Source organism: Dipodomys merriami, unplaced genomic scaffold (genome assembly GCF_024711535.1).
Source record: "Dipodomys merriami isolate MVZ:Mamm:240054 unplaced genomic scaffold, mDipMer1.0.p SCAF_82, whole genome shotgun sequence".
NCBI classification, from domain to species: domain Eukaryota; kingdom Metazoa; phylum Chordata; class Mammalia; order Rodentia; family Heteromyidae; genus Dipodomys; species Dipodomys merriami.
In genome coordinates this window covers 4,258,668-4,402,251 of record NW_027206424.1, presented here as the reverse complement: position 1 = coordinate 4,402,251, position 143,584 = coordinate 4,258,668, and positions in this window count along the sequence as shown.

Below are 143,584 nucleotides of genomic sequence, written 5' to 3'. Positions count from 1 at the left end.
GCCAGATAAACACTAGGCAGACACAGCAGCGGTGCTCCCCACAGTGAGAGCGGCTCTGGGGAGGTTCTTCTCGCCAGGCCGCGGGGCCTCCGTCATTTCTGACTCTTGGTCCTTACTGGGTGTTTGGAGGAGGCTCCTGGGCCCGGCCTGTTGCCCAGAAAGCGCCCAGAGTTGCTTTCTGGCAGGCTAGCAAGGGTCCCTTGTGACCTCTGTAGGGACACGGGGCTCAGTGCGTGACGCGTGCCCCGCGCCCAGCCCCGCCTCCTTCCCAGGCAGAAGCAGCCTCCTCCCATGCTTCCATTTTTATTTCAAGGATCTCTATTCTTTTCCTTTCTCTTTTTTCCCTTTTGTGTCTCATGGTGGGGGAGGGGGGTCAAACATTTTCAGCTAATTTTGTTAGGTTCAGTAGTTCAGTTTTTAAATTATAATCTTATCATCTCTAAGAAGTTGCCCGAAGGGGTTACAGTTCGGCGTGTCAGTGTGTGAGTTCAGAGCACTTGACCATGCCACCCCTTCCTTCCATCTCTCTGCCTCTTCCCCCCGCCAGCCCCTCCACTCTCCTCGCCATCTCATGTGGATGTCGAGCTTTGCTTTCTGATGAGGTCTGAATCTGGCCTGGGTTTTCCGGATGCGGTTGCTGTGATAATCCTGTGGAAATGTGTGTATTGCCCTGTGTCTGTGTGTTTATTCTAGCCGTTCTTGGGGGTGGAGCTGTGGACTCTGGTCTGCCCGTGTGCTTCTCCTTCAAGCTATTTCCAGGTGAGGGCAGATGTGCGTGACTCCCAGCCGGACCTCGATCCCTGTTTCCGCAGCCTCTCGGAGGACGGCCCTGGACGAAGGCACCACGTCCTCAATTGAGGCTGCCCTGGGTAGCACTCGCCGGATGGCACTCTGCACGAGCCTCCTGTTCCTCTCTACTGCAGTGTTAAGTACACCATCTTCCCCAACGTGGAATCCTCTGCCTCAGCCGCCCACCCTCCCTTATTTTCTGGCTGCTGGTAAAACCAAGATAGACACAGAGGTCATGCAAAGAGGCTGGCACAGATAAGCCTTGCTACGTGGGAGGCAGAGTTCAGAAGGATTTTAGTTCAACACCAGTTGGACAAAAAGTTTGTGAGAGTCCATCTCAACCAATAGCTGGGTAAGATGGCATGCACTGGTCATCCCAGCTATATGAGAGGTAAAAATAGGAGGATCACGATCCGGGCTGGCTGAGGCCAAAAGCAAGGCCCTGTCTCAGAAGGAACTAGAGAAAAGGCCTGCTCACGCAGCGGAGCACCAGGCCTGCAGCAGGGCAGCGGCGACTTCGGGTGTCTTTAGTTGTTGTTGTTGCTGCTATGTGTCTTTTCTCAGTTGGCCAGAATTGACTGCCATCTAATTTAAAGCTGGCTGGCAGCTCTGTTCTCAGCAGGGTTCAGAGAAGCATGCCCAGGGGACCCAGCACAGTAGCTCTCTTGGGTTTAGAGACTGGCATAAAAGCGTGGCAACGCCTGGCGTATCCCCATCCCCTGAAGGGATGTGTCATAGCATAGATGGCCAGGTCACAAGAGAGCAAGGGTCTTCCCTTAGGAGGGGGGAGGGCATGGGGGGGTGGGGCACGGGTTGCAAGGTAACTGGTTACCCCTCTACACACACAACCACCCTGCCCCATGCCCCAGAGCTCTCCTACTATCTGGGAAGTCCTTCCTGGTATCTGGCCAGCCTATGAGGATTCTGAGCCTGAGGAGTCTCCACTCTGGGCAGTGTGACAGTCAGGAGGTGAAAACTCAGAGCCATGCCTTAGAGAGGGATTATGGGATATTGCTGGGTGAGGGACCCCAGAGGGGTCAGAGCTGTGGAGGGGGAGGGCGTGTGTTCTACAAAGGCTGAGGAGGAGGGCCGGGGGCTGGGGCAGCGCCGGGGCCAGGGCTGCGTCTGTGCCTCACACTCAGCTGTGGAGGGCCTAGGTGTGGCCAGAGCAGGGGGCAGGAGCCCTGGCCATACTGGACGCAGGGTGAGCCGGGACCATGGCCGGGACGGGCTGGCGGTGGCAGTCTCTGTGCTCAGGGGACCCAGCGCCCACCGGGAGGCCAGCATTCCTTCCCTCAGTTTCTCTCCTCTTCCTCAGCATGCTAAGGAGAACCTCGTCCATCTTTGAAAGAACAAACACAGAAAAAGGGGAAAATTCAGCGCAAGTGAAATCATGTCCCCTCTGCTTCTCTCCACCACTGCCAACAGCAGGAAAATCCGAGCTCCTCCGATACCGCGTAGCCAGCAGCCTCTGGAGTCAGGCACCTGACACCCTGCTGTGAATCTGTGTTGACCTACCCAGTGTCCCATGAATAGAGAGAACCTGTGGTCACACTGTGCGCCCTGGGCAGGAGCAGGACCCATGATAGATGGAGCGAGCCTGTGGTCACACTGTGTGCCCTGGGCAGGAGCTCCAGGTACTTCCAGTTCTTCTTGTGCTTCATGAAGTGTCAGCAAGTGCGTGGGCTCTAATAGTAATCCACCGGCTCGCAAGGTATCACATATCAGAGTGCAAGTACGGTAATGATAGAATGGTCCCTGACCTAATTTGATTGAAACACAAGGGAATGTACAGAAACCTTACCAACAATCTTTCGAGGGTACAATAATTGCACCCTGATTTTAGTACCTCATAATTTAGTCACAGAATGATTTTTCAAAGCACAAGTGGAAGAAATGATTAAGGCTATTGTCACCATGCTGCTGAGCGCTCAGCGTTCTCATAGCTGGAATACAGCCTTTAAAACATGCTCTCTTAAGAATCCAGAATCAGTATACTTACCCGGATCTTTAGCAAAAGTACCATTAGGGGTTAATGATAGGGTAGCTCAGCCATACGCTTTCAAGATAACAATGACAAAATCTGGGCTTTAAAAAGTGTCTTTAAACCTAACTCTTTGCAGACACTAGAAGAAAACCTAAGCGAGCACGGCCTGATGGGTAATCAGTGCTTATCTCAGCTCTGCAGGGCGAGGGTCTCGGATTTGTGTCTTCAGCTGAGGATACTCCAGAGCCTGCCGTCCTGGGGTGGTGGAGCTCAGCCAAGGCAGCAGGCACTGGCCAGGGCGGACGTGGGGCCGCTCTCCGTGAGCCCACACGGTGCACAGCCCTGGAAACCCCAGGCTACGCCGTGTGGAGTCATGTGATAGCATCCCTTCACTGAAAGATAAACAACGTGAAGGAGGAAAGATTTGTGTGGAATCGCATCGCGTGCACACTGGGCGCTGTGTTTCTCAGCTGCAGTGAGCGGTAGCTGGCTTCTCGGAGGGGGATGTGGTGGGGCATGGCTGTTTGCCTCAGGGGTGCTAGAAAGCTGAGAGAGACACAGAGAAGAAGAGAGGAGAGGAGAAAGGAAGGGAAAAGAGGAGAGAGGAGGGGAGGGGAGGAGAGAGGAGAGGAGAGAGGAGAGGAGGAGAGGAGAGGAAGGGAGGGGAAGGAAAAAAGAGGAGAGGAGAGGAGAGGGGAGGGGAGGGGAGTTGAGAAGAGGAGAGGAAGGGAGGAAAGGAGAGGAGAGGAGAAGAGAGCAGAGGAGAGGAGAAGGGAGGAGGGGAGAAGAGAGAGGAGGGGAGGGGGAGAGAGAAGAGGAGGGGAAGAGAGGAGAGGGGAGGGGAGGAAAGGAAGGGAGGGAAGGGAGAGGAGAGGAGGAGAGGAGAGGAAGGGGAGGGGAGGGGAAGGGAGGCGAGGGGAGGGGAGGAGAAGAGAGGAGGGAGGGATGGGTACAGAGCACACCTTTCGAGGGCACCTGCCCAATGGCCTACTCTCTGCAGCCAGACCTCCTAATATCCGGATGCTGCCAGCCACCTGGCGATACGGGATCTATCGATAGAGGAATGGACGGTGAGGCAGACCCCTCAGGGGCCAATGACCACACACACCGGCTCTGACCATCCCACACAGGGGAACAAGCCTCCAACACTGCGCTTTGAGAGCACTTCCATTCCACACCATGGCATGCAGGACTGAAAACTGAAACAATCAAGCTGATGCTTGAGGTTCTTCCCAGTGTGGAAACAGACTGCAACAAGACTGGGAGTTGTACAACATATAATTCATAGTGCCTAATGTCCAGCTGTCTTCATCATCATCACCATCATCATCATCATCACCATCATCATCATCATCATCACCATCATCATCATCATCACCGTCATCATCATCATCATAATCAGCAGCAGCAGCCGCCGCTGCACCATGATCATCGTCACTGCAGCTACAGGAGGAAACGTGAAACGTGACCCACACATCTATTGAATGAACAGATAATGAATGACTTTAAGTAGCCAGTGTACATTCAGTAGGAATTAAAGGAAAATACAAACTCTATGTATAAACAGGTTAGAACTCAGAAAACACAGGCAATGTGAACAAATAACCTGGCAGATACTTGAGAGCTTGGAACGTTTAAAATTGAATTTAAAAAACTCAACTCTCTTGGTGGGTTTAACAGAAGATTGGAGACAGAAATAAAAAAGAATCAGCAGACTTGCAGGTAGATCAATAGAAATGATCCAATCTCGGGGGGAAGGAAGAGAAGTTAAAAATGTGAAGCTGAGAGTTGCAGCCATGTTTAGGAACATCAAACAGACTGGCAGAGATGTTACCGAGTCACAGAATCAAAACTGAAGAATGGAGGAAAAATAATAGTCAAAAACTTTCCTCCAAAGTTTGTGAAAGATATTGATTCATAGATCCACAAAGTTCAACCAGTGCTAAGCAGGATAGAGACGTGTGTGTGTGTGTGTGTGTGTGTGCACGTGTGTGTGCACGTGTGTGTGTTTGCATGTGTGTGTGTGTGTGTGTGTGTGTGTGTGTGTGTCCTTCGCAGATGAAGTAAACAATCTGACCCCCTCCAGAGGAGCAGCATCTCACTTCAGGAGAAGCTCCACGCACGTGCGCTAGGCACTTGTTACCAGGGTTCACCACGGCCAGGAGACAAGGGGATGCCATCTTTAAGATGCTGAATGAAACAAAGTGTCAAAACCAGGATTCCATACTCCATTGAAATAGCCTCTTCAACACGAAGGTGAAAGAAATCTTCATTACATAAACAAAGAGCGCGAGAGCCTGTCAGAGCAGAGCGCTAACAAGGATGAAGGGAGACGGCGGCACTGACGGTGAGCGTCCTACGTGGTAATTATTTGGATAAACACGATGCTTTAGAACAAATACTAACACCTTGTTATTAAAATATTAGTGTCTACAAACGTAATAAGCACGGCACTGAGGGCAGCAAGGAGGGCAGGGATCTGAAGGCGGCTGTATGTGAGTTCCAGGCAAAGCCCACCCCAGAACACGAGGCCATCTGAAAGCAAGACGATGCGAGAGTGACAAAGACAGGGAGGGAACGGAGAAGCTGACAGCTGTGAATTCAGGGTGCCTGATGCCGTGGCTCCCCTAAGCTGGCAACGAGTAGACACATTGCAGCGCGCTGCTAGCTGAGACACACAAGCTGTGTCGGAGGGCGTGGCGAGGACGTGGATTCTGCACCACTCTCTTCCTTGCTGCTTCTCTGACTTGTTTGCAAGTGTGTTTGGCTAGAGGGCTTTGTGTGTCCCGTGCTGGGCCGCACGGGCCCCACACCGGCGCCCGGGCTCCGGCCCTCTCTGTGTGGGAGGCAGGTGCGTGCTCATCCCGGCTTTCTTCGGACGCTGAGGGCAGAGATGTCTCTGCCTCACACCGAGCTCCTCTGCCCAGCTATGTAGAATCCGCAGCAGGAGCCACACGGACCCCCGACTTTCTCCTCTTTGCACTTGACTTTGAAGATTCTGGGGTTATTTTCCTTCCCAGATGCTTCATTCTGTGCCCTGTAGCCCAAACTGTATTATTTGAGTTTTCCACATCGTAACATGGTCTACATTAATATGAGGTGGCACCAAGGAATACAGATTAGAATAAGGAAATTGTCTCATTTCTGGTGTCTTGTTCTCGTCTTAAAATTGAACAAATAGAATACTGAATGAATGCCGAATTCCTACGAGTGTAAATTATGGACTTGACCCTTCTGTTGAGTTCTTCATTCATTCATTGGCGGCTGCGCCGGGCTTCTGTGGCCTGGCAGAGTGCGGGACAAGTGAGGCAGGCCCTGTGAGGAGCATGTGCTCAGCGTCCAGCGCCCACACAGGCCACTGCTGGAAGCCAGGCTCGCTTTCTCGGCTCCCGCGTGCCCGCATGGTCAGACTCGGACGTGGGCCATCAGAGGGGGCTGCCCTCCTCCCCGCACCTGCCACCATGCCAGTGCCAGGATCTAACGGTGCACACTCTCCACACCTGTCTCCTCCCACACGCCTCTGCAGAGATCACGGGTGCCTCAGTGAACTGATGGTGCCCCTCCAAATGATGCACCCACATCTAAACCTGCGCACCTCCGAGTGTCGCCTAATTTTGAAATAGGGTTTATGCAGAGGCCATTAAGTTAGAGGCCTGAGGCCATGCTGGATTTGAGGACAGCCCCAAATCTGAAGGTTAGCACCCTTAACAGAGGAAGACGACGCAAGACGTAGAAACAGAAGAAAGACGGCACAAACAGACAGAGCCAAGATCAGATAAGGAATGAAGATGAGGAGAGGATGTTCTTCCAGACTCTACCAGAGGCATGCACTAGGCTCTCCTTTATAAAGGAGGAGACCCCACACAACCCGAAGGCCCAGACTTTGCTGGATTTGGGGCAGATGTTTCTCAAGCTGTGGTGAATCCCACTGTGTTACTCAAGTGTGTGGTTCTTCCTTGGAGCCCCTCACCAGCTCCACGGTCCTGCAGAGGAAGCCCCGCCCCTCGGTGTGTGGTGGGAGATGCCCTCTGGGCGAGCAAGGTGCATGCTGGGCCTAGGTTCTCTTGGGCACCGTGTGGGACTACAGCCGTGTGACGGACACCACCCTGGGTGCTGCCCAGTGGAGTTAGGAGGAGGAGCTGCCTGGCCCACGGCAGCTTGGGCCTGACCTCCGTCCTCCCAACCTGTACCTCCCAAGCCTCCATCCTCCCAATATGTATCTCCTGAGTAGCTTGGATTACAGAAGTGAGCTGCAGTATCTTCTTCTGGACTAATTAAAATGCTAAACGTGAGACCGCTTGGGCACATCATTCAAAAAGTGCGGCAACAATACTTGATAGGAAATGTACTCATGTACATGTGCTCATGTAACTGTAACCCCTCTGTACGGTATTTTTACAATAAAAAACCTTTAAAAAAAAACCCTGCACTTTCAAAGGCTTCCCATGCCCTCCTGTTCCCCTCCCTTCCATAGAGTCAAGTTCAGCGGATGGGTACAGTTTCCACCTAGCACCTGCAGATTGGTGAAGAGCAAACTCGCTGGGGAGCAACTCAACAGCCACAGCCATGCCCCACGTTTGCATGTAGCCCAAGTGTACTGTGCGCCCCAGACCTGCTGCCAGTTCGGCCTAGTGACAGCGACCTGGAAACATGCCACTGGGCGGGGGATGGGGGAGAGCACTTGGTACTGAGCATGCCCAGTGTGGAGCATCCACAGCCCCTCTGTTCTCCAGGTGTCTGAAGGCTGCAGAACAATTGTGTTCACCTTTACCATGGTTCCTGTCCTCTTAATCCCCCAAAACAGACAACACTAATATCCACGCAAATAAATAACACCTGTGATATCCCACCAAAATACACAAGGGGTGTACAAAGTCTATACTGAAACATCTGTGACTGGCACCCTCAAAACCCTGCCCTTCCTGGCTCTCACACATGGACAGGTCCTGTGTGGGCAGGTAGCCTTCCTGGGGCCCTTCTTGCATGTGGATGGTGGGTTGTGCTCTTCCTAGGCTCAAGTTTTGGCAGGAGAGGTACACCGAGTGCGAGACGCATAGAGAGGATGCTCTGATGGAGCTTTAGTCTCCGTCTTGATGGAGAATTCCTGGTGAAGCCCTAGGTAATCTGAGGATCTGGACTCTCCTCTGTTTACCACAATCTCTTTCTGGCACTGGCCCCTCCTGGCCAGGCTGACAGGTCGTCCTGGAGATGTTGATCTGAAGTACCACGTCCCCTTTGTCTCTGGCAGGTGAAATCGACTTCGTAGCAGCTGCTATCGACTGCCCAGGTATTTGTCTCTATCTAGATGACAGAAATCTTTACCCTTCTGGGTAAGCGTTGACTAGAGCCGTCTGCTTTGTGAGACACCCAAAGCAGGGCTGCATTAATCACACACTATTTCTACAGGCTGGAACTTCAGCACCACTCCATTTCCACTGCACTTGATGATGTCTGATGTACTGGGGTTTCTTTCCCTCCTTGTGGAATTTTTTTTTCTTGGTCAGTCATGGGGCTTGAACACTAGGTCTGGGCACTGTCGCTCAGCTCTTCAGCTCAAAGCTAGCGCTCTACCATTTGAGCCAAAGCGCCACTTCCAGTTTTCTGATTTTTTGTTAAATTGGAGATAAGAGTTTCACAAACTTTCCTGCCTGGGCTGGCTTTGAGCCATGATCTTCAGATCTCAGCCTGCTGAGTAGCTAGGATGACAGGCAGGAGCCAGCAGCAGCACCCAGCTTTGAGGAGTTTGTGACTAGTTTTGTTCCCTACAAATTTCTCTCTAGGAAGATTTCACTAGAAAGACATCATCCTAGGAGTTTCTCCTGAATTGGCCATGTTTTAAAGAGAATGAGTCTCTGCAGCCAAGTAAGCAGTGGTCTTGGCAATCACCCTAGACCACAGAATAATGAGCTGGCTTTGGGCCAGTGGCCAAGAAAGTTGGAGACACTTTGCAGGCCGTTGTAAACCAGTGGAGTTGCATAAAGTAGTCACCAGAAGACAGGTGGCTGGCGTGTGTAGAATCTATGGTCCGGTCTCTGATTGGCACCGGTAGAATGCTACGTCTTCTGAAGGCAGCAGCAGGCAAGAGCTGGGGACATGGGGGTTAATACAGCCCACAAACTTCTCTTCCACTACAGCCCCATCTGGAAAGTTCAAAACCCAGCCATTTCCCAGTTATCTCTCTGGCTGACGGTGCTTTGTTTGCATTGTAGATGGGGCTTTTGTGGCCACATCAGGTTGTTTACAAATGTTTTTAATTAAAGCGGAGAGACACTGGGACTCTGGTCTTTGGATAAACAGCTTGCCACTTAGAAGGATGGTCCCCAAATGTCTGGCAGGACCAGAGCTATTTCGCTAAATGTTGTGCTGATCAGAGCGTGGAGGAGGTAGAAAGAGAAACGCAACCAGAGGATGAGGCAGAGGGAAAAGAAGGGATGGGGGGGAGGGGAGGGGTGGGCCCAGCCTGCTCTGAGCTCGCTGTGCCCCTCCCTCACGGAGGCTGCCCTGAGCATCCCTCCCCACAGGGAGCTGAGCGCACACTGGCAAGGCCCAGCCTTGAAGCACAGGGCGCATGGCTCCCGGGCTGGCAGGAGTGCAGGTGAGGGGGGGCTGGGCCAGGCTGGCCAGGCCAGGCTGGGCCAAGCTGGCCAGGCCAGGCAGGGCCAGCCGTCTCTGTCTGGTACACAGCTCGCTCTGGTTTGTCTGGTCCAGATACCAGCCTATGACAGGCGACTTGTGGGCACAGCCTCATGCACGGGCTCGATGAAGACATTGAGCTCACTCAGCTGGGCCAAGGCTGTGGCAAGTGGGTCCGAGTCTGTCCTAGACTCCATCTTTCTCTTGGAAGCAGGCTTGCCCATGCGGAGACCTTTATCCGCCAACCCTGTGACCTGGCATTCGGTCAGGTCTCTGTGCTGCATGCACGAGCTAGTGAGTGATTAACGAGATGAGAGATCATTTCCATTTGGCTCCAGAGTCCGGAAATTGTCTTTGGGATAGACTGACTTTTGGCTCCTATTGAAGTTGGCTCTGCTCTCTGGTCTGGAGAGGAAGCCAGGCCCCCCACGAGCAGGGACAGAGGGCAGTAGCAGAAGCCACACAGGCTGAGCCCGCCCGGCCGCCTCTATGCGTGTGCTCCTGCCATTGCTGGGGCCCAGCAAGCCCGTCTCCCCTCCTAGCAGCTCCAGGGCAGCATCTGACACTGAGATACATCCTGGAAACCAGCTAGAAGGCAGAGATCCACCGTCTGCAGCAGGTATATCCTGGGATGTCTGGTGCCAGACCCAGGAGCCCCGCCATGCTTCGGTGGGACCTCTGCTCCCCAGTGGGCCCTCGCATGGCTTTGGCAAGGGCAGACGGCAGAGGACAAGCAGATGGAGAGCAGGGAGCCCTTCTCCTCACCTCTGCATTCTCCATCTCGGGTTTTGTGAGTCTGTGGGGGTATCAGGTGCTTGGTTTTGATTTCAAACACAACCCATGCACCAAGCAATTAGAAAAATGCGAGGCAAAGCCTTCTGCCTATGAGAAGCCCTTCCCCCAGGGGCCTAGGCCTTGCTGTTTATGCTACACATGTACACACCCGCACACGTGTGCATACACACATGCATACACACACCGTAGACGACTAGACACAGGACTTGTCCTAAGAAGGAAAGAGGAGCAATCCTGGGACAGGAGAGTAAGGGGTGCCGTGGGTGGGGTCAGGAGAGGAAGATGGAGGAGGAGCTGTGACCAGAGCGTGGGCGGAGCCTGGGTGCCTGTGACAGTGGCAGATGTGGGCTGGCGGGGCGGGCTGGGCCAGAGGGGATCTTCCACCCATAACAGGCAGGGGGCCCCAGGCTGGAGCCCGGAGCATGGGGCCCCCAGGGAAACCTGCGGCCGGGGGAGGAAGGGTGCTTATCTCCACTGCCAGGATCACCAGAGAACTCCGGGAGCCCGGGCTCTGCCCCTCGGGGCTGTGGAGGCCCACCGGAGTTTCCTTGCACAGGCTCTCCTGGGGCCTGGAAGCTTCTGCTCACAGCAGCCCCCAGGGGCTGCCAGCCTGCTGCGGGCGATCACGGATGGGGCCCCTGGGTCCCCAGCAGGGAAGGCTGCCGGGCCCCAACGGGAGTCAGCTGCGTGCCCCGTTAGAAGGGTGTGGAGTGAGGCTGCGTGGCCACACCGTGTTACCCTGATGTCCAGAGGGTTCTGGGCTGAGCACATCTGCTCGGCGGCTGTGTGCCGCGGCTCTGAGCTCCACCCAGGCCGCCTGGGCCTCTGGGCCGCAGAGCAGGAAGTCAGCCGCCCATCCCTGGCTGTGGTGAGATCAGCCCCCGGTGGGCACCTCAGGAGCAGACACACAGGATCCCACCGTTTCTATAGTAACGAGCGTGTTGGAGAGGAAGGATAAAAGGAGGCACAGGCCGGAAAGCCTGCAGGCCACCCCTGCCCGGCCGGCCACCCTGCGCTCAGCCCACCGGAGGCCCTGCTGGCCCCGCACTGCAGCCCCGGGGAGAAGTCCAAGGCCAGGGGACAGCCCCACCCCCGGCTGCTCTCTGAGTGCCAGGGCATCCGACTAGCGAGGCCTGGATTGCTCGTTTGGTTTTGACAAGGATCCTGCTGAAAATGAACTAGAGGGGTGGAAGGAGCTGGGAAGGGAGGACGGAGGTGGTGAGATCCAGTCCTGGAATCTCTGAGAGGAGTCTCAGGCTGCCACAGGGGAGCCCCGACCACCTGCCCCGGGAGGTGGGCTCGCTGGTGTCAGATGCGTGGATTTTGGGCCGACTCTGTGCACCTCCCCCAAACACAGCATTGTCCCCTCCCAAGTGTTCGCACAGACTCCCCACCAGCCCCTCTCAGCTGCCGGGGGTCCCGGCCTCCTCTAATTCATCTGCCCAAAAGTACAGACAGTGAAAGCGTCCCCAGTGTCGTCTGCCCACTACGGTGCACACTCATTTGGCTTTGGCAAAGAACAGACTCCATCACAGCCTAGGAGGAGAGCCTTGGTTATTAGAGAGAAGGACCCTCCTCTTCCCAACGCTTCTCCTCAGTGAGGGCTTGGAACAGCATGACACCTGTGCTTCCATGACCACCCCTGCCCCTGCTGCTCCCGGCTGTGGTGATGAGGCTCAAACCCTCACCCATAGATGACTGCCCAGAAATCAAGCCATTCGCCCTCACCAGGGAAGCTGGTGCTCTCCACGGTCACAGTCCAGTCATGAAGCAGCCAAAGCTGGTGACCTGGGCCTGGCCACTGTGACCCCAGAGGTGAGAGAGCGTCTCATGTGCCCCAGGGAAGCCCTGCATCTGAGTGTCCACCTCACCCGCCCCGCCCTGCTCCCACGAATGCTAGCCACAAAGGGCACAGGATGCTTTGCTGTTTTGTTTACTTTTTGTTCTTTCCCCCAGTGCTGGGGTTTGAACTCAGCTTGCTTACTTGGCTGGCCCTCTGGCCCTTAAGCCTGATCCAGCCTGGATTTCTGTTGTCATTTTGGAGAGGAATCTAGCGGGCTTTTCTGCTCAGGTTGTCTTCAAACTACAATCATCTAGACCTCAGCCGCCGGAGGGGCGAGGATTATGGGCACGAGCGAGGGGTCCTGGCTTGGAGTACATTTGATATCAACATAAAGTGCCACACACCCAGGAAAACTGGCTTGTGATTTAGAGGCCTCTCACACCATCACTCACGGCTCCCCGCCTCTGCCAGGGGCGGGGGGAGTCTCCACCCTGCCTCTGCTGGGGAGGGAGGGGGAGCCTCCACCCCCCCCCCGCCAGGGGAGGGAGAGGAGAGCCTCCACCCCCCCTACCAGGGGAGGGAGAGGAGAGCCTCCACCCCCCCCCCGCCAGGGGAGGGAGAGGAGAGCCTCCACCCCCCCTGCCAGGGGAGGGAGAGGAGAGCCTCCACTTTGCAAACACCCTGCCATAATATTTTTTATTGAGCGATCTTGAGTTTCCCCAAGTATCATGGGTCTGAAGACAGCTGAAAAGCAATGCCAGGAAGGACTGAAATAATAAATTGATTTTTTTATCCTTCTCGATTCCATCCACTATAGATCATATTTTCTCTAGGCATCCTGTAAATGACAAAATATGATCGCCCTCCTTTCCCCATGGGTTTGACGACAGCCCGCCTGTCACGGAGCGCAGGATGGATCCCTATTAGAGATCCACCTCCCAGCTCTTCGGCCCCTCTGCTGGCCTGCTGGGGCCCAGCGACGCAGGCTGACCCTCCCCAATGCATCACTGTCCAGCAGAGATGGGGTGGAGGGATGCCAGGGGCCAGCTGGCGGACGTTTCCACGTGCGGTGCAGACACGTGGTATGAAGTAGATGCGCTCCCCGGGGAGAGCAGATCCGGACTCCAAGACTGCAAGGGGGATGAGCACAGGGCAGAGCTCGCGCTGGCTTCCGGTGCTGTCAGGGCAATCGCGGCTCTCCGCACTGTGGACTGAGGGCGTGCGGCGCTGATGGAAGGCCTCTCCACAGCGCTCCCGTGCAAGTGTACACGCAGAGGAAGGAGGAGGCTCTGCGGGGGGCTGGGCCAGGGCCCGCGGGCTCTCCGGAGAATCAAGGCTCCCTGTGCTTTGTCACTGCTATTCACTCAGTCTTCTCGAAGAGTATTTTTTTTTAATCTATTTATCAAATGCTAGGCCCAGAGATGAGATGTGCTATGAAAGGCTTTGGGGATAATGGTATGGAGCGAGATGGGCACTGGGCTTCTGTCTGCGAGCGGGCTTCTGGGCTGGCCTTGGCCAACAGGTGTGGACAGAGATCCGACACGATGCGAGGCACTTCCTACCTGTGTACTCTCAGCACCTGATGGTCCCCACGTCAGGAGAAAGGAGACTTTCCGGGAGAAGGGGGCGGGAGCTGCCTGTGGGGACTCTCCGGAGCTCTGCACCTGTGAGGGCCGAGCTCCTGAGTCCCCGTCCTCCATGCCATGGCCTCCTGGAGGGAAGGTTAGGACGCGAAGAAGGCAGACCAAAGCGTGGCTTCAGTGCTCAAATACTGCGAGCAAGTTAGGTAGGCATCCTGAGCCGCTGCCACCTCCCAAGGACAGTAGAAGACTCTGCCCTCCTGGTGAGCTGACCGGTAGGAATCTTCTCAAGAGAGACGGAGGGGGTGGCAAAGACCCCAGGGAAGCTGCAGAGTCCCCTGGAGGTGCGCAGGCCAGGCGAGAGGCTGGGGGTTCTCTCTGAGGAAGCTCTGCTCCTGTAGACGAGGAGCTCAGTGGCAGGCGTGGGAGAGGAGTGGTCCGGGAGGGAAGCCCGGCGCCCTGCAGAGGCGGCGTGGGCAGCGGTGTGGGCAGAGGCGGTGTGGGCAGTGGCGTGGGCAGCTGTGAGGGCTGGCGCCCTGCAGAGGCGGCGTGGGCAGCGGCGTGGGCAGCTGCGAGGGCCGGCGCCCTGCAGAGGTGGCGTGGGCAGCAGTGTGGGCAGAGGCGGCGTGGGCAGCGGCGTGGGCAGCTGCGAGGGCAGAGGCAGCGTGGGCAGCGGTGTGGGCAGAGGCGGCGTGGGCAGCGGCGTGGGCAGCTGTGAGGGCTGGCGCCCTGCAGAGGCGGCGTGGGCAGTGGCGTGGGCAGCTGAGCGAGCTGGAGGGACCGGCACCACATGGAAGCAGAAGTTCTACGAAATAGGTTGCGTACACTCGGTGGATGTACACGGTGCATCTCATCCCACGCACAGCTTATCTGAGGCTTCGGCGACCACTGGGTTTAACAGTATCTAATTCATCAGGATGATACACTGAATGAGGTGGGTTACCTTTTCAGTATCTGTAGAGAAAGCACTTCATGTCATTTTATATTCATTTATAAAAACAAGAACTCCCCCAGCAAGCTAGAAGTAAGTGATGGGCATGGTACGCCCGGTGGCCTCTTGCAAAGAAGGAGCTATTTCCCAGCTGCGTGCACGGAATCCATCATCAGAGAGACACCTGCAGCTGAAGTTGTCCTCAGCAGGAGAGGAGGGGCCCCTCCCAGACTGGGACTTCTCCGGGCAAGCCCACCCCATGACTGACCGGGAGCAGCCACAGCCCCGGCCATGTTGGCTCATTGGACGAAACCACGGTGGTACGCAGACTCATCCGGCCTCCCATCAGCTGCCCAAGGCTTCACTGCCCTTCCTACACAACCTAACTCCCTTATAGATTGTGATTACTAATAAACGGCTTTTACCCAAACACTCTCTTAACATCTACTTCCAAAGAATCCATCACTGTGAATAAAAACCAAACCAAATCCCATGTTTGCAGATTGAAATTTCTTATTTAAGACGGGAATGAGATGAGCAGCGTTGTGTCACTCAGCATTAGATGAATGCTTGGAGAAGGGAAAGTGAAACAAGAAAAATTAAAGGGTTAGCCATGAGCAGAATGAAACAAAATTGTCAACCTAGCAGGAAGAAGAGCTTCTATGGGCCATTCTGCAAATGAATCGGAGAGTTCACGGAGGCGGCTGGGTACAAGGCAGGGCACAAGGACCCACAGCTCTCCCAGGCACAGCCCATCAGTTAGTAGCCTAATTCTGGAAAAGATCATGCCACTGAGCAACACACACACACACAAAAAAAATAAAATAGAAAGAAATTTGGGGGGGGGAAATAGGGCTCATTAAAAAAATGATAATGTAAATCTCAGTTTTACTCACATAAGGCCAACCCAGGAAAACTGAAGCTGGGTATTCACGAGCAAATCCCAACTGACCAACATTGACAAGAAAGTTAAGATAATAAAAGCAGAGTGAGGACAGGGTTCCGCAGCCCTCGAGGCTCACAATAAAGAAACAGTCATGAAAATCATGGTGTCCTGGTGCGATCGGCAAATAGATGACAGAGCTGTGTCTGAGAGCCAGGACAGAGGCCACAAAGGACAGGAACATTAATGGGAAAAGATGGACTGTGCAGTTCATGGTACAAAAGGCATTGGTAGATAAGCTCGAGGTAAATTAACGACTAAATGAGAAAACAAACTTTGATCATCTTCTGATCAAAGAATAGAATTCTATTGTTATTTCAGTTTGGGGAGATATTTTAAAATAAAGCCCAAAGATACTTTTAAAATCCCTTGAAAAATATGAACATCCTTTAGGCAAAAATCTTTAAAATTCTTTCATTAGAAGAAGTGATAACTATTGCAAAGTTATAGTAAATAGGATAACATAAAACCCAGATTAAGTAACTGATACAAATTAATAATAATTTGTAAAAGAAAAACAAATCCAACATAAAGATAGATAATTGCCTTTGGGAAAATTAATTTTAAAGAAAGACAAAATACCCCCAAATATAAAATGATTCTGAATATCATTAACAATAAGAGAAAGATCAAAGGAAAACTCAAAAGGAGTACAATGGTCTTGGACTAGCAGATTCTACTGTCTGGCTGTGTCACATATTAATAAAATCATATAGCCTTGTTGCTGACTGTGGCTTAATTTAATGTAACCAAATGTACAATATCTGGTAGTGTTAAAGATGCAAATACACTCCACCCTACATGTATATTTAGGATATATATTCCAAAGAAAGGAATATTCCAAATGTATATTCCAAAGAAATTCAGATAATCATACAGAAGGGTACTTGTGAATCATTATAGAGAAAAATGCTACTCAAGTTCAGTGAGTGTCAGCAGGGTGAAAAGCATGTTCACATGTTTATATGTTGGGATGCAGCCATGTGGATCATTTTAGGGTAGACTGTGTTGAGAAGCTGACTTCTGGAATGGCAGGGCCATGTGCAGACTAGCTCCTCTTCTTTTGATGGCTATCCAAATACAATAGACAATGACGATGAAGTGTAATATGCCTAGAACCTTTCCTAAGAGCATACAGTAAGTGGATAATTATCTCTTCAGACATAAATCTATCCAGGACAATCGCTCCTGTCTGTGAGAACAGCGAGGAACCGCGGTGCTGGAGCTGCGCAGTGTGTGCAGGCCAGGGGGCAGCATGCATGGAAAGAGACATCAGTGGCACAATAGTAAAAAGGATGAACAGACTCCACGGGTCAGGCACAGTGATTCACACTAGTAATCCCAGACGTCTGGGAGGTAACGGTAGGTCATTTGCAATTCTAGGCCAGCCTAGACAAGAAGTACAAGACTCGGACAAGTAGAACTAAAGCAAACAGTACTGTGTCTGTGGCCCAAGTGGTAGAGTGACTGCCTGGCAAGCAGAAGGCCGTGAGTTCAAACCACAATACCACCACTGAGAAATACTCAGAGAAGCACTCTGAAAATAACAGATCTTAGACCAAACAGACAACTGTATAAGTGGGGGAGAATAAAGAGGAAAGCTCAGCAGGCCTATAACAAGTTGTACAATTGAACCAGCAACTAAAATAAAACGTCTAAGCCAAGATGACCTCACTGGCGAGCTTGCTAAATAACTGCAGAACTGCTGTCATCCTTTACAAACTCCAGAGTGCAGATGAGAAGGGACAGCTTCCCAAGTCAAGGAGCCCTGATGCCAAAACCAGACAAGCATTCTCCAGGAAATGGAAAGTAATAATGGAAAGCAATAAAACTTACCAGTGATGGTGCAAAATCTTCAACAGAACTGCAGAAACAAAGTCCAGCAACACATAAAAGAGACGGGCGCCATGACTGAGCGGGTGTTAGCCACAGTGTGAAAGGGATAAGTTTAACAGCTGAGAATCAATCATCACAACAATGTCAACGTGTGTTTCCTTTTTACGTTTCCTCTTTTTTGTGAGGGAGTGGAAGGGCTGGTGACACAGGGTCTCACAATGTAGCCAGGCTGGCCTTGAACTCAAAATTCTCCTGCTTGGGGGCTGGGATTATAGGTATATCTCACCACCCCTTATAGCACCTCACATCAAAAGAACAAAAGAAAAAATCCACATGGTCTCACCATTGTATAAAAAGTGTTTGATGAAATGTAATGTCTACTTGTGACAGAAACACACAACCTGATAAATTAAAAGGGAATTTAAACACGAAAATAGCATTTATGAACAATCCACAGCTATTTCTCTCCTATGGACAGAAACAAGATAGGGGAATTCTGCTTCTGCTTATCATATGGAATTCTATTGCACTGGGATCACCAGCCAAGGCACCTGTGCAGGAAGGGAAATCAAGCCTATCAATATGGAAAATGGAAGAGTAAAACCAACCCACTGCATCCAGGATGACGGATACTGCAAATTCCAAGAAATTCACAAATAAAATCTAGTGGAGCTAACAAAAGTTAAGAACATCGCAGGATATACGAGTAATATATAAAACTCATTTCTATTCCTAGCTACAAACAAGAAACAATTAAAAATGAATCTAATAAAGCAAGTCCATTTGCAATAGCATCAAAAATAAAAGACTTACAAAGCAATAACCGCAGTAAAAAGGAATACAATACTTGCACTCTGAAAACAATAAAATATTTATGAAATAGATTAAGATTCTCAGCAAATGGAGAGACATCTTATGTTCATAGGCAAAAAAACAAAACCATTGAGTGGACAGTAATTCACAAATCCACTTATAGAGCCAACACCAAGATACTAGCTATATCTTTTTCTAGAATTTCCATGGCTTATTTTATGGAAGAGCTATTCTGTGATCCAGTCACCCAAATGTAAGTGCAAAAGTGGGCACATACCTGAATATCTTTCCAAGTAGGACAAATAAAGATCCAATAAGAAATTACAAGTTCCTTTATCTCATTAATCATGACAAACTCAATGTCAAATGACTGCATACGTACAAGAGCGGCTGCAGTCAAAAAGCAGAAATAACCAGAGCTGGTGAGGATGTGGGAGGTTAGACCCCTCATCTGCCGTCCACCAGCATTTAACAGGTTGTCCCAGCTGTGGGAGACATTTGTCATTGCCTCAAAATGTCAGCCACGAAGCTACGCTGTGACTCGTCATCTCAGAGTAAGAAAACTTACACCCATCCAAAACCTTGTAGATGAATGCTCACGGCTGCTCAGTTTACTCAAGCCCAATGACAAATAAACTGAACGGACTGCTAAAACAGCCATGCAATGGAAAGTCACTGCGTAGTGAGAAAGATAAGGAGAAGCCAGGAAATTCCTCCTTTTGAAAGGCCCTCCACAAGAAGACATTCTGACAGCCAACACTGGGACTGGATGTGCACTCCTCCTGCGGACCTTTGTAAGCTGGGTACGGTACAATATGGCTGATGGAGCGCCAGGAGTCACACAGGTGGAGGGTGTGAAGAGCAGCTGCTGGCAGCTGTGGCTTCCTGGGCTTTGTCGTTGTGCATTCACACCTGCAGATAAAGCACCAACCACCTTCACCTTCACTCTGTGTGTGCCCTACCACCTCCCACGGGTACACAGCCTCCAACAGGGCCTGACGTTCCTGTCACTCTTCGATGATGATGATGATGATGATGATGATGATTGGTGCAGATTACTTGTACAAAGAGGCATTACCATATTATAGTTAATCATATTATAATTATTCATCTTTTGTTTCTTATGAGATGATGAAATCATAAAATTAGATTGAGAATGTGTGGTTTCCATGGTTCAAGTGGTCAACTTTGTAGTACATAGTCGAACTACTTAGGAAATTGGACAACAATTGAGCTGCCACAGAACAAGTCTTAAAGTTTCAAATACTCAACAAGAAGCCAAGTGTGTGTATGTGTGTGTGTGTGTGTGTGTGTGTGTGTGTGTGTGTGTGTACAATTTGAAAGAACAAAGGCGTGTGTGGCAAGTACTCACGGTAGCTTCACTGAGCACCTTCTCATGAGTGGGAGAGGTGGGAAAACGAGGGCCAAGGAGATGGAGGGATTTATCCATTCCTTCTTCTCTCTTCACAGGATCAAACCTGTGTTTGTTAAGCTAGACGGCATGTGTGAATATAGATTGCATAAATGCATGCAGCTTTTATGCTTCTGGTGACTGCTTATTTAGGGTCCCGACTTCCCCGCTTCCCAGCATTCAGAACTCACATCTGTTTATGTGCTGGTCAGCCTGCCCCTTCCCAGAAGACAATCTCCAGAAGACAGTGGCTACATCTTTACTCCTCACTACACGGCATTACAAGTGCCTGGAAGAAAATGTCTGGCACCTACAAGTGCCCCAGAAACTTAGCTTAACGTCAGAGAATGAAGTGTGAAGGCCTAAATGAAAAGCAGGTGGCACTCGGTCATGACCTCTTCACAAGGTGTCTAGGCAGCGTGGAAGGCGGGAGGTTGCGGGCTGGCTTTCCCGGCAGGGCTTCTGTGTCGGGAACTTAACCAGCTCCATGGTCACACACAGTTCTTTGTGTCCTGAGTGGAGCTGCTGAGTGAACGCCTGCTAAGTCACCTTAGGGGCTGTGAATATTTAGGTTCAGCGTTTTATTCAGGACGAACCTGCGTGCTCTCTTGAATGTTTTGTTTGAGGAAGGTTAGTGTGTACTTTTGCACAAATAAAAACTGCGGCTATCACATCAAATCTGTTTGACTGATATTATTTTATCCAAAAATGCACACATGTGATATGATAACTTCTGGATAAGCAGCGTATCGAGATCCTGTTTGCACAGTTGCTCTGTCTCAGGTGCAAAGCACTCACAGTGGTGGAAAGGCAGAGTCTGGGCCTCCTCCTCAGGGCCTGGGTCTCGCTACAGAAAGGGCCGATGGCCTTGGACCCCACGCAGGCCACGTCTGCACCCTGCAGAGCTGTGTACTGGCGAGGCCTCTCCTGCCCCGGGCTGGCCCGGCTGTGCCCCCAGGCTTCCTGGGAGCAGAGCAGGCGTCCCAGGGCCCCCTTCCCCACAGCTCCCAGCGTCCTCCACGTCCGGTTCAGAACTGTGCTTTCACGGATGTGGGTCGGCATCTGTGCGCGTCCAAGCCAGCAGCACCTGGACTGGAGGCAGAGGCCAGAGGCTGCCTTGTGTCTCCAGTGGACCCTGAGGTCTCTCCACTCAAAGCTGTCCGCGCCCTGAGTACAGCTTGTCCCTCCCCTGGGCCCCCCAGAGCCACAGCCGCACAGGACGGGGCCCTCAGGCCGGGAGCTCCTTGCATGCTGGATTCCAGGCCCGTGTGAGGCGGGAGCAGGCCGGCCAGCGGCGAGCCCTCGGCCTCCGCACCCACCCCACATCCCCGTCTCTGGGCCTTGGTGCGCACAGCTGGACTTCACCCCCGCACCAGCAGCATCCTCCGAAGCTGTGACTGACTCTGGCGTCCCGGCTTCCGTGTGACTCTCATGGCCGCGGAGCCAGAGGCTTCCGTCGTGATGGGAGGACTGCGACTCTGGGAGACAAACTGCGTCTGAGGACATGCATGAGGGAGGCAGGGTCAGCGCTGAGCAGTGTCGGCGCCGCCTTCACACCCGGCGTCTGGCAGCTTGGCCCCTCGGGCCCCTCTGTGCCCCGGGGGAAGCCGGCTGGCTCCGCTTCACAGCACGAGGCCGAGTCTTGGAAGCATTCCCATACACCAGTCAACATTTGATTTTTTTTTTTTTTGGGTCCGGTTGTGGGGCCTGAACTCTGGGCCTGGGCGCTGTCCCTCAGCTCTTCAGCTCAAGGCTAGCGCTCTACCACTTGAGCCACAGCGCCACTTCCGGCTTTTTTCTTTTTGCTTATGTGGTGCTGAGGAATCGAACCCAGGGCCTCAGGCATGCAAAGCAAGCGCTCTACCACTGAGCCACCTTCCCAGCCCTCGGCATTTGATTTTTAAGGTCAGGTAATGGAGGTCCAGTTTGAAGATGGTAAGACGCCCGCTTGGGTAATGTGAGACTACTGCATTTGGACCAACCCACGCAGTGGCAGTGCCCACACCGTCAATGAGACACGAATGCTCTCCAGTCTCCAAACGCCAGAAGCTTATGCTGTCAGCCCTGTCCAGCCCCCATGACGCTGACCGGATGGCTGACCTCCGTGTGTCCCATGCAGACAGCCTCCACGGCACTCAGAGGCCATGGCTCTGCGTCTCGATCCTTTTCATTAGCACAGGCAGGGATGCAATCCTGATGTCACGTGTCACCGCGTAGTCCTTTACTGCAGGATAGCGTCTGTCGTGTGTCTGTGTGGTGACCTGCTCGGCCACTGACCGGGTGGGGTCATTTGGGTTGCCTCTGATGTCTGGTGACCGTGAACAAAGCTGCTACATGCATTTGTGAATAGGTCTCGTGTGAACATCCCCTTTGATTTCTCCTGGGTAAGTACATAGGAGCAGGACTGATGGATCACCATGAGTATGTATGCTAAATGTGTCCAACAAATACTGCTTATGCATGCGCGTTTAATGGCTTCGTTAAGATTTAGCTTCCTTAAACAAAGTCCACCTATTGTATGGGTGCAATTCAACATGTATGATGCGTTAAAATTCTTTAGAGTACCCGACCATCATCACAGTTCACAGCAGTAATTTCACCTCGGAAAATCCTTTTTGGCCATCTATAAATTATAAATGAGCCCATCTCCAGCCCCAGCATCAGGTACACATTGGTCTGCCCTCTGTCTATCAATCCCTTTCTGAACACTTTGGGTTGCCAGACATGCACAGCGTAGGCCCCATGCTCTTGGCGACTTTCGCCCAGAATGTTCTGAGATGTGTTCCTGTCGCAGCATGTGTCTGAGCTTCCTCTCACTGGCAGGTTGTGTGCCTGGTATGGACACAGCCCATTTTGATGGTCCGTCCTGGAAGAAGCTGCTATGGCATTCTTACATTTTCATCTGGACGTGTTTTCATCTTCCTGGGTGGATCTGCCGGGTGGTGGTTTCTTGTACATAAGCAGCCTGTTTGGAGCAGCCATACTCTGCCCCAGCCAGGTCAGGGGCATATCCGTCCACAGAGCACTTGTCTCTGCATAAGTGCGGTAGTGTCTCGGGAAACTCACTTCCTTCCAGCCTTCTGGAGAAGAGCTTCAGCCCCAGAGGTTCCCTGAAAGGAATCAAACCTTCCGTGGCATTCCAGACACTCCTACCCCAAACCCTGGCCAAGTCGTTCTTTCCCTCCCAGCAGAGGTATCCAGAGCCTTCCCAGGTCTTGTGAAGCAGGGCGCCAAGTGTCTGCCCAGGAGCTCAGCCAGCTCCACCGTCCTCTCCCTTTGCTTGCCTCTGTACCTGGGAGAGCCAGAGAAATCTGCTCCTGGTAGGTCTGCTGCCCAAATGCATTTCCACCTGTGGCACTGACTGATCCTGATGAGGATCCGGACCAGCACAGCTGTCCGTGCAAATGGCCACGCATGGTGACACCTTAAGCAACACCCACAGCTCAGATGTTTGTGGCTGGCACTGAGGCTCTGACTCTTGGCTTCCGAGGGAGCCCAGGAGCACCCCACACGGAAGTGCTGGTGTTAGGGTGACCAGGTACCCTCTGAAGACCGAGAGGAAGGCTTCGTGTCCTCAGAGACGGGCGCTAAGATAGTCTTCTGCAGACAGGCGCGTGGACAGGACTGGGCCATCCAGAGGTCAACAGTTCAGGAAGGTGTGCCCTGCCCGGACCAAACTCATGCTATTCACAGCACAGTTAAGTGCGCTGAAGATGTGAATCATGTTTTATGAGATAATTATTATGCCTCACTGAAAGGCATGGGATGAGGCATAAATAAGTGAAGAGAGATGTCAAGCTCATGCAGAATAAAACTAAATATTGCAAAAATCCAAGAATGCGCCTTAAATTGGCCTAATTCGTCAATACAATTCTAATCAAAATCTCAACGGGGCTTTTCATGGAACTGTACAAGGTGAATCTACTGTTTATATGGAACAGAAAAGGGCTAAAAATAGCTAACCCACTCCTGAGGAAAAATGGGGCCCAGAGAAGTGCTGCCCAACACACAGCAAGAAGAGCTATGCAGGGAGCAGGTCCGCCCTGCAGGAGGCGCTAGACTGGCACCCACACCAGAGGCTGTCAGGAGGCTCACAGGAGGCTCCACCACAGGCAGGGCCCAAGACAACCAGTTCCACATATTAGGAAACCAAATGTAACTGCCCTTTGCCCTTTGCCCTTTCTAGGGAAGTTAGGCATTCTGACAGTAGCTAAACCAAATCATAATGCTATTTTATTTGTGGGTACACACACACACAGACACATATATACATATATATATACACGTATATGTGTATGTATATCCATATCTATCCAAACAAATACATACATGTAAATAGTTATAAGTATTATATATAGTCTATAATAGAATATATAAACTATGTACAATGTGTTTATGTGATGTTAGTATACATTACATGAGATGTTATATATAATACTGTGCATATTACTATATATAAAGGCTCCGAGGATGGGAAGCGGGAGGTGCAGGGAGGCGGGAGGACCTTGCAGGAGAAGCCGCAGCGAGGGTCTCAGCCCAGGCTTCCGGTCCACAGCAGCCTCTCCTACAAGGGAAAGGCCTACCTGGGGATGGGGGGCCAAGCAGCCCCTGCAGAACAGCGGGACAGGAGGGAGGACGGCCGGCCTCACAGCCCAGCTCTGGTTCGGAGCAGCCTGGGGCCCGTGTGCAGGACAAACGGGGAAGCCGCAAGGAAGAGACCCCAGCCCCCATTCGGAGAGACTGAGGCAAGGAGCAGGACGATCCCAAAGTCAGCGGGAAATGCAGGTTAGGAAGGGCAGAGACCGGGCCAAGCTGAAGCACTGGCAGGCAGGGGCCGGGACTGGCGGACGCTGGGGAGAGGCTGGCCGGGGGACGGCGCCGGGCTGGAGGAGACAGCAGCCTCTCAAGGGCCGAGTCCACTGAGGAGGTGGAGAATGGGCAGAGAAAGGGGGAGTGAGCTCGAGTCACAGCTTCTGAAGGAGCAGCTCTGGGCAGCAGCGGGGAGCAAGGCCGCCTGGGAAGGGAGGGGGGTGGAGATGGCAGGAGGCGGGGTCATCCGGTCAGGGGGGGAAGAGCGGCAGGGCCCCGGGGGGCGGTCGGGGGGAGGGGGAGAGCGGCAGGGCCGGAGAGCAGCAGGGCCCCAGGGGCGGTCAGGGGAGAGTGGCAGGGCCCCGGGGCGGTCAGGGGAGAGTGGCAGGGCCCCGGGGCGGTCAGGGGAGAGCAGAGCGGCAGGGCAGCGGCAGGGCCCATGTGCCCTCAGGATGGAGAGTCAGGAAGGAGAGCGGCAGGGCCCCGGGGGCGGTTGGGGGGGGGAGAGTGGCAGGGAGGAGAGCGGCAGGGCAGCGGCAGGCTCCGTGTGGCGGCAGGGAGGAAAGCGGCAGGGCCCGGGGGCAGGTCTCACACATGCACTTCTGCCATTGAGTCTCTCGGGATTAGGAGGTCTGGGTGGGCAGAGGGCCACCCGGCAGTGGCCACCGCCCTCTGTCCCTCTGGCTGTCGCACGCCCCAGGGAAGTGTCTCCAGGAGCCTGAAGGAAGAAAGGCGATGCTGTATCACCTCGTGCTTTGGGGGTAGAAGTCGCGTCATCGCCCTGAGCCAGCCGGATCTCAGGCAGGTTCATATGAGAAAGGAAGCGGGAGGCTCTGGGAAGCCAGCCGTGTCCATTGAGTAGGTTGTCTCTGCGATGTGTGTGTCCTTCGAATGGGTTTGTCCAGCCTTCCCCAGGCTGGCCGGGCCCAGGAGAGAGAATTAAATCGGCAGGACTTTATGTCTTTTCTCCAGTGCCAAGCAGTATTCCTCATGGTGGAGATCGGTGGAAGCAGGTGGGTCTCCTTTTTCCAGCCAGCAGGAACACAGAGTCTATTTCTGAGGCCAGGAGGACAGAGGCCTTTCCAACAAAGGCATGCCTTCCTGCTCTTCCACAGTGCAGGAAGTTGTTCTGGAGAGGGCCACACACAGGAGACATTCCAGAAGTTTCCCCAAACTCCCCACTGCATCAGCTACCAACCCAAGGAAGCCCCATGGGCTACCTGCATTACACACTGATTTAATTCAGCTCCGTCTCTTCAAAGCTTGGTGCAAAGGTTCTGAGCCGCGCTGCCGTGGAAGGGCCCTGCGTCCCGTGACAGGCGGCTGACACGGGCAGCAACACACTGACCGGGAGGTGTGAGCCCCGGACACCTCACGGAGTCCCAGATCAATGCATTCCCCAGGCAAGGTTAGCTGGAAACATCTCCCTGCTTCCCTCTGAGCTATGGAGTTGCTGACAGAATCAGGGGGTAGAGTTGGGTTACATCTCCTGCAAATGATGTCGACTCCTTTGGGGCTGGGGTGTCTTCTCCATTTCTCCACTGCTCTGCCCTCCTCCCGTCCCCACAGGTGAGACAATTGGTCTCTGAGATGAGTCCGTGTCTGAACCAGTGTGCCCGTCTCGTCTGCCTTCAAACCAGGTTGCTGGGTGTTCAGTTACTTTGGTTTTTATGGATGTTCATCTGGCCTGGCAAAAGGCTCCGAAGCCGGCTGACGTCCGTCCCAGAGGAGACCTTCTTCCCAGGAGTCAGGCCCACTTGCCCTCTCCTCCAGCGTCTCCCCTAAATGCCATCACTGACTTGATGCCGATAGTAATCAGACACGTTATTAAATGACCATCGGGGACCCTGGAGTGTCAGGCCAGAGGCTCCTCTCCCTGTCCAGTCTCTCATCCAGCGTCTGTCCCTAGTGAAACTGGGCATACGCCACTTGCCTATTCTGCTGAAGTGCAACAATCTCTGTCACCACAATTCTAAGTTCTGGCTCCGTACTGCATTTGTGCAAATCCGAAGAACAGGGTGTGGTGGAGACTGTCAACCATGTCTTGGCGTCCCCTTTTCCTGCCACGTTGCAGGGTCAACCTGAAGGCTTCCAAAAGTAAGAAGGTGTACGGGTGGCTTTCCTTTTATTTCCCACTTTGTGCTGGTACTGGATTTGAACTCAGGTCCTGACCTTCTTGCTCAGCTTTTCAGCTCCAGGATAGTGCTCCACCACTTGAGGCATGCTTCCTCTTCTGCTTTGTTGTTGTTAGAAATAATAGCCTCTCAGATTTGTTTGCTTAGGTTGGCTTCAAACTTCGATCGTCAGGTCTCCTCAACCTGAGTAGCTGGGGTTACGGGGTGACACCAGCACTCAGGGAGGGACTTTCCTTTTTACTTTTGTTTTAAGATACTCTGCACACTCAAGGAAACCTGCCGACAGCCTCTGAAATGTAGATGTTCTAGTAAACAGCCTGTCACCTGAACTCAGGGCCTGGGCCCCATCCCTAAGCTCTTTTGCTCAAGGCTACCGCTCTACCACTTTGAGCCACAGCTCCCCTTCTGATGAGTCTCATGGATTTTCCTGTCCAGGCTGACTTTGAACCACTCTCCTCAGATCTCCGCCTCCTGAGCCACGGCGGCCCAGCTCCCACTTTTCTCATCCTAGATGGGAAGCAGCGGAAGGCGTGCAGGACTGGCTCAGCTTCGGCCTGGGGACCCCCACCCCTCCCTGGGACCGCTGCCAGGACTTGGGGACGCCACCCCACTGTGGACCGGTGACTTGGCTTGCTGCAGAACAGTTCTGCTTTAAAGTTGGCAGAACTTGGCCACTGTGCTGAGGAGGGTGAAGCAGGGCAGGACCAGACAGAGGGAGATGTCCGCGGGGTGGGTGAGCCCCGGCTCTGGCTTGGGGGGTGGGGGCCGTGCAGTCTGTCAGCAGGTTGCCAGCTCTACCTGGAATCGAGGTCTGACCGGGGACGGTCACTCACCATCTCTCCTACCAGCCTGTGCCCTCTGGCAGACACGGCAGGAGCTCGGCCGGCTGAGCACACCACCACCGGCCACACTGGTGCTGGCGGAATTCAGATGGAGTCTGGTTCACTGCAGGCCTTCCCTGCCGGCTGCCATATTTGGCTTCCATACACAACCCCTCCTGCTTGTCAGTGCTCCCTGGAGCACCCTCCCTGAGCCGGAGCACAGCAGCCCTCCCCTCCCCCCCGGCCTACTGAGCTGAGGAGCACGGAGGGTGAGTCGCAGGCATGTGTACACATCTACTGTATCATCCACGAGACCAGACAGCCGGCTCCTTCCCTGGGCAGTGAGGCCTTGGCTCCCCTCACGCTCCCGTCACCCGGCCGGCCCCTGTCTGGGTTGATCTTCACAGCAGCGTTCGCTGCCAACTCCAGGAACAACTCCAGGAGCCTGCGCTGCATCCCTTCTGCACAGAAATTACCGAGCACTCATTTACCGTCAGCCCAGACACACCCACAGCCGCCGTCCCCAGCACGCTCCCCGCCACAGAGAAGGAGCCCCTCCGGGCAGGGTGCCATCCATCACTCCCGCCTTCCAGCTTCCGTTCCTGCCGCAGCTGGCAAGCAAGCCGGCGTGGGCGGCGGGAGCTGCGGGCCCCTCGCTAATGACCTCGTTAGCAGCTTAATGGTGAGGTGGAGGGTTTGAATTCGAGGGAGGAGCCCTTGATGCTGGTTGCTGGATTTATGGGCCTGGAGTTACTCACCTTTTGTGAAATTGTCATTGTTCTCGTTACAGAAAGCAGCCTCTTCCAAGGAGCTGAGAGGGGCCCTGGATGCAAACCAGCTGACGGTCCTTTTCCCCGATGGTTTTCAGACAGTGGACTTCCTTCTTCAGTCAGTGGTGTTGGTGGGACCCCCGACCTCACACTCTCTGTGGGGCTAGAGTCCCTTCTCTGATGCTTCCCCCAGCCTGGGATCAGAGATGGAGTTGGAGCTCTGGGCTGCAAAGCACAAGGCCTGCACACTCTGGGAGAGGCCGGGCGCTGTCCAGCCCTCGGTGCTGAAAGTGGCCTGAACTGAGCGGCTGCCCTCGGCAGGCCATCCTGTGCCTCCCAGGCCGCCCCTGCCGCCGGCCCCGGCCAGCACGGGCCACTGGATTTCATCAGAGTGGAATTAAACGGAAGCCCAATTCTGACCCAGGCTTGGACTGATGGCTTTGCGATGTTAGACAAAAAAAAATCTCCTGTTCCTTGGATAATGTTTCGACCCTGACAACACAGCATCACAATTTTTATTGGGCAGGAACGATTTCTGGTTTATTTAATTTGTTTGTGTAATATTCCAATTTTATTAAACTAAACAATTGTGCTAATTGTCAAAAGATAAAAACACACGATAGCTAGAAGAAAAATAAACATCTATTTCCAAATTACTCAGGCCTTTCAAATAATTATTGCATGGGTACTCTCTAGCTGTGGTCTGCATCTCACAGGGAAGCATTTGAAATTAGAGACTGAACTAAGTTACCGCTGACGCAGCAGAAAAGATGACATTCCAAGAGCAGATGGAGAAAATGTTGGGAGTGAAATGGAACCCTAAGAACTGGTAGGGGTGCAAAATTATTTGACCCCCCCCAGGAAACCACGGTCTAAACCACTGTTCCCTAAAACTTAACATGAACTTTTCCCCTCACTTAAAAAAAGTAACGAAAAAACGCATCCAACTCGAAATCTGCATGCAAATGTTCGCAGCAGCCTCACTCATAATAGTCTTTTTTCATTATTTATAATCTTAAAAAATACTCTTAAAAATCACACATTTTTTTCCACTGCTTGCATTTCCAGGATTTGTGATTAGATTTATGATTCTTAGCTTTATAAAGAAGGCTCATCAACATCTTGGTAAATAAAATTCTTTCTCTGTAGACAATTTCCTTTCTTTAGTTCAACAATTTCTCTTCCTTAGGTTTATTTTATTTTATTTGGGCAGTAATGAGGTTTGATCCCAGGGCCTCACGTTTAATAGGCTCTACCATGTGAACCATACCCCCTTCCCTCTTTGCTTTACTTACTTTTTTTTTTTTTTTACTTACTTTTCCACTAGGATCTTGCTTTTTGCCTGGGCCAGCCTGGATTGGGGCTTCCTACATCCTCTTGGATGACAAGTGTCTGCCACTGCACCTAGGATTTTGGGGGGGGGGCGGGGGTCTGGTCATGGGGCCTGAACTCTGGGCCTGGGCGCTGTCCCTCAGCTCTTCAGCTCAAGGCTAGCACTCTACCACTTGAGCCACAACACTTCCAGTTTTTTTTTTCTTTTTGCTTATGTGGTGCTGAGGAATCGAACCCAGGGCCTCATGCATGCAAGGCAAGCACTCTACCACTGAGCCACCTTCCCAGCCCATGAACCTAGGTTTTTATTAGCCAAACTTTTTGCCCTGGCTAGTCTTGAACCACCATTCTTCTGATCCAAGTAGCTAGGCTTACAGGCGTGAGCCACTCTGCCTGGCTTTCCTTGGGTAGACTGATTTTTATGAAAACTTCATGATTCATAGTCTTAGTTCCTTCCAGGAAGAAGAAGATGTTTATCTTTGCTTCCCTCCGGTACCAGTGGGACCCGAGGCCCGGCCCGTGCCAGGTCCTCTCCCAGGGAGCACAGCGAGCACGCCACACCAGGCCTGATCCCGCTGCGGGTTCCCCAGCACCGCGCTTCTGTGCTGTCAGGGAGGTGCCTCTCTCCTGCCCCAGTGTCACCGTTCTGCTGCTTTACTTCTTGTTTAAATAGTCTCCTGCAGTTTACTCTGCGGCCGGCCTCCGACAAGGATCATCCTGCCGGCGCCCGCTGTAGAGCTGGGATTACAGGGATTACAGGCACTCCTCACCACCCAGGAGGTGGCATCCCACTAAGGTTTTTCCTTGAACCTTGATCCTCCTGATCTCCATCTTCTACATGGCTGGGTTATAAGAATGCACTGCTACACCTGGCTAAGTCCAGTCTTTTCTAAGACGGTAAAGCCAGTTCACCTTCCACGGATTGGTCAAGAAACCACCCTTGTGAGCATCTCTCTCTTCCCGGATGGAGGCAGGGGCCTCTCCGCTGGTCCAGGTTGTGCAGCAGACCCTGTGGCACGTATCTGAGCTACAGAGGAGAAGACGGAGTGCTCGCTCCTGGCCTCTTGTCAAGAACAAGAAGGCAAACACACATTTCTCCAAGGCTCTTCTTGGTGATGAGGCTAAGCAGCTTTAAATTCCATTTATTTTATTTTCATGGCTAGTAGCTAGTGGACCCATGTCGGAATGCAGCAGGAGCGTTTTCTATTAAAAAGTGGTGTCTCTTACCGCGTGTGGCACTCCTCCCTGAGATCACCGTCTTGTGCCTTCCTGGTGGCCCGCCAGGAGCTACCTGGAGGGTGTCTGTGTGAGCCACCCGGGTGACTGAGGTAGGCAGGAAAGCCACTGCGGTGGCTCACACAGGCTGGCAGCAGTCTGAGGTCCGCACACCGCCTCCCTGGCCGGAGACGGCAGGGCCTCTTGTATGACCCTGCAATACATCCTCAAGACTAATGAGCGAAGGATGCGGAGGTCGCGTGCATGCTCTTCCCGGCTGCGCCGGCATCCGTCCCGCTGGCTGGCGGAAACAGTTACCGCGTTTCCCACCTCCGGCTCAGTTCAGCACCACCGAGTTGTTAAGTATGCTGTAATTGTCTCTGGCACAAAGCATTCCAAGATGTAATTTTCTTATCACAGGCGCAGGCTTGGCCACCCAGCTGCTCATTAGCCCAGAAGCTTCCTTTGTGCGGAGTGTCACGGCTTGGTTACGTGTCATGTGTTGGCTGTGGACCGAGGGCGGATGTCCGTCCCGCGTGATGCAGGGCTGTGTCCGTCATTACAGACTCTGCACCTGCAGGGGACGGCGGCCCGGAGCACGCTCACCGCGCCTGGAGGAGCAGATGGACTCCTGAGGCGGGCCCAGCCTCACACTCTTCCTCATCCTCGCAGGTGGGGGATGGGAGAGGGGGAGGGTGGAGGTCTGTGCGGCACCTCTGGTTAGAACCGCGCGTCCTCAGGAGAGGCCCCCATGTAAGAGACTCCGGTGTCCAGGACGGTGGCCCTACTGCACCGTCCCAACCACATCTCCTGAGGGAGTGGTGGCGCCACCCACTGGCGGCCAGGCCTCAGATCCGTCAGAGCCCACGGGCACTTGGTTAGGGGCGAGATCTCTCGGCTAGCCAGGAAGAGCGGCGCTGTAGCTCTCCCTTCCTGCTGCTTGTGAACCCCTCCTTGATTTCTATGCAGGCCAAAGATGCACACCCACATCGGGAAGTGGCCACCATCTGATGCGGACTCGGGAGCTCTCCAGCACGGTGTTTACGGTGATGGTGCTGTCCGGCCGGCTGAGGACAGCATCATGCCTGCGCCCTGCCGTAGTTAGGAAGCCATGGCCATTCAATTTCTGAATGTACTAGTGGTAAAATAAGATCAACAAATGCGGTGCATCTTCTCCTGGGCATTCGGTCTCGCCGTGTGGGCAAATGGAATGTCACAGTGCTTTCAGACCCTGATAGGGTTTATAGCGCTGATAAAATTCTGACAGGAAATAAATTTCCACCCAGGTTTGGTTTTACTTAGAGATGATAGCTGATCGCACCTTAAAACGCCTGGAATGACGGCACAATAGACTCCCTGGGTTTCCTCCGTTGATAACCAGCCATATCCCTGTCCAAGAAGGTGTGCGCTGCCCCTGGACACCAGCCAGAGCCACCGGTGAGCTGCAGCCAGCGTGGCCTCCTCTGCTGAGGCTATGTGTGCGGGATGAGGCACCTTTCACAGGGGCGGCTGGGCCCCAGAGCCACCACCGGCGGGGCGCTGCAGGCGCCTGGGCAGCGTCTCGCTGGGCTCTGTGGGGGTCACTGGCCTGGGAACACTAGCAGTCCATTTGCTGACACAGCTAAGGTCACGGTCACGGCAGCTGCCCTTGGACGTACAAAGCCACCAGAGCATGGATCCCACAGGCCGACTCTTCCTCACTTCTCGACAGGATAATGGTTGCAGTCTGCATCTTACCTTTTACATTTTTCGTGGCATCCATTCCGTTGCATGAGGCAGTTTCAGAGTGAGATCTCCGTACTTGCGTATCATAATATACCATGACCAAACCCTCCCCCTCGACCACTCTCCCTCGTCCTCATCCTCCACCTCTTAGAATGATTTCAACAGGTTCCGTTGTTCTGTTTCAAACATGTGCAGAAAGCACCTCGATCATATCCATCGACTCATCCCCTCTGCTGGGCCTCTAGCTAGACCCCATCGCTACCAAAACCTGTTCCGTATCTCTGTCATTCATCCTGCAGTGTACATTAATGGTGCAAAGGGGTTTCTCTGTGTAATATTTACCCCTTTAATATATTCTTGTTCTGCTCTTCCAACTCGATTATTCAACGGGCTTCAATACACTCTTGTCCTGTTCTTCCAACTCAATTATTCAATGGGCTTCAGTGACTTTCCTTACATCATCTTTATAAGTACACTATAAATTTCTATATTCTTCACCCTCCACAGTTTTCTTTCTCTCCTTTCCATTCCCTTCACTTCCACAAACAGTCTTATAGTTACAATCATGCTCTATCTACATATACATATAACTTCTAGGTCTAGATTTTACATATGAGAGCAAACATTAAATCTTTGTCCTTCTAAACCTGGTTTATTTTGCTTAAAGTGAAAATATCTACTTCCATTCATTTTCTTGAAAAGCATATACTTTAATTCTTCTTTATGGCTGACTACTACTCCATTGTGCATATATTCCACAATGTCTTGATCCATTCATCAGTTGTAGAGCATCTGAGTTGTTTCCATAGGTTGGCTATTGTGATTATGGCTGCAATAACATTCATGTGAGGTGTCTCTATTCTACCCTGAATTACAATCCTTCAGGTATGCACCTGGGGAACACAGCGGATCATATAATAACTCTACTTTTAGCTTTTTGAGGACCCTCTGTACTGATGTACATAGTAGTCACATTACTTTACCCTCCTACCAATAGTATATGAAGGTTTCTTTCTCCCCCACATCCTTGCCCACAGCTGTATTGTTTGTTTTCTTGAGGAAATTGACTGCATTCTAAATGTCCCCTGAAGGTGCATGTATTAGGAGCCTGTACTCCAGGCTCAGTCCTAGCCTGTGGCAATGGGTGTCAGATACGTTAGGAGGTTGAGCCTGCAGGAAGGATGTGGGTCAGCAGGGGGAAGTCCTGAAGGAGGTATAGCCCCCCGCTTCTCCCCATGTTTTCTGTCTTCCACAAGGAAGCAGCCTGCTACACCATGCATTCCCTGCGTGGTGCTTGGACTCGCCAAGGCCCAATGTGACAGAGCCATGTGGCCATGGACTGCAACCTCGGCAGCAACAGTAAACCTTCATTCTTTCAAAGGTGATTCCCTACATTGATAGAAATCACGGGGTCTCAAAGTCAAATGTCAGAAGGGTAAAAAGTCCACTGTTCCTTTCTGATGTTTAAGCCACAAGCATTCCTGGTTCCAGGCTTGTAGATCTGGACTACTTGCATATACAGAATGATGTTTTGGGGGGTGGATTTTGTCAGCACAAAATTTCCCTCTGTTTCATATACACCCCAGACACGTGGCTCAGAGACAATCTTATCTGGATTTTGAATGTGACTGCCACCTGAGCTCAGGCATGGCTTCCTGGCAGAGATTGGAGCCCTTGAGTTTGTTCACATTAGGTTGATGAGGAATCTCACTCTGGTCCTTGTCCCTGATGTCTGGGTCTCCTTTCTGGTCCCTACAGGTAGCCCTCTACTCCAGAGTCTAGAGAAGGCTTCTAGAAATCCAAGGTATATATAAGAAAATATTAAATCATCACCTCCCTTTTGTACAAATAGCACCCTTTCACAGCCAGCCACATCTTTGTCTTTGTTCTCCACCAGTAGTTGAACAACTACAGAGCAACCATCCTAGGTGTAAACCTGTCCCAGGTATATGTATTTGGGAGATGATGGCTCATGAGATGAAGAAATCCTGCCCTGGGAAGCACACCTGAAGAAAAGAGAATTACATGCTGAGAATTCTGTGTTTTATGAATATTAATTGTGTCAGGGTTTAAAGGATATAAAAACAAGCTAGTGCCAGTGGTTCACACCCATCCTCCTAGCTACCCAACGCTGAAATTGGGAGGATAACTGTTCAGGGAGAACCAGGGCACCAGCCTCCTCCCCAGTGTTACAGGCCTTGCCGCTCGGAGTGTGTGGGCACAGCCACTCAGGAGTGCCACCATGGTGAGGAAGTCCAGACTACAGCCCTCGACTGGGAGTCTGCATTCCCCCATCATTGTCTCTTGCTCATCCTGCACATCCAGTCATTCATTGTTCTCTTTCCTCACTTGGATTCATCCATTGACATTGTCGATACTGGGTGGGCTCTGAGGAGATGGGGCCTGGTTGGAAGAAATGAGGCATTCGGGATGTGCTCTTGAAGACTGCACCTTGTCATCCAGCCCTTCCTCCTTTTTCTCCCTGCCCCATCCCCAGCTCCCCTAGGTCACGTGCACCCAGGGTGCTCTTCTCTCCCTGCCCCCTCTGCCCCTCAAAGTCACATGTCTGCTGCACCATGCACTTCTCCATGGCCATGATGGTTAGCTCTGCACAGCCCACAGCTGTGGAGTCAGCTGACCGGGGTCAGGCACTCTGAACCCACGTGGCAGAGTGAACCAGGTGTCCCCTGCTCGGTGGGAGTGTTTGGCCACTGGGACAGGAGGTCATAGGATGCACCCCTGACGCCTCCCTGGAGTGAGGAGCCAGGTGGCAGCACCTCCCTTTCTGTCACCTGCCACAGTGCAGGGTAGAGATGAGGAGACAGAAGCTAGGGTGCAAAGTCACATCACCACTCAGTGAGAGGCTCTGCCGAAGCCAGGGCCAGTGCCAGAGAAACTACTCTTCACACCACACCTTTTGGGAGAAGAGAGGAGAGGGGCAGTCAGAGGAGAGGAAAGGACTGAGGAGAGGAGAGGCCTGAGGAGAGGAGAGGCCTGAGGAGAGGAGAGGCCTGGGGAGAGGGGAGGACTGAGGAGAGGGGAGGCCTGGGGAGAGGAGAGGCCTGGGGAGAGGAGAAGCCTGAGGAGAGGAGAAGCCTGAGGAGAGGAGAGGCCTGAGGAGAGGGGAGGGCTGAGGAGAGGGGAGGGCTGAGGAGAGGGGAGCCCTGTGGAGAGGGGAGGACTGAGGAGAGGGGAGGCCTGGGGAGAGGAGAGGCCTGGGGAGAGGAGAAGCCTGAGGAGAGGAGAAGCCTGAGGAGAGGAGAGGCCTGAGGAGAGGGGAGGGCTGAGGAGAGGGGAGGGCTGAGGAGAGGGGAGCCCTGTGGAGAGGGGAGGACTGAGGAGAGGGGAGGGCTGAGGAGAGTGGAGGACTGAGGAGAGGAGAGCCCTGGGGAGAGGAGAGCCCTGTGGAGAGGGGAGGCCTGAGGGGAGGGGAGGGCTGAGGAGAGGGGAGGCCTGAGGGGAGGGGAGGACTGAGGAGAGGGGAGGACTGAGGAGAGGGGAGGACTGAGGAGAGGAGAGGACTGAGGAGAGGGGAGGGCTGAGGAGAGGGGAGGCCTGAGGGGAGGGGAGGGCTGAGGAGAGGGGAGGCCTGAGGGGAGGGGAGGGCTGAGGAGAAGGGAGGACTGAGGAGAGGGGAGGACTGAGGAGAGGAGAGGACTGAGGAGAGAGGAGGGCTGAGGAGAGGGGAGGGTTGAGGAGAGGAGAGGACTGAGGAGAGGAGAGGGCTGAGGAGAGGGGAGGGCTGAGGAGAGGAGAGGGCTGAGGAGAGGGGAGGCCTGGTAGAGGGGAGGCCTGAGGAGAGGCCCGCAGGAAGGAAGAAGGGTGAAAAGGGAAAAACTCAGCCCCTTGGAGGCTGCAGCTGCTCCTAGTTCCGAAGTAGCCCAGGACAGGGCAGTTGGAAACCGACTAATACACCTCCTTGGTCCTTAAACCAATCGGTAGAGATGTAGCTGCAAATGCAGGACATGTGATTCCTCTGAAGTGTGATTTTGGTGTTAGAGGTGTTTATTAAAGCCTTTGTGACTGGAAAGTGCTGCAGGAGAATGCCTCTGTTCAAAGGCACTGACACAGCTGGAGTGGATCCAGGGTCAGCCCATGTGCTAGACGTGTGCAGCAGTGCCGCCTCTGCACCCATCCGCAGCGGTGCCGGCTTCTGCTTCCTCCAGTGTCACCCTCCGCTTCCTCCAGTGCCAACCTCCACTTCCTCCAGTGCCACCCTCCGCTTCCTCCAGTGCCAACCTCTGCTTCCTCCAGTACCACCCTCTGCTTCCTCCCAGTGCCAACCTCTGCTTCCTCCCAGTGCCAACCTCTGCTTCCTCCCAGTGCCAACCTCTGCTTCCTCCAGTGCCACCCTCTGCCTCCTCCAGTGCCAACCTCTGCTTCCTCCAGTGCCACCCTCTGCTTCCCCAATACCAACCTCTGCTTCCTCCAGTGCCACCCTCTGCTTCCTCCAGTGCCAACCTCTGCTTCCCCAATACCAACCTCTGCTTCCTCCAGTGCCACCCTCTGCTTCCTCCAGTGCCACCCTCTGCTTCCCCCAGTGCCAACCTCTGCTTCCTCCAGTGCCACCCTCTGCTTCCCCCAGTGCCAACCTCTGCTTCCTCCAGTGCCAACCTCCGCTTCCTCCAGTGCCTCCCTCTGCTTCCCCCAGTGCCACCCTCTGCTTCCTTCAGTGCCACCCTCTGCTTCCTCCAGTGCCAACCTCTGCCTCCTCCAGTGCCAACCTCTGCTTCCTCCAGTGCCACCCTCTGCTTCCTCCCAGTGCCACCCTCTGCTTCCTCCAGTGCCACCCTCTGCTTCCTCCAGTGCCACCCTCCGCTTCCTCCAGTGCCACCCTCTGCTTCCTCCAGTGCCACCCTCTGCTTCCTCCAGTGCCTCCCTCTGCTTCCCCAATACCAACCTCCGCTTCCTCCAGTGCCACCCTCTGCTTCCTCCAGTGCCAACCTCTGCTTCCTCCCAGTGCCAACCTCTGCTTCCTCCAGTGCCCACCTCTGCTTCCCCAATACCAACCTCCGCTTCCTCCAGTGCCACCCTCTGCTTCCTCCAGTGCCCACCTCTGCTTCCTCCAGTGCCAACCTCTGCCTCCTCCAGTGCCAACCTCTGCTTCCCCAATACCAACCTCTGCTTCCTCCAGTGCCAACCTCCACTTCCTCCAGTGCCAACCTCTGCTTCCTCCAGTGCCAACCTCTGCTTCCTCCAGTGCCAACCTCTGCTTCCTCCCAGTACCAACCTCTGCTTCCCCAATACCAACCTCTGCTTCCTCCAGTGCCAACCTCCGCTTCCTCCAGTGCCAACCTCTGCTTCCTCCCAGTGCCGCCCTCTGCTTCCCCCAGTGCCAACCTCTGCTTCCTCCAGTGCCAACCTCTGCTTCCTCCCAGTACCACCCTCTGCTTCCTGCAGTGCCGCCCTCTGCTTCCTGCAGTGCCAACCTCTGCTTCCCCCAGTGCCACCCTCCGCTTCCTCCAGTGCCACCCTCTGCTTCCTCCCAGTGCTGCCCTCATGTGAGCCGCAGGGCAGGACCACGTCTGAGTCTGAGCAAGCCCAGCAGTGTTGGGAGTATGTGGGCAGTCCCAGGGCCCAGGGGAAGCAGGGCTGCCGAGCCCCGTGAAGCTGGCAGTCCTGACAGGTCTCTGGTGCCTCAGTGGGTTGGTGCAGAGCTGCCATGGCCGCTGGCCACCACGGCCATGCTGTGTAACTCACTTTGCCTCATGTTCTCCTCGCTGAGAAATGTGAAAGCTCACCAGAGCTGGCCAATGACACAGAAAATCACCAGAATGAGCCACAGAAATCTCCGGAAAATCGTCTCTCAGAAATGCATTGACAGTGAAAAATCACAGCATGTTAAAATATTTATGACTGTCTGTAGGTGAACCTTGAGGTCAGAAATGGATCAAGCAATCACAAAGAGCAAACCATCTAGAAAAAAGATGCTTCAAGGTAAAAACTCAGAAGAAGGCCATTGAAAACCAAAACAGAAATAGTGAATGGCAGACTAGATTAGATAACACGGTAGAAGGCTGTCTTGAAATACTCAGTCACAACTTTAAGAGGAAAAGCGAGGGACTGAAAATATGAGAAAATGACAGAAAGTGACTGAAGACAGATTTGGAAGATTAGGTGGGCATGGCAGAGGCCTTCAACAAGCACCATAGAAAGAAAAGCTGCTTGCACAGGTGTGCAAGCCGGGAATGTAGAGCCCAAGCCCCTGTGGCCAGTGCCACAAAAGAGAACAAGGCCCTATAATTAGACGCACAATTAGCTCAAGCATTAAGTCTCAACAAAAGCTGTACATGACTGAGGCGAAAACTGCCCTGGGCCTGAGCTAGGTGAGGTCCCCAGAGTCTACACAGCACAAGTGCCAGGTACACAACCCTAGTTTAATAACACTGCCCGGAATCTTCTGGAATCCAGGGCCTGTGAGCAGTGTAAGTCATGGTGGGCACTCACACTCAGCAGGGCTTCGATCGTCCCTGGTGGCTGGGCTCAGGTTCTTGTCAGTGAGCAACATCTGTTGTGAACCATTGTTGCTCACACACTGGTGAAGCGCCAGGAGCTGTGGCCTTGGTAAAGCCTGGAACAGACTTCTGGTGGGGACTGGGCGGGGAGGGGGGGAACTCCCTCTGTTCTAGGTCCTGACTTCCGGGTGAAGGGTGTCGACGGTGTGGCAGGATCTACACGGAAACATGCAGATTGGTATCTGTGCCAGCGTACTCATTTGGCTCATAGAGGGGCACCGGGGTGGCTTCTGGAAACACAACTCAAACAGACAAGGAAACCTCTGCAATCAGGAACTGAAGCCCACAGGGCAGGGCCCAGCCCCAGACAGCTGCAGCTGCACCTAGATGCACCAAAAGATGTCAGCAGCCAGGGGGGAGCTAGGTGCCACCGCGGTGAAGGAGCTACAGAGGGCTCACTCAGACCCTCCAGGTAACACGGTGGCCGGGGCACTCCGGAGACATTGAGTTGAGGCCTGAAGGGTAGAGGGCACAGCTATGCACAGAGGAGGGAGCAGCATTCCAGGCTGGAGGAGCAGCAAACACGAGCCCAACTACCACAGAGCCCTTCCCCACACGTGAGCCACGTGGCCACAGCCTAGAGAAGATGGGGCAGAGCCACAGGAGATGGGCTCTGAGAGTCAGCCAGGTGTTAGGAGTGTGCAGCGTTGCAGGCTGGGCTGTGAAGTCTGACCTTGCACCTGAAGGCAAAGCCTAGTGTACATTGCAAGAAGCTGCTGTGTTAGCGGGTGATCATGCTGCGCTCTGCGGTGTCCAGCGAGGGTGAGCTCCAAGGCCTTGTGCTTGTGTGATAAGCACGTGAGCTCACTCACATGTGGAATCTTTGAGATGTCATGTGAGGGAACACACAGTAGAGGGGTTGCCTGGGCCTGGGGTGTAGAGGGAGAGAGACACACTCCAAGGGTATGGAACTTGGCCTCGAGTTCTAGAGATTGCACACTGAAATGAGCAGGTAAGAGACCTGACCTCAAGCAGTCTCGCTTCTCCAAACTCAAGTCTATGAAAACAGGACATGTTTATGGTTGATCAATAGCTCTTTCTCCAGTCTTTCTTGGGCTGATGTTTGCTGAAGTCTCAAATGCCAAAGCTGGAACTATTCATGGAGGAAACAGAGCCTGAGCTCTCCTTTGGAGCCATGGAGGTGTGAGCCAGAGCACCAACAACCTCACTTGCTCGGCTTGACTGACTGCTGGCCAGGCTGAGCTGGACATCTGTCCCCTGGCTTCTGGCCACCTGTCACAACTTCACTCAGGAGCACCAAGTCCTCTAGGGAGCAGGGACCTGACAAAACCCTAGTAGATCACGCTCTCAGTACAGCGGACTAATTGCTTCTCTGATATTCTGTGGTTACCAGGCAACTCATTAGGCTGCAAAACCTCTTAGTGTGAGTTCACAAAATGCAAGAAAATACTGAAAGGTAATTTTTACAAGTCTTCCCACACAGATGACCACACTCGATACAGATATACTGCAATGTATCCTATGAAAGTCAGCCTCAAACGTGCTGGAGGGAAATTAGTTTCCCATCAAGCCCAGAAGGTGAACTTGCTCTGGATGCTGGGGTCTGGAAGATGCTTGTACGTGGCCTCCCTGAGGCCCTTCCTTCCACGAAATGTGCTTCTGTCTGTGTCCGGCCATGGTTGGCTGCTGTAGGCCAGGTACCAAAGTGCCACATCTCCAAGGCTGCAGACGGCCCCCAGTGGGGAGGAAATTCTTTTCAAATCTACAGAAAAGTTAAAAGCCACTACACTAATACACCGTCCACACAAACTTACCAACGCTCAACATTTTACTCGCTTAGATCCTTCGTTCCTCTTCCTGTTTTCTCCTCTTTCTCTTGTACATATGTATGCATATGTACATATAAAATTTCATTGCAAGTAATGTGTGCCTGTTGTTTTCTGAACAGTTTCAAAGCAACATTCAGCCACTGACCACTTTGTCTCTTCATTGTTTTCTCCTAAGAACCAGGACATTATTCTTTATCAATTGAGAACCACTTACACCACACTCAAGAAATGAAGTTTTGATCTAATAAAGAATGCTGTTTAATATACCATCTGTATTAAAGTTCTCTAATGTTCTTTATAGCTGTATTAGTTTTTAATGCAGAATCCTTTTAATTTCAGGTCTAAATTTAGCTGTCATGTATTGTCTCCAGGACGTCTGTTCCCTGCTGGCTCTGGCCGGGTTGGGCTGCCGAAGCCAATCTCGTGGCACTTACAAAGTTTCCCATGCTGTGCACCTCTCACGGTCTCACACCAGGAAGGACACACGAGGACACCATGGCCCTGCGCTCACAGCTCCTTTCATGCTGCTATGTCATCGTCATCAGTATCCTTTCCTTTCCATGATCAAACAGTTGCTGTTCCTGCCTGCTTAGGAGTAGCCACTCAACGAACTCCAGCTCTTCCATGACCCCTCAGCTATTAGCCCTGTGCCCTGACCACCCTCCCCTCACTCCAGTTACCTGAGGCCAAAGGACAACGTGTCCACTGTACCTCGAGGCCCTCACAGTCCAGAGGGCAGCTGGGCCTACTCCAGGGCCGTGGGGCCACACCAGAGAGCAGATGATATACCCTGCTCTAAGCTAAAGGACAAAATATGCATTGCAAAGCTGTTGGTTTGTTTGTTTGCTGGTCCTGGAGCTTGAACTCAGGGTCTGGGCACTGTCCCTTAACCTTTTTATGCTCTAGGCTAGTGCTCTACCACTTAAGCCACAGAGCTGCTTCTGGCTGTTCCTGAGTAGTTTCTTCATACATTTAAGCAGCAAGGAGACACTGCTTCAGATTGAGAATGCCCGAGGCCTGGGAGCTGGCAGGCTGCAGGCAGGAAAGCTCACACAGACCCAGAACATCAACGCAGCCTCTCACTCGGGTCTGCTCCCTCTATCATGGGCAGAATGGTGACCCATCTCCAGTTTGCTTGGTGTCTTTAGCCTAGAGGTCAGGCTAGGGACTGGCACTAAAAGTCAATGGTTCTCAAAATGAAATCCCAGGAGACCCAACCCTTGGCTCCGCAGGGGTCCACAGGTGCCCAGCGGGTAAAGCAGCTCCATGCCCATCCTCCAACAGGTCACCACCTGTGACTGGGCAAAGGCCTTGGAGATGCCACATACCTGCACACAGGAGAGGATCTGCTTGGGAAGGGGCAGGAGGGGTACAGAACCCAGATCACCCTCCAAGATCGGGAGGGGGGTGGAGGCGTGGGGGAGGGTGGAGAAAGGAGGAACCTGTGCAGCAGTGGCCTGGGGCTAAGCTAAGTAATCACAGGCTGTGACCTCTTTATATTCCCCAAGTGCTTAGAACCCATGTGCTGGTTTGGCTGGTGGAAGGAATTTGGTTTTTAGAGTTAATATCGATGTAAGTAAGCTACAGAGGCAGAGAGTCATTTCCATATTTCCATCATGCAGCAAATGAGATGCAGGTGGGAAGCGAGTTCCCCAGAGACCCTGCACTCTGCAGGGGAGCGCCGAGCGCTTCTGCTGTGAGCAGGTGGCGCAGCACGAGACCTTGCTGCTGAGCACGCTACTCATGATGCTGGACACTGGGTCGTGACCACCGGCCTCAGACGTCTCTGTTCCCTGGCCAGCGCCTCTGCCCGGCTGCTTTTCTTTATTTTTGTTTCATTTCCTTTTCTGAAAAACTATTTTTATTTGTCTTTAGGTAGTTGTACAAAGGAGTTGTCATCCAACAGGGCAGCTCACGGCTACAGTGCCTCTTGGTCAGTGTCAGCCCTTTGAACATTCTGCCACCCTGCCACCCACCCCTTCCCTCACTTTTCTTATTTTTTAGGTGATGTATTGAATGCTTTGCCGTTTAACAAAGCAGTTTATGTGTACAATGCATCTTGATCTGTGTCATCCTTCAACACCTTCAACCCCCTTCCACCCACGCCATCCCTTATATTTCTCAGTTCTGCATAGACAATGTCCTCTTGCCTGCATTCTATTCATTTCCCCCATTCATTCTAATACCCCTCTCCTCTTGACCACCTCCCCCCCACACCAGTACCCATTTCCTAGCATTCATTTTGTTAGGCTGACTTAGTCTTTCTAAAGAATTATACTTAGTATTTTCATTCTCCACAGATTCTCTTATACTTCAGTTAATTCAAGTATAACCACAGAGGTGCCACCCAGTGAGCTTACTTCTAGATTTAGAGGCACTATCTACTAAGGAGGGAAACCACGCAACCTGTGCTTCTCTGTGTTGGCTTACTTTACTTAACCACCCTTTCTGATAGATGAGTAGAATTCTGTTGTGCATATATACCACATTTTCTTGACCCACTCATCTATTGAGGGGCATCTGGGCTGATTCCATATCTTGGCTATGGTAAATAATGCTGCAGTGCACATGGCTGTGCTGGTAGCTTTAGTATATCTCTTATTGTGCTCTACTGGATGAATACCCAGAAGTGGGATTGCAGGGTCATAGGGGAGCTCTATGTGTAGTCTTTTGAGGAACCTCTATGCTGCTTTCCAGAGGGACTGAACAAGTTTACACTCCCACCAACAGGGTAATAGAGTTCCCTTTTGGCCACATCCTTCCCAGCATCTGTCACTGTTAGTTTTCTTGACAGTTGCCATTCTCCTTCTCCTCTCTCTCCCTTCCCTTCCCCTCCTTAATCCTCTCCCCTCCCCCATCACTGCCCTCTCCTTTCTCCCCTTTCTTCCTCTTCCCTCTCCCCCTCCTCCTTCCTCACTCCCCCTTCCTTCTTCCTCTCTCTTTCCTCCCTCTTCCTCTTCCCTTCTTCTTCCTCCCTCCTCCTTCTCCTTGGGTTAAGTAGGCATCTGACACTCATGCAGGCTGAGCTCATTATATCTTTCCTGGCTTCCAAATAAATACCAAACAGGCATGTGGGAATTTTCTTTTCTAGAGGGAAAAAATAATACTTAGGTCTTCTGTGTGGCCTTACATTCTCAAAACACTTCACACCCAGAGCTATGAAAGTAAATGCAAACTTATCAAAGCAACACTACAAAGAAGCCTGGAAATTATGTGCTCCAAGTGAAATTAAATCATAGTGACAGTAAAAGCATTATTTTCATGCTCTGCCTAGAAAATCCTAGCTGCAGAATAACTAGAAAACACAATATCCCTTATATATTAAAAGTCTGTACTTAAAACAATGATCAGTTCTGTGGCTTCTGGGAGAACTTGGCCAAGGTGTTCCATGGCTTTGGGTCCTCAAGGAGGTCCCACCCTCCCCTCCGCTGCCTGCCTCCGGAGGCCCCACCTTCCTGTCCCTGTCAGGTTCCATGGAGTCCTTTGTATTCCCGGGTCTCCCCTGTGGAGCTGTGAGGGGCCAGTGGGCTGGGAGAGCAGAGGTCCCCCTGCTCTCCCTGAGCCACCGAACAGCAGGTACAGGAGGGGCCTTCCGTACTTGCCAGGTGGCAGCCTGGTCCCTTTCTACTCCTATGAGGCTGAAGGACAAACTGAGTGTTCTTTGACAAAGCTAAGAGCTAAGAGTGCCCCATGCAAGAGCAGGCTTCTCCAGATGGCTTCTGCTCTGCTCTGTGACAGTCCCTCCTCTCTCCGGTTGTCTTCTCTAGTTGCGTCTGAGCTCTGAAGCGCCCCCTGTGGGTGCATGTGTTGAGGCCTGATTGGGCCCGAGCCTCCTGTGCTAGTGAGAGACAATGATGTCTGCGGCCCCGTCATCCACAGACACATGGATGGATGCGTTCATAGCTGAGCTGTTGGGAAGTGGGCTTTCCTGGAGGTGAGTCTGGCCAGGGAGTGCTGTCCTTGGTGCTGACCTCCCAAGGATGCAGGAGCAGTCTCGTGGGAAGCCCAGACCCAGGCCCAGGCTCAGGACAGCCTCTGGCTGCGCGGGGAGGCAAAGGCAGAGATCAAGAACACAAACCATTGCTTAATCTGAGAGAGACTTAGTAATCCCCTCTTCCAAAAGTAGGAGGAAGGGTGTCCACCTGTGAATGGGAGTGTGGGGAAGCACTTGAATGCATAGGACCCGGGGGAAACCAAGGCGGCGCTTTCCCACTGCAGTCGCTGACACTTTCCTCTCTGGCACAGGACAAAGAAACTGGAGACTTTGAAGATAAGAATGCCAGACCAAGACCCTCCGGCAGGTTGACAGATAAACGGGCTTTCCTCAATAAACTTGGGAAAGAGCGGAGAGAGAAACACAGAGAAAGAGAGAGACAGGGAGAGAGGTCTGTGCAGAATAGCAACTGAAGCACAGGGAAGAGTAGTGAGTGTGCTGATAAGAGGTCAAGCTTGTTTCCCAGGGTTTCATTCCACTGTGTTCTCACACGAATGTGTCTGTGGTGCACAGGGACGTGATGAGTGCACTGCATCCAGACGTCTTGGAAAGAACTGATCAGGTCAGGCATCAGATCATCAAATATTTGATAGCTTTCCCAGCTCCTTTAGTCCGAGAGTTTCATGGCTGCTCCAATCCTGTTGTTTCTGCAAACACCCAGCAGCTGATACAATCAGCACAGAATCACAACTGGCAAATTCTCACTATCTCAGCCGCCTAAGGCTCAGTGCCATTACAAGGTAGACTCTACTGACTATGCTCTGGTATTGTGCCTCTTCATGTAGTAGGCGTAAGTTTGTGTGTGCGCGTGTGCACGTGCGAGTGTGTGAGTGGGGAGTGCGGTGTGGCAAAGACAGAGGTTCATGTGTAGGCTATTCCACTCAGCACACTGGTAAGGATATTCTTCCTTGTCTTGAGATGCCTGGTGGGCATCTACAGGAGATGGCTTCCTTCAGCAGGGAGTGCCCTGGGCATCCGTCCTGGCCTGAGCCCCGCTGCCTATGCTGTTCCACGTGGAAGGAGAGGATGGGATGCTGCTCTTCCGGCCTCCTCAGACACGGCATGCAATACCAGCAGATGACTTTTCCAGAGGCCGCATTCCCTCTCGAAGACCCACTTGCTCTGAGGGGTCTCTTGGCAGAGTGCGGAGATCTTGCAAGAGTGTCTCCAAAGTCCGAATTCAGTGATTGACAAGGGCAGTGTTTTCCTCCAAGTTGAACCAGATCAGCTTTGCCTAGATCTCAGGTACCGTGCTACTGACATTATTTATGCAATTTCCAATATTTTGTGGCTGAGTTAGATGGTAAAAAAGCACATCTTACCATCCTATGCCTGGAAGAAATATGGGCAGATCTATAAACAAGGGGCATTTTCTCCTTTATGAGATAATATCCTCCCAGAGATGGTGGAGTCATTTGCAGAGCTTTTCATAGAATCTGGGCACTGCATACTTAGCTTTCATAAGAATTTTCAGAAGGAAATCCTTGCTTAAATATGGCTCTTCTTATGAAATATAAAATGTTGCAGCAAAGCATTTCCTTTGATGAAGTAGGTAGTGGAAAGAAAACGCAGAGAGCAGAGTGAAGACGGGCTCACTCCCCCAGCCTTCCGGGTAGTTCTGTCTGCCATCCTCTGCTTGCAAATGACATATGTACTTCATCACCATGAACATCTGCAGACACAGCCATCGCTTACCAAAGTGGCACTAATGTGGCATTGATGTGCTGTGTTCCCTCGTCTACAACAGGCTTCAAAGGAGCTCCACCACACCACAAGAGGAAGCCTAACACCTATCAGTCTCTTCCATGCACAGCTTTGTGCTTGTTCTGTTCGGAGGCCTGCAGCCATCTGAAGGGGGCTGTCTCCTGAGATTATGAGAGGACTCTAAAACGAAGAGCTGACAGTCGTAGACTGGACATGGCAGTGGTGGGGTCCCGGGGTCCCCAGCGGTGGTCAGAGCTGAGCGTCTTGTTCTTCCCCTCTGAGGTGCTGTAGCTAAAAGGCTGGGGAACAGGGCTTCCACAGCCTGTGGAGGTTTGCAGAAGGCAGTGCAAGTCTACATCCTGCCAGATGCTGTGTGTGCTTGGGGACATGAAAATGAATATAATAGTGAAGCCCAGGCTCGTCACTGATATAGACCAGGGGCAAGAGTCCACGCTGGACTCTGGCACTGCTGGGTGAGACTGGGTCCTCCTGGAGGGAAGGCCGGCCCTGCCAGCCAGGGGCCTCAGCCAGGTATTGGGGGGTTGCCACTCTGTGCAGTCCTGCACAGGTGCTGACATGAACACACGCCACATTAATCCCAGAGTCTACCCGCAGAAAACCACACACCTCGGGTAAAACAAACCCAAGAAGACAAACAGGCAGAAATACATTCCTGTTGACCTACTGGAAAACTGAATGTTGTTAAGACATTAGCTCTTCTAAATTGACCTGTAGAGAAAGCATAGTTTAACTTAAAATCTCAGCAATTTATTTTGAGGATACTGACACATTGGTTCCAAAGTTCATACAATAAGAGAAAAGAGCAACACTAGGCAACACAATTTTGAGGAAGGATGGAATTGGAGAATCAACACTGCTCAACGATACACAGCACGGGACCCAGGAATGAATAAGGGCTTAGCTCAACGGGACAGAAGAGAGCCCAGAAATAAACCTAGAGAACCATGTCAAGTAGTCTTTGGCAAAGGAGAGAGGCATTTCCGTGAAATAAAGGATGGTCTTTCAATATACGATGTTGGAATGAGTGAATATTGATATGTATAACAAAAAAGAGTCCAGACCTCATAGTGTTCACAGAAATAGCTCGAGCTATCTCAGAGCAGAAAATGCATTGCTACAAAGTACACTGAAGACTTGTCAGAAAATCTAAATGACCTTGAACCTTTTGACATGACTTTCTCTGAATGGAAAAATTAATGCTTGACTTCTATGAAAGTTTAAAATACTTTTCTCTGTGAAGGACATTATTAAGGGAATGCAAAAGACAAGGCCCTGAAAGAGAGAAACATTTTTGTGAAGCACATACCCAAAGCACTGATTCCCCCTAAAATACAAAGAACTATCAAGACTCAGCAAGAAGAAAACAATGGATTCAACTTTAAAATGGGACAGACTTGAGATACTTCACAAAAGCAAGTATGTGGGTGACAATATACCATGTTGGGTTTTTTTCAATAGCTCACAAATTATGACAGCCATGAAACACCACACACAGAAATTTGAATGACTGAAATCCCAAGGTGACAACAGCAAACGCTGGTGAAGATGCCGAATGAGGATGTCCACTCATTTGCTGCTAATAGGACTGTGAACAGTTACAGCCACTCCCGAAGGTGGGTAGCAGAACTTAGGATGCAAAACAGAGTCACCAAGTAATCGCATGCCATGTATCCACCCAACCGTTTTAAAAACTTGTGGTTAAATAATAACCTGAATGTTAATATTTATAGCAATTTAATTTATAATTACCCAGAATTAGAAGTAGTCAAGATGTCTTTTAATAGATAAATGAAAAAACTATGGTAATCTATATGCTAGAATATTATTCAGATATTAAAAAGTAGCAAACTACAGAAAGATGCAGGGAATTTTAAATGCCTATCCCCAGGTCAAAGGAGTCTGTGTGAAAAAACTACTGCTGTTGGATCCCAACTACAGAACATTTTGGAAATGGAAAATCTAGAGACAGGGAAAAAAATGCTCCCTTTGCAGGGTATTGCGGAGGAGAATGATTGAATGCGTGAAGCAATGCTGGCTCCAGGTTAAACCACGCACATGATCCCGGCATACGCCACTAGCAATAGGCAGCTCTGGGCATCGTGTAGAACTCGCTGGGCTTCACAGAAAAGGAATGGGAGAGGGTCTCAATGAATACGCATTTAGAGATGATTCAGGCGGAGGAGGAATGTAGACTGAAAAGCTCTTGGCGATGTGTCCCCGTGCTGTAAATGTCTGAGTCGACCTCTCTCTAAAGGGATTCAGGAGGGCAGGAGGGAGCACATCTGGACATGGTGATATCTTTAAGACCTGAAGCAAAAAGCAGCCACAGGAACACACTGTGCTCTCGGGTCCTCTCCCCGGTAAACTCTGGGCAATACAGAGAGTGCCTTTCTACAACAGAAAAGACAGTGAATAGATGTTGGGTGAGGGCTGTGTGGCTCATCATTGTGGGACTGGGGTTTTCAAGTGAGCAACGGAGGCAGCTAGAAGGATTTTTATGATAATAAATCTGCACCCGAGACACCAGGAATAACTCACATTTAGTTTAATTAGATGAAGGTGTTCACACCTAGGAATTCCTATATATACATTTACATAGGTATCTTTACATACACACCAACATTCTCTAGCTCTGTTGGCTCAGAAGTCTATATGGACAACACTGCGGAACACGCGTAGCACCCTCCTGACTCCAATGCCACAGCCAGTCACCGGGTCCTGGGCTTCCTGGAGAGCTGGCTGGCCGTGTGCTGCAGGACACCACAGCACCAGAAGCATCCCGAGGGCCAGGGAGAGCTCAAACAGTTTAAGCAACTGTTAGTAGACTACAAAGCGGTATTACTAACAAATATGCATGGGTTCATACTGATTTAAATAATGCTGAATAATTTCCCCTGGCTGCTGTCAGGGACACCATGAACAGTCAGAATGGCTGGGTTGAAACCAAGATGCCATAGGACCCTGTCCCTCTACCTGGGTGGCTAATGGTGACTTCCTTTCAGAGATCCTGGTGTAGAAAAAGAAAGAAAGGAGCTCAGCAGTGCAGGAGCCTGGGGAACACAGCATCGCCCAGGAGTCCAAGTCACCGTCCACAGACCTGAGCCCCATCCACAGGATGGACCCCTGATGTGTTGGGATGTGACCTCAGCCCCAAGCACATCTCTCCAGTCGCTTCCCACAGAGGCTCCTAGAGTGGCCTGACGGTGAACTTGAATCAGAGCTGTGGTCACCGCAAGGACAGGTGGGGAATCTGTCACACCCTGGGAGGAGGTGACAGTTCACAAGGCCTTCATTGCTTACGGGAGCGGAGGACGGAGACTCCACCCCACAGCCCCGGCCGATGTCCTGTAGCCGATGCATTGCTGGCACAACCTGGCAGGTGCTCCCTCCGTACCCACTCTGTGATGCGTCCTCTCATCTCTCGCAAGGAAATCTCCCAGCCGAGCCAATGGAGACCAGTGTGAGGCCATCTGGGCCTCTACGCACAGACATCCAAGGTGGGCCCAGGCCCCATCTCTGGGTTCAGGCTGGCTATGGAAACACGGGCGTCTCCACCTGTATAAAACACAGATGGGTATGAGGATCCATTTAAGAACAGAATGCTCAGGCATGGGCATAAATTAAGTGCTCAATACATCTTTGGTTTCTTTTCATTAAAAAAAGAACACAAAGCTTAGATATAGTTTGATACACGAAGCTGATTGTGAGAATTCAGTGTAAGCAGTGTGTGTTCCCTTCCACATTTACCACCAGCCAGCTACAACTGTCATGATTTTGAGGACAGTCATGCATCTGTTCAATGCCGGTCCCTAAAACACACAAGCTGCCCACGCCCTAGGGGTCAGGCTGATTGGCCCGATTTGAGCCCTGGTTTGACTTGCTGACTTCTTCATGCTATTCTGAGTGGTGACCACAGAACTCTGTAAAGGTGATGGTGATGTGTCTGGGTGTGTGGTATGGCAAAGCTGGAGAGAAGACGGGGGAGGATCATCTCCATCCGGGCACTATGTCCACTGTGACTTTGGTTTTTATTTCTCCCTGTGCGATCATCTGGATCCGGAAGCTTCCTTCCCACCCGGCAGCGTGAGGAGGGGCTCGCGTGCCCCTGCTCTGTGTGTGCAGCCCTCCCCCACCCCAGGCTCCTGCCAGACCTTCTGCTGTGCTCCCGTGTCTCTCGGACACTCTGGCGCTGCCTCTCCCACCCAGGAAATGCCCATTCTGCTGTGTGAGGCGTCCCTCGGGTGGCTGCTCTGTCCTGGCCAGTGCTTCCTCATCCCTGCACTGAACTGTGACATTTCTACCCACTCATCAGTCATTGATGGAGGGCCTGGAGGCTGGGCTGTGGGCAGGGGACAGGCAGGGGACAGGCTAGACACATGCAATCTTGCCTGGCTAGGAGGCTGGGCCAGGTGAGGAGCACAGACAAATAAACCATCCAGTCACATATGGGGCTGAAGTTAGAGCAGCATGACTGGAGAGGGTTCATTCCAGCTGGGAGATCAGAGACGAAAGTCTGCTTCCTCCTCATCAACCTGAGCCAAAGCAGCTGCAACAGAAAGAGAAAATGACGTTGAATAGAGCAAAAAATCAGCAAGGCAGAGATATGGCTTCCACGTGTGAGCCATGAAATAAATCTGACGTTTTGATGAAATGTCTGGACGGATGAGAGACACAGCATTTTTATGGTGCTGCAGGTACATTGTAATTGATCAAAAAAGCCCTTTCTCCATGGAAAGTGCTTGGGTCCATAGCTGATCTGACCATAAATCACACTGATCGTGTCTCCGGGTTCGCACACCAGACTTGTAGAAAGTTTTTGATGGATTTGCTTACTTTTTTCTCAGTCTGTAAAAGAAGTCGCCATGTTGGTTCCTGTGCAGAACGCACAACCTATGCCCGGGAGGTCTGGGCCAACTGCTGTGGTGTCTTAGTCAGCCAGGATGGAGGTCTGGGCTAACTGTCGTGGTATCTTAGTCGACCCAAATGGAGGTCTGGGCCGACTGCTGTGGTGTCTTAGTCCGCCAGGATGGAGGTCTGGGCCGACTGCCGTGGTGTATTAGTCGACCAGGATGTGTGATGGGGCTCTCGGGGATGCCTGGGGTGACAACGCAGGTGACAGGTCTGTGGCCCACACGTTGGCAGTGGCCCTCCTCCTTCTCCTGGCCTGCACTGTGCATGCTCCCAGCTCCTAGGCACTGCCACTGTGTCTTCCTCCAGGACCCCGGACCCCAGCTTGGCATCCTCACTGCCTGCAGCTAGAGGGCGGGACGTCCTCCTGGGCGGGACGTCCTCCTGGGCGGGACTTCCTCCTGGGCGGGACTTCCTCACTGCCAATACTTCCTCCTGGGTCTGCCCTCCTCCAGCACAGAGCTGAGTGTTGCAGTTGACTTCAATCTTTGTTAACTGCTACAGTTTAAATATTTATGTGCCCTCAAAGCTCATGTTGGACTTTAATCCTCAATACAATCAAACCGAGATCTAGGGCTTTAGCGTGGAGGGCAGGTCTTGAAGGCTCTGCGTTCCTGAGAGGGTGCCGGAGCACGGGACCGAGGGAGCTCCGAACCCCGGGAGCTCGGAACCCCGCCTGTCTCCTCCACCACGTGAGAACAGGACCCCGGCCTCTTTTGCTGTTCTGCCTCGTGAACAGCCAGAAGCAGCACTGTCCCTGAAGCAGAAACGAAGACTTCAATACCCATCACGGCAGTGGTAGCTCCATTTTGAACTTAGCCTCTGGAATTGTGAGCAATACCTTTCTATTATTTATGAATGATGTGGTCTGAAGCATTTCTGCTATACAAAGGGGGAAAAAAGGTTCCCTTACAAAAACGAAGTAAATGAATGCATCCCATAAACAAAATCCCACTTCTTGATATTGACCCAAGAGAGATAGACTTTTAGGTCTATAAGAGACTCGTACAAGAACAGGTATAACAGCTTTATTCCTACTCATTCTGAACTGGAAATGACACACATTATCTTCAACAGGCTAATGGATAATGAGCTGTCATCCCTCCTATTAACTGCCAATGAAAAGAAGCATGCCTTCCACACTCTCTACAAAGTATCTTTTGGCAGACTATTGATCAGCTCTGGGACGGATGATCTCGCACACATTCTGCTGAGTAAACGAATGTGGAGTCAGAGGGTTGCATATGGCATGATTCCACTTAAATGGCATTCTGCAGAAGAGGAAGTCCCAGGTTTGTCTTAAACCAGTGGCATCGGTGCCGGAGGAAGGTGAGTCCTGGCAGAAAGGAGAGGCTGTGCTGGAGCCGGGACTGGAAGTGTTCACGGTGAGGGGCAGTGACTGCGTCATTTGTAATGCACGGCTGTCCATGCCGAGCTTACTTCACGAACACACCCATGAACCTGATGAAAGCACAGAAGATGAGAAGTGCAATATAATGCCCCCTCTTCAGATACCATTCTTTTCATCCATCAGACTGGCAAAAATGTAAAGACGGTTCATCTAGAGGAGAAAACAACCAACAGTGGGGGTGGGGGTGAAGGGAAGCCAGCCACATGGCCCAGAGTCAGGCTTTCCGCAAAATAAGTGTCCTCAAAAGTGGTAGGAGCCCCGTGGAGCCAGCATTGCCTGGACTTCACAAGCAGACCCCAGGGCACCTTTGTTGGGAAATGAAAGCCGGAGAGATCCAAGCCTCCTCGGAACGGAAGTTGCTGCTGCGCAGGCTCTCTCCCACCATCGCCCTGGGCAAGGTCAGGCCGCAGAGCTCCGGCAGGCCGCAGAGCTCCGGCAGGCCGGGTCCTTGGCCCCTGCCTGCGAGCAGTGCCACCGGGGAGAGGGGATTCAGGGTGCCCCCAGCCAGCGGGCAGCTGTGGAAATATTATCTCAGCCAGTGTTCAGAAAACAGCGAGGCTCGGTATTATGTTCATGTTAACAGGTAAGAAAACTGTCACTGGGGAACTCAAGATACCTTCCACCCAGGCCCGCGGTAGCCTTTGTGTCTGTGGTGCACGGCTGACCCAGACGCCCTGTGGGGTGCCCCGGAGCCGGGCAGAAGGGGCTGGGTGGAGCGTGAGTTGGCATCGAGGCCCAGTCGCAGGTCTGGCTCTTGGCCCGCGTGCTGCGGGCCATGCCCAGGTTCCGGGAGGGCAGCTCCCCGCCCCAACCTTCTCAGCCCCGCCTCACGCACCTCGCTGTCTGCCTCTCTGGCAGAACCCAGGAGGATGCTGGCCCTCCTTGCTTAAGAGAATGAAAGACTCCGCGTAATGTCACTGGGGGGGGGGGGGGGCGAGAGGCAAGCTTGCTTTAGAACCTTCCTCAGGAGTCCAAATCCCTCCCCACTTAATTGCCTGAAAGGTTACAGGAGACAAAAGCCACCACAGTGGTAACCAACTGTGACTGGGGCGGGTATCTAGCACAGCATCGACGCGGGGCCCCGTGGCTGGGGATGTGCCCGGCGGCCGCCAGGCTCACTGGACAGCACGTGCCCGAGGCCACGGTGAAGAGCTGCCCCGTGTGCAGGGGTCTGCACACCCTTTCATAGACCACGTGGGGTGCTCAGGTGCCACCTTCCGGTAGTGGCATCTGCTTGGGTGTCATCTGCTTTCCGTTCCTGGGTGAGGTTAGAGGCTGGTGATCCTGGCAGGGTTTGAAGGACGAACCCAGCCAGTAGACCAGGGAGAGCCGGGGAAGCGGGGGAGACGGAGCTCTGAGCTGGGGGTCACCGGGGTGATGTCCTCGGCCTGGCTGCAATGTTAGGCACCACAGACCTGCGATTCACAGTGGAGGGCTGAGCACCGCACACACCCACAGCGCGTCCCGCCGCTGGACCGGCCGAGTCCCCGCCAGTGAACAGTCACGGCTGGAGAGGAGTTTCTGGACTCACATGGAAGGTTCCACCGCCGGCGGTCAGTGTCCTTGGCAGGCCTCCGCCAAGCCCTGGACAGGCTGCCCGCCTCTGGCCTCCTCCTGTCCTCGGCCCCCAGACGCAGACCTCTGCCAGGAGGATGGAGCTGCTCCTTCTGGGGATGTCTAGAAAGCAGCTAAGCTCTGTCTCCGCTCTGGAAGATTCCCCAGCCGGCAGGGAGCTACAGTCGTAAATAATACATCACTTCCTGAGTTCTCTGTGATCTGCCAGGGCTGGAAAGCTCTGGCAGCAGTGCACGTCCCCCCCCTCCCGGACCCTCCCCCCTCCCCCCCCCCCCGTCACATGCTGAGTCCCATGAGCGGCTTTTTGCACACGTCTGTGCTGAAAGCAAACATTTAAAGGAGCCTAAAGGAGCTAGAGAAAGGGGAAAAGCAGCATCCCTCTGAGCAGTTTCCTTCAGACAGGCTGGCCGTGGATCGCTGGCTTGTTGACAGCATGTCACTCCTCCAGCAGCCACGGCAGACAGTGACCTGAGGCTCATGCTGGCACAGGTTTCCCTTTGAGACAGGAAGCTGAGCTTCACCTGGGCACGGCGCACAGAGGTGGCCCCCAAGCCCTTCCAAATGGGTCTGATGGCCTTTGGAGAGATTCATGGGGAGGACAGACACAGGGAGACACAGGGAGGACACAGAGAGGACAGACAGACACAGGGAGGACAGACAGACACAGGGAGACACAGGGAGACACAGGGAGGACAGACACAGGGACACGGGAGAGACTGTAGGGACCTCGTAACCACCACCGAGGGGCGGGCCGGTTCTGGCGGTGTGAGGGAAGACCCAGCCACTGCTCATCCACCCGACGTGGCAGAATCCATTTAGACCCGGGGTCCCACACGCTGTGGGAGTCATCGCACCTGGAGAAAGTCTGTCTGGCGTATGCACAGGTACTTAGGGATCATATCACAATAAAGGGGATTTTCAAGAAAGATGAAATAAATGGTTCTCTCCGGCTCGTCTCTTCCCCAAATGAAGTCCACACAGCATGTGAAAGTTCCTTCCCCAGCCCTGCAGGCTCGCAGGAGAACAGCAGCGGTGGTGTCTCCCCGGGCGGGAGCTCCCACGCCAGGGTGCCGCAGGCTCTGGAACGTGGTCTAGAGCCATCTGGAATACTAGGGTGTCACGTGCCCGCAGAACCAGCGACACCCACTCTGGAGCCTAGAAGGGGGCTGAGGGACAGACCAATGCGGGGGCGGGTGCTTGGGAAGGGGATCTGGAGGAGGGGGCGTTAGGGGAGGAGGTTCTGGGGGAGGGGTGCTGGGGGAAGGGTGCCGGGGGAGGGGGAGGGGAGCACTGGGGGAGGGGGATCATGGGAAGGGGCGTTGGGGAGGGGCACTGGGGGAGGGGCTCTGGGGAAGGGGCGTTGGGGAGGGGCACTGGGGGAGGGGACACTGGGGGAGGGGCACTGACCCAGGCAGGGGTGTGTGTCCATTGTGCTACGTCCTGTTCCCACAGGCAGAATTAACCACCCCTGGGCACAGGCTCTGCGCTGAGCTCTCCCGTGGGTCCTGGTCACGGGTGACAGGTTCCCAGGAGGAGCCTGGCTTCTGAGCCTCAAGGAGCAGGTCAAGAGAGGACACACACCGAGTCCCTGCAGTTGCTGGCACAGGCAAAGAAACAGATTGATCAATTAGTTCATCGTGTAAAAGCACCGGTCTTGTCTAAGATTTTGGCCATTTAATTAAGGCTGTTGAATAAAATTTTCCTAATAAAATAATCCTTGAAATTGTTCTGGAAGATGATTGATGTAAGCCAGAGGCTGATGTCTGAGCAACGACCCCTCTTGGCTGTCCCCATAGGAAACACCTCCAGGCCCGGCTCCCAAGGCCCAGCCCCTGGCCAGCCAGCCTGGCCAGAGCCTGTGTCCTGACCCACAGCCCGGCTCCCAAGGCCCAGCCCCTGGCCAGCCAGCCTGGCCAGAGCCTGTGTCCTGACCCACAGCCCTTCTCTTGAGAAGCCCAGCCGCTACCCAGGCATCACCAGCATCCATCATGCTAAGCACGTCTTTGAGATGGAGCAAGGTGGTGGAGGGCATAACTCCATGGACAGAAGCCTTCCTTCTCTTGGCCCGAATGTTTGCGCTATGGGACAACATGTTTTCTGTTGACAGGACAGTCCCAAGACAGGCGTCCGGCCGCACGCCTGCACCTTGTCCATGACGCCACCATCATCCAAACTCCCGAGACCCAAACAGCAATGTGGATGTCATAGAAAGAGCAGCACCTCCCCCGCACCAGCCCCTCCTGTGAGCAGCAGTACTGGACCTCCAGTGTTCTCCGGCCGCCCTCTCTTCCTCACCCACCCAGTGGGAGGGTCCCTGCATCCCGTCCACCATGGCAGGAATGAGCCCCACGACCTGAACACCAGTCCCATCTGCTGCCAGGTCTCTGCATAGAGGAGACGTGATTCCTCAGTCTCCAGGCTGACCACCGGACATTGGTTCATTTCCAGACGTGACACCAGTTTATCCGAGTCGCAGTGCATGTCCAGTGCACGAGAAAGGCTGAGGAAAGGCTTCCAGCTGAGTCTGACGAGGAGCCCCGGCGTAAGAAAGGTGCTGGCTGCCTGGCTCCCCCGGCACCTGGCTGCGGCGGCCTCTGAGTGCCGTGCCGTCCGCCAGCCAGGCCCTCACGACCCAGGATGAGCTCTGCATCCCTCCGCTCACAGACCACCCTGATGACCGCAGACTTGGAACGGGCACTGTCCTGGGTCCGGACCCACAGGTGAACTTGTTCTCCATGTCTCTGTCAGGTCCGAGAGGAAGTTCTGTTTACGTAGGTCCTCTAGGTGGGGCGGGCTTCAGAGACGGGCCCCCCCTCTGCACTCCAGCTCTCCCTGCCAGTGCGGTCACTGCGTCCATCCGGGCAGCCCTGCCCCACAGCACAGCTGGCGCCCTCCGCTGCTCCCCGCCCTCCGGGGCCAGGGGAGGAGTCATTGCACGGGAATCACGGGAGGCGGGAAAAGGGGATGCGGCTGGCGCCACCTGTGCGCTTGGAACATTTTCAAGCTATTTTAGGCCAGGACCTGTGTGTCTTGTTTTTCCAGCACCTTCTCTACAGAGCGTGCAGTATCCCAAAGTAACCCCCTCCCCCCCCCCCGAGAGAGGCAGGACCATCTTAGAAACTGTACAGTGCTCCCTGCCTGGCTCCCCACGGGGACGGTGGCTCTGTGCTTCCGAAGGGGTTGCTAAATGCTGCCTGTAGTCCGCCTCAGCTGGGGGCTTGGAAAACCTCCAGATGCCCAGGTCCCCCCAGCCCGGGGTCTGACTTAATGAACCCCACCGCCCGGCGGGCAGGTTTGATGGGCAGGCAGGTTGAGAACCCTGCTCAAGTCTGACCCCGCAGGCTTTCTCTTCTTTTGCAGTGAGCCTCTGCCCCCGGGGCGCCCGGCTCACCCTTTGATGGAACTGAAGCGTCTTGAGTTCGGAACTCCTCAGGGAGACCTCATCCGTGAGGACTGCAGCTCTGAAAAGATGCTTTAGAACATCTAACAGTCAATCAAAGAGCCTCTTTGCTTCCAGTGTTTAACTTTTAAACACAGGAACTTTCCCGCATCACGAGTGGGGCCCCCACGAGTTACTGCATTTGTTTGGTGTTTTTAAATCATTTCTGCCGATCTTTTCTGAGCATACAGTTTCATGCTACTGAATTCTGAATGCTTCTCCAGTGTTTGCTAATCTTCTGTTTATTTATTTAAAATAAAGTTTCGTATTTTCACACAGGCATATCATATATTTTGTTCAGATTCAGCTATGTAGCCCACACTGCCCTCAAACACAAGATCCTCCTATTTTCAGCCGCTAGATTTGAGGTGACTGGTGTGTACCACCTCCTCCTAGGAACTGCTGCTTCAGGGAATGGAGTCCACGCCGCAGACATGCCCAGGACGAAGTGTGAGCAGAGGCAGGCCCCGGCGCCTGTGGGGGCTGGGGAAGGAGGGAGCAGCCGGGAGAGGCTCCAGCGGCTCAGCTGGCTTCCGGAGGCCCCGAATGGTGCAAGCGCACGGCCTGGCAGTGGAGGCGCAGGGAGGAGATGGATGCCATGGGGGGGACCCCTGCTGAGCTCAGCCTGTGCCTCTGGATGCCTGGCTGCATGAGTTCAAACCGCGGAGCAGGGAGCGGGTGGGACATGGACAAACCCGGAACCCCGGGCACCACAAAGGGACTCCACCCCTGCCAGCACGGCAGGCAAGCCGGTAGGACTGGGGCGGACGCGCCACCCCGAAGTCACCGAGGAAGATGGCATGGACGGACTTTGGTATTGCTCAGGGCTTGGGGCTGACCAACAGCACCTTCATCTCAGGAATCCCAGGTGGTGAGCTCCAGCGGAAGCTAACTACGGGTGCCGAGAGTGGACAAAAAGCTCTTTCCACATCACCAAGCGTCAGGTGAGACAGATGGAGTGTGGTCCTCACCTGTGAGCATGGAGCTTTGAAAACGGCAGCAGCTAGCCAAAAGGTGTCAGATATGGGGACGCGGTCTTCCTCAGGAACACTGGACCCCAAGAGTCTCCAAAATGGCTGAGGACAAATTTCTTATTAACGCTGCTCAGTGGAAATGTAGGGAGGAGGAATTCCAAGAAACAACATGAGAGTACTTCAAGGTCTTCATATCATGCAACCCGTGAACAAAGACTTCTATGTTCAGAGGCTCAGAGCCGCTTTGTACTGGGGACAGGGAGGGGGCAAAGACCACTGTGGAGTTAGCAGAAGTTCCAGAGGGGACTCTGCTCTGTGGGCTCTCTGCTTGCTGAGAAGCCCAGCCGGCCCTTCTAGAAGCAGGCGAGAGGGGCGTGTGACCTGCAGGATCAAGGGTGTCACTCAGACTTCTACACTGCTTCCCACGCCCTTCAGTATCCACACTCCACGTAGATGTTATTCGTGTCTTGCTGGTGCTGTTCCAGAAACCTCCATCCCTACTCTCCACCACCAGCCTCATGGAGCTCAAACCTTATTACCATAAAGTGGGCCCCTTGCCGTCCCCCCTTCCAAATCCCACCTGCATGGTTTTCAATGGGCCAGCCCCGTACGCAATGGGAACCACTCCATACAACACCTGGTCTCTTCTTCCCTGCTTGCCCTGTCTCTAACACGAGTTTGGGCATAAAGAGGCACTTCCTCATGGCCCAGCTTCTGAAATCACCACAGTGCTGTCAGTGATCCAACCCCAGTGTTGTGTCTTCTTGGAGATGGTAGCAATATTGGGGTAAAGTCCATGGATCGGGCAGATCTTTGCAAGGAACTCCCTCTTGAGGGCTGGGGAGGGAGCAGATGAGTCTACACTTGCAAAGGCCTTTTAACAAATCCTCCCATTCTCTGTCAATATCACAGAAGTTAGACTCGAGTCTTTCTGACCTTGCAGAATCTGTTGGAGGGAGCTGCACTTAAAGCTCAATTGTTGGCCGTCCACATGGGCTGGGAGAGATGGAAGAGAGCAACAATGTCAGTTACAGAAAAGAAGCCGACCTTCTCAAAGGCTCCACTGAGACGGATGCTTGGATGAGGAGAGTGAGGAAAGAAGACATGTTTTGTGGCCATTTTCCACGGTGGGATCCACGGGAACTTCAATGTTGACCGCACAGGGGCGGAGTGATACTGGTGACGCCCATCTTCCATGGCAGACTTCACAGGACATTCGTGGGACCATGGAGGAATGGAATAAGACCAAGGAAGGACACAGGAGAGGGTCTGTCTTCCATGGCAGGCTCCACCGAGACATCAACTTGGACCACAGAGAGGGAGCAGGAGGAAGACAAGACAGAGGAGAGCGGTTGTCTCCTGTAGGAGGCTCCACTTGTAGATCAACGGTGAACATGCAGAACAGGGCCAAAGAAAGAAGAGCAAAGAAACAAGACACAGAGAATGTCTGTCTTCTTCACTGAGGTGTCAGCATGGACAGTGGAGAGGTGGAAGAAAGGCAGGAAGATAACAGGAGAGCAGCCATCTTCCAGGCAGGCTTGACAAGGTGGTCCACTCAAATCATGGAGAGATGGAAGGCAGGTAAGGAAAAAGACATAGGAGGGCTGGGAAGGTGGCTCAGTGGTAGAGCACTTGCCTTGCATGCCTGAGGCCCTGGGTTCGATTCCTCAGCACCACATAAGCAAAAAGAAAAAAGCAGGAAGTGGTTCTGTGGCTCAAGTGGTAGAGCACTAGCCTTGAGCTGAAGAGCTGAGGGACAGCGCCCAGGCCCAGAGTTCAGGCTCCATGACTGGACGCCCCCCCCCAAAAAAAGAAAAAAGACATAGGAGAATGGCATTCCCCATGGCGATGGCCCTGGACATCATCTTGCACCACAGAGAGAAGGAATTAGAGCAGGAAAAGAACATACGGGACGGTGCCATCTTTTAAAGCCAGCTCCACTAAGACATCCACTTGGACAACGGAGAGAGGTCATGAGCGCTAGGAATTAAGTCAAGGAGAGTGACACTCTACCATGGCAGGATCACCGTGTCTCCCACTTGGACCATAAAGAGACATAATGAGAGCAAGAACATAAGAAGCAGGAGAGGGCTTTTTTTTATTATTATGAAAATGCTGTACAGAGGGGTTACAATTACATGGGCAAGATCATGAGTACATTTCTTATCAAACATTGTAGCCTCCCCCTTTGTTTCCCCTTCCCATACCTTCCCATCCTCCCCCCGCCCCCCCATCCTCCTCCCTCCCCACCAAAGTTGTAAAGTTCGTTTTCGACATAACAACTTGTACATCTCATTGTTGCTATGGGTCCACCTGTATCCCTATTTAAACGATTTGTTTTTTCCTTTACCCTCCACAAATTATACTAACATCAAATACAGTGAAAGCAGGGGTTATACCATAGGGGAGGGACATACAAAGCAACAAAGAAATCATCTTATAAATGTGTTAAAAACAATCGCATGAAAGAAAAAACATTTGAATACATATCTTAGGGTTCATTTCCCTAACATCAACTTATCTGAACTTTTTTGCTTGACTCAGACATATACTAGTTATTGCAAATAAGGGAAACCATGGGACTGATGTTTCTTTGGGCCTGGCTTTCTTCACTTACTAGAATTTTTTCCAAGTCTTTCCATTTCCTAACAAATGGGGCAATGTCATTCTTTCTGATGGAGGCATAGAATTCCATTGTGTATATATACCACATTTTCTTGATCCATTCATCTACTGAGGGGAATCTGGGTTGGTTCCATATCTTAGCTATGGTAAATAATGCTGCACTAAACATAGTCGTGCTGGTAGCTTTAGTGTGGTCTTGTTTGTGAACATTTGGGTAAATGCCCAAAAGTGGGATTGCTGGGTCATAGGGGAGCTCTATGTGGAGTCTTTGGAGGAACCTCCATACTACTTTCCAAACTGGTTGAACAAGTTTACACTCCCACCAACAATGCAGTAAGGTTCCCTTCTGTCCACATCCCCTCCAGCATCTGTTGTTATTAAAGTTCTTGATTATAGCCATTCGAACTGGGGTGAGGTGGTATCTCAATGTTGTTTTGATTTGCATTTCTTTTATGGCTAGCGAGGTTGAGCATTTCTTCATGTGTCTATTGGCCATCCTTCTTTCCTCTTCAGAGAAGTTTCTCTTTAAGTCTTTAGCCCACTTATTTATTGGGCAGTTGTTTCTTTGAAGATTTGTTGTTGGGGGATTTAATTTTTTGAGTTCCAGGTATATTTTAGATATGAGACCCTTGTCCTTTGTATGGCTAGTGAAGATCTTCTCCCAATCCATGGGCTTTCTATTGATCTTGCTAGCTATGTCCTTTGCCATGCAGAAGCTCTGCAATTTCATGCAATCCCATTTGTCCAACCTTTCTTTAATTTGTTGTGTTTCTGGGTCTCTATTAAGAAAATGTGTCAAGGAGACCTAGGGTTTCTCTATTCCATCCTGTAATGTTTTCAGAGTGTCTACTTTGACTCCAAGGTCTTTGATCCATTTGGAGTTGATTCTGGTACAGGGTGATATATAAGGATCTAGCTTTAGTTTTCTACAAGTAGTTAACCAATTTTGCCAGCACCACTTACTGAAGAGGCTGTCTTTCTTCCATTCTATTTTTTTAGCTCCCTTATCAAAGATTAGATAGCTATAGGTCTGTAGGTTCATTTCTGGGGTTTCAATTCTATTCCATTGGTCCTGAGGTCTGTTCTTGTGCCAGTACCAAGCTGTTTTGATTACTATGGCTTTGTAGTAGAGTTTGAAATTTGATATTTACATTCCTCCAACATTGTTCTTTCTGTTGAGGATTGTTTTTGCTATTCCAGGTCTTTTATTGTTCCATATGAATTTTTAGATTGCCTCTTCTATTTCCTTGAAGAATGAGGGTGGAATATTGATAGGTATCGCATTGACTTTGTAGACAGCCTTGTGATGTATTGCCATTTTCATGATGTTTATCTTTCCAATCCAGGAGCATGGGAGTTTTTGCTACTTTTTAAGTTCTGTTTTGATTTCCTTTTAGGAGAGGGCTTTCTTACGTGACCACCTCCACTAGAACATCAACCTTGTCTGTGGAGAGATGAAACGAGAGAAAAGCTAGAAGAGCAAGGAGGTGGCTGTGTTCCGTGACGGCCTTGTCTAGTGGACAATGGAGAGATGGAGTGGGAACAAGGGCATCTTCCATGGCAGGCTCCCCCAGGATGCAATGAGTGCATGCATCAACATCAGAGACTGGAAGCGGGACCTCGCTCATGGCGGTTTCCACCTGACTGTCCGCTCAGATGATGAAGACACGGAATGTGATCAAGAAAACAAGACCCAGAAAGTGGCTATCTGCCTTCGCAGGCCCCTCTTGGACCTCAGTTTGAACCATGGAGCAACAGAACGCAAGCAGGGAAATAAGAAGCATGAGAGTGGCCATCTTTCTCGGCAGGCTCTACTGTGACGTCCAGCTGAACCGCCAAGTGACAGAATGAGAGCAAGGAGATGTGATACAGGAGAGGGGCGAGCCTCTTCACCAGCCATTTTAAGCTCCGTGTGCTGTCACCTGGATTGCCTCTGCAGGGTTTCTAATTTTCAGCCCAATCAGGTCTGGTTTGCCATGGGTGTATTCAGGGCTTCGTCTTTTTATTATGTGTTTTTGTTTTGTTTTGTTTTTTAATGCGTAGGTGATAAACAACATATTGCCAAATTGAAAGCTGTAAGTCAAGCAAGTAATTTTGAGAAAACGTGGGAACTTGTTTTATGTGTACAGAGAATAAAGTCCGTCACCAAGAGCTGAATTGTGGGATAGGTCTGTATAATCCAATAATTTTCCCCTAGCAAATTGGTTCTTGATGCTAAGCTAGTGAAAACAGTGTCAATCACGCTGCCTCTCCCTGCTTCTTGCTGCCTGATCCTTTTGCTCCTCTAATGGCCACAGTTCATTATCTGCAGTTCACTCTCTGTCCACAGAAACTCGTGCCTTCCTTCAGGGAGGCACAGGTAGCAGGCGGGGGGGGGGGGGCGGAGGAGGGGGCAGGCCAGAGGGATGCTGTGGGTTTCAGACCTCATTCAGGAGCCATCCCATCTTGCAGTAAAACCTCTTTTGCCTGTGCAGTGCAACCATGATTTCAGCCCTGCCATGCTGTGTACTGCACAACCCTTACCTTGAACCAACTTCGTAGAAAAGAGTCTCTTACAGAAGACTAAGCCTCATGTTGCATAAGCTCGACTTAACATAAAGAAGACGACCGTTGTCCAAACTCTCCAGAGGGCTTGCCTGGAGAGTGGCAGGCACGTCAGAGGTGCAGCTGAGGCTGGCAGCGGTGCCTGCGTCTGCCCTGTGTGCTGTGGACACTTCCCACTGGGCTGGACAACAAGACAGACTCGTACGCTGCTGCCAAAACCTGGGATGAACACAGTTGTACGGCTCCACATCGGATGGCAGCACACCGTGTGGCCAAATTAATTTGGAGCCATCACAAAAATTGAAACGTAGCAGCTTTTTTGATTTTGAAGTTGCAGATAGGAGACCACGGGTTCTGTGCTTGCCCTTAGGCTGCGGCAGGCGGCTGGAGTGGCTGAGTCATGGGGAACTACTGTGTTTGCCTGTGGTGTAGACAGGCCCGCACGCACCCACGGTCCGGGGTGCTGGCTGGCAACCAGAGTGCAGAGCGGGGCTGCTGCTGAGGCCACGGGCCACAGTGTAGGGCGCTGGGCTGGCAGGTGCACAGGGCTCAGTGTTGGGTTGGGGCTGAGGGCGGTATCTTCTTCGGGAGCCTCAGCCTGGCCGTGGGATGAGTGGATATGACCCTCCTGAGCTGAGCGGGGCTGGCCAGGACGAGAAGGGAGCCGTGGGCCAATCCTGACCCGCAAGGCCAAGACCCCTCCCCTGGCTTCAGACGCCGCCCCCCTGTGCCACAGCCAGCATCTCAGACAAGCTGTGAAGAAGACTCTTGCCACCACGGGCAGCCAAGTCCTTTTCACGGGTGTGTGTCCTCTTCTCGCCCCCTCCATCTGCCCGGATCAGTGGAGAAACTCACACACACACACGCGCGCACACACACACACACACACACACACACACACACACACACACACACACACACATACACACACAATACCATGCCCCAGCTGTGAGCACAGAGCCAATACCTTCTACTGCCACCACCCCACTGAGGTCCAAGGTGCTGGCAGGGATGTCCCAGCGCATGCATCCTCCAAACCACCCTCCATACCCACCGCAAGCCTGCAGCCCACTCTCACCCTCCGTCTGGGAGAGAAGAGGGGAGGGTTGGTTCTGCCTCTCTCTGGGTCAAAGAAAGTGTTCTCACCCACTCCTGCCTCTTCCTCCAGACTGTATTTAACCCATGCTGTCTGCAGAAACCAGAGCCTGCAATTCTTTCTCAGGTTCTCCATACCACAGACATCTGTCCAGTTTAAGAACCTAACTACAAAAATGTCACTTTGTGTAAATGCAGCCATCTTTTTTTAAAGCTAAGAGCAGCTTTGAAAGAAAAATCTGAAATGCTAAAAATATTTTATTTAATCAGCAGCAGAGATGAGGAATAATATTCTCGATCTGGAATCCTCATAAATGAGCAGAAACTAGGTTTAGACAGAGCAGCAATATTTTTTTTATTGCCAAGAGTTGTTCCTTTGGTTTCCCGCAGAAGCTGAGCGCGTTTGCGAGTGCTTTCGGTCAGTAGAATCTGTGTGTCTTCTGTCCACAGCCTGCGGCCACTCTGCCGGCAAGGCAAGCTTCCCCTTGACCCCCCAAGCAAGGGTGTGGGTTGCAGCTCCGTACTAGAAGGTCTTGAGCTCAGACAGCTCCAGAAAAATGTATGAGGCCACAGACCTCCAGTGCTTCCATCGCAGCCTGGAACACATGCAGCTTCACCGTCACGGAGGCCAGGGGTCTGTGTGTGCGGGGGTGTGTCCGTGAGGATGCACATGCACTGTCCACTGGGAACAAGGAAGAGCGGCTGGCCCACCGAGCAGAGTGGCGGTGCGGGTGTGGCTGCCACAGGGCTGTCGTGACAGCAGACTGCAGAGCGGGCGGCCACCGCCCTGTGAACACAGCAGGAGCCCTCCCCCGGCCCATGCCGGCCTTCCTGCACCTAGTCTTTCTTTCATTTTGAATAGACTCTTTACTCTGGGATTGTTTTATACACCGCTGTGGAAGAGAGTACAGAGCTCTAGCTAGTGCACTATTCACCCACTTCCCTGACCTTACACAGCCAAGACACGTGTGCCACAGTCCAGCCATACTGCTCCCTAACCATTTGCTCACCTCCAGACTTCACTCGGATCTCACTGGGTTTTGTTGTTTTTCTGCTAACACCTGCTTTTACCCTGTGCCAAGACATAACCCAGGTTCCTACTTTGCCTTACGGGTATTTGTATTTATTCCATGATTGCACTAACAGATTGCATAGGTCATTCATATGGAAAATGATCACAGAGATGCATGGGACACAGGGCAGCCAATCAGGAATTCCTCTGGTGCCACCATCCATCCTCCGATAATTCCTGTGGGTGCCACCGTCGGGCCATTTTCTTGATACAAAAGCTGAGGGGCAGAGGTCGACGGCTGCCACATGCCTGGTGGTAGACCTGGCAGCAGAACACGGCCTCCCCCGCTGTCCCCAGAGTGCCGGCCAATGCTGGCCATTCAGGAACAACCATGGATGCACACGGGCAGGGGAAGGTCTGGAGACGGGGACACGCTTGCTTACTTTCTGGTTAAACCCATGCTGTGATAGAGAAGGGAGGAGACAGCAGAGAGAGCAGCCTGTCCACAGCAGGGCTCTGCTTCCTCACGCAGGCTGAGACTTAGACAGCGAGTCTGGGAAGGGCAGCCCCTGCGAAGTGAGAAAACGAGACGTGCATGCCTCCGCTTTCTTGCTCAGAGTACTTTGTATTTCCTGATTTGTTTTTTTTAATGACTTCCGTCTTGTCATCTCCTGAACGTGGCTCAGGAGGAGAGTCCTGGCTGCTCTGGCCACGATAGACAGCCAGGCCTATTGTAGAACTGTGCCTACCTTGTCCTCCTCCTCCTCCTCCTCCTCCTCCTCCTCCTCCTCCTCCTCCTCCTCCTCCTCCTCCTCCTCCTCCTCCTCCTCCTCCACCTCCTCCTCCTCCTCCTCCTCCTCCTCCTCCTCCACCTCCTCCTCCTCCTCACCGTCAAACACAGGGGGAGTAGAGCCCTCATCCGTGTGTCCTTCTGCCTCTCCCTGTGTTTCCCCCAGACCAGGGGAACAGCAGCTGCTGGGACTATGCTCACTATGTTCACTATAGCACAAGGAGCAAGGCAGCCAAGGCAGCATGAAGGTGTCCTGTCTCAGAACAGGAGACCACTTCAGGGCCTCGGAGGGCCAGGCAGAGGCTGGGCCCAGGCTGGGCAGAGCCCTGTGAGCCAGGGGTGTTCTGCATCTACATCCCAAGCCAGGCACGGGAGAGCAGGCCACTGAGCTGGGCACGCCACTCAGAATTAGGCTAAGGTCACCATGGCTAAGGACAGAGTGGACAGCTGTACCCAGCTAAGAAAACTTGATTTCAACTACTCCAGGACCTGGTGTTTTGAGGTTTAGAAGCTTCTTCCCGGGCTGTGGCCTGAAGGAGCAGCTGTGTGAATCCGTTCCCACCCCAGGACTGTGGGGGAATTGTGTCCAGCTGCCCAGGCTCCAGGGCCTCAGGCCTCCTCCAGGCTCAGGGGAGACTTTCTTCCGAGCTTCCCAGGGGGCCCAGATACAGCAGTTGCTGGGACTATGTTCACAGGAAACACAGAGAATTATTGGTTCACGAAACAGATAACAATGAAAGATGAAAAGCTGTACTAGCCACTGGGTGTGGGGGTTGTTATTTCCCATCTGCCCGAAATGTATGGTTATTACTTTAGTAATAATGGCTCGGGAATCATTTAGATGCATCTTCCTTAGCTTGATTTTTTAGCCTGTTATTTAGACAGATGTGTAAGTTGAAGTCTGGCTTCTATGTTCATTATGAAATCTCAGAATCCCTTTGAGCGCTGGAGGGCGCTGACTGTGTCCCTTCCCTCCTGGGCAGGGACGGGACAGAGCTGCCTGGTCCCCACCTGTCCACACCCCTGCACCACCCCACCCCACCCCCACCCCCTTCCACTCTCTACTCATTCACAGTATTCATTCCTCAGCTCACCCGCCTGCCTTCCCCACACTGGTGTGTCCATTTTCAACTCAGTAGTCCAAAATCTGTCCATGCTGGCACACAGCAGGCATGTACAGACAGACGTCACTTCATTCACAACCTGCGGAAGGCGCTGACTGAACCCCACTTCATTCACAACCCGCGGAAGGCGCTGACTGAACCCCATTATAACCAGGAAGGGAATTTCTGCAGGAGGCATTGCTCCAGGGGGATTGGCTCCCCTTTCCCTGAGACCTGTGTGCTGGGTGTTTCCCCCACCTAGAGCTGTAGCCATCGTTCCTTCCACCTCCCCATCCTCAGAGCAAGCCTGTCCTGTCCACGCCCGAGGAGTGGGTCTGAGCCAAAGCCGCCTTTCCCTGGGGGAGCAGAAATAGGCTGACAGAGGGTCCCACTAGGTCCCCGGCGCAGACCGCAGCAGGGCTCCGTGTCTGGTACATGTCTCTCCAGGTGGAGATGGGCTGCCTGAACCTTGAATTCAGCAGGACTGGTACTGTAGAGGCCATGTGCCCACCAGCAGGGAAAGAGGAGGGGTCCATGGCCAGCCTGGGAAATCCTAGTCACCTTCCTCTCAGCTACCTGCTCCTTCCCTGCATTTCCATGTACGTGAGTGTGCTCACACACACACACACACACACACACACACACACGCAATCCTCTCAGCTACCTGCTCCATCCCTGCATTTCCATGTACGTGAGTGTGCTCACACACACACACACACGCACACACACACACACGCACGCAATCCTCTCAGCTACCTGCTCCTTCCCTGCATTTCCATGTACGTGAGTGTGCTCACACACACACACACACACACACACGCAATCCTCTCAGCTACCTGTTCATCCCTGCATTTCCATGTACGTGAGTGTGCTCACACACACACACACACACACACACACACACACACACACACACGCAATCCTCTCAGCTACCTGCTCCATCCCTGCATTTCCATGTACGTGAGTGTGCACACACACACACACACACACACACACACGCACACACACACGCACACACACACGCACACACACACGACCATGACTTCCTGGAAAGGCCTGGCGTCTAGGCAGAGTCCTTCCCTGGTGCTGACAGGCGCCATGACCCGTGCTCCCGGTTGATGGAGGAGGCTGCCCTAGCCCAGGCGCCCCCAGCCTACCAAGCAGGAGGCCCCTCCTCCTGCGGCCAGAGCCCTGAGCACGGATGGATGGAGTGCTCAGATCACACAGGATCAGGTGCTTAAATACTGACTCTCTGCTCCCGAGCTCCAACAGGGTCATTTGTGTCTCAGAAGCCATTTTAAAGCTGGATTCTTCCCACCAGGCTGAGGTGGCAGGAATTCTGGGAGTTTCAAGCCTTGATCTTTAGAATGCTTTGTTCTAACGTAAGGAAGATAGGTTGAGATGTTGACATGATTCTCACTGAGTTGAAAGTCTGTGTTGTTTTATACGTTAGAGTGACCAGGAGGTCTGCTGCTCCCAGAAAAAGGGGGTTTGTGTCGGGACCCGGGGTGCCAGGCCGCCCGCTCAGGCACTCACCAGCCATCTGTGCAGGGTTTCACGCCACAAGTCCAGCCCCTGCTAGGCGCCCTGTAAGTACAGACCACCACTCTGTCACCGTGAGTAATAAGCCCACTCTCTACTCAGCAGGGCCAGTGAGGGGGAAGCGCCTGTGTCAGCTCACCTGGCAGTGTGCTTTCTGTGCAGGACTGCAGAGAGAAACGGGGTGGGGATAGTGAAGAGGGCAGGCAGGGTGGCCTCTGGCGCAGGCCCTGCCCTGACCTCTCTCGCCACGCTTCCCGGATCATGTTGCGTCTTTGGACCATCAGACTTTCAGAAGAAAATGAGGTGAGATTCACTCTGCTTGCCTCTGCCCTGCCCCGACCCCTCCCCCCCCACGTCGGATCATCAGAAATAAGGTGAAGCGCACCCCAGGATCTTTTACAGTACAAATTCTAAAATGAGACACAAAGGCTAGCGTCCTCGGGGAAGAAATGACCCATCGAGATGTTGAAGGCGAGGAACTCCCTAAAATCAGTGGGAAGAGCGCACAGACGCACGGAGAAGCCACGGCCCAGCCAGCAGACAGTGTAGCCAGTGAGGTGTGCCAGGGCCACCGGGCCTCAGGGACACCAGACCACGGCCGAGCGCTGTACCCACACCCCGCCAGCCACAGGGATGTGGGCGTCTGATCACACCAAGCACTGGAAAGACCCGGACCCACCGCATAGATGCATTAACCCCTCCTTGTCTGGTCTGCACATTCCTGGAGGAAGCGCAACTAGTGCAACCACAGGAGCCGCCGGGGAGATCCCGCCGGGAAGGGACACCCAGCGACTGGGCGGGGCTGAGTCTCATCTCTTGGTGCACAGCATCGGGAAATGCCTGAGCATTCCAGGAGTCACGGTTGGTTGAGAGTGGTCATCATGGATGCTGAGCTTAACCAGGTGACGGCCAAAGAGGGAGGGGCAGGTGGGGGACAGGCAAAGCCCAGAGCTTCCCCGCAGCCTGGAGGAAAAGTTCCTGTAGGAAACAAACCCCTGGCCCATCAGATTGGCACTCTTGTGAATCCAGAGCAAGAGACTCCAGAGTTGCTTCTACACTCCACTGTTGGTCTTTTCCCCCGTTTTATAAAGAGAAAAGCAAGCTAAAATATTTCAAAGAAGTGCCAGGCCCCTGTGCACAGAACCGGGATGTCTATTGCGGCAGAAGGTAGGGCGCGGGTCTGACAGCAGGGTCCTAGGACTTGATGTTGGTCATCAAGAAGTTGTTTGGGGCTGCAGGCTGAACGTTCTTGGCTTCCTCCCTCAGATCCAGACCTCCTTCCTTCTCCCTCCTCCCTCTAAATTACAGTTTCTTAAAACCAGAAAAACAAACAAAACCTAAACCAATTAAGCCGGACCTGGCTCACAGGCATTGTCAGCCAATTATCCAGACTTGGGCCAAGCATTGACAAAAGAGACGGAGCCTGGAGAGGTTAAACGCTTGCCCAAGCAGTGCAGCTGTGAGAGCAGGGGGCCAGGCCTCTGCCTGGAGCCTGGCTTCAGAGCTTCTGCCTCCGAGCCACCCCCAGCCCTCCCCCACCCATCCAGCCCTCCCCATGGTTACCACAAGGCCTTGCTCCAAACTCCACACCCTCCCCCACATACTCACACCAGATGAAACATAGGGGGGTGGGAGGAAGGGCGAGCTCTGGCCTGGGTCCTCCCCAGTCCACCCAGGACTGTGGACAAGTGACCACTTGCAGCCCTGGCTCTTTTGCTGGAGAGGCCCATGCACCGGGGCTGCCCCCAGGGTACCATGTACACAGTGGCAGACTCCACACGCCCTGGAGACCTAGAACCTGAGAGAGCAATGGCTGCCACTCTCCAGGCATCCTGCTGACCCTAGCTGACCCTCGCTGGAGCTCTCTGGGTTGGGAGCAGGAAGGGAAGTTCTATGGGAGGACCGGAACCTGTATTTCAGGTACCTGATAAACCATGATGTGGCCAGGCTACTTTCTCCTCTCAGACACCTACTTTCCTAAATCCTCTCAGATCTAAGTTAAAGACCCGACGTCCATCCAGGAAAAATCCACAGTCCCTGCCAGTCCTTGGCTCATGTGCACTGGGGCTGTAAATCCAGGAGCAGGCACCCAGCTCTCTTACCTTCTCTGAGCTTCTTTTCAATACATGATTTGCTCAGGCAAATTTACATCTGTGTATGAACGGACAAGAAGGAAAAGGTCTTCATCAAACGGGAGATGAAGAGCACTTCCTGCACACAGCCCTGCTTTCTGGAGAAGCCGCTCCCTGGAGAAGCCCTTGCACTGTGCACTAACACCACTAACGCTGCACTTGTGAAAGAGCCCGGTGCCCTCCAGCTGGGTCTCTCCGGCAATTCTCACAATGACTTTGTTCATTGTGCCAGAATACTGGCTTCCTATTTCCTGTTTGGGGTTGTGAAATTGCTCACTATTTGCTCCTAGAAAAATGCAGGAAAAAGAAAACCAATCTGTGAGCAGTGAGGTTTGTCACAAATGATTGTCTCCAAGTTGAATGGATGAAATTGACAACTTGTTCATCCCTCACTCCCTCTACATTTTAGAATCAAAATCAGCTCAGTTTTGGCTATCATCTAGAAAAGAGAAGCTCTCAAGATAATAGATCCTCAGTCACAACCACATCACTGGGAGACTCTGTCCAGCCTGAGAGAGGAGAGGCTTATCAACAAGAAGAAAGCCCCAAACACTAACCTGGGACAAGAAGGGGTATCCGCAGAAGCCTGAATAGAAATTAAATGTGACCACAAATTAAATGTGTCACAAAGACCAAAGGCTTCTTTCAAATACCATACAGGAAGTGGTCTTCGTGGACCTGAATGAATCATTGGTGATAAATCTGAGCCACAATGATGGGTTCTTGAAAAGTTTAAATGCAATCGCTTTGTTGTGGACACAGGGAAGTGTCTTCAGGTCCCATGGAACATTCTATAAAAGTCCACTCTGCCAGAAGCTTAGGTTGTTTTGGGTGTGAAATGCATTTTATCAGCACCAGTGTCATCTGTATCCAGGACAACATCTCCACTCAGAGCAGGGAATGCAGACAACAGGGCCCAGAAATGCACTGAAGAACAAAAGTTTTGCGCATGAATAAATAAGTACTGGTTATTAGGTGTCCACCTTGCTATCCCCTGCTTTCAAGAACACAGGAAATAAACGTCGAAGTGTTAAGGATGCTGGGCACAAGAGGACCCTCCCAGGTTGTGGACACAAAGGTGGTTGGGACTCTGAAATCAGATGATGTGTTTTCCGCCCAGCCTGGAGGAAGGCTGGCTGTGGGAAGCTGATAGGAGCAGAAGTGCACACTGGAATCAGGCTGGACCACTCGAACGGGTTTTCCCACAGCCCAAGCTCACACTCCTTGACTCCCCCGTTTATATGTTGTTAATGAGGCTGATGATTCATCCCACATCCATCAGCCTCAGAGGGTCTCGGATCTCGGTTCTCACCACGCGTGATTAACACCTGGGGTCCCCAGCGACATCTCCGTCTTCTCCCACTCCAGGCTCCCAGCGCCAGGGACACGCTGCGGAACTGATGGAAATGAATAAAGAGGATTTACGCAGAGCTGTGTAGACCGAGGCAAAGCCCCATCCATCTGGAACGAGGAGCTGATCCGCAGTGGATATGTGTTTATCCAGGGGAAATGGCAGCACATTAAACCGGGCTGCCCCATTCTGATGGAGGTGGAAGCTGTCCCCAGAGCATGCCCTCCCACACCACTGGTTCAGCCCCAGTGCAAACAAGCGAAGGAGTCTCCCCACAGGAGCACCCGGTCAGATGTGGTGATGGCAGAGGGAGGAGGGGCAGTGACTGCTCAAGAGACATGTCCGTGCACTGTCAGGTTCTAAGCTGGACTTGTCCGTGCACTGTCAGGTTTTAAGCTGGACTTGTCCGTGCACTGTCAGGTTCTAAGCTGGACTTGTCCGTGCACTGTCAGGCTCTAAGCTGGACATGTCCGTGCACTGTCAGGTTCTAAGCTGGACTTGTCTGTGCACTGTCAGGTTCTAAGCTGGACTGGTCCGTGCACTGTCAGGTTCTAAGCTGGACTGGTCCGTGCACTGTCAGGTTCTAAGCTGGACTTGAACGCAGTCATGACACCAAGATCAGGGCAGCTCAGCGGAATTCTTCTCTTTACCCCTCCAAATGTGGAAGGCAAACGGGACCATGCCTTTCTAGAACACAGGGCTTTTATAAATGGCTCTCTTGCAAACTCATATACTTTTGCACTGGTTTGTCGATTTGAAATGTGATTTTTTTTCTGTTTCTGCTCAGGTTTTTGTGTTGTGTTTGCTTGTACCCCTCCCTGTTGGCGGGCAATACGAAGGACTGGACGCGGGGCCCCACACTTTCTGGGCAGGCACGCTACCACTTGATTCATGCCTCCAGACACTTTTTACATTGTTATCTTTGTAGGGTCTCTTCCCAGGCCGGCTTAGGCTGTGGCATTTTTACTTGTGTTCCCCCTCCACCTGTGCACACCATCCCACTGGGGTGACAGACATGTCACTGTGCCTAGCCACGGTGCTTCCCCACGGCTAGGATAACTTAGCGTGCCTCCCTCTGCCAAGCCACTGGCTGACATAGAACCTTCTGTCCCTCATCTTTCCAAGCTGGCCTTGAACCTCTATTCTTCAAGTCTTTGCCTCCTAATTAGTCAAGATTACAGGGTTGAATCACCAGTCTTTTTTTCCTTTAAGTAGCTGTACAAAGGAGTCGCTGTTCAACAAAGCAGCTTCAGAATACAAGGAAGGTCCAGCATCCTGACCAGCATTATCACCCATCCGTCCTCCCCCCCCTCAGTTTTCTTGGTTTTATGGGCCATGCATTGCGGTTCATGACTGCACCCCTTCCTCTCTTTCTTGTCTACCTCCTCCCCTGGAGATCTTTCTTTTTATTTCTGTCATTTTTGAGCAAGGATCCCTCTATGTCACCCAATCTAGCCTCAAATTTACAATCTTCCTGCCTCAGCCTCCCACGTGCTGGGATTACGGGCACGTACCATCATCTCTGACTGGAGGGCTCTTGGCTCTGCATCCAGGATCATCTCTACTGTGATCTCATGAGGAGTGTTCTGGTCCCAGAGGACATCGTCTCAAGAGACTCAGCTCTTCTCAGCATATGGTGACAACTGCTGGTGCGTACAACCGGTCCCCAGGTCCCCGCTAACGGCTCAACCGCCAGTGCTCCAGCAGAAATCCTACCATTTTACTACCTGGTAAGGGTTGAGGTAGCATAGGTAGAATAAGTCTTGTCAAAGAACTTTTTTTTCCTTTGAAAGTGGCATTCAATGCCCCACGGTTGAGTGCAAAGTCACATGGAGGAAAGGCAGACGTTGGTCAAGTTTAGGCAGCAATGAGACCAGCTGGACGCAAAACCACACAGTGATCAGAGGAGGAACTGGTGTGGTGGGCAGGTTTAAACTGTGGTGAGAATGATCAAACGCAAAGCAGCATGAGCAGCACAGAAGAAACTGGAAGGATGGTCAAGTTTAAACGCCAGAGGATGGGCATGACTGCTGAGCGGAGGGAGGCAAGTTCACCCATTCCTCTTCTCTGTAGACATGACCACGCCACATTTGCCCCAGCCAAACCTCATGCTGGTATTTAAGTGTTACTCTGACAGCGTCTGAGATGGAGCCATCAAGAGGCAATGAGACCAACCGGGCTTCACCTTCATGAGTAAATCAACACCACATTGGGTTTTTAAACAGGAAATCCTTCTCCCTGTCTCTCTTGGCTTCATCATGAGATGACACAAGAAGAATCTACCCCAATGCCAACGACTTGATGTTGTGTGTCTCAGCCTCCATAATGCTGAGAAAATAAATCTTGCTTTATGATCCATTGTTCAGCCTTAAATGGGCCAGGAGAACAGGAGTGACAGCAAAAGAATCTGTTCTTCCACCCTACCGTCCATTCCTGCGTCCACGTGCTCTGGCTGGGAGACCCAGGGATCCGGGTGCGGTCCTGAGTCCGTGTGCAGACAGCATCCCATTGTATGAGCTGCACCCAGCAGGGTTCTGACTGGAAAGCTCTGCTTCTACCACGTTTTCTGGAGCATGTGCTGTCCCTCTGATAGACCCATCTCTCCTGGGTGAGGGCCTGGACCAGACCTTCTGAATGCAAGGGTAGGGTTTCATGGTCACTCTCTTTTGCTGTGACATGGGCTTCTTGTCCTAAGCAGCATATGGAAGCTACTGTCTTCAGTCCAGGACTTCATAAAACACACATGTGCTCACACTGGAAAAGCCTTGTAGTCAGGCATGCAAACAAGTACAGACCACATGCAGAATCCTTAGTGTGTGTCTACACGGCCAGGCTGGTCTCCACCTCTTGAGCCAGTAGCTCCATTTAAGCAAAATGCACCGGGTGACTGCCGACCATCCCTGGAATTTGCCTCACTGGGCCGATGTCAGGTTAGACAGGTGCACTAGGAGGAGCAGGGAGGAGGGTCGTGTTGTGCCTATGCTTAGCTTCTCTGTCACTATGGCCGCTGCTGTCCCTGATCAGTGAAGAGCCCGGGGGGGGGGGTGGTGGTGGTAATATCTTGGGTGCATCCTTCCATCTATTTGTGGGTCGTCTCTTCTGAAGTGGATGTCCTTGGGTGCAGGTATCTTTATCCAAGAATATAACCCACCCTCCTCTTACCCAGAACCCTGCCACCAAGATCAATGATGTCCAGGAGAACCATTAGCAAGTACCTGTGACTGACTGACTGACTGAGTTTCCTTCACTCCCCCCCGCCATGGCTCTGACAGCAGGGAGCTGGAGTCTCTGCCCACTGGAGGGCAGACGGCTGCTCCAGCATGGGTGGCAGCAATGTCCATCCCTCTCCAGCCTTTCCACAGAACTGCCCGCATTCCGATGCTGACACCCCCTCCTCTGACCACTGGTCAGAAGAGACGCCCACAACCATTCCCAAGCACTGGGGACAGGAGGGGCCGGGAGAGCAGGAGCAGATCTTGTGAGAGCCCGAGACACAGTTCATTGGCCTGTCTCCTGCCTGCCGGGCCTGCTCCAGCCCCGCTACCCCACGCCCTTCCTCTGGGTGTGGAACATAACAGCAGGCTTTCCAAAAAGGACTGGACTTCCGATGGTAGATACACGCAGCTAAGATCACACACTCCTGTTGTTCCCAACTTAGACAACTTTATACGCTCACCTGATCTACAGAAAGTACTTATGAATGTGATTTTATTGTATAAGGGGGTCATTGCAGATAGATGTAATTAGTTAAGATAAAGCCATTCTAGAGGAGGGTAGGCTGGGCTCCACATCCAATAAAACGCATCCTTAGAAGACATGTGACTACAGAGACACGCCGGGACAATGTCATAAGATGACACAGGTCAAGACTGGACTTCATGCCAGGTGTCAGCCCACGAGCCACAGCTTGTGGGTACACCTGCAGCAGGTGTGCCCAGCCTCTAAAAGTGCCAGAGCATGGACGTCTGTGCCCGAAAGCCATGGGCAAGGGCTGCCTTGTGAAGGCGGCCCGGGGAGACCTGGAGCTCCTGTGCAAAGGAAACTGAGCTTCCCAGGGGAGAGCGACCGGGCTGGGCACTCCAGCACCCGGCCGCACTCCAGCACCTGGCCGCACTCCAGCACCCGGCCACACTCCAGCACCCGGCTCGGCACTCCAGCACCCGGCTCGGCACTCCAGCACCCGGCCACACTCCAGCACCCGGCTCGGCACTCCAGCACCTGGCCGCACTCCAGCACCCGGCTCGGCACTCCAGCACCTGGCCGCACTCCAGCACCCGGCTCGGCACTCCAGCACCCGGCTCAGCACTCCAGCACCCGGCTCGGCACTCCATGCACCCGGCCACACTCCAGCACCCAGCTCGGAACTCCAGCACCTGGCCGCACTCCAGCACCCGGCTGGGCACTCCAACACCCGGCTGAGCACTTCAGCACCCGGCTGGGCACTCCAACACCGGGCTCGGCTTATGGCCACAGGGTAAGCACAAGGGCTGCCGGCATCACCGGGGGGCTTAGTCACAGGCGTGAACTCCCAAACGCCCTTACCTCAGAAGCTCTGAGGGTGACCCCAGCAGTGTTAACCTTGCCAGCCCCCATGTGCGCACACCAGAAGGACTCCTTCAATGCCACAGAAACCTCCACTTGGGCTTCTCTCCATTTTCACGAGAATTTTCTCCCATCCTCTGGCTAATCTATGCTATACGGAAGCATCTGATGGGCACAATGTTATCAATATTGGAAAATCCATACCGTCTTCTGTGGGCTCTTTACTGCCTGGCAGAGATCAGGGGAGCATGCAGGCCCAAGGCAAGCTGTCCAGATGTGCCCTTTCCCCTGCTGCCCTGCCCTGTGGTCTGCTCGGATGAAACATGTCTTCCAGGATGGCACAACCGTGGAGAGTGGAGAGAATGTGCATTCTCTCTTCCGCATTGATTTCCTCCAGAAAAGCAGACACGTTGGAAGCAGCAGCTTCAATTAGTTACCAAATGACTAAGTTTATAATAATCCACAGTGATTCACAAAGAGCCCATCCTCTTCACAGGAAAAAGAAGGTAGTTAAGCAAATATTGAATTTCTATTACCTCCCCCAAATCTCCCAAGTCTTTGTAATGTAATACAATCTATAATCTCTCCGAGGGTGCTTATTGGTCTTGGTTTGAAATCCAACAGGTAGGGGCAGGCGGGGCTCCAGGATGGTCACATGATCTCCATTCTGCATGAGAGGAACACGGGTCTGTATTCTGCCTTGCCACACCGCCTGTTCTAATTTTAACATTGATTTACAAACTCACGGGCCAACAAGGATCCCAGCTGGTCTCTGCACGTGACTACCGTGGGTCTCACCGGATGAGCCAGGGCTGTGGGGCTTCATGATCAGTGCCCAGACATCCCTGAGAAATCAGGCATACTGTTTCACGCAGCACACCGCCAACCTCGTAAACAACCACAGGTCCATTTGGAAAACCACTCTGGGAAGAGCGCTGTGACAGTACCAGGGATCCATCCTCAAGTTCGCCCAGTTTCTCCTCAGGAAAGGGCGCTGGTCCACAAATTGGGTCAGTCCCAGAAACAGGAGGCGGAGCTTCATTCCCCATTGACTCAATCCACAGGGACACCTCTATCCACGGCCACGGCCTCCATCCTCCCAGCAGAATAAAGCGTTTGGGCCACCACCCAGTCCTTGGTGCCTGTCTCCTATCTCAGCAAATGCAGCCACCTCGCCTTAGGGGGCAAAACACCGCCACAGGGCCTCTGCTACCTGAGATCTCATGACCTCAGAGAAGCCAGCACCCTGTCTCAGTGCCTGCGTGCCTGCCAGGACGGCTCCCCAGGCCTCACAGACACCATGTGCCCCTCCCCTGAGCTGCTCTCCCCGCACCTCTGTAAACAGTGCTGTGAGGGCTGAGTCAGGAGGCACAGTTGTGCAAACACACGTGTTTGTTCACTGAAACTTCGCATCCCTTTCTGATTCCACCAGGAGACTCCGCCGGCCTTCCTCCATGGAACCCAGTCACTGTGGATTTACATGTCCATCAATGAACTCAGACTCCAGACCTGGTGGGGGCGGTTGGGAGGAAGGTCATCGCCCAAGTTGGCCATGTCCTCGGTGGTTCCATCCTTACACTGATGCGGGGTCCTCTCTGCTCTGTAGGATAGTGGCATCTCCCAGGATCCTCTCTGCTCAGCAGGACAGTGGCATCTCCCAGGATCCTCTCTGCTTGGCGGGACAGTGGCATCTCCCAGGATCCTCTCTGCTCGGCGGGACAGTGGCATCTCCCAGGATCCTCTCTGCTCCATGGGACAGTGGCATCTCCCAGGTCAGCCCCCACACTCGCTGCCTGTCATGTGCTGGTGGAGAGGGGTGGGAGGAGGGTATTTATGAATAGATACACCTTTGTTGGTGACTGCTCCAGAATAAGTCTCTTCAGAGTGTTCGATTTCCAGGTGGCAGTGACCTGAGGTGGGGGAGGGGCCGGGAAGCGGTCTCCAGGGGTGTGGTGTACAGCCCCTCATGCAGCCCTCAGCCAGGCCTCACGGTCCCCATCCATGTCCCGTCGTTTCTTAAGCCTCTCACCTACATTTTAGTTCTGCCACCCGCAGCACCCTGCGATGCCTGGCCTGAGAGAGCTGGGCTGCGGCGCTGAGGGGCGGGGCCCGCTCCGGCACCTGTGGCAGCCCTGCTTTTCCCGTGGTCCAGCCCCAGTCTGTAGAGGCATCCGTGGCTCCCCGCAGTGCTGCTCCAATCCCAAAGTCCTCCCCATCATCCCAGGAACGTCCAACTCACTGGAACTTTAAGGAAGTACTTTATTTTAAGGAAGTACTTGCATGTTTAAGTAAGCACTTTACGTAAGTGGTGATCTAACAGAGACGTCCGTGTGAACACCCGTGTCTGCCCATTCCACCCCCAGTCCACAGTCAGGCCCCCACCGTCTTCCACACCACTCACACTCAGCGTGCTCAGATGGCTTCTGGAGCCATCCTGCTGGGCCTTTCTGTGTCAAGATGCAGAAAGGAGATATCCCATCAAAGAGAATTCAGCGTCAGACTTTACCCCCAAGTGGTAGAAAACCGGGACTGGCAGGAAGCATGGAACACTACAGAAGTCACGGCCCAGGAAGGAGAAGGCCGAGATGGGAACAGGGAACAAGATGGATTCTGGGAGATGGTCCCGCTCCAGCTGCAAAGTGGGGGAGGGCCGCCAGATGGTAATGGTCTGGCCCCACGCTCCAGGCAGGGCCCCGTGGTGTCACGGAAAAGAGCAGGCTTAGGAAGAGTGCAGCTGGGGCACAGGGCTGGCTTAGGGTGCTGCAACTCAGCGGGACAGGACATAATCAGGTGAGGATGTGGCTGGAGAGGTGGCAGAACTCAATCCAGCAAGAAAGTCACCAACCTCTTTTCTGTCCTGCCGAGGGAATGTATTTGATCATAGACTCAGAGAGTCCGAGAGAGAGTTAGGCAGAAGTTCAAAGAAGTAGAATAAACAAGTAGAGTGCTGGTGACGGGTCAGAGGACCGGTGCCCCCAGGAATGACTGCCTTGGTTTGGCGCTGACCTTTGACACCGTCCCCAGTGTCCTCCCACATTCTCTCATGATCATAAACTGTCCCCACGGACCCCGCCGGCCTTCTGTTCCTGTCTACTGCGTTCTAAGCAGCCGCCCAGGGCTAGTGCAGCCTAGGCCCAGCCAGCCTCCTGGCAGCATATGACCACGGAAACTTGCTCGACAACTCTGGATGGAAGGTCCAGAGATGTGCCAAGAAAGCCAACTGTGCCAACTAAAACCCTACACTTTAGGACTGAAGCTACGGCGGTTTCTGAAGAGAGACAATGCACTGAACAGAGTACGTGCTTGACCACGCAATGCGCTATGGCACTCGAAGGCCTTCACGCACAGAGATGTGGGAGCCTTTCTCTTCACTTGCCAGCTACCAAACCTGCTGGAAAATGTTGCTACTTGTTGAACAATGGGTCATATAATTAATTAGGAAAATGCAAGAGACATCTGTGTTCCTTTCTTCAGCACAGTTTGTTTGTTCTCAGAAATGCCATGATGGCATTAAACAGTTAGCTTCCACAGCCCAATATGAGTCTACCTATTGTGCAATGGTACTAATTAAAAGCTATGTAATTAGCATTTTATCCTGACAGTCTATGCACACCACACTTTTTAAGTGATAAGACCTTCCTCTTCTAAGAAATTTGAATGAATTGTTACATACATCATGGCGGTTTATTTGTTAGGCAAAGATTGAGCCTGGAGTATGTACTTACTCTAATTTAATTACATTTCTGTTTCAACATAAGTTACACCTGTCACATGAGAACTATCTAGGGAACTCTTGGTAACGCCAGTATTCCGGCTTTCCTCAGGGAGGATGAGAAGAAAGACGTACAAGCATTCCAGAAACATTCCTGGGGTTGAACCCTGTTTGTGTGAATCCCACTCACTACTGGTGTCTGTCTTCATTTAGGAAATCGGTGGGGTGTCTGCCACGGGTGCTGGGAGCCATGGAGGGGAAGCCGCCCACCCTGTGGAGGCTCCCGCCAGGCTAGCCAGTGAGACTGGATAAAAAGCAGACACTTTGTACCCCAGAGGCAGGAGTGTGGGATCCCGGGCAGAAAAGTCAGCCACGCGTGTGCAAGCAGTCATCGGTGTTGTGAGTGTGTGTGCAGGGCGGAGCATATACCCCGGGGAGCATGTGGACATGAGCAGAAGCACAGAGCCCTGAGGTGTCATGTGGGAAAAGAGACGAAGCCACAACGGGGAGCCGCAGCTAAGGGCCAAGGCCCTGACCGTCTTCCAGAGAGGGTGGTCCTTGCCTGCGTCAGAAGAGACCCTGGTGGTCTGCAGGGGTGAGGGGCAGTGTGAAGCAGGGAGGAGATGGGAGCCGGGAAGCTGGAGGCAGGAACCTGGGATGTTGACTCTGTGCCTGCTCCATCCTCACCCTCAGCCACGTGGCCGCGGTCCCTGTCGGCCACAGACAGACAGAGGACAGATCGTGTCAGTGTCTTTCCTCACCATGCACACACCAGGAATAAGTGCAGGAATCCAGAGCCAGTTGGTCCGGAGAGGAATGATGGGTGCCCAGAGGCAGATGGTGGCTTTGGCCTTGTTGCTGGGGCCCTGCTGCCTTCCCTGGGCTCAGGCTGGAGTCAGGCTCTGGCTGGGGCAGGGGTGGCAGCCCAGGCACTGTGTCCCAGGATCAGAGCACCAGGGAGCAGCGCCATCTTGATTCCAGCCAGCTGCCTGTCCGTGCAATGCTTACATCCGCACACGTGTCTGTCCGGGGCTGCCAGCACTGAGCTGGGTCCTCGGAGACTGTGCTGGGTCCAGGGGGTGGAAGTGAGGTGAAAGTCACCCTGCAGTGAAGGGCACGGCCCAGGGTGGCTGGGCGCTGAGATGGACAGACCGTGCCTTTGGGATGTGGGTCCAGTCCTCGGGCTGGGGAGGTGAACCCGGACAAGCTAAGGAACTGGCGCAAGTTCCCACTCCAGGGAGCGCTAGTGATGCTCATGAGAGGGCCAGGGAGGAGGCCAGGCCTGGAGCAGGGTGCTGGAGCAGGGTGCTGGAGCAGGGCCTGGAGCAGAGCCTGGAGCAGGGTGCTGGAGCAGGGTGCTGGAGCAGGGTGCTGGAGCAGGCCGGGCTTGGAGCAGGGTGTTGGAGCAGGGCCAGGGAGCAGGCCGGGCCTGGAGCAGGGTGTTGGAGCAGGGTGTTGGAGCAGGGTGTTGGAGCAGGGCCTGGAGCAGGGTGCTGGAGCAGGGCCTGGAGCAGAGCCTGGAGCAGGGTGCTGGAGCAGGGCCAGGGAGCAGGCCAGGCCTGGAGCAGGGTGCTGGAGCAGGGTGCTGGAGCAGGGCCTGGAGCAGGGTGTTGGAGCAGGGTGTTGGAGCAGGGCCTGGAGCAGGGTGCTGGAGCAGGGTGTTGGAGCAGGGTGTTGGAGCAGGGTGTTGGAGCAGGGCCTGGAGCAGGGCCTGGAGCAGGGTGCTGGAGCAGGATGCTGGAGCAGGGTGCTGGAGCAGGGTGTTGGAGCAGGGCCTGGAGCAGGGTGCTGGGACCCAATGGCAGGACGCCACGTAGAGGCCATCTCCCGTCAGCCTAGCCGGTCAGACAAGTTCCTTCAAATACGATTGACGTTTGAAGAAAAACACCCTCTAGAATTCATCTGCATCCCAATCTCTGGCTGCTGGATGAACCCTTGCCTGCTCCCGTTTCCCATCCTAAGAGCCAGGCTTTCTGTGGAGGCTGGGACCGAGTGAGCCAAACGTGCCTGCCCCAGAGCAAAAGAAAAATGATACATCTGGAAGTTCTGTATTAAACCCCATTCCAGGCCATCACCACTGACAACCAGAAATACAGATACGCAGGGCACGGCTCTGGGCTCAGAAATCTCCAGGTGATGTCACCTGGCATGGCTCCTCTCTGCTCCGGGTGGGACTGTGTCTGTGACAGTATTTGCTAAATACAGCTCTTCACACTGCACAGAATAGTGGTGCGCCTGGATCCCTATCACCAAATTTATGATCACATTCACAGAGGTTGTCATGCCCTCTGTCCAAGTAACGGAGACAAATGGCTCCATTATGTGCTGCACAGAGCCGGTGCAGTGGGCAAGGACGCGGGGCCCCGGCTGGCCTGAGAGAGGCTAAGCTGGGTCAAATGAGATGAGCATTGCTGATGGCCCTCACGTCTGAAACCCTAATGCAGGTCTCAGCCAACTGGCAGGTTTCCATCCTGGGCCTTTGGGGGCCATGGCTGCACCCCAGGCACCGACAAACCTCTCCCTCTCCTGGCCAGCCAGCACCCATGTGTTTGCACTCCTCACCACAAGCCTCTCTGCTGTGCTGTCCCCACGATTTGTCAATGCTGACATCTCTCATGCTCAGAGGGAAGATCATTACTGGCTAATTTATCAGCAGCCATTGATGCCTGGGCTTCCCGGTGCCAGACCCTGCCAGACTGTGGGGTAACACGTACCTCACTTGGGCTCTTGAAACCCAGCAGGGTGATTTGAAGACTTGTCCTGGGCATACCTCCGGGAACAGAATCCCCCCACATCCGCAGGCTGAGGACGGCCTTGGGGGCTCCTCCGGGATGCTGTGCGCATTCCTGAGGAGCAGTTTGATGAGAGCCGTTGCTATGATAAGCCGTAATAATGACTTCTTAGACACTGCACACGTTTCAGATTTCAGCATGAATTAGTCGGTTCAGATTCTGAGTGTCAGCAGGTGACTCTCCCCTCACCTGCGTAGCTGACCGGTGAGAAGGGGCAGGGGTCAGAGCCAGGAGGGCACTGGAATCCGAGTGTACACCTGGGTTTGACTCTCTCCTGTAAAAGGTGGCCAGACAGTGCTTGTTCAATGCCATCTCTCCAGGTCCTTTTCAAATAAAACAACAAATAGGCTGGTTCTTCCCATAACACAAAAGGCTTTAACTTCACAGAAATAGAGCGTGAAAGAGGAAAATCACCTTACACCAAGCCCTCACGGCGCCAGGCCTTCAACCTGAGTGCATCCTCCACTCCCTCTCCAGCTGCCCCTGAGCTGGCATGAGCAATTGGAGACAGCTCTTCCTTCCTAAGCACCTGGCCATGATGTCCAGAGCCCTGCACCGTAACACTGAGCCTGGCCATGACACCGGCTGGACAGGTCAGATCCAGGCAGTTTCTACTGAGCAATTGCTGGGCAATTGTGCAGTTGGCCATTTAGTTGCTAAAGCAAGTCTCTAACCCTTCTTCTTTTGCAGATGAGGGACATGGGACTGAGGGAGTCAAGGGTCTGGCCCTGAGCAGAGACAAGTCCACTTCTCCTCAGTCTGCTTACCTGTCCAGTGAGATACACCTGGACTCCACTCTGCTTGTCCCGCTGATGACCACTTCCTAAGTTTTCCTAAGCTTGGCCCAGGCTGGACATTGCTTTGCTCTGGATTCAGTAACCCCGGGAAGCCCAGACGTGGGGACCGAGGCTCCACCCTGAGGCAGGTCTGAGCCTCTCCTGAGCCTCCTTTGCAGTGCAGCCCCTCCCCGTAGTCAGGCCTCTCCTTACCTGGGGGTTTCTCGGGATGTATAGAACTGTGACACACCCAAAGCGGGGTCCTGCCCAGTGGGGAGCTCCGGGAAGCTCATGGAAGTGTGGATTGACACTTCTGTAGACTCTCTCTGTGAGCTACAGAAGTGCTGGCAGGCATGAATGCCATGAAGGTCTGCGTGCCCACAACTGAGGAGGGGTGCCAGTAAAGCCAGAACAAGACACCTGCCACCCGGAAGTCACACGGTGCCTCCCTCAGCTTTGTTCAGCTGGGGTTTTATTCGGGTCAGGGGTAGCTGTGGGCAGGTAGGTCTTTGCTTATCTTGAACTCTGAAGGACAAGATGATTGACAGGTGTCATTTCTGGGTCATCAGTCTTGACCCAGGAGCATCTGCCTACTGCTTGAGCCTCCTGGTTATTTAGAATGGCGCCAGCCTATCTTTTTCTGTGAAAAAAATTATGTAATTGGTAATTATTTAATTAAATAATTAAATGATGATAAAATTCCAGGATTTTCTCATCATCTTGATGTGGTCTCCTTTGGATAGGACTTATGTGAATTGTCATTTGGTGCCCATTTGTTAACCTCTGACCCTTCTTTGAAGCTCAGGAAGTTTGACTTGCGGGCAAATCCCATCTTGTCAGGAACCAGGACCAGAAAACTCAGGACCTCGGGGCTGCCTTCTCTTTGGGCTACAAGTAGAGATGCGAAGCCTCTGAACTGATGCAGGTTCTGTGAGGTGCGAAGCAAAAACGGAAGGAGTGAATACGCAGCCAAGACCCTGGAGATGGGCATCTGAGTCTTATCACAACGAAGCATCAGAGGATAGTTAAAAGAAATGACTTCCCCATGTTCTCCTAGCCCTCACACCCAAAGGAAAAGAGACACAGACCCCAGAGGCAAGGCAGACTCTCCGAGAACTGAACTCCCCAGAGTCCACGTTCCGCGTGGCTCGGCGTTCCCTGATCACTGTGGGGGTCACGGTGGGGTCACGGTGGGGGGCAGAGTGGGGGGGCGGTGGGATTCTATGGTGGAGGGCACAATAGGGTCATGGAGGGGGGAGAGGCAGATACGTGGAGGGGAGGGTGAAGAATCACGGCCCCGTGGCCCAGTCACCAAGGAGAGACAGCCAGCTGCAAGGGCCGAAACACGACAGTGAGATTTACGCTCACGACGATGACGATGGTGGTGACAAGCAGGTGCTGCTTCCCTGGAGCAGAACATGCAGGGGGCACAGACACAGCTCCGAGGGCACGCAGGACCACTCAGGCCACCACGGCCTGCCTGGCTCTGGACCCTGAGCTGCTGGCCTTCCTCCCTGCTGCCCAAGTTCTCATGCCCACAGAAGGTATTTGACCGAGGTCTCCAGGTCCTCTGTGTTCTAATGACCACAGACTCCATGCTAAAATCCAGCTCTGGCATTTCCCAGCTGTCTGAGAATCCGCCCCAGAGCCTGCTACTTAATTGAAGGCATTTCTTCCTTGTTCAAAATGCCAGCCGGTTCTCCTGCTGATCTCTGGTGTGCTGGATTTTCTGTGAGCCAGTGTTAAGTGCACTGGAGACATATGATGGATCTTCCAGGATGGATCCTTTTTTTTAGTCAGTCTTGGAACTTGAACTCAGGGCCCAGGCACTGTCCCTGAGCTCTTTTGCTCAAGGCTAGCACTCTACTACTTTGAGCCACAGCGCTACTTCTGGTGCTTGAGTTGTTCATTGAAGATGAGAGTATTACAGGGACTTTTCTACCCAGGCTGGCTTTGAAGGGCAATCCTCAGATCTTGACCACCTGAGTAGCGGGAGCCACCGGAGCGCAGGCAAGACAGATCCTCTATGGTCAGCAGGGGAGTATTTAGCCACACTGCACATGGTCCCTGGCTTTTCTTCAGCTTTCTCCACTGCCTTCTATGGAAAATGGAGCTGACAAAGGTCAAGGTCGTGGAGAAGGTTAGAAACCAGTATGTAAAGAAACACCATGGACACTGCACTGATTAGAAGAGCCTTCCCTTAGAAGGGAAGGAGGGAAGGCCACTTCCACGGGTGGAGTTTCACCTGTTAGAATGCTGCATGTGCTTTCTGACTTGTGGATTTTCTTTGCCACAATTAAGAATAGAGAAATATTTTGAAAGAAATTCTCTCTGTGTCCCAGATAGCGCACTAAATCATGCCTAGGCCTTGGAGTTGGATGCTATAAGTCTGCGGATGATCTCCGTGAAGATAATCTGCTCTCAAATAATCATCTGCTCGGGAAGCCATAAATCGCAAGGGATAATGAGGACAGGGACCCGGGAGAGCCCCTCCTCGGGGACCTTCACCAGCACGCGGGTCGCAGGTTGATTCACAGCTTTACATTAAAAACAAGTAAGTCAAGCAATTCCAAAGAGACCTGCCAGCTCTGTGCCATCTCTCTACTTTCTGGAAGAAGCTTTGATCTAATTTATGAAAGCAGAGCTGCCAGCTGGAGAAATGAAAACAGACAAACACCCAAGCGGGAGAGCGCCCACAAATCACCAGGAGCAGCCACGTTCCTGCCTGGCTTCCCCGCAGGACGGTCGTAGTCAGCTGATCGGAGACCTGGCACCCCTCCGAACCCTGAGCTCAGCTTCTCCATGGAGACCCTGCCTGAATAACCTCCTCTTTTTTTTTAACCTAAGTTGGCCTTATTGTTTTATGCATTTGATTGGCATGTAGTCGTACAATGTGTGTAGCATGCTGTGGTCCTCCTTACGGTGGCTGGGATCTGTGTGACCATCCAGTGCAGAAGAGGGGACAGCCAGAGAGGACTTGCTTTTTTTGTGATAGGGGGTGTGGCATGACCCTCACAGCTTGGCCCTGGATTGGCTTTGAAACGATGCAAGGTAGAAAAGCAGTCTGGAAATCAGTGGGTCCTACAGAGCTTTGAAAAATGCCTTCCACCAATTCAGTGTGAGGTGTGAAAGCCGCTGGAGAGCTGTTTAGCTCACCACAGAGACGTGACTGTGGCTTGTTGGGGGACGAGCCGGGTTCTGTGTGGTGTTGCAGGAGCTGCCGCTGGACAGGTTTCATGGCCAGAAGGCCGTGGGAACGTCCAGCCCCACCCTCAGTCCACCTCTGCCCTTCCCATCTACCCCTGGAACCGAGCCCAGGGCTGAGCCAAACCTCTGGCTGGGGAATTCTGTCCTGCTGGTGTGCCAGGTACAAACTTTCATCTGGGCAGGGCTGTCCAGGTTCAGGGGGTCCTGGGTCTTGGGACACAAAGCCTGAGTGAGAGGCAGTAACTGGCACATCTGCCCCCAGGAAGTGTGGCCAGGTGTAGCACCTCTCCGTACGTGCTGAGGAGGGAAGGGATGAGCACACCCACACATCCGTGCCGTGTGAGCCCTGCAGGTCCTGCTCGGCTGGGGAGGCCCTGGGGCCCTCTGCGGTCCTTGTGTCTTCCCCAGGCTCCAGATTGCCACAGAGCCGGCGGCCCACACCCCAGGCGCTGGCCAGAACACTTGGCCTCCACCGGGGCGAAGGGCAGCAGAAGGAAGTCTCTTGCAGAGACACAGAGTCAGGTCGGGGTGACACCCACTGCCCTCTGCTGAGGGGTAGGGTCCCTGACTCCTCACAGCAGAGCAGCCATGATGCTGGGAAGCAAAGATAGCTGAGCTCCTGCTGGTCTTTCTGCTGAGGAATCCAAACAGCCTTACCCGTCCCACATGGAGATGGGAGGGGGAGGTCTCGGGTGACCCGTGGCTGGGGTCTGCCGGGCAGGAGCACTGGGAGCCGCACACAGCAGCGGGGAGGGGTGGGAACGAGAGGGCCAAGCTCTAGCGGGTCAAAGCCGACCTGCCATGCAATTGAGTTTCCTCCTGCCTGTTTGGAAGTGCACAACTCAAGAAAGCAATTTCAGCAGTATTTACGGATGTCACTGTCTGATTTACTGTCATCCTTCGTCTCAGAAATTGCTGCGCTCCATTTCGGACGTCGGGTGATTGACAGGAACTCTCCATCCTCACCCTGCCCTCCCGGGGCACTGCTGGGCCCACAGGATGTTCCCGGGGCCGCAGCGTGGTCTCTTCTGATGGCACTCCTCCCCGGCTCCCATACACGCAGGTGTGCACACTTATTCAAGAAGAAAAAACTACCAAAGGGGTTCGGGCTGCTCTGCACGGGTCACTGGCAAGCACAGGAGATGCAAAGCAAGAGTAGAAGGCCACCCAGTGCTTCTCCAGCGGCGGCTGGCAGCCAGACTCCCTTAGTGGGCATTATTTACCCATGGAGGGGCCAGGTCCTCAGTCCCTGGGGGCCCTGGGGTGCCCAGCACAGATTTGGGGATCCATCCCATGCAGCGGCCGCCTCCACACAGCACAGGGCCCTGCTGAGCCCACTGTTGGTCCGTGCTTCATACCCAGTCCTCCTCCAGTAGCTGTGGCTGTGGCCTGCAGGGTTCAATTTCAAGATACCAGGAAGGTGGTGGGCTGTGCCCTGGAGACAGAAGCCCAAGCTTTATAAAATCGTTGGTGATCTTGCTGTGCAAGATCCAGACCTTTGGTTGAGAGCCGCAGCCTTTGTAAAAGCAGCCTTCCCCTGGAGAGAATACGTTTTCCTTCCACAGAGCAGGGCCTGGCTCCAAAGCCACAGAGAACATGGCGGGAGCAGGAGGCTGCGTTCTGAGCGGGGCCTGGGGCCCGCGTTCCTCGCGGAGACACCACTCCGGGAGGCTCAAGAGCAGGATGACTGTAGCTCAGGAGCTACAGTCATGAGGAGAATCTGCTTTGAGTTATAAAAGCAACATTTTCATGGAGAAAAATCTGGTGACTCACACTCCTGGGCCACTGGGGTTGTGCTGAGAATAACTATGGGCACATGAGCTGGGCAGACCCGCTGTGCCGTTCTCATAGGAAAGGGAGAGTCACCTGCGGCCCCCGTTCCGGTTCCCGGCCTGGGCAGGTGCTTGGTGCGTGCAGCCTGGACAGGAGGGGTGCAAGGTGGTGCTAATTAGCGCCTGTCAGCTGGGGGCAGGCAGGGAGACCAGTGGAGACAAGAAGCGCCGCCCGTGTTCTTTTCAAAGGACTCCTCGCTGCTCCTTCCAGTCCGGGAAGGCTGCACGTCTGCAGTTAGTCCAAGTGGGTGGATTCGAGTTCCCTGCCTTTTCATCAGCTAATTCCCATTCCAGGTCTCACGCGGCACTGTGACCGCAGTGAACTTCTCTCAGGTCTGCACCAAGGAGGCTTTCTCTGAGGATGCAGAGCAGTCCCACAGCCCAAGGAAGGGACAGGCAGCAACACTTAAACCAGGCCCGGTGAGCCGCACGGAGCCCTCACTAAACCAGGGATGGTGAGCCGCACGGGGCCCTCAAAAGGACTCCTGCAACCCTCAGGAAATGACTGCTCCAAGGTCCTGGGGTCACTGTTTAAATCAGAGTTTGAACCTGTAGAACCTAGAGCTTGTTTGAGTCTTTCTCGAATTCATCCTCAGAAGAATGACAGACTGTGACGGTCCCTTGTTCCTGCTCACATAGCCACTTCCAGATCAACACAGGTGACCTGAACTCCATAACACCAACTACGGACATTTGCGGTCCAGTATCTTTAAAATTAAAAAGGAAATGGCATTTGTTCTCACCCCCACACAAACTCACTGCACATGGTAAATGAATAAAAAGAAGACGCAAAAGTATGTGTAATCCTATGTAAATGTGTGTGTGTGTGTGTGTGTGTGTGTGTGTGTGTGTGTGTGTGTGTGTGCACATACGCACGTGTGTATGTGTCAGTTTAGGGAGAGATTTGGTAAGAATTCCCCCTGAGACCAGGACTGGGAAGGGAGGAAGAAGAACAAGAAGAGGAGGAGGAGGAAGACAGTGGAGGAGAAGGAAGAGGAGGAGAGAGAGGAGGAGGAGGAGGAGGAGGAAGAGGAGGCGAGAGAGGGGAGGAGGAGGAGGAGGAACTTCTGGATCTTCAAATAGCAAGTTGCTGCTGCTTTCTCAACCGGAAGGCCCCTTCGAGGCCCCCTTTGCTGTATGGACAGCTGCTTTCTATTTTTATCTCTTTCTCTGGCCAGGAAGGTGGGCATCCTCAACAAAACGTATTGGAACTAACACAGTCAACTGTCGATGCAAAATCAACACACAAAAGTCAGCAAGGTTCCTATGCAGCCGATCTTATGAGGTAATAAAGAAAACTATTCTAGTCACAATAGCTACAAAAATAAAATAAAATATTGAAGAACAAATTTAACCAACCAGATGAAAGGGCTTTACAATGAGAAAAAATGATGACATTGCAGCTCACGCCTCCAATCCTAGCTACTCAGAAGTTGAGATCTGAGGATTGCAGTTCAAAGCCAGCCCAGGCAGGAAAAGCCATGAGACTCTTACCTCCAATAAAGTGCTCAGAAAACTGAAAGTAGCCCTGTGGCTCATGTGGTAGAGCACTAGCCTTGAGCAGAAGAGCTGAGGGACAGCGCCCAGGCCCAGAGTTCAAGTCCTGTGACCAACAAAAAAATAAATAAAAAGTTATCATAAATGAGGAGATAATAAATACATGCTCATATATTTGAAAAATTAATACTGTCAAGGTGCCCACTCTAAACAATCTACAACTTTAATGAAATCACCATCAAAAACCAACAATGTTCCTTACAGACATAGAAAACCAATCGCCAAGTTCAAACAGAAGTGTCCAGTGCCCCTGACCCCACCCCACCTGTCCATCCCCTCACCCCAAACTCTTTTCCCATGCCACTGAGATCCTCTGCCCACTTTTGAACTGTGTCTTGTTAGTTTTAGAATTATTTGTGTAGTTCAGATATATGTCCTTTATCACCTATATCTTTTTCAAATGTTTATTTCCCTTTTTCTTATTTAACACTATGTTTCGCATACCAGCTTTTACCTTTAGTGAAGTCTAACTTACCAGTTTTTAAGGAATTGTATTCTGGCGTTATATCTAAACATTTATTGTCAAGCCTGGGTTACATACATTTTAAACAATATTTTCTTCTAGAAATAATTTTCCCTCTTATATTTAGACCCATGATCCATTTTTAGCTAATTTTTGTGAAAGTGGTAAGACCTATGTCTAGATTCGATTTTACTTTGAATATGGATATCCAATTACTTCTGCATCGTTTGCTAAAGGACACTGAATGACCCCTGGTCCTTTGTAAAGGTGTCTAACTACACTGATGTGACCTTCTTTCCAGCCCTTTAGTTTGGTTCTTTCCCCAGTGCCAGGCTGTCCAGATGGTCTGGGCCTCTGGCTCTGTTTCCTGCTCCATCCACTGAGCTCTCCGTATTACATCCTTTGCCTTTCCCCCATAAACTGTACGGTCACTTTGTCAAGATCCACAGATAGCTTGTTGGAATGTTTGCTGGGATTGTATTGAATCTATAGATCAAACTGAAAAGAATTGAAATATTGAAATTCTATGCTTTCCAGTGTCTTAGACTCTATATTCGGTAACCCCCTTTTACTCGCCTTCATCAGGGCTTGATGGCTTCCTGTACATAGTCTCTGTGTATAACCTGATAGGCCAGTACCTAAGTAAGTCTTTCGTTAAGAGGGGAAGTTTTCTATTGTATATGGCATCACATTTTGAATTTCAGGTTTTAGTGGTCTATGAGTAGTCTGTCTAATGAAGGCATTTTTGTACATGAGCTTTCTATGGTTATGCTCTTGTTGCTCCCTGGTCTCAAAACTTTGAGACTAATCTAGTTATTGGGACGTTTTACAAATCATCTCAGCAATCTGTCCACAGAGGCAGCTGTAGTTCCTTTGTCCCAGTCTGTGTAATCCTATTTTCTTCTCCTGTCTGTGCTAGTTAGGACTTCCCAGCTCATGCTGAGTGGGAAGGAGAAAGAGATATCTTGCTCTGAGGTGTGGAACAGTTGTAGGCATATTTTTTTCAGGCCTCTGAGCTAAATTCCCAACCCCAGTTTGGGCATTTCATAGATGATTTTCATCAAGATGAGGAAGTTCTTGTTTCTAATCAGATGGGGAGGGGTTGTGTATGTGCGTGTACAAGTGTGTGTGTGCATGTGTGTGCGTGTGTATGTGTTGTTTTGTTTTGTTGTTCTGCAAGGATGTGGAATTCTGGCAGGTGTAACTGCTCGTTAACTAATGTGATTACATGATCTTCCTCCCTTCTCTAGTTTGGTGATCTGCTTTATTACACTAATTAATTTTCAAATGTTGTACCAGCCTTCCATATTTGGAATAAATCTGACTTTGTCATGGTGTTTAATTCTGTTTATTCATTGCTGGGTTTGATTTGCAGTTATTTCGTTGATAATTTTGCATCTATATTCATGGAGGATATTTTCCTATAATTTTCCTTCTTTGAAACATCTCCATCTGGATTTGCAAGTAAGATATCATTGCCTTCATGGGACAAAGAGGGAAAGTCTTTTCTGCTTCCTAGGAGAGACTGTAAAAATGGATACAAATTTTTAAAACCTTGAGTATTCACCCAAAAAACGCTCTAGGTTTGGTGCTTTATTTTTGGAAAGTTATTAATTATTAGTATAACTTCATTAATATATTTAAACCTATTCACATAATCATTTTTTTTCTTTTTATGAGTTTTGCAATTATATCTTCTAAGGTACAGGTTTATTTCTTCTAAGTTATCAAATGTGTGACCATAAAGTTGCTTGTAGCATTCTCCTTGATACTTTTTATTATTTTCTTTTTAAATTATCTTTAAGTAGTTGTACAAAGGGGTAACACTTCAGCATGTGAATTTATGTGCACATGTATGATATTCCTTTTTATTCTTCTAATGCTTGCCAGGTCCAGGCTGATGACCTGTCTTTCATTTCTGATTTTCGATGTAGCAGTGTGTTCTGTCCTTTCCTCTTCTCAGGCTGGCTAGACATTTACCAGTTTTACTGGTTTTCAAAGAGGTAGCTTTTGGTTTTATTGATTTCCTGACCCCATTGATTTCTGTTCTAATTATGATCACTTCTTTTCTTTTGCTACTGCAGACTTCATGTTGACTTGTTTTCTAGTTCTGTAGAGGAGAACTTACAGTATTGATTATAGAGCTGCCTTCTTTTCTAATGTGCACATTTTTATTTTAATAAGCACTGTACCACTAGACCCACCCTCTAGCCTGGCTTCCTGCTTCTTATTGTGGAGTTCGCGTTTAGCAGATTTACTGCACAGGCTGGCTTTAAACCGTGAGCCTCCGGATCTCAGCCTCCTCAGTAGCTAAGGTTACAGGTGCAAGGCACTGGCACTCAGCCCAATATGAACTCCTTCACTGGTGTGTGTTAATTATACAAAGGGGCTTCATGATTCCATTTTGTGCATGCATTTCATGTACTTCTGTCACACCCATGATGCAGTTCTGGGGGCATCTCCTCTCTCTGGTCTCCACCAACCAGTCCTCCCTTTACATTCCTGCATTTTTGGAGGGGGATTCTAGATCCTGAATATATAATATTTATCTCTTTCTTTTCTTTTGTAGTACTGGGACTTGAACTCAGTGCCTTCAGCCTGCTAGGCAAGCACTCCACCCTGGAACCATGACTCCAGTCCTGCTTTGATTCACTTATTGTTTGGATAGGGTTGGCTTTGACCTCTCTGTCAGAGTTCCCTGACAGCCGGCCTCAGACAATGATCCTCCTCCCTCGGCTTCCCACACAGCTGGAATTCCAGATATGAAGCTTCATGGGGACTTGTCATTTGAGAGAGAGTCTTGCTAGCTTTTGCTTAGGGTATCTTCAAAGCACAATCCTCTATGTCCTCCTGTATCTTCCAAGAAGTGAGGATTATATGCGAAAGCAACCATGCCTGATAGTATTTGTCTTTCTGAGACTGCTCATTTCACTTTATACAACGATCTCGGGATACATCCATTTTTCCCAAAAAGAGCATAGTTTCACTCTTCTTTATGGCTGTGTAATACCCCATCGTGTGTATGTACCATATTGTCTTTCTCCACTCTGGAGCTGCTAAGCCGGAGCACAGGCCTCGCAGCTCGGCCACTGTGAGCGTGTGCAGTAAACACAGAGGTGCCCATGTCTCTGTTCCACAGACTTCCATTCTGAGTTCCCCAGAGGCATGAATTTTTATGGAGCCTGCCATTTTTATGTCACAGTTTTATTTACATGTAATTCAAAATATTTCACATTTCTCTTGAGACCCCTCATTTGATCAATGTATGGCTTAGAAATACACTGAGTACGTTGGCACTTCATTACATCATTGGGTTACATGCTCCTGCTTTAATCCTACAGTTGTCTGAGAACAGCCTGTTTATGGTTTCTATCCCTCCAAATCTGATCAGGTTTGTTTTATGGCCTGAGTGAGGTCTCTCTTGGTGAAGGACACTCACTAGCTTTAAAGAATGATTCCGCAGATCCTGGTGGGAGTGTTCTGCAAATGTCAGTGGAGCCAAGTTGATGGATAGTTTCTGGCACACCAGCTACATCCTTCCTGATCACACCAGCTACATCCTTCCTGATCTCTCTTTTTGTGGGGAGGATGGGGGAGCTGAAAAGAGACATGAAAGTCCACAACTCTGATCATGGATTTGCGCGCCACCTTGAAATACTGTCTGGTTTTACTGTACACAGTAGGTGCTCCGCTATGAGCGGAGCACTCTGAAGATGGCCCATCTCCCCCGAGAACGATCCCTGCTCACTGCACACCCTTCTCTCTCAAAGTGCTCCGGATAAAAAGGCCCTTTTATGTGAAACCAATAGAGTAGTGATCTAGCTGCCCTCCTCCTTCCTTCTCTCCCTTTTCCTTTCCCCCATTTTCCTCCCTCTCTCAGTTCTTATCTTCCTTTTCTTTCCACCATTGTTCTTTTATCTTCCCTCTTTCCCCTCCCTCCACCCCTCCTTTCTTCCTCTCCCTCTCTCCTTTCTCTCTCTATTTCTTTGTTTTATTGCAGCAAACTAACTCAAAGCCTTATAACTACTAGGAAATGCTCTGCGACTCGGCTACATCACCAGCCCCCCCCAACTTTCTGTGCAGTAAAGCCATGCGTTTGTGGACCCCGAAAGATCAAGGTCTCCTTCACTGGTGTTCAGAGGAGTGGGACAGGGAAGTGAGGCCAGCGTGGCCATCCTTACTCCAGGCTGTGCCGTATCAGGCCCGCAGTGACTCAGAATCCCGCGTGGCAGCAGCAGGCGTCTGTCCACAGCTCAGAGCTGGGAGAGAGTCGGAGGCAAGGTCCACGCCGGAGGCAGACAGCCTGAGAGCAGCTGCACTCAGGACCATCATGCCAAACACCCCTCCCTCTAAGATCAAGTGTTTGGGGCCTAGGATTCTGCTAGGACTGCCAGCTGCCGTGGGAGTCCCGGCCTCCACCACGTCCCTCTGCAAGAGTATCTGAGCAGCTCGTAGCTACCAGGCACTTCACTGAGCTCAGAAACAGCTCATAGAACAGACATGGGCCCTGTCCATGTCCAGGAGGATGGGCCTTACCTAAGTAATCACTGGGTGGTTACAAGAGAATGGGCAGGGCTGGGAAGTGGCTCAGTGGTAGAGCGCTCACCTGGCACACCTGAGGCCCTGGGTTTCGATTCCTCAGCACCACATACGCAGAAATGGCCGTAAGTGGCACTGTGGCTCTAGTGGTAGAGCACTAGCCTTGAACTAAAGAGCTGAGAGACAGCGCCCAGGCCCAGAGTTCAAGCCCCACATCCAGCAAACTGAGAAAGAGAAAGAGAGAGAGAGAGAGAAAGAGAGAGAGAGAGAAGACAGAGAGAGAGAGAGAGAATGGGCATACATACAAATAATCTGTACAATATTAAAGTATTGCCATTATAAAAAGCATGTGAAGCTAACCACTGACATTCTCAAACAACTCTCCACTCACATTTTGGCAAGGCTGTTCAGGGTCTGCCTACATTGCTTTGGATTGCACATAGACCCAGCCACTGCTGCTAGAGTGCTCTGCGTACACATGTGTGGACACACCACACACACACACACACACACACACACACACACACACACACACACACACACACACACACCAAGCTCCCACCACATGAAAAACATTATACTGTGACATAATACTACTTCCTTTTTTGCATATAATTTTTTTGTGAAAATACTGTACAGAGGAGTTACAATTACATAGGCAAGATAATGAGTATTTTTCTTATTAAGCATTGTTGCCTCCTCCTTTGTTTCCCCTTCCTATCCCTTCCCGTCTCCTCTCCCCGTCCCCCCATCTCCCCTCCATAATACTACTTTCTGTGTAAGTAATGCATGCTCCATGATTTATATAATGAGTCCATTTTTGCAGACAATCTAACCTTTTCTATTTCTTCTTCCCTCCCTTCCTATTTCCTATCCTATTTCCCCTCCCTCTGTCTTCCCTCCCTCCCTCCATCCCTTCCTGCCTCCTCCTTTTTCCCTTTCTTTTGTCTACTATAATATTCTGTGATGAATCATCTTGCAGGCTAGATCTTGCATAATTGCCCAATTATTCTTAGGAGAGATCACTAGAATTGGAATTGCTAGGTTAAAGGCTATGTGCATTTAAATATTTAACACAGATTTGTCAGACATTTGAAAGGCATTTGCAAGTAATTTACATCCCTACCGGCAAGACATATGAATTCTCTCATAAACTTTCCAAATATAGACAATATCATGTTCATAATTATTGCCAATTTAGTAAGAAAGACTAATCGTTCCTCATTGTTTGCATTTATATTTCTTTGCTGTCTAAGGAGGTTTAACTTTTGATAATGAGCATTTGACATTTTGTTTACTGGGCCTTTGTTGATTGCCCATTCAGTGGCCTACAGCATTCATCTTAGGAACAATAAAAATAAATCACGACTGTGTTAGTTCCTTCATTGCTGTGACAAAGTGTCTTACATAAACAACTGAAGGGAGGGAGGATTTATTTTAGCTCTTGGTTTCAGAAGACCATTGGCTCTAGGCCCGAGATGAGGAAGAGCATCATGGCAGGGAGAGGGCCAGACAGTGGATCCTTGCCTCATGCAGACAGGAAGGAGGGAGGGACGGGGAGAAAAAAGGAGAGAACATGCCTGTGCTAGCCTGCTTTCTGCTTTATCACTTTACTCCCTGTAGGCACCATCTATAGCACGTGCCAGCCTTTCAGGCAGGTCTTCCTCCTTAATTAATCCTCTCTGGAAATACCTCTCAGACAGACCCAGAAATGAGCATCACTAATCTCCTAGGCAGGCTTCAATCCAATCAAGATGGCAACCTGGATCAATCATCACAAATATACCTTTCACCTTTCATTCGAATCTGTTTAAAAAATAACACCGTCCACATGGCCCCGGAAAGAATCCCAGCCATCTCACAATGCAAAATGCATTTGATGCATCTGCAAAAGTCACCACAGACTTAACAATTCCAATAATGCTCAAGAGTCAAGAGTCTTCTCTAAGACTTGGGGCAGACCCTTCACTGTGAGCCTCTATAACAATCAAAAGGCAAGCTACATGCGTCTAAGATACAATAGCACGAAGTAGGCATCCCATCCCCCAGAGGGGAAACGAATGGATAGAAAGGGCTGAGCAGAGCAGAGCAGGAACTAAACCTAGCAGAGTCAACATGCAATGCCACACATCCACATCCAGACTGGAGGCGTGGAGCTTACCCTTTGCGGTCACGGGGTCTCACACCACGCCTCAGAGCTGCACCAGAATCTTGACCCTGCCACCTGTTGCTTGGTCTTCCACGCTTCCTCTGAATCTAGGAGGAGCTTTGTGTCTCCAGAGCCTGCAACTCTCACGTTCTTCAGGCTTGCCTGCAAAACCAACATCCCACGTCCAGGCCAAAATAGATTGGCTTTGCATGCCATCAAGTGCTACATAAATAAAATTGTAGCTCGTTTCTGTTCTCCATCCCTGCCACACGCAGGTTTAAGAAGCTACTTTGCAGCTGGGCCTGGCCTTGGGGCTTTAGCGTGGTGGTGTGATTCCTCTCGGCGGACGCGTCGGCTCGCTCTGACCCTGGGCCTGTGTAACGGCTGTAGCTGAAGCTCGCTGTGGTTTGTTTTGCGGTAGCTGGCGTCTGTGACCCGAGGAGCTGCGTGTTCCCGGGTGGACTCGCGCAGCCTGGGGTCTTACTGGCCGATCCCACTCTGCACTTGTGGAAGACAGTTCAAGGCCCACGGAGACTCAAGGAATGGGGGTGTCACGCCCGCCCATCAGATGCGCAGACCGGCCAGGGTGAGGCCTCTCTCCCTCAGCGTTACGTCTGAGAGACACACGCCTACCGCGGTGGTGGCGGCGGCAGTGATGTGTGTGTTCCCCTTGTGTCGTAATGTCAACCACTCTGCTGCCAAGAGCTTGGGGTTCAAGCTGGTACGGCACAAGCACAGCACCCACCACCCATCTGCCCCATCTTGGGGTGCATAGGTGCACCAATACCATGAGCACCACAGAGGATTGCCCAGAGACCACAGAACACACAGCAGCAGTACCCAGAGCGATGTCAGGCTTTCCCGGCAATGCTGGGGAAATGCTTACTGACGTGACTGCAGCCCGACTCCCACCGCCCTCCCAGGGCTCAGCCCCCGACTCCCACCGTCCCCCCCAGGGCTCAGCCCCCGACTCCCACCGTCCCCCCCCCCAGGGCTGAGCCCCCGACTCCCACCGCCCTCCCAGGGCTGAGCCCCCGACTCCCACCACCCCCCAGGGCTGAGCCCCCGACTCCCACCGCCCCTCCCAGGGCTGAGCCCCCGACTCCCACCACCCCCCCCAGGGCTGAGCCCCCGACTCCCACCGCCCCTCCCAGGGCTGAGCCCCCGACTCCCACCACCCCTCCCAGGGCTGAGCCCCCGACTCCCACCATCCCCCCCAGGGCTGAGCCCTGACTCCCATCGCCCCCCCCACAGGGCTGAGCCCCCGACTCCCACCGCCCCTCCCAGGGCTGAGCCCCCGACTCCCACCGCCCCTCCCAGGGCTGAGCCCCCGACTCCCACCACCACCCCAGGGCTGAGCCCCCGACTCCCACCACCCCCCCCAGGGCTGAGCCCCCGACTCCCTCCGCCCCTCCCAGGGCTGAGCCCCCGACTCCCACCGCCCCCCCCAGGGCTGAGCCCCCGACTCCCACCGCCCCTCCCAGGGCTGAGCCCCCGACTCCCACCGCCCCTCCCAGGGCTGAGCCCCCGACTCCCACCGCCCCCCCAGGGCTCAGTCCCCGACTCCCACCACCCCCCCCAGGGCTGAGCCCCCGACTCCCACCGCCCCCCAGGGCTGAGCCCCCGACTCCCACCGCCCCTCCCAGGGCTGAGCCCCCGACTCCCACCGCCCTCCCAGGGCTCAGCCCCCGACTCCCACCGCCCCTCCCAGGGCTGAGCCCCCGACTCCCATCGCCCTCCCAGGACTGAGCCCCCGACTCCCACCGTCCCCCCCAGGGCTGAGCCCCCGACTCCCACCACCCTCCCAGGGCTGAGCCCCGACTCCCATCGCCCCCCCAGAGCTCAGCCCCCGACTCCCACCGCCCCCCCCCAGGGCTCAGTCCCCGACTCCCATCGCCCTCCCAGGGCTGAGCCCCCGACTCCCACCACCCTCCCAGGGCTGAGCCCCGACTCCCATCGCCCCCCCAGAGCTCAGCCCCCGACTCCCACCGCCCCCCCCAGGGCTCAGTCCCCGACTCCCATCGCCCTCCCAGGGCTGAGCCCCCGACTCCCACCGTCCTCCCAGGGCTGAGCCCCCGACTCCCACCATCCCCCCCAGGGCTCAGTCCCCGACTCCCACCACCCTCCCCCCCAGGGCTCAGCCCCCGACTCCCACCACCCCCCCCCAGGGCTGAGCCCCGACTCCCACCACCCTCCCCCCCAGGGCTCAGTCCCCGACTCCCACCGCCCCCCCCAGGGCTGAGCCCCCGACTCCCACCACCCTCCCAGTGCTGAGCCCCTGACTCCCACCGCCCCTCCCAGGGCTGAGCCCCGACTCCCACCGCCCCCCCCCAAGGCTCAGTCCCCGACTCCCACCACCCTCCCAGTGCTGAGCCCCTGACTCCCACCGCCCCTCCCAGGGCTGAGCCCCGACTCCCACCACCCCCCCCAGGGCTCAGTCCCCGACTCCCACCGCCCCCCCCCCCAGGGCTCAGTCCCCGACTCCCACCGCCCGGCTGGGGGCTGCGTTCTGATGTCATGCTGTGGCTTCATTTGCGTGTCCCAATGACCAGTAAAGATGAACACTTTCTTGTAATGTTCAGTGCAGTTTGTATAATTTTTTTGTCAAGTACCTAGACATGTTTTTCATCTCTGTCCCTTTTCTAATTCTCTGCCTGTCTTTTCTGGCTGATTTGCAGGCGTGGTTGAGAGATTCTAAAGATACTTTGTTGTAAAATAAATTTACTGCGAATGTCTTCACTTATATTACACCTGACGTTCCTTCTTTTTAGTTTCCCCCTGGTGCTGGGGCTTGAACTCAGGGCTTTGTGCTTTCACTGGGCATTTGCTTGGCGATTTGCTTAAACCTCCAGTTTCTGTATTTGGTGGTTAATTGGAGAAAAGAATCATATAGATTTGTCTCTTTAAGCAAGCTTCAAACCACAGTCCTCATATCTCAGCCTCTGAGTCGTTAAGATGACAGGTGTGAGCCACCTGCACATAGCATCATCCTTCTAACTGATGGCTTTTTTAAAAAAATGATTTATTTGCTGGTCCTGGGCTTTGAACTCAGGACCTATGCACTGTCCCTGAGCCTCTTGTGCTAAAGGCTATGCTCTACCATTTGAGCCACAGCGCCACTTCCAGCTTTTTCTGAGTAGTCAGTTGGAGATAAGATTCTCATGGACTTTCCTGCCCAGGCTGGCCTCAAACCAGGATCCTCAGATCTCAGCCTCCTGAGTAGCTAGGATTATAGGTGTGAGCTACCAGCTCCCAGCTTAAATGATGGATTTTGATGGAAGTTGGTGCCAAAAATATTTTAGTGCAATCTAATTTATGGTTTTTCTTCATGATTAATATCTAGGATTTCTTAAAAGTTGAAGAAATCTTTAACTGCTCTAAGATCTTGGATGTCTTTCTTTGTTATCTTCTCAAAATTTAATTGTCCCCCTTTTCTATCTAAATCTCTGACACACCACAGGTGATTACTTTGGTGAGCTGTAGGAATTGTATGTTCCCCCAAAGGTCAAATCAGAGATCTCAGGGTGCCTTTGTGGATGCTTTACATGTCTATGTGGGGGCTCTGTGTGGTTTCTCTAGTTCAGAAAAAGCAGTTTTCACTCTCCACAAGGAACACTACCTTTGATCATTGGCACTCATTGATAATTTTCATAAACTTAATTCCTTAGAAGCCAAAATTTACACCTTTCAAACATCTATTGAAACAGTATGAAAGTGTTAGGCAAACAGGACTTTTGGCAAATGCTCTTACATCTTAAATAATAAAACAATGACTGTTGGCAGCATTTCCAACATGTGCAAATCACACTCAGCCTGACTGCTGGCACCCAGTGGATACCAAGATACGGTGCTCACGCTCTTCTAGTGCGAGAGCTACACTAGTATGTCTTACATGCAAACACAAATGCACACATTTGTGCATGCTACACACTTTCTCTACACTCTCACCCACATACATTCACTCCCACCCCCGCCCCCTGGCCCACAAGACTGCACATTCCTACACACACAGATGTAAGCATTCCCCAGACAACCGTCCAGACACACACACCGACTAGCTGCACACACACTCACACATGTGAGTCTACTTTCAAAAGAGGACGAATGCAGATGGTGGCTCCGGAGGGCCCTGGAAGGCAGAGGGGCTGACCAGCCTGGTGGTGTCAGGTGACTACCCGAATGCCCTTCACGGCTCCCGCCAGGCCCTGCTCAGGGTGTGCGGCACACTCACTCTTTGCAACCTGCATCTCTGACGTGAAGCCCGCTGCAGCCACGGGTGCCCATCTGCCAGTGCCTCTCGGGGTGGCCGGCAGCCCGCCGACCCTCTTCAGCCTTATTCTTATCCCCAGAATGGAGACGATGGCGGGCGCGATCATCGTAGATAGAACCTAAAGTCCAATGGAGACTCTGCACTTGCAGTTTGTCACTTAGGAAATGAGTCGAGGTTTTTAAGCAACGTACGAGGAGTGATTGTAATGAGATTTTAAACAAAACAATGGCAATTTCCCCGCAAGCTGCAACTTTAAGGACATGGGTCCTGTGCAGCGTCCTCCTCTCCACCTGCCCACGCCTCCCGCGTACCTCCGTGAGGGCTCTGACCCCAACGGCCTTGCCAGCGAGCTCCCTGCATTCAAACAGACGTGCTGGCTTGGGTGCAGCCGGCACAAATGGAGTCAGAGCACTTGCTAGAACAGTTTTGACACCCCTAACTAACCATATTTGGCTGGAACAGAAAGCGGAATTGCAGTTTCTCCTTGGCTGTGGCTGTCTGTGAGCGACGCCGACGAAAGGCGGGCAGCTCTCATCTTGCGGCAGCACCGCAGTGAGGGACGCACGTCTGATCTATAGAGATTGGTTTATATGTTTATGCGCTTGCTGCCAGCACACTCTAAATTAAGCCCATCTGTCTTGCTCTTCCTCCCCATATTGAGACTCACATATTAGTTCTGAAATGTTGGTGCCTGACTGGATGCAGGCTGGTGGCAAAGTGAATTTTAGCTTTTCCTGTCATAATGTTTCATTTCTTAAAAACACACCATCTCAATTAAGAATGGTGCTCCTGTCACAAATTTATCCTATAAGGAAATTGTCTGCAGTGAGAGCTGGGTAAAACAGGCACCAAGCCACACCTGCAAGTCACCCGAGGCCAGGGACCTCGGGGCACGATCACGCCTGACCAAGTGGACAGAGGTAGGGCCGCCTCTTCCCTCCTAACACCATGCAGTGGGAACTCTAACAGAGGAGCAGGCGCATGTGGTACTGTGGGCCTGGGAGCTGCGGGAGATCCACCGACCTGTGCCTGGAGCCTGGCGCCCAAGGATGCTGCATGGGATGTGGGACTGACTCCAGGGGGCGGGGTCTTCAGACTCGTCCACCAGCAACATATCCTGGGACCTGCTGTAGGTGGGAACAGATGACAGACCTCCACAGTGGGGATGGACGGCTCAGACCTCCACAGCGGGGATGGACGGCTCAGACCATCACAGTGAGGATGGACGGCTCAGACCTCCACAGTGAGGATGGACGGCTCAGACCTCCACAGCGAGGATGGACGGCTCAGACCTCCACAGCGGGGATGGATGGCTCAGACCTCCACAGTGAGAATGGACGGCTCAGACCTCCACAGGGGGGATGGACGGCTCAGACCATCACAGTGAGGATGGACAGTGGGGATGGACGGCTCAGACCTCCACAGCGGGGATGGACGGCTCAGACCTCCACAGTGAGGATGGACAGCTCAGACCTCCACAGTGGGGATGGACGGCTCAGACCATCACAGTGAGGATGGACGGCTCAGACCTCCACAGCGAGGATGGACGGCTCAGACCTCCACAGCGGGGATGGACGGCTCAGACCTCCACAGCGGGGATGGACGGCTCAGACCATCACAGTGAGGATGGACGGCTCAGACCATCACAGTGAGGATGGACGGCTCAGACCTCCACGGTGGGGATGGACGGCTCAGACCATCACAGTGAGGATGGACAGTGGGGATGGACGGCTCAGACCTCCACAGTGGGGATGGACGGCTCAGACCTCCACAGCGGGGATGGACGGCTCGGGGTAAGTGCAGCAAGGGAGAACAGCTGCAAGTCTTCATCTGGTTGTTGGGCCTTAACCACAGGAAACGTGGAGGCATGCCCTCTGCGAAAGAGCCTGAGCCCTGGGAGGCCACGGCCCACCAGCGGGGCAGCGTCAGAAGGGGTAGCGTGGCACCTCATGCCCCGCCTCTTCCCACGTTAGTACAGACACACCGTGGCACTGTGGCCTTCCCGGAGGCTGTCCTGAGCCTTCCACGGGTGGCCACAAACCAGCGATAGAGAGCTGGGCACAGATGGGGTGGGCTGGCGTGGGGACTTGCAGTAGGGTGATTAGACGAGAGTGTGGGTTTCCTTCTCCTGACCCCCCTGGCTTTGTGAGGTATGGCAGATTTTTTAAGGCACACAATACAATGCTTCCGTAGACATGCACACTGCGGAATGCTCACAATGGAGGCAGTAAATTCGCCTACCACCACACGGAATTACCTTCTTCTTGGGGTAGACACTCAAGAGCTTCTCTGCTTGCAAAGCAAAAACTGTGAAGCAGTGTTGGTAGCAGACCACCCTGCTGCCTGCCGGGTCTCCCGAGTTGATTCTTCTTATAACCGAAGGCCAGAACCTTGGTCCACCACCTGCCCCCTTCCCAAGTTCCTCCCATCTTCCCCAATGAACCCTCTGTGCTCTCTGTCCCATGAGTTTGACTACTAGACTTTGCATGAGTGAGAAGAAAGATCACACAATGTTTGTCTCTCTGTCTGGCTTATTTCACGTAACATAATGTCTTCCAGTTTACCCATTGTCACAAATGGAAGGAGTTCCTTTGTTAAGTCTGCACATACGTATTTTTAGCTGTTTCTCCATCAGCGGAACCTGTGCGTTGTCTACAAAGCATACCTGGTCTGTCAGGGTGTTGGATCTGGGGTCTCAGGGTACGCTGTGGAGGGCTTCTGTCCTCCTTGAGCTCCTCTCTGCAAGCACTAGTCAGTGTCTGCACAAATGAACTTCCTGGGCTCGGGGATTCATGGCCCCAGAATCATGAGTACAACCCTGAAACCATCACCATACACACTCTGCTTGGTGACTAGGGAGCAATGCACCCTGAAGAGGAGAGAAGACAGGTGGGGAGGGTGAGAAAATCCTGCAGGGCAGGAGACAAAGCGCAGACTCCCGTATGAGCTGAGTGGGACCCAGAGCGCTCAGGGAACTTCTGTGAGGGATAAACAATGTTGTTCAACACAAATGATGAAAGTCTTCTTAAAAACAACATTATTAGCTTTTCCTTGGTCGGCTTTCTTGTAAACTTCCTTTGCTTTTTATAAGATTTCCCTTCCCTAAACAATAAATGATAAACTGATAGTATCATTTACATGCAAATTAATCTGAAAACAGAATCTATGAGTTTTCATTTCTTGCCACTTAAAGTTGAATTTTTTTCTCAGTAAATTGAGAGTGATGGCTTAAGTCATTTCATTTGCTTTCTTGGAAACCACATGCCACACAGAAAATGAAAAGGAAGAAAAGTAATAAAAAAGAGTAAAAGGAAGTTGTTCTCCACCTCCAGCCACAGAGAGATGAGACTTGCCGTGTTTTAATTTAAATTAAAGATAAATATTAAACTATAATTAATGTATAAGAGATAATTAAAATAAATGTGGTCACTGAAGACTTAAATATAAAATAAATTGAATTCATGCAAAATCTGGGCAACATTGAATAATATTGCATATTTAATCAGGACTCAGCTGAAATTGATTAAATATGCCCTTGAAATTAACTATTGATCATTGTTCACTTGTTGGATGTAACCCAATTTATTTTCCTATGGACTCAGACTGAACGTCACAACTTAAGCAATTCCTACACCGTGTGTTTACTCAGGCAGTCAGATGCCCTGGAGGCCGTCTGTGGTGCTGGACAGGAAAGTCTGGTAGAGGTGTTGAGGTAGGAGATGGCTGTGTGGAGCTTCCCTATCTTGGTGACCCAAGGAAATGAAGGCAAGCATGCATCTCTAGTCGCTCTTCATCTATCAAGAAGCCGATCTGCCAGCTGAACTGTTTGTGGTATTCCATTTCCAGACAGGGTCTACGGCATTAGTCTAACCGGATTGCCATCTGTAGCCATTGGAATTATCGAGTGTTATCACCCATTGCCGTATCTGGTGCACATTTTCTCTCCACTTCAGTGTGAGCACAGCTTCCTTTTCAAGGCCTTTCTATGTGGAAACAAGACACAGCTGGCACTTCAGGCCTTCCTGTGACCCTGCTGATGCGGGTCTCATTCTCAGGGATGACCTGGCTGTCAACACCACGGAGAGATGAGGTGCAGGATCTGAGATGCCATGCCTCGAGATTTCTCACGTCTCTAAAGCAAGAACAGCCCGGCGGCTTTCAGTTGGGAGCGGGAGAGGCACCTGTGAATAAAACTGGTGTGTGTGCTCACTGACTGACTCAAAGTTCATGACTCCATTTTGTGACACTTTTCTAAGCAGGCTTTTAAGGAGCTTGTCAATAAAACTCAGATGCGCAGACATTTCCCTGCACAGAATGACAACCTCCCCATTTCTTAGGTGTTTAGCTCTGTGGTGGGTGGGAAGAGCTGAACTGCATCCCTGAGCTGGTCTCTGATGCATCGCCCAAGGTTTCCTGGGTCCACAAAGCAGGTTTGACAGGCAGTGATCCACTGCCTGTCCACTAACAACAGCCCAGCTCTGAGAAATGACGGTTCTGGTAGGCTCATCTGTGTCCTCAACTGAGTCCTCATTTCTCTAACATGAGTCAAAAATCTGTCTCTGAAGTGTTTTTTTCTGAAATAGTTATGATTTTCTGTGTGAAAAATAATTCCTTGAAAAAATGAATAAAGCAGAGGAGATGCTAATAACTGTCTTCCAGAGTCAAATGTCTGTGGTTATTATGAGTATATGCATTTTAATTATCTATTTCTCTGTAAAAAAAAAAACTACCTTCAAACTTAGTGATTTAAAGCACCCATTGTATTTTCTGAATCTTGCAAATCAAGAACATAGAGAGCGATTGGCTAGCTTTTTTCCCCTCTGCTTTAAAGGATGTCAGTGGATGCGACAGACAGCGCGCTTCAGCCTCCATCTCTCTGTCCATTGTCTGTCTGTCTCTCCCTCTAGAGTCTCATCCTTAGTATCAACCTCCCTGGGGGGTGTGGGAATTTTTAAACCATGGCCAGGTTCTTGTAATGATGGTGGCACTAAATGGGATCTTTCTAAGAGGGAGGAGGAGAAAGATGCCAGACAGTGACCAGCCAGCCCACCCGGGCACTGGTTCTTCTTCCGGTCAAGGTGAGTCAGCAGGCCCACTGAGGTCCGTTCAAGGGCAGGGGACCTGGTGCAGGGACAGCTCTGTCTATCTCTGGATGGAGTACGCCCAGGCCACATCACTGGACAGAAGATCTGGCGCAGGCCCCCCTTGTGCCAGGCCCAGGCTGTCCCTGCTGGGGCCGAGCAGCCCGCGGCCACCGAGCGGCCCGCGGCCACCTGTTCTTCAGTCCTGAGAACCTGAGGGGATGGTTGCACCCAGCCCGATCTGCTTGCTGCAGCATGAAGGCTAAGACTTGGGAAACGGCAGCGAGTGGACACCAGAGCTGAGGCCCAGCAAGGGACAGCTAGGGAAAGGCCACCGGGAAGGAGGCAAGCGCCTGGCCTTGTCTTGGAAGGGTGGGGTCCTCCTGGGTCCCCAGTGCAGCCTCGTCTGCTGCTGGCTCAGGCATGAGCTTCTGTAGGAAGGACAGGCGGCCCTTCCCCTCCGCACCCCCACCGCCCAGGAGCAGGGCAGCCTCCGGGAGGACGTGTCCGGCTCCAGGGACTGCGATGATTCTCACAACCTTCCTTTCTTTCGTGTTTATGTTGTGTTGTTAATACAAAGGTGATTACAGAGGGGTGACCGCTGCCCAAGTCAGGTGATGAGCGCGTGCCTTTCTGGACACATCACCCCTCCCCTCGCTCTCTCCCAGGTAACAGCTTTTTCATCTTCGGTTTAGTGCCTAGAACCCAGAGTCCTCGTTTCTCGGCGCACCGTGGAGCTCACCCCTGGCAGGAGGCAGGCCCTGGTGAATGGTTAGATTTGGTAAGCCCCCCTCTGCAGGTACGCACAAGGGAGGTTTGGCTGTGCATTGTGGTCAGGGTCTGGGTCAGTGGGCGGATCTCGACAGGAACCGCCGTCCCGGTGCGCCACACCCGCCCTAAGCAGTCGGTTCCTGGACTGCCCCAAAGGACGTGCGTCCACTGACCAACGCACCCCCCGCAGCCGGCTGAGGCCAGCTTCCACTCCCTGAGCAGACCAGCCGCAGTCACCGCAGGCGTGGCCCTGCATTCCTGTAGTCACAGCTACTCAGGAGGCGGAAGTAGGAAGATTGATCTGTGGCCAGCCTGGGCAAAAGTGCAAGCCCCTATCTGAAACTGAACTGAAGCAAAATAGGCTCTGGTTGTGGCTTATGTGCAGCTAAGAAGTGCTAGCTCCCGAGTTCACACCTCAGGGCTGAAAGAACAAAAGAAAGCCGTGTGTTCCTTGTGCTCCAAAGATGCAGGAGGCTGCCAGCACTGGGGGTACAGAGCAGCACGTGTGGGGTTCCCTGGAGAGGGGCACGTGTAGGAGTCCATGCCGGTGCCTGAGAGGTGGCCACGCCCAGGCCTGGCCCAGCTCTGGCCTCCACTCACAAATGAAAATGAAAACACCGCCTCCCGAGGGGCGTGTTTCCTGGATGAATGCAAGTCTTCTGTGTGTAAAAGGTGTATTTCAGTCTTCTGGTGAGGTATGACTCCTGAATTCCCAGTCTCCATGATCCCTGCTCGGCAACACAGCCTGAACACAGGCTCCAGGCCGCCTGACCGAGACACCATCCAGAGGCGGTGTGAGCGGTGTGTGGGCAGCTGGAGGAAGAGGGCAGTGGGCAGGGGCTGGAGAAGGAGGGCAGTGGGCAGCTGGAGGAGCAGGTCAGTGGTCAGCTGGAGGAGGAGGGCAGTGGGCAGGGGCTGGAGGAGGAGGGCAGTGGGCAGCTGGAGGAGGAGGGCAGTGGGCAGCTGGAGGAGGAGGGCAGTGGGCAGGGGCTGGAGGAGGAGGGCAGTGGGCAGCTGGAGGAGGAGGGCAGTGGGCAGGGGCTGGAGGAGGAGGGCAGTGGGCAGCTGGAGGAGGAGGGCAGTGGGCAGCTGGAGGAGGAGGGCAGTGGGCAGCTGGAGGAGGAGGGCAGTGGGCAGGGGCTAGAGGAGGAGGGCAGTGGGCAGCTGGAGGAGGAGGGCAGTGGGCAGCTGGAGGAGGAAGGCAGTGGGCAGCTGGAGGAGGAGGGCAGTGGGCAGGGGCTGGAGGAGGAGGGCAGTGGGCAGCTGGAGGAGCAGGTCAGTGGGCAGCTGGAGGAGGAGGGCAGTGGGCAGCTGGAGGAGGAGGTCAGTGGGCAGCTGGAGGAGGAGGGCAGTGGGCAGCTGGAGGAGGAGGGCAGTGGGCAGGGGCTGGAGGAGGAGGGCAGTGGGCAGGGCTCTGGAGGAGGGGGTCAGCCGTGGCATGGGCAGGGCTCTGGAGGAGGGGTCAGCCATGGCATGGGCTGGGCTCTGGAGAAGGGGGTCAGTCGTGGTGTGGGCAGTGCTCTGGAGGAGGTCAGCTGTGGCATGGGCAGGGCTCTGGAGGAGGGGGTCAGTCGTGGTGTGGGCAGTGCTCTGGAGGAGGAGGTCAGCTGTGGCATGGGCAGGGCTCTGGAGGAGGGGGTCAGTCAGGGCAGTGGGCAGGGCTCTGGAGAAGGGGGTCAGTCAGGGCAGTGGGCAGGGCTCTGGAGAAGGGGGTCAGCCGTGGCGTGGGCAGGGCTCTGGAGGAGGGGGTCAGTCAGGGCAGTGGGCAGTGCTCTGGAGGAAGGGGTCAGTCATGGAAGTGGGCAGGGCTCTGAAGGAGGAGGTCAGTCAGGGCAGTGGGCAGGGCTCTGGAGGAGGGGGTCAGTCAGGGCAGTGGGCAGGGCTCTGGAGGAGGAGTCAGCCGTGGCGTGGGCAGGACTGCCCACTTCCGGAGAAGGCTGTGGGCGAGTCTGTGCGTGGTGACTCACAGTCCGGTGTGGCTGGCTGTCCCTGGTGCCCAGGCCTGGGGCAGTGGCACCCCGCTCCCCCAAACACCCACTTTCCCGAGCCTCTCCTACTGTTGGTGGCCCCTGACAGGGGACAGCGCCCACAGACAAAGACCTAGGAAGCCAACGCTGAGCGCCACCCTCAAGCTCGGAGCTGTAAGCGTGGGACTCGGGGTGGAGGGGCAGGCCTGGGTGAGGGACCCCAGCAGTGGACGGGTGAAACAAGACCTTCTCCATGGCTGCCCACCCACCCGCCCTCATCGACACACCAGAGCACACGGTCCGAGAGCAGGAAAGCGGGACCCTGAAGACAGCATGGCCATTTCCCAGCGCCTGTCCACAGGACTCGAGGCCTCTCAGGCCTGAGCCGGCGCCGGGCGCCGGGGCTGAGGCAGGGGCAGCCTCCGGAAGGCCCCGGGTAACTGCGTCCCCTCACCGCCAGGACTGTTTCTAACCGACCTCCACCTGCTTCTGAATTCTTACCGACAGCTTGGCAACAAGCTGGGCCTTGCCCTTCCCAACTGCTTTGATCTGGAAAGGAAAGAACTGGCACCTCCTTCCTGTGTCTTCAGCAGTGCAACGCAGGCCGGGACTCCTCACAGGCGTGTCTCCCTGAGCCTCGGTGTTCCTCTTGTAAAAAGGCAGTAAGAACGAGCTAGACCCTAGCCAGGCACCAGGGGTCACGCCTGTAATCCTGGCTATGCAGGAGGCTGAGATCTGAAGATTGTGGTTCAAAGCCAGCCTGGGTAGGAAAGTCCGTGAGATTTTTATCACCAATAAATCACCAAAAAGCCAGAACAAGAACCGTGGCTCAAGTGATAGAATGTCTGCCATGAGAACTAAAGCTAAGGAGTGTGCCAGGCCCTGAGTTCAAGGCCCGGTACTGGTAGCCAGGGAAAAAATGACCTGGAGCTTGGTGAGCTCTTGTGAGAATTGGATAAATGAAGACTGATAGGAGCACACAGGCCAGGGCTGCCACGTGGCAGTCCAGTGGGCGAGTCCGGACCATCTGTGATCATACCCCTCACCAGTGTGTGGTCCCAGGGGTGAGGAACACAGTTTAATCCCAGAGCTCCTAGCTCCTCTGGCTTTCCCCCAGACCCACATGGAGCCGACCTGCCTCCCAAGGCAGCGTCCTCCAACACAGGGTGTGGACCCAAAGCTCCGGCTTTCCGCAGGAACAGGACAACACCCACCACCTGTCCTTTCCTGAGGACAATTCTTCCCACTCCTCAGCCAAGGCACGGCCGGAAAGGAAGTGTGGCCTGTGTCCTCATATCTCCACTGGTGTAGTCAGATGAGCACTACCTGGCCTCCCCACAGCTTCGGAAGATAGAGCCATTGAGCATTGCCTCCCCATAGCTTTAGAATCCCCGACTCTTACAACAATCACCACTGGAAGTCTAGGTGCAATCGACAGCTTGCAATCCATGGACGGCCTAGCTTGTGGCTTTCCTCCCTCTCCTTTTCTATTGCTGTATCTTATGTTTCCAAACCCAGGAATACTTGAAAGACACTCCAAGGAAGAGTATTGAAAGAGTGTAGGGGCACAGGTGCCTGTCTCGGGAACCATACCCACTTGAAGGTCACCCAAGGACTCAGTTAACAGCCAAGAGACAAAGTAGAATTGCTTCCACGCCCACCACATCTGCAGGAGTCTCGGCCTTGATGGCTGATGGTGCCCTTGGAAGGAAATGCCCTGAGATCAATGAGCTATGGGATCTCACATGAGAAAAGGAACTTTCTTTGCTTACATGCCACTGGTTACGTGTATGGCTGCAGACAGAAGAGGCTTCCAGAGAGAAACTCACCTGTAAGAGACACCAAGACAGTCAAACCCCACGACTGGCCTCAGCACCAGGTTGTGCTTCTGGAAGAAGAAATATTCTTCCCTTTCCTGAAACAAAATTTTTCACTGTGGTATTTTCTATGATTTCTAACTCTGTCTTGAGAGCAAATACAGGATATACTTAGGGGTTATTTATTATAAATGAAGTAAGCGAAATGCTCTGGAGAAGAAAGAAATATGACCACCAGGAAGAACCAGAAAATTGAGCTTTCAACAAATGCCCCTATTCCTGGTGTTTCATCTGCTTCTCCTTCTATTTTCTCTTCCTCGATGACTACTTGAACTGACAAGACGGTAATTAGATTCTGCTTTTTCAAGAGTGAAAGAGTTATTAATTTCAGTATTTAAGATTCTGCTGCTTCTCTGCCTTTTTCTGAGGTCTCTGTGTTCATCTGCGGTGGGCAGTGACCCCATGGTCTCTTCCTGATGGGCTCCCTCCCCTCACCCCTCACCCAGGAGCAAGGGTGAAAGCAAGGTCTGGCAGGTTCCACTGGGGACCTCAGCTCCCCACGGGGCAGGCTCCCTGGCTGTGCGATCACTCTTGGCGAAGATGCCCATCTCCAGCCCACCACCACCTGAGCTAAAGAGAAGGCAGGATGGGGAAGCTCAGGTCCTGGGAACGAGAAGCTGGAGGAAGTGAGGTTGAGTGCAGAAGAGCCTGGACTTAAGAGATGGCTGGTGTGTGTGTGTGTGTGTGTGTGTGTGTGTGTGTGTGACAGAGACAGTAACTGGTCTCATCTTTGTGTATGTCTCTGTCTATGTGTCTGGGTGTGTGCATGCCTGTGGGATGTGTACATTTCTGTGTCTGGCTGCCTGTGATGATGTGGTAACTGATGCATGTATGTGTATGCATGTCTATGTGTGTGTGTACACATGTGCCTGTGTGTACTCAACAGACATGTCTGTCTGGTGCCTCCTACCCAAGATCCTGCTGGTTGGTGTTGGGTGAGCCCTGATCGCTCTGAGGCCCTGTCCTGGCCATTGGAAACCTCTGGGCCGCCCCGGGCTGCCCTGTGCTGCTGTGACAAAATATCGCAAATCGGGCAGCCTCAAGTAGCCCGGACGCATCAGCAGATATCTCTGCAGCCATGTGAGTGAGGCCAGGATGGCTGGGGGCTGTGTTCTCTGGAGGGGTGAGGGGAGAGCCCACAGTCATGGGCCACTACCCCAGCCTCACCTTCCCTCCGCGGGCCTTCCCGTCCTGCAGCTCTCGCTCCTCACAAGGACACTGTCACTGGGTTTCAGGCCTGCCCTAAGCCAGGCTCAGCTTCACCTGGTAACATCTGCACGCAGCTATGTGTAAGTAAGGCCACGTACGCACAGCACGGGGGCTAGAGCGCGGATCCATCTCTCCGGGGACACACGTCAGACAGTCACCCACTGTGGGAGAATCTGAGTCCATGCCCTGCTGCGGGGCCTCCCTGGTCGGCTGGGGCTCGACGGTGCGCTGTGTCCCAGAGCCTGAGCAGTCTGAAGCCTCCCTGGAATGCCGCACAGGGCAGTGTGGTGGTGACCCAAGCCACACAGCACGGCACGAGACTCCTAAGAGAGGAGTAGGAGTGTGGTCCAAGCATGGGCCTTACACCAGGAAGACCCTGAGGGGCCTCTCACGCGTGGTCCAAGCATGGGCCTTACACCAGGAAGACCCTGAGGGGCCTCTCACGCTTGGCCCCGCACCCTACACCCCAGGTGGTGCTGGAGGTGGGGTGTGGGCAGGGGTGCTGCCAGGAGACTCTGAGCACGCACGTGTGCAAGACGCATACCCTCCCAACTGAGCTCGGGCTGGAGCGTGCAGGCCCACGCTCCCTGCTCAGGGCAGCAGCAGCTGCAGTTGGGAGAAGGAGGAAAGTTAAAGGAGAAGATTGGTGACACTTGTAGCTCTCTGCTCATCCACAGAGAACAGAATGGACTGAGGACCTGAGCACAGGGGCTGCATTCACAAGCGAACTCAGTGACCTCACCTCCACCACACTTCCACCATCGAGCTCCGGCTGTGGCCAGGCGGGGGGGGGGGGGGGGCTGCAGGGTACAGAGCTGAACCTGCACCCAGAGCAGGACAGACCCGGAAAGCCAGCGCTGGGCGCAGGAGCAAGGAGCAGACGGCCCACTCAATGCTGTAAGCCGGAGATGGACCTGATTTTGTTATTTCTCATTCTGCAAACTGGGATTCAGGATGGGCAGGAAGCTGAACCCACCCCCTATTTTCCATCCAGCTTTGTGCTTTGTAAATAATGTCAGACTTGCGCTCTGCCTGTCCCTTCCTTTGGCTTCCTAATGATGAACAAGAAATGATGCTTCTTTCCAGGCTGACAAAGGAGGCTTTGAAATGCAGTAGGAAAAAATCTTACAATACTTCAAATTGGATTTTGAGAGAATGACAGTGATTTCTGTGCATTTCTTAGGGATGGAAGCAAATCCAGGGCGAGAGGGAAGAGCAAGGACCCTTCCCAGGGGTCCCAGCCTTGGGCCTTGGTGTCTGCTTCCCAGGGGTCCCAGCCTCGGGGCCTTGGTGTCTGCTTCCTGGGTGGGAGTCACTCTCAGAGGCCCGTCAAGGGTTATGTGGCCTCTCCCCCACCCCTCCATCCTGACAACAGGCTTTGGGACAGGAGCAGGTGGCTCAGGCCCCCTCCCGTCTCAGTGTGCACAGGTCCATTTCCTGAGGGCTCTACACACCAGGGGCTGTGTGGGATGACTAGGTAGAAGGACTTCTGGGGAAACAGAGCACCGGGGACTGGCTATGCCCCAGACCCATTCCCAACCCTGACCTCAAGGGAGGAGACAGGGCAGAATCCCGGCCAGGCCAGAAAAGGGGCGACAGCAAGAGCTGGGGCTCTCGGGAGAGCCACGCAGAGACCAGCCGCTCAGGTTCCCGCGGGAAGGCAGGAAGGGAGGGGCCCTCCATCCCTCCGATCCTCCCTCGACCTTCAGGGCCTCCCTTGGCCTCCTGCTCCCCCTCAGTCCCCTGTGCTCCACCACATTCTTGTCCCATGGCCTCCCGGGAGGAGACTCTGGACTTTCTCTGTGCTCACTGATGTGTGCCCAATGTTCTTTCCTAACTTGTGCATTTAGACACATCTGTAATTCAATGTATAATTCTAAGCATCTCTGCAGGGCCTCGTTGTCCTTCAGCCTTACAGAGCTATCTTTCACTGTCAGTGACTGCACCACACAGTGCACACTGTGTCACCATCACAGTGCACACTCGGACTGCACACACCATCACCTTCACAGACAATGCACACTCAGCCTACACACACCGTCACCTTCACAGACAATGCACACACCATCACCATCACAGTGCACACTCGGCCTGCACACACCATCACCTTCACAGACAATGCACACTCGGCCTGCACACACCATCACCTTCACAGACAATGCACACACCATCACCATCACAGTGCACACTCGGCCTGCACACACCATCACCTTCACAGACAATGCACACTCAGCCTGCACACACCGTCACCTTCACAGACAATGCACACACCATCACCATCACAGTGCACACTCGGCCTGCACACACCATCACCTTCACAGACAATGCACACTCGGCCTGCACACACCATCACCTTCACAGACAGTGCACACCCGGTGAGCACACACCATCACCTTCACAGACAGTGCACACCCGGTGAGCACACACTGCAACCATCACAGGCAGTGCACACTCAGTGTGCACACACAGTCACCATCACGGACAGTGCATGCTCAGACTGTACACACCATCACCATCACTGACAGCGCACACCCAGTGTGCACACATTGTGACCATCACAGGCAGGGCACGCTCAGGCTGCACACACTCTCTGCCACCTGCCCAGGGGCCAAGGTTTTCATTTATGAGAAGGCAGGTTTTGGAACTTCTCATTCCTAAGTAATGCTAAACCCTGCATCCCCTGTGGAGCACAAACACACCAGGCTATTTATGTCTTTAATTCCTGCTGGGAAAACCTACTTGGAAGGCTGAAACCCAGAGCCTCTGGCCAAAGAGCATTTTTGTTTTTTTCCTTTTATTTGTGAGGAGCCTTGAGCGGCATTCCATAGCAGACTGGTGGTGGGGGGTCCTGTCCCCTCCCACTGCTCCCTTTCTTGGTATCCTTCTGTCTCGAGACAGAGAGAAAGAGAGAAATGTGACAGGCAAGTCTTTTTCTATTGATAACTGGAATTTGACGTTAATAGCCTGAGCACTCTGCAATCATCTTCCGATTGCACGGTGCTATGCTAGGAACCGGGACCCAGCTCGGGCCAGAGCCCCGCTGTGCTCGCTGGGGAGCTGGAGATCATCACAGAAGTTGATCATGGAACGTACTGCTTGGGAAACCCTGTCAGCTCACCAGCCAGGCTATGGGGCCACAAGTCCTGGTCTGTGCACAAAGTGAGCCTGCACCCCGGGAGGTGCCGCTGAGGCAGCATGAGCCTGGGGAAGGCCAGTAACAAGTCGCCCACCACAGGAGGACCGCAGCCCTTCTCCCCAGGATGGATGTCCAGGGCACAGGACAAACTGCCTGCAGCCAGCGCCGTACCTGCTGGCGATGAGTGACGGGGGAGTGGGCACCACCCCGTGGCCCCTCCGGGCAGCCCAGCTCTGGCCTCTGCCACGTTACTGTCTTTCACTCTCACAGCTTGAGCTAGTAACACATCCAGTGCCCAGCCGTCCACCTCCTCCTGGCAGGACGAGGCTCAGCCTAGCTGAGGCTGCCCGTGGGCAGTACCTGCTCGGGTCAGCCTGCAGACAGCACGGTGGCCAGAGGGTGGCTGCCACACAGCCTCCCATCCTCCCCGGGTGGGTTCTGGAACACAGCATGTCTGCTGTGCCCAACCTGTGGTACAGAGATGGGGCAGTGCTGTGTCCAGATTAAGTTCACCCAGGAACAAAGGCCCCTTCCCCATCGTTCCCCCAGTGCACATGTGGCCCTTCCAGAGAGGCCCCTGCCCGGCACTCATCGCCCAGGCAACCTGGGGGCAGTGGGAGGTTCCCCAGGCTCTGAGGTCTTCCCTGCGGCCACACCTTCTCCCCCCCCCCAATCTATCAGTCTCCATCATTAGTCCCGCCTGTTTTGACCCCCCTGCAGCCTTGCCCCTTTCCCTTCCCCTCACCCCCCCCACACCCTCCACCTTGTGCGGGCTGGCATGTGCTCTCCCCTTAATAAACTCTGTTCTGCCCAGGGTGAAACTTACACACACATGGCCTCTGACCGCTAGCAGTCCGTGGGATGGCCAGGACCCAGACACTGCTCTGAGGATCAGTGGATCCCGGCAGAGTCCTGCGCAACCCGTGGGCCTTCAGAGTGTTCCTGTCCGGACACAGCTGTCAGACGCGTCTCGCTCACCAAGTGGCACGGGGCACCGCTCCCACCTGCCTCAGCTGAGCCATTGATGAAGAGCCTTTGCTCTGCTGGTTGCACTGCTCTGGTTCATGAGGAGCCAGGATGAGCGTCCTGCAGAAAGTAACAGGGCCATGGACAACGCAGCCCACAAAGAAGGGCCAGTTCCGCCCTGATGCGCCTGGAGACGCTTTGATGGGTTCTAAACGAGAAACGTTGGTTTCCTCCTCTCAGGATTGCAGCCTCTGATCACCAAATGGGGACAAAGAAGGATGGCACCACTTGAGCCCCTCTCACTGCAATTCCTACCACCATCAAGGAATCCGTGGCACCATTGGAAGAATTATTAAGATGCTTGAGAAAATAAGCTGTTAAGAAAACACATTTAGGTGTCATAAAATGAAAGGACTGCTTCTCCTCACCACAGGAATTACTCAAAGGGACATAAATGGTGATGTTATGGCGGAAACCCAGCTTCCTGCCTCTGGCCGAGGCTTGAGAATGGGGTGTAGGCGGTGGGGGGGGGAGGGGAGGGGAGGAGTCTGGGACAGAAATGCACTCTGAGAACAAAGACAGCATCACAGCTCGCCTTGCCAGGAGCAAGACTTCTCCTCACCCCGGGGCTGCCCCTCCCAGGGGAGCTCCCTGCCTGGCGCAGGGGCTGGTTAAGGGACAGAGGGTCAGAGACCTGCATCACAATGGCAGAATCAATGGTATCACCTTCCTACCAGCCTGTTGGGAAATAGGTTTAAAAAAAGAGCTCCAACCGGCTGGCCAGGTGTGTGTATTTTGTTTCTCAATGACCCTTTTGTCATTGGCAAGAGGACCAGTGTCAGAGGAAGTGACCACCCCCCAGTAGCAGCAACCAGCTGGTCACAGGAGAGCAAAGTTGCTGCAAGCCTGGGGTGAGTGACCTCTCACCTCTCCATTCCTCAGCCTTTGCTAATTCCGGCAAGAGCCTCTGATAGGATCAGACCTGGTGGCCATGACCAACCAGAAACAGCCTCCAAATAAGCACAGAGACCCTGCGGAGGTCAGGGGTCAGGCCAGGGTGTCTCACCCCTGCAGAGGTCATTAGAGGAAAGTTTCCTTTTTACTCACTGGATTCCTCTGCTCAGCTCAGTCACAAGAACATTTTAGACCTGCCCACATAAGCCGGTCCTCATGCGGAAGCAAACAGGAGTACATCAGGCGACTTACTGACTTACCGCTAGATTTCAAGAATGGCGTGCTCCCTGGCTGGCATCTTCCAACAACCCATTTGCTTTGCTTTTTTCTTTTGCCCGAGAAATGTCTCTAGAGGTAAACAGATCTGTATTCATTCCGCACTTTCAGCTTGGGTTCGTTTCATTTTTGTCTAAAAAAAAAGAAAAAGAAAAGAAAAAAAATCCCAATGAACTGTGTACTGTAAATAAGGAGAAATGAAATCTTTCCCCCCCGTGATAGTAATGCTTAAACCTATTTCCCTAGATGAAACTCAAACGGCAATGCATAAGCCCCACTATAAATATATTTCTCATATTTTATGCATCTGGTTCTAAAGTTATAATATTGACAATGCACAAATACAAATCCTATCATTACACTCAGGATAAGCTCAGTTACCCAGGAAATGTCACCAACACAAACAGAGGTGAGAAAAACGAACATAGGAACGGGAACCCTTAGGCCGGACACACAGTGGCTCTGTCAGCCTTGGTGGATGGACAGAGCTCTGGGCACCTGCCTCCTTCCAGGCCAGGACCCCCTGCGGGTCCCTCCTCGGCCCTACATTGAGACGTCCCATCAGCCTTTAGCAGAGCCAAGGGACTGAACAACCCGGATGGGACTTCCCAGGGCTCTGGACCAGACCCCAGTCTGCTCCCTCCCATCTTTTACAACTGTCTGGAGAGGGAGGGAAAGGAGCCAGGCCTGCATACAGCACCTGGACAGGATGGACAGCGGCAGCCGTCGCACCTGGAGAACCCGCACACGTTTCCCACAGAAGCCATCCTTCGGGGGCACAGGGGCAGTTTTTAAATCAGGTCCCATGGCCCAGAGTCTGCATCACTGCACAACCTGCGCACAGGGCTCTGACCTCACTCTCTCCCCAAGTTTAGGAGGGTCCCAAAGAGCCGCTCTGCACTTTCTGTTGCTAGCAGAAAGACCAGAACAGTTCTGGAGAGCCAGAATTGCGTGTGTGGAGACACACCCACCAGAAGGCAGATTGCCTCATGCCAATGCCTTGCTAAAGACTGCCCTGGCTCCTGGCGGAAGGCTGCCCAGCCACACTGGGGGAAAGGAGAGAGGGGACACGGCGCGGACAGCGGCCCAGCACCTCTGACAGCCTGGGTCTTCAGAGACCCTTTGCTGTCCATCTGCCAGGCTCCCTCGGTGCTCAGAACAAACTTTGATGGCTCTCTTTCTTCTTGGGACCAACCACAGTGGCTCTTTGAAACTGTTTTGAAATCCAGCAAAATTGCTTTCATTCCCTGCAACCTATTATTCAGCATTAAAAGCAGAACTCAATGACATTGAAGAATGTCAGTTGCTATGACATCAACTTTTTCTAAAATAGTCAAATATCTATTCCACTGAGAACCCAAAATAGAAATTAAAATTAAGGCCTAGTAAACAACTGAACAGCAATATTTAAGTACATCTCAATTTTTAGACACCACCATTCTGAAATTTTAGGTTGATCTTAGCTAAATTTTTATAATCAAAACAATGTATCCAACATCCACCCTCCTGAAGAGCACTGGAGACAATTCACTACTTCAGAATGTTCCAGAGCCTCACTGGTGTGAGGGGCATGAACCCTGTGCAAACCCACCGGCCTCTACAGAAGACATTGTCCCCGTTGGTGTGCCTCTCCCCGCCCTGCGTCACCAGCGTTCAATCCTCTCACCACAGCCAGTGGCCAGGCCTTCAGGGGAGGACTGGTCTTGACAAAGGCCCTCTGTTGTCTTTGGCCACCTCGGGCAGGGTGACTCGGCCCCCAGAGAGCCCCCAGCCGTCCCTCTTGTGATCTCTCTACTCAGACTAAGGCTACCCATGTGCACTGGCCATCAGGACCTGGGCTGGGCATAGGACAGACGCCCGCTGCTCCCTCGGGGACCATGCAGTCAGCAGGTGACCCGGTGAGGACAGCTTCGTGGAGCATCGTCACAGCCACACCCCCGGTCCACCTGGGGGCCGGGAGGGCATCACACAGTGCTCTCTACGCCGGATCCACAGCCCGGAGGCACAGCGAGCCTCGCCCAGGGTGCCAGACTGGCAGCGGCAGCCACGGCAGACAGGATCAAAAGAGACCTCAGACTTCCTCCCTGTCCCAGCCCCGAGCCTTGCCACCCGTCCCCTGATCAAGTGAGTGGCTTCTGGGAGAGGGGCCCGGAGGCAGCGGCACGGCTCCTGGGGAATTTCTCGGAGCTGGCAGGTGATGATGTGCTAAGTTTTAAATCATTCCATTTTCATTTTACTTCTGGTTGAATGAGCCCGATTGCTAAAAGCTGCTTTCTGCCTTCCCAAGGGTTTACTTGAAATTGATGGGCTTCTTGCAGAGCCGTCTGGACAGCTTCCATCCAGGTGGCAAAACCTGAGGACCCTATTCTATGTGAAGTCCAGAAAGGGCCCGGGGGACACCCAGAGGAAATGATGGACTCCACCAGCCTCCAACCTGGAGTCTAACTCTCTTCTTTCCAGCCTGGCCACACAGAGCTGCACAATGACCAACACAGCCCCAGCCTGGTACAGGACCTACACAGGACCAGCGAAGCTCAGCCAGGATCTGCAGACCCAGATGCTGGAAGCAGCAACCCCTGTGTCCTGCCTGTGTCCAGGGCCCCCGCTGAGCCCCAGCCCCAGCCAAGGAAAGGCCGGCTACCACAGGCTGCGGGGCCTGCACACCCCAGCAGCACAGGCCCGCAGAGGTGTGGAGAGTCATGTCACTATGGACGAAGGCAATGAGCAGCCCAGGCATGGCTAGGGACATAGCAGCGGGGCAGACCAGCTCCTCTGTGGGCATTGCAGTCTGTGGGTCTCCCTCCTAGGACAGGGCTTTCGGATACCACACCAAGTCCCAGCAGGTGAGCTCCCTAAGATTTCTCCAATGGGCCACAGAGCAGACGAAGTGGAAGAAGCTGTGAGTGACACTCCCAAACAAGACCCTGTGAGCGGGCAGATCCGGGGCCATAGCCAACGCCTAGTAGGGACACTCTCCTGGGCAGGCCACAGAGATGGACTTGAGGTGGGATTGGGAAAGGCCATCAAAGCCCAGGCTCTCCCGCGTCCCTCAAAGCCAGCTGCCAGGGGAATCCGAGGGCCCGTGCCCAGGCACCTAGGCTCCAAGAAACTCCCAAGCCCACTGGCCCGCCCCTTCCCTGCCCACTGCTGAGACCTCCACAGCCAGGAGCAGTCTATCAGCCACCAGCCAGGCTCGATGCCGAGCCTGGAGCCGCTCAGCTCTGCCTGCTCCTGGTGCTGGACATGCAGCAGGTGTGAGGGCCCCACAAGTCCGTGGGAGCTCAGGCTGCGTGCAGGAAACGTGTGCATGTGTGCGCAGAGAACGCCTGATACCAGCTGAAAACCACCGGTGGGTGTTTGCTGTATGCGGAGTGTGTATTTGCTTTACGCTGTGTTTCAGCAAACACACAGGACTCTGAGTGCGTGGTACTACACGGTGATTCCATCCAAAGACAGGAAGGGCATCCATCCTTTAGTGTCCCTGACCTCGACCGCAGCTGGCCGCCCTGTCTTCTGCCTCTTGGAATGTGCCCACCCCAAGCTAGCATACACTTTCTGACTCGTTAAAAGCAGACAATAAGGAAAGCTCCAGAGTTCTCTTTGGGGGTCTATCCTAGACTTCTCCCTTGTCTCTCTTGATTAACTGCCCAAAAGCTGAACGTGGATCTGTGGCTCAAGTGGTAGCACTGAGGGACAGTACCCAGCACCTGAGTTCAACACCCGGTACTGGCACAAAAATAGGAAACAATGTTTGCTGTTGTTTAAATTTTATTGTAAAAGTGATGTCCAGAGGGGTCACAGTTACATAACTCAGGTAATTAGTACATCTTGAATGTTTTCATAGAGAGAGGATTCTGGCTTCCCTGGGCGAATGCTCATTCCCAGGCATCCTGGAGGAGGGAGTCCCAGAGATCCCACGTTGGCAGAGTGGAGGGGCCCTGGGACGGCTGAGGCGAGCCTGGGAATGAAACTGCCACAGGACTGGAAGAGGCTGGGGACAGATTCTCCCTGAGCCTGCTGGAGAGCCTGCCTCTGCCAGCACCTCTGTGGTAGCCATGGAAATCCATTCTGGATTTGTGTTCTCTCCAGAACTGTGGGGAACTAGATGATGGAACCACTCAACTGTGTGTACCCCCCGGAACCCCCGCCGAGGGTGCCAGGGACGGCAGGCAGTGCCCACACTGCTACGGGAGGTGGGAATGGACGCAAACCCCATGCCAGGGAGCGGCCACCGCGGAGGGCCCACGGGCATCAGGAACACACGGCAGCACACACATGCAGCATGCCAAGCACGCCAGGATGGGCTTTGCTGCCCCAGACCCTGAGGTGACAGGGCTGCCTCCGGAGGTGACCACTGCACAGGAGCCCGCTGCCCTGCTGCTGACCCCGGGGGAGCCAGGAAGGAAGGAGAGCACTTGCAACTCGTGGTTCTACAGCCCTATGACCACGGGCAGAGGCAGGGGCCCTCCCCCGTCCTGGGGGGAGGGGACAGAGGTTGAAGCATAGCTTCACAGCTCACCCAGCATCTGCCCTGCCTGAGACCTGGTTTTAAATGAACAAATGCAAGAATGGACAAAGTACGGCTTTCAGGTAAGTTAAAGCAAGGCTGTTTCATAAGACTCTACACCTCTGCCATAGACTCCTCGACCTTTCACCCTCAGAAACAAACCCACCCACAAACCCCAGGGCCCCACCTGGCATAGATAGATAGATAGATAGATAGATAGATAGATAGATAGATAGATAGATAGATAGATAGATAGATAGATAGACTTGGCCTGGCCATAATTTGTTGCCAATTATAACTGAGAGTTTAATCAGACCAATTTGCATAAACCTTCCTGCGCTCCAGCACCGCAGGGGAAACATGCCCCATGCATGAGTCCACCCTGGGTGCATTTGAACCAGAACTGGTAAGACCTACCCAAATGCAAAATGGTTTCCTTTGACCTAAAGATGCATATCATGTTAAAAAAATGATTAGTCTAATTAGAACTAGATGTGCTTTGATTGTGTCATTAATTTAGAAGGGTCGGGATTCCTGGGCTCTTCTCTCTGATTCTTTCATTCCACAACCTAATGTAGAGGTTTTAAAATGGAAGCAACATTATGATTTAATGAGGTAAATCCATTTCCCCTTTGTGTTCCATCCATCTCTTTATTAAGTCCTGGATAATTATTTAATGAAGTTCCACCAGGGAAGGCTCTACCAGGGAGTTGATGGCCTTTGGCTTTCTAGACTTGCTGGCAGCAGCCTTTTTCTGGAACAGTGAGTGTGTCCACTGGCTGGGGACTGGCCACAAAGAAGAATGGACTGTGCCACCCACACAAAATCCACCTTCTCTTTGGGATCCAACACATCAGACCAACTTCCAGTTTTCTGTAAAATCCAAATTGCAGGTCATGAATGGTACACAGTCTGCTAGTCTGAGCAGACTTCATGCCTAGCCCAAAAGGTAAACCAGCAATGACCTTCAGGAAAAATAAACGGTGGAGGGAAAAATGGTGGCTGCTTGTGTGCCCATGGTTACAATCTACGACACAGCAGGATGCCTCGGGCCCTAGTGCTCAGTACAGAAGCAGGGGTCAGAATTGCAAGGGCAGACATACACAGGCAGGTTTGTCTGCAAATGCACACAGGCATATGTTCATAAGCACATGCATGCATATGTACATTTGCACACATAGCTGTGCATGGATACACACATGCATACGTATATGCTCAGAGCCATGCAAAATTTTGTCAGACTTTTGCATTTCAGAACCACCTCCTACAGGGGCTACAGTCCTCACCGTAGAGGAAATGGGTGGGGGGTGTCAGGCCACAGCACTCAGTTTATCACTTTGAGTTCCTCAGAAGGAACTTCTACAGCTGGTTCTTGAAATGGTGGGGTATCCAATGAAATGCATGTCTGCACCCTGAAGGCCCCAAAAAGCAGGAAGACCCTCAGCTCCCCTGCCCCATGGGCTCAGGCACCCCTCTGGGAACAGGTGCTGTGCCAAGCATCCCAATGGGAAATGACGCCAAGCATCTTTCCCCACAGCTCCAGCCCTAGCCTTCCCCCAGCAGAGACTTGGTCTCCCTTCAGAGCATCTCCAACAAGGCCAGCCGGCCTTGACACCGGCGACCTTCATCAAGGACAGTTCAGCTCTGGGTCCCTCTATGCTGTGGGTAGAAATGAAGCAGGATAACGGGGAGTCCTCTTATCGGATGGTGCCATCCTGAAACCATGTGTCCTGGATGTCTCCGAGACTGGGGCCAGCAATGACCACAGGACTTCCCCCTGGGTCCCAGTGCACTTGGCATGGGCGCCCCTCCCACCTAGGCCTGCTGAGATGACTGTACACACACCTGCCCAGAGGGCCCCGACAGAGGCCTGCACTGAGCCCCGACTGACAGAGGCCTGCACTGGGCCCTGACAGAGGCCTGCACTGAGCCCTGACAGAGACCTGCACTGAGCCCCGACTGACAGAGGCCTGCACTGAGCCCCGACAGAGACCTGCACTGAGCCCCGACAGAGACCTGCACTGAGCCCCGACAAAGACCTGCACTGAGCCCTGACTGACAGAGGCCTGCACTGAGCCCTGACTGACAGAGGCCTGCACTGGGCCCCGACAGAGGCCTGCACGGCATCCACACTCAGGCTCAGGTTAAAGGTAGAAATCTCACACCTTCTACGAGGAGATGAGGGGCTGGCAGTCAGAAGCAAGCCCAGGGCCTGAGTCCTTTTCTCTCTGCCCTGCTTGTCACCTGCAGAGGAGAAAAGCTTCCAGATCTTGATGTACGACGCTGAGGTTGAGGCCGAGGCACCGTAAAGAGGATGTTTATGGCTCTGGAGACAGAGCGTGGCCCCGCATTCATGGACGCTGGGGCTGTAAATCCGCCTGTGGTCTCAGCGATGGCTGCAGGCAGAATGTCTGCCAGCAGCTGCGTCCACCTGCCCTTGCGGGGTCACACTGCTGTCCATGCAAAACACAGCTCTTGCTTTGGAGGAAATAAAAGTCAAATAACTGGCTGGGGCCTAGGAGCCCTGAACAGCTAGCTGCTCTGTCCTGGAAGGGAGCACACACATTTGTAGAGTCACAGAACCAAATGAAGGCCTAAATCCACATGCTTACCAAGCCCCAAGGTGGAGGCACAGGTAGGAAGCCACTGCAGGAAGTTCTTCTTATAGGTTTCAAACATTATCTCCCAGCACGTTTAGCTTTTCAGTTGATAGAGGCTCCAGACCTGCAAACTTTAACAACAGATCCCAAGAGTTTTACCTAATAGTCACACAGACATTAGGTCAGATACAGAGGCTGAAATACACAACTGATAGGGGGACTGAGATAGCCCACAGTGACTCCGTCTCTCCCTCTCTCTACAATCACAACATTCTAGCCGGTAAGCAGGGCTGCGAGGTATTCAGCACAGAAAAGGCTATGTCGGAGACCTTCAGCTCACAAAAGCCTCGGATGCCTCTGGATAGGCTCCAGAGTCAGTGAGAAGGGACTCCCAGTGAGAGGAGAGGATCCTTGAACCCTCAGGACACATCAGCTTCACAGACCCAATTCATCGCACTGGCCAATCAGAGCACAGGGAATCACAGAACCAATTCAGCACACCAGCCAATGAGACCACAGGGAATCACAGAACCAGTTCAGCACACCAGCCAATCAGGCCACAGGGAATCACAGAACCAATTCTTTGCACCATCCAATCAGGTTACAGGAAAGAGAAGGGGCTGAGGCAGGCCAGGCCCCAGCCATGCTCTCCACCCTGACCAGTGGTGTGGGTTCCACTCATCCTGTCACTGGGAGGAGACCGATTCAGAGGCTGAAGGATGAGGACACTGGGATAGGCCCCACTACCCACAGGGATGGAATGACCTTGGTCTCACCTCTGACACCATCCATGAAGCTGTGCTTCCTCAGATCTCCTGGAAAGTTTCTGAGATGGACTAGGACCCTGAGCTGAGCACATGTGAACATGGAACCCCTGTAAAGTGCAGGCAGAAGCCAAAGCCGTGCAAGGAGGATAATGTATAGCCAGAAACACTTATCTCAGATGAAAGATAAAACCTCAAGTCAACACACTAAACAGTGAAGGGCAAAATCAGTCCTAAAGCTGGAACCAGTAATGCTAACAGCAGAATCAAAAACGTTGAGAGCCCCCACACAAAATAGAAAACACCAGGGAACAAAATTCGGAAGAATTTTGGAAGAATTTTTGGAAAAATGACCAAGCTGCTAGAAAGACCAAGGGGGGAGGAGGGGAAAGAAGCAGGCAAATGCAGAATCAGGACAGAATAAAGGAGAGCCACATGTCCCTGCAAGTGCAGGAGGAAGCGATGAGATAAAACAGACAATTCTGTTTATATCAATGTGACAATGGATATGAAATGAACCAATCCTTTGACAAGTACCAGCCGGATCCTTTTAATAGCCCTGTAACTATTCCAGATATTGAATCTATGACATAAAATTCCACAAAAAGAAATCTCTAGGCCCAGATGGCCTCACTGCAGAATTCTATAAATGTCTAAAGTAGAATTAACACTAATTCTGTAGACTCTCCCAGAAAACAGACTCAGATAAACTCCCCAACTTGTTTTATGAAGCCAATATCAGCCTTACTCCAAAGTTATATGAAAACAGTTCAGAAAAAAGCCCTACAGATTATCATTTTGATGCAAAAATCCTTTATGAAATATCCACAGATAATATCTAGCAATAAATAAAAAGATTAACGTCCTATTACCAAGTCAGATTTTTTCCTGTGGAGTTGCCTCCTATTTAAAATCAATCAACATAATCATATCAATTGTTGTAAAAAAAAAAAAAAGAAGCACTTGAGAAAATGCGCACCAATTAATAATAAAATTTCTCAGAGATAGGAATAAACAGGAACACTCTCAACCTGTTAAGGACATAAAAACTAGGATTCACATCATACTCAGTGGTTAACCATGGACTCTTCTATCCCCATGAGATCAGACACAAACCACAGATTCCCACTCAGAAAAGTCACATTCAATGTGGGACGCTCCAGCCAGGCCACATGGGGTGTATCTGTGCGAAGCAATGGTAACAGAGAGGGGCTAGCGCTCAGCAAAGCCACGCCCCACTCACACTTGGAGATGCTTAGTTAAGATCTGATCGGAGGCCACACCAGCACGTGTGCATTTGGAGTTTTTAAAAATGAGCCTGAAACTGGGCATCGACTCCTTCAGCATGACCTTAGCACCTGCCGTGACCAAGGGCCATGTCTCCAGCGGCCACCGGAACACATGTCCACACCACAGCCTTGGCAACTTCAAACACAGGTCAGCCACCGTACAGTTCTGGGATTAGAAGTCCAAGAAGAAAACTTACTGGCCCCAAACCAAAGTCTCAGGAGGACTCCTTCACAGGCTCCGGGAGAGAAGCTGGCTCTAGGATGTGCCTGCCTTCCTCCTCTGGGCCCCTTCCTCCACCCTGGAGCGGCAGCAGCCGGTGAAGAAGCCCCCGACAGTGTCTCTCCACTGTTCCACCTCCTCCTCCATCCTGTCACCTTCCTGCCCCTACAGATGGTTCGGGGTTGGATCTTCACCTAAGATCTGCTCTTGGCAACTTCATCTCCTTGCTAGACAAGGTCTGAGTCAAAGGTCACGGAATCAAGGCAAATGAGTCTCTTCCAACGCCACAGTGTGTATTTGGGATGCTCAGCAGGACTCCACGGGCCTTATTTATCAAGGTGCCCTGTGAGGGGCCTCTGTCATGAATCCAGGCTCCTCGCTAAGCTGAGGTGTGGTCGGGTCATCTTGCCGGGTCTCTACGGCAGCACAACTCCCTCGTCTCCCGAAGACATGAGACATAAGACGTGTGTTTAGCACGTTGACAATGGCAGCAGTCCTGGTCTGTTAGTGTCAGCCCTGGGCCTGCCAAGGAGCACGGAGATGGCTGTGTCCACGAGAGCCCCACCCCTTCACCGACAGGACCGGGCCTGGACCTCTGGGCACTGTGGCTGGCAGGGAATGGACCATGTGTCCCAGAACAAACAAAAAGGCAGCGCCTTCCTCTCCCCAGCCCAAGCCTTTCTAGCCTCACAGCCCCCCTTCCCCCACGGTCTCACCTCCCCAACCACCACATCAATGAGTTCCCAGCACACAAACCTGAAGACACATCAGAGTTTGGCCTCTTGGTGCTGGCATCTGTGTATGATGTCTCTTCCATGCTGCGACTGTCTTGGCTTAACATTCCAAGACTTGCATCTCGTCTATATCTGCGCTTTGCCCTGCTTGGACAGGGAGGTGGCACCTCTCAGTACTGCTGGTGGGACAGGCTAGGGCAGAGCAGGCAGTGTCCTTACCTGAAGGCCCCAGGTCAGTGCCTTGGCTTAAGCCTCCATTACTCCCACTTCCTTCCTACCTCCCGCCTGTGGCCTGTGAGGGAATTCCTGGCTCCCCACTTTGTCATGTACTAAGGGAGGACCTCCTTACACTGCTGTACACTACTGGGGTAGACAGACATCCCTAAGCTGACCTGGCCAGAGGTCTGTGCTGGGAAGCAGGAGAGACACTGTGGAACAGGAGTGCAAACACTCAGCCCCTACAGAGTTCCTGGATTTCAGAGCTCTAAGTTGAAAATAGCCTGTCATGTGTGCAACTAATACAACGAACCTACCACACATCACAGCAGCCCCAATTCACATTAAAGCAGAATGCTCTGAATGCTCACATTAGCCAGCAGACAGCTGGACTGTCTACCTCAGAGCCCGCTTTACAGCACAGTGTTGATACCTCAGGGAACATATCGACTAGGGCACTGGACTTGAAACGGCGTGGCTATGTGGGCATGCTTGTGCACCACTGAAGAGCAAAAGTGCCAGGCACACTGTGGTCAGCCAGAGACTATCTAGACATGAGAGACCTGGCACCATGTTGAACCACACGGGGAAGTGAAGTCATCATGGCCCTGCTGCGTCTGTGTGTCTGTCCCACACTTTCCTGCCTTCGCCGGACACTGCACGCTAGTCATATCGCTGGAGAGATCAGGCTTCAGTGGGTGTCTGGCTTCTCCACCATCCAGCTGAGGATACACGAGCCAAAGAAAAGTAATAGTGTCACTCCTGGGTCTTAGGAGATCCCTGGACCCAGCCTCTTCCTCTCCATTGACAATCTTTGTACATGAGCAAAGCCTTCCTGTGAGCAACGTGACTTCCTGTCTGTGTAGAAGTGACTTCCTGTTTGTGTGAAAGTGACTTCCTGTCCATATGGAGGCAGAAATCCCTTTCTGCCTGGAGCAGATAGCAGTGTATCCGCAGCAGTCTGTAACGGTCTCGATGCTTTCTGTCGAGAGCAGCTGGTAGAATTCTTTAAGGTTGGGTTACAGGGTCACCACTAATCCAATCTCAATCTAATTCTTGACCTGTGTCAAACCCTACATAAATATTTTCTAAGTTCAATCAGCTAGGTCATTGTTGCTAACATGTGGAGAAAGAATTCCATGATAATCAATACGTATTGGAAATGGTAATTGTAGGACTGGCAACTTCACATTCACAAGTTGCTCTGCAAATGATCCATTCACCCAGAGCTCAGTACCGCTCACCTCACACTTTGATGGGGCCTTTCTTTTTCCTGTTTAAGTTTTACTTTCATTTAAGATCTAGTCACTCACTTACGTTTCATAAAGTCAAAATTTTCTAATTGCAGAATTGTTTCAGATTTTCAAGATTGACCCTTATGATCAATATCTGTGCATCCTAGCTCTCCAGAGACAGAGTCAATAGGGTATGTGAGTAGAGGTAGAGAGAAAGAGGAGAAAGAGGGGAGGAGGAAGGGGGAGAGACTACAATTTCATGGAAGCTTCGAAGCTCTGTGGTCTGCCAACTGAAGACCCAGGTCAGCTGATAATGTCCAGAGCCTGAGTCCAGAGCCAGAAAAGTAAAAACAAAAGCATATACCCACTCAAAGATGGCCAAGAAGAAAACTTCTTCACAGGTGCTGTCTCTCACTGGGCCAGTGTTCCCCACTCTGGCTATGAAGGGCGTTCCACTCTGAGTTGTAGGATAGACAGGTGTGTAGGCTAGACTTCCGAATGCAGAGCAATGCGTTTAGAAATAATGAACACCTGAACTCTACAGGCAGCCTGAAGCCTCCTAATAGCCGAGCTAGAATGATAGTCATTACATCCAGCTTGTACTGGGCTGTTTGGACAGTTGCTTTGCTGGTGACCACCAGCCTGACGTGAACCCTGCCTTGGGACTGGCCAGTGAAGAGTCTCTCTGGGAGAGTTTATCTGTGCTACTGGCTTTGTCTACAATAGTTAAAACAGCCCCAGAGAATCATTACAGAAGGTCTTCGCAGATGATTAAAAACCCGACTTGGTTCCAAGCTGAAAGCTGTGTGTGCCTGTGTGTAACATATACACAAACATTCTTCCTCTAATATGAAGTTGACAGTGTTTAACATATGTTAAACTTCTCATTTTGAGAAATAGCAAATACATCGGGTGTGATTTGTTTGCCATTTAATGTTGAAATGAAGAGGAACAAACTGCCCCCTGGCAAATCAGGCAGGAACTGCAATCTTGCAAAGGTCAGGTTCTATCAAGTTAGTTAATTGGATCTATCCTCAAGGTCATACTGTCAACACATCAAGGGCAGAGGGCAGCGTGGCTGCCAGAAATTGGCAGGGCTGGGCCCGAGAACCCCAGGGAGCTCTGGGCTGCACTCTGTCTCTCTCTGGGCAAACAATATGGGGGGGGGGGGAGGGGAGTGTCCTCAGAAGCTCCTGATTGAATGACTATGTGCTGTGTGCCTGGGAGACCTGCAGTCTACCTGGTCATCCTGTTTAATAGCTCTTGGGTGTTGACTATTTTAACCTCAGAGAATCTAAAATGTCCCGTGGAGCTGGGAATGTGTGGACAGCTGGAAGGGTTGGGGCGCATAGCCGCATGACTGATAGGCAGCCAAGGCCAGGGCCCGGGCTGCTGCTGGGCTGGACAGAGGAGCCTCCTTCTAGCCACTGAGCTCCGGCTCGCCCTTAATCCTGTGCTGTACCCTGGGACGAGACTTGCAAGGGCCTTTGAAATCACAAATTGGGAAAATATGTTCACAAAACCAACTCATCCTCTGTTCCAGCCCTAAGAGAGCTTCTAACACAGCATGAAAAGTACAAGAGAACCACAAAGAACAGAAAATCAAAATTGCTCTTCCCTCGAGAAACCAGGCACGGATGACAAGGAGTGTGTATCAGTGAAAATTAAAGGGGTTCTGAGGGCTCTTCCTCAGAATCAAGCATCAAGGCTCCCCAGGGGAGACCTCACCGGACCAGCACCTGCCTTTGAGAGGGTTGCCCTTGTCACAGTGATGACACGTAGCAGGGAAATTGTGCCGATTTCAGTCAAAGCAGATCTAGGGCGGCAACGTGATTTGGCAGGACATAATTGAACATCACGTTAGCCTTTTACTAAGCTCAGGGCTGTTTTGGGGTTTCCCCATTCCTTTAAGCAGTTTGATTAAGCTACTACAGCTAGGTCTCTTGCAGAGATAATAGTAATGTGTGAACGACCCAGGACAGGTGACTCTTAGTGTAGCCATTGTCATAGAAAAAAAAGTCCAGGCTGGAGTAAGGACAAACTTTGTCCAAATGAATTGCTGTAATGCCAGAAGGGTCACTACTGCAAGGGAGAACCGAGATTATGCCAACACAAAGGGCCTCAGACTGCAGGTCTCCAGAATCTCAAAGGGCAGACCTAAAGGGGTTCCCTTTAATGTGGGGAGGGGGCAGGAAGATCTTGGGGAGCAGGGGTGTAAGACTGTTGATCAGGGAAGGTTCTTAGGAGCAGGCATTAAGGAGAGGTTTCGCTGCGTTCCCAGGCTCAAAGTTGGGGGCCGGGGAAAGAACTTAAGTTTGTGTCAGGGAGGAAAATCCTTCTCTTTCTATCCTTTTAGGTTCTGTGTCTGTGTCCTGTGAATTCAGCTAACAGAGTCGGCATGTGTTTAAGCGAGGTCCCTCACATGGGATGCTCAGAGCCGGGCAGCTCACATGAGAGTGTGTAGCTCACAGGAGCGTGTGCAGCTCACAGGTGTGTGCAGATCACAGGAGTGTGCAGCTCACAGGAGCGTGTGCAAGCTCACAGGAGCGTGTGCAGATCACAGGTGTGTGCAGATCACAGGAGTACGTGCAGCTCACAGGAGCGTGTGCAGATCACAGTAGTGCATGCAGATCACAGGAGTGTGCAGCTCCCCGAAGTGTGTGCAGTTCACAGGAGCGCGCGCAGCTCACAGGAGCATGTGCAGATCACAGGAGTGTGCAGATCACAGCTGCGTGTGCAGCTCATCGGAGCGTGTGCAACTCACAGGAGTGTGCAGCTCATAGGAGCATGTGCAGCTCACAGGCGTACGTGCAGATCACAGGAGTGTGCAGATCACAGGAGCGTGTGCAGATCACAGGAGTACGTGCAGATCACAGGAGTGTGCAGCTCAGTGTGCAGCTCATAGGAGCGTGTGTAGCTCACAGGAGCATGTGCAGATCACAGGAGCATGTGCAGATCACAGGTGTGTGCAGCTCACAGGAGTGTGTGCAACTCACAGGAGTGTGCAGCTCATAGGAGTGTGTGTGGCTCACAGGAGCATGTGCAGATCACAGGAGCGTGTACAGATCACGGGATCATGTGCAGCTTGGAGCTTCTGTGCTGCTCCCTCTGGGGAGGGCGGGGAGGACAATGCAGTGCAGTTCCCAGTGGCAGGTGGTGTTCAGGAGAAGACAGGAGACCTGAGACTGTTTGCATAACGGCAGGTGCCTTCCTCCCCTTCCTGGGCACGAGCAGTCCTGGAGAGTGCTTGTGGCCGTTGTACTTGGTGCCTCCCCTGGAGAGGAACGCTGGCACAGCCTCGCGCCCGGTCCCAGGGGCCGCGTGGAGGACACTTCTGTCTCTGTTGAGTCTCCAGCCTCTTCATCCTAAATGGTCTTCTTTCAATGTTGGGGCTCCAGGGGGTCCCCACACTCCATCCAGACACGGAGCCATGCCAATCAGCCGCCCTGTGCAGCCGAGCCAGCAGAAATGGAGCAGCCCGCTGGGCAGCAGGGGTGGCATTGGGAGGGAGTGCATGTGGCCTGCCCGGAACGCGGCAGCAGGCGTCAACCTTGGTCCTGGGGAAGCCGAGCCCTGGTGGGGAGTCCCAGACTCCACTGCTGTCTCCTGGGGTTGCACGGAGTGGGGGAGGGGGAGCAGCTCAGCACCATCTCTCCCCTGGGGTCACTGGAAGGACAGCTGGCCAGCAGGAAGACTGACGGCCTCTCAGGGCCACCCCATGCTGGAGCCACCTCCAGACCCAATGCCATCATGAGGGGAACGGAGCTCCGGGGGGTCCACATGGTGTGGTGCAGATGACCAGCCCTGATTTTGAGACCATTCCCCGGTGTGAGTGAATCGGACCCACCTGCTTCTCTCTTGAGGCGGGGCTTCTTGGGCTGCTTTTCCCGTCCCTCTGGTGACTGGACTCTGCTCCAGCCACATAGTTAGAGATCTCTTCGGGATGGGCTCCAAGAGGGACACAGGGTTGTTTGAGGCCAGTCCTGGAAAGGATATTAGGGGGGTGATGGCCGGAGCTGGACAGCTGGCAGCTGAGGAGAGCGAGTGAAGGAGGGGCAGGAGACTGAGAAGGAGAACGTGACAGAGTTTGGGGCCTCAGCAGGGACAGATCTTGCTCAAGAATTCAGTGACAATCCACAGCCCAAACAGACACACCAGGCAGGTGTGGGGCACACCTCTGCTCAGGAGGCAGAGGCAAGAGGGTCTGAGTTCAAGGCTAGGACGAAGTTAATGAACAAAAGGAAAGGAAAAGGCCTAGCTCAGGTGGTAGAGTGCTTGCCTGGCATGGATAGTCCTGACTGATCTGCTCCCGACAGCAGAGCAGAGTCCCTGAGTTCAATCCCTGGAACCTCATGAACAACACAACACAGATAAGCATTCTGTGTGGGCAGAGGCTGCAGTGTCTCGGGCCAAGGAGTTGGGGAGAAGATGAGGAGGGAGACAGAGCTGAGGTGTCTGCCAGGGGGATGCCCCTCCTCTCTGCTTCCCGTGCCCACCAGGGCATTGGCAGGTGGACTCTGCTTTTGGGTCATTTCTAGCCTGTTCCCAGGGCTGTCAAGGTCCTGTGCCGCCTGGTGTCTCTGATGAGGCCTTCTAACCATATTGGAAGGTATCCACTGTTGGTTTATGCTCCCGGATAATCACCGGGGCACCTTGAGAAGAAAAGCTGAGCAGGCGTCAGTCCAAGTGCGTCAGCCTGGGATCCACCAGACACAGAACTTTGTTTCCAGCACCACCATCCTTCGGCCCGAGCTTCAGCTGATGGCCAAGCTCGGCGGCTCACCGGTAAGTGCTGCTTTATTGTCCTGTCAGGTTCCATGTGCATCAGGCTGCAGACGCACCCCACGTTGGCCCCTCAGCGGCTCCATCACTTACAACTTGACAGTTAGGGTTTTGATTACATGGTTTAGACTAGATATCTGAGAAGAAAAATGTAACCAGAAGGATTGGATTATTGGAACGAACACAAACGACTTTTATCTACACTGCAGCTACGCATTGCTGTGGGGAAGTTTTCTGCCAGGGGTCTTGGAAGCAATCTCAGCTAAGCACTAGGATGTAGCTTCCCCAGCCACACACTGCTGATCCGATAGCCACGAGGCTCCACCCAGCAGCGTGGGGCTTCCCTCAGAGTCTCAGCCCACTGGCCTGCCTGCAAGGGCTTGGGGCTGTTCTCTGTAGGAAGGAAAGGTTATCCCCTCCCAGATCCTCGGTGGCTGTGGAAGAGACTGGCGGCAGCAGCGGCGGGAGGAAAGCCAGGAAGGGGGAGGCAGACAACCCCTGCAGGAATGGGATGGCACAGAGACTCGGGGACCCGACAGCCCTTGAGAGTCAGACAGGCAGAGCGCAGGGGACCACTAGACCTGGCTCCTCACCAGGGTGGCGGGCACACCCCGGACTCAACCAGAAAGAGGAAATACAGGCTGAGGGAAGGTGGGGAGTGGATGAATGGGGGCAGAGGGAGGCTGCGTGTGGAACAGGGCTGGGCCAGCCAGAACCTGGCAGAGACGTGGCACAGAGGGACATGGGGAGGTCTCTCGTCCCAGGTTGGGTGTACAGACTCCAAGGGGCCCGTGGCTGTTAACACTGGGGATTGGTCACTGCTGGTGTGTTAGCAATGCTTCTAGGCTTCCTTCTCTGCTTCTCAGGGTGTTTATTTCTGAGGTCTGGAGATCTTCGTGCATGGGCCCATGGTTCCGAATAGCGGAACTTTTGACTCCACTCGAAAGTCATCCTATTTAAAAGACACTGTGGTGTGGCTTTTATTCCTCAATGTGTCTAAGTTTTCCACTGGCCCGGCCACCGCAGTGGCCCTGGCTGCTCCTGATCTTGCCATGGCACAGTGCCCGCCCTGTGAGGCCCTGACCCCAGCACTGGTGTGATGTCTGGGCACCCAGCCAGGGTTGGGTCCCCCCGATCACCCTGCTCTTGACAAATCTTTCCTGACAGGAGAGCTGATGCTGACCTAGTTTCTTGTAAATTTGAGTCTTAGTCTGGTCTGCTTTGATGGTTTGCTTCTAGGCTAGCCAGAAGCAAACATCTCCCAATTCTTTTGCTTTCTGCAATGTTCTCTGATTCTTGGTGTATCTCTGATTTGTACTCCAGCTCTCTCCTGCCTTGGGCTTTGTCTGTCTGCTGAGGCACAAGAATCCTGACTGGGAGAGGAAGGCCTGGCAGGCTGGGAGCGTCAAAGCCCAGCTCTCAGCTCCTCAGAAACCGCTGGGCCTGGAGAAGTACTGCACTCCAAATCAACAGTGTAACTCTCCCCCGAGAGGGGGCTGGGCTGCCGTGAAGACCACAGCTCAGCAGGGAGGAAAATCTGAAGAGTCCAGGGGGGGCTGGGCACAGGAAATCGGGGTGCAGACGCTGTGTGAGGACTGGGGTGAGTCCAGGGGGACTTGGCACAGGGAATCAGGGTGCAGATGCTGCATGAGGACTGGGGTGAGTCCAGGGGAGGTTGGCACAGGGAATCGGGGTGCAGATGCTGCGTGAGGACTGGGGTGAGTCCAGGGGGGCTGGGCACAGGGAATCGAGGTGCAAACGCTGCGTGAGGACTGGGGTGAGTCCAGGGGGACTTGGCACAGGGAATCGGGGTGCAGATGCTGCGTGAGGACTGGGGTGAGTCCAGGGGGGCTGGGCACAGGGAATCGAGGTGCAAACGCTGCGTGAGGACTGGGGTGAGTCCAGGGGAGGTTGGCACAGGGAATCGGGGTGCAGATGCTGCATGAGGACTGGGGTGAGTCCAGGGGGGCTGGGCACAGGGAATCGGGGTGCAAACGCTGCGTGAGGACTGGGGTGAGTCCAGGGGGACTTGGCACAGGGAATCGGGGTGCAGATGCTACATGAGGATTGGGGTGAGTCCAGGGGAGGTTGGCACAGGGAATCGGGGTGCAGATGCTGCGTGAGGACTGGGGTGAGTCCAGGGGAGGTTGGCACAGGGAATTGGGGTGCAGACGCTGCGTGAGGACTGGGACACTGGGAGGGAGAGGGCTTGGAAACCCACTTAGGTTCACTCTGACTTCCTTTTTGGTTTTACCAGTCCTGGGGCTTGAACTCGGGGCCTGGGCACTGTCCCTGAGCTGCTTTTGTCAAGGCTAGCGCTCTACCACTTGAGGCACAGCGCCACTTCTGGCTTTTTCTGTTTATGTGGTGCTGAGGAATGGAACCCAGGGCCTCATGCATGCAAGGCAAGCGCTCTACCACTGAGCCCCCTTCCCAGCCCCTTGGGTTCACTCTAAACATGAGCATGCCCCCCCCACCTGGCCCCGGTAGCTCCGGGAGCAGGTAGCTCCTCCTTCAGTGCTAAGTGGACACAGGAGGAGGAAAGCCCTGCCACAAAAAACAGTGGCTTCCTCGGACTTTGTGGGTCCTTGTGGCAGCTCTCCTGTCCTTAGAGATGAGCACAAAGAGGATCCCTGGAACCCAGCATGACACAAGGACCCGGGAGACACAAGGAAAGTCTAGGCTGTTGAGGTGATGGTGGTGTGGCTGTCTGTGTCGTTGTCTAGAGAGACTGGCCTGGCGGCCCAGGACTCTCTAGGCCTCACTGAACAAGAAGTGACCCTGACCAGCAGTTTTGCACAACATGTCTTTGGCTTCTTGATACCTTCGGATAAATGGAGCAGGTTTCTTTCTGCTGCCTCTGTCCACCGCAGGGGTCTAGTGACCTAGGCAGTGGTGGCCCAGGCTACGTGAACACATTTCCTGGCTGGTGAGGCTTGCTCGGTGGGTGGCTGTGGCATGAACAAAGGGGAGAGAGAAGAGAAAGCCCCGCCTTATATGCCCAGCCCTCGTTGCCTGGCCATGACTCGGGCAAGGAACTTGGCTTCTCCACCAGACAGTGGCTACACCAGGCAGCCCTTGGGCCACTGCTGAGCTCTAGCCAGATTGTGTAGGAGTTCGTTCTACTGGTCCTCAAGCTTAAATATGTAAATGGCTTGATGCTGTTTCCAGTCCTGAAAGTTGTACAGTCTCGCTTCACCAGGCCTCGCAGCTTTGCAGATTATCCTTTGGCTGGCTCTGGGGTGGCTCTCTCCCTCCCACCGGGCTCCTGACTGGCAGAGCGCCCTGCTGAGCATACCACTTCCTCCGCTAGCTACCTTTGCCTCCATTTTAAATATTTGTACACCCTGACAGCTATCCAAGGCTTTATTACCTTAGCAATTATATGCTCCCTCTTCACTAGAAAGCCAGGGGCTGAGCGCTGTCCGTGGTCCTGAAGCATCCTTCCATATTAGGTCAAGAATGCCTTAGAAACAGACCTACACAACTCGTCAGCATTCCACTTCTACTTCCTCTACAGTGAGTTTGTGCCCAAGTCTGTTCAGTGTGCAGATGTTGGGCACGGGGTCAGTGGTCCCTGAGGCTGTCTCAGACCTGCAGCTCCAAGAGGTCAGTGTGGGAGCCTACAGTGGAGACGCAGGCCCTGCCCTCCACCCCATTCCATCTGCTCAGTGCGTCCAGGTTACACAAATGCTGTGCCGTCCTCAGAGGACTCCTCCCCGCACCGTCTGCAAACCCAGCCAGGGGCAGAGGTGCGCGCGGGCGTGAGGAGCCCTCACCTACCCAGGCCTCATTAGCGTTAGAGTGGTGGCACTAATTAACCAGTTGCCCAGATGGCTCTGCACACTGCTCAAGCCTCCCTCAGAAAGAAACCTTGCTCCATTTAGTCAGAGCAATGATTTTCTTACGAATAAAATAATGGCAAAATGTATGCAAATGGAATATAATAATCCATTAACAAAAATTACACCCTTGTCTGTTCTCACGCCCAGTGTGACACTCCGGGAGACGTCCTGAGCCATCACGGAAAAGGCTGCTGCGCTTCAGAAACCCTGCTACCCGCCATCACTTACACCGCAGGACAGTCACTGGCCAGTCCACTGGCTGCGGAGGATGCAGGACTGCGGGTCCAGGGTTGGGAGAGTAAAGTTCTGTCTAAAATCAGACACCAGTGCCCCGTGTGGTCCAGGTTAAGCTCCAGACACTCCTCTGAGCTACATCCTGCCCCCTCTGCAATGAGGCCGCTGGGGAACGAGAAGGGAAGCAGAACTTGGACAGAGCAGGCCCCACCTGTGGCGAGCAATACTATCTGACAATACCCCAAGGGACGGTGCCAGTAGATCAGCCAAGCTCGCGCATGCTGGATCGCGTCCGGAGGTGAGAAGAGTGAGCGGAAGCAGCTTGTTGGGTGAGGCAGAGGCAGGTGAGCAACCAGGCTGGGCACAGAGCCTCAGATAGTCACGCAGAAGGCCAGAGTGTCAGGGACAGAAGGCGTGCTGACAGCTTCACTCACAGAAGGACAGAACTGGACTTTGCACATTCTAGAACAAGTTCTAGAATAATATGCCAGCATGTGGCGAGAAAGCGGCTTGTCTGCCTTCCATCCCCTTCCTTCCACAGCGCAGCTAACAGCAAGCTGATTTTGTTCAAATGTTTTGTCTTTTTTGTTGTCTAATACAGATCTCCTTTTGTTTAAGATAAATTGCCCTGTTTAGGATAAATTACCCTGTTTACGGTAACTTTATCCCCCTAGCAAGTAATCTGCGATCTTCCTCTTAAAATGTGAGCCTGGGTGGAGATTTCCGTGTTACCTCAAACTTCACGTGGGGCTGGGTGCCCGCTGCCCAGGCTTGTCCTCGCCGCCCTGGCTGCCCTGGCCTGGCCTAGCCTAGGCTGGCCTAGACCGCCGACGAGCCCAGAGATGAGCCCGGGCTCCCTCCCTGGGCTCCTAACCTCCCCCGGAGGACTGGCTGTTCTCAGTTAGGGGCCCTCCTTCACGCTCCCTGCCCCCAGCTCCCACCCACAGCCTGGACTCGGGGCCTGTGACTCGGCCCAAAGTTCTTGTGAACCAAGGTTTGGCTGGGGCTACACTTAGAGGAAGGGCATCGCCCCATCTCCATGAGTGGTCCCCGAGCCAAAGGCCCTGTGTGGTTCCTCCCTAACCCGGACTCTCTCCCATCACTACAGCCACCGTCCCATGCCACGGGCCTCCTGGCTGACCCATCCCTGGCCTCCTGGTGTCTTCTCTTCCCACACAGCAGCTAGAGCGTCACGCTTAGCCATACCTTCAGTGAACACCCCCACACCCCGCCACAGGCAGGGCACAATAACCTGCTTCCACCTGCTTCTGCAACCTAGCCCCTGTCCACACACAAGGAGACAGTCTCAGCCCCAAAGCTCCTCCCTTCCCCAGCACAAAGGGAGCCCACCCCACACTGCCCTGCCCTCTCCGGCCCCGCCCCTCAGGCCCCGCCCACCCCTCCAGGCTCCTCCCCTCAGGCCTGGGAATGCTCTTCTCCCACTTGTCACACACATTCTCCCTCTCACTGTTACATCCTGGCTCGACCAGAGTCTTCAACCGAACCTACGCTCAGTACCCGTGGCCCATCTCTGTCCATCACAGCGCTTGCGCTGCTGTAGGAATATCTTCCTGCTCTTCCTGTCCTTAGGGGAATAAAGTATCCACCAGGGCAGCTCCTTCTGAGTCCTGTTGGATGACCAGCACTAGCCTCAAACAGCAGGTCCTCGAAAAGCCCACATGGAGCCAACGGATTTGGTGGGGACACTTGGGTCCATCTTCCACTGTCCCCCATGCACCCACGCCCACCTCTCATACCATTCCCAGACAGCAAGGCTCTGCGGTCCCAACTCTGCAAGTGAGAGCATTGTGTGATCTGTCCAGGGGAGGAGCGGAGGAACCACAGCAGGAGCCCACGCTGCAGTCGCACCAGAGCCCGGGGCGCGGATGAATTCCTCAAGAATAGGGACGACTGCCTGAGCGTAATTTTTATTCTGTTTTCTCCTTGAAATGCAGGAAATGGAGGACGGTTATGATCTGGTCACCAAAGTACACTGAAACAACACATACGGGAAAATGATTTCAACTTTTCTCCGAACATGCAGCTGTCTTGTACTCTTATAGGATGCTGATCAAAATAAGTTATCTTTTATACTAAAATGAAGCATTTTCTCTTTAAAAAGTCACGCAAGCTGAGTAAAGTGGCTCATGCTGCTAATCCCAGCTACTTGTGAGGCAGAGGTTGGGGAACTGTGGATCAAGGCAAACCCATGCACAAGAAGTTTGTGAGACTCCATCTCAACGGATGGCTGGGCATGGTGGCACATGACTCTCACCCCGGCTATGGGGAAGAACAGGGCTGGGGGCAGCAGCTTGTGCTTGTCATCCCCAGAGACACAGAGAAGCACACATAGGAGGGCTGAAGCCCAGCACAGCACACAGAGAGACCCCATCTCAAAAATAACCAAAGCAAAGGACCCATCCCCAGCTGTCATGACTTCAAGCCACAGTGCCCCAACAACCAAAACCCTGAGGAGGAAAATCACACCCAACCAAGGCTCCTCCATCTTTCTTTTTAACTCCGCATGGCATCATGGGCGGAGAGAGCGGGAAATCCACGGCCCCCTCTGCGTTCACCTGGAGAAACACTCATGTGGCGCCCCGGCCTTCCCTCAGGCCCTTCTCGTGATTTCCCCCGGATGCCTGTGCTGAGCGCGTCAGCGCCGAACGGCAGGTTATCATGCTCCTCAAAAGCCTTCCGAGTGGCTCTGTGTTTTCATCCAGCTTGCAGGGCACTCCCACGCAGATCGCATGGCATCCGTCGTGGGGATAATGCAGGCTGCCCTCTCCCCTCGGTCCTTCACAGGTGCCTCGGTGCCAGGCCCGGCAACGCACAGGGCCTGTGCCCCCCCCATGGGCCCAGCGGGCTTGCCTCCGTGGACCTCCCTCGCATCTCCCTTCCATCCCTTCATGGTGTCCCCAGCACCGCCTTGGAGAGGCTGCTCGCGTGACTTGTGGCCCTGAGAGAACAAGCGTCCACGGTGGACACAGCCCCGGTCTGACGGGTCGGGGCGGGCTGGCAAGGGAATAGCTCACTTCTGGCTAACTTCACCCAGAAGCCAGCGCTGCAGCTGGGTAGGAATGTGCACGGCTCACCTAAGACCTATGTGTTTTCCAGGTGTGGAGAGTGTGGGAGAGGCCAGCACGGGCCGGCCGTGACAGGCCCTCCCGTCGTCCTAAATGGATAGGCACGCTCTTTCTGGTGATGGCCCTCAGCCCTCCCTCTCTTTATGAGCTCCCTCTCTTCCCCGCGGAGACACATTAGGTTAAGTGCTCTAAGATGACAGTCAGTAGTGTCAAAAAGACAAAGCAACACAAACTCCCTTGTAACCCGTTTTCTATTTTCCTCTCCCAGGAAGTCGGGATCCGCAGGTCCTGTGGAAAGGCACCGAGGCACATGCACAATTTTCAGAGTGTCGGGATGGTCTTCCTTAGAGCTGTGAGAGAGTTGCTTCCTCACCCCGTGCTTTTCCGTGGCATGCTTCTGGAAGAAGACAGCATTTTCTCCTAAGGTGCAGCCAGCCTTGATTGCTAGGAGCTTGAGATTTCTGTCCTAATTACTAAATTAATTACCTCTCAATATAGCAGCTTGTTTACTCCACAGATAAGCGCTGTTGTTTTAAATAAGGTAATGGCTCAGGCACAGTCCACACAGGCTGTGGCCCTCCTCTCCTGTGCTCTTTCTGAGCTAACCAGATCTTGAGTAGCACTATTATTTATGGAAAGTACCACTTTGCGATGTCCTTTATTCAAGAGTCATTTTTTTCTTTCTGTAACCCAATTTGACATTCTTATAACTGTATTTTCTAACATGAAGAGAAGGGCCTTCATCTCAGTTCCACCGCAAAGATGTGCTGCCCCACCCCCCCATCCCCGCCCTCCACCTGGGTCCGGGCTAGGAAGGGCTTCCAGTGGGCAGGCTCCATCGCTAACACATGGCCCCAGCAATCAGCTGCCCACGGGGGCTCCGAGCACAGGTCTCAGGCCCACTGTCGATGGACAGACTCCATCCTGGGAAGCCAGGTCCCAGGACACAGGAGAGCTGGTGGCTGGATTGAGTTACTTCAAGAATCTACCTTCTAGGCTCTCAGATCTAACCAGCAGAGAGATGCTTAGGAAGTGTGGTCCAGGAGAGGAGCAGGGCTGAGGACCCCGGCTGGGCTCTAGGGGAAGAGAGTGGCGCAGGGTCCCCTCCTGGCCTGGGGAGCTGGGCCCTGGCCTGGGGAGCTGGGCCCCAGTTTTGTTTTGCA